Source organism: Ochlerotatus camptorhynchus, unplaced genomic scaffold (genome assembly GCF_037179485.1).
Source record: "Ochlerotatus camptorhynchus isolate MF236.1 unplaced genomic scaffold, CSIRO-AGI_Acam_v1.1 ptg000284l, whole genome shotgun sequence".
NCBI classification, from domain to species: Eukaryota; Metazoa; Arthropoda; class Insecta; order Diptera; family Culicidae; genus Ochlerotatus; species Ochlerotatus camptorhynchus.
The window spans coordinates 9,273,644-9,417,822 of NW_027040773.1; the positions used below are offsets into that span (position 1 = coordinate 9,273,644).

A 144,179-nucleotide genomic window follows, 5' to 3' on the forward strand; every position below is an offset into this window, starting at 1 on the left:
CGCTCGACGACGACTAATCTAACTGTTTTTACATCGTTCATTATTCGTGAGATTGAACGTGGCCATCAAATTGACGCCATATACACCGACCTCTCTGCAGCTTTCGATAGAGTGAACCATGAAATTACCATCTCTAAATATGAAAAAATGGGTGTTCATGGGAGTCTACTTACCTGGCTTCGCTCCTATCTGACTGGCAGATCTATGTCTGTTAAGATCGGTGACTACGCTTCTCCACCCTTCATTGTTACATCTGGTGTTCCTCAAGGCAGCCACCTGGGGCCTTTGCTTTTCCTGTTGTATATGAACGACGTGAACTTGATCCTCAAATGCCTTAAACTCTCGTACGCCGACGACATGAAGCTCTACTACGTAATAAAAGGGCCTCAAGACGCTCATTTCCTCCACCAAGAACTTGAAGTCTTTGATGATTGGTGCCGGATAAACAGGATGTCTTTAAATGTGTCCAAGTGCTCGGCCATCTCCTTTGGCCGTAAACGGGCGATGCATTTCCACGATTACACCTTAAGAGGAATAAGCTTGAAACGCGAATCGACTGTCAAGGACTTGGGAGTCATGCTCGATTGCAAATTAACGTTCAAGGATCACATTGCTTATGTTGTATCTAAAGCTTCATCGCAGCTAGGATTTTTATTCCGTTTCGCCAAAAGCCTCAAGGACGTGTATTGCCTGAAGGCTTTATACTGTTCCCTGGTTCGACCTATACTGGAATACTCTGCCGTTGTTTGGTCGCCATTCTATCAGAATGCCATCGATAGAATTGAAGCTGTTCAGCGAAAATTTATTCGCTTTGCGTTGCGACACCTTCGTTGGCGCGACCCGCGTAACTTGCCGAGCTATGAAAGTCGCTGTAACCTCATCGACCTGGAGCTCTTGGAAGGAAGGCGTAATGTGGCGAAGGCTTGTTTCGTTGCGGATCTTCTGCAAGGGAACGTCGACTGCTCCACACTTCTCAGTCTTCTTGACATCAACACTCAACGACGGGACCTCCGGCTGCATGCGTTCTTCAACAACCGGCGTTCGAGGACCAACTATGGCGTACACGAACCAATGTTGAGTATGTGCCGCGTTTTCAATAGTTGTTATTATGTGTTCGATTTTAATGTGTCCCGCTAGAAAAATAAGCGTAGCTTTAAGAGATGTTTGCGTTAATTTTGTGTTTGAAGCAGTTTTGATGTTTAGACATAGAAAATTGTCATTAGGGTAACTATTTTATCTGTTGACAAGTAGAAATAAATAAACCCCAAAGAAAGGTTTTCTTCCGGCATCGTTTCAAGGGCAGTCACAAGCGTTGCAAAACTAGGCCCCACCGTCAACAGCAAGTGACACATAATGTCGATGTCTTCCAATTTTGCTCCGGTCAGCTTGTACTCGCGAACGATCCGTTCAAACGAGAGGAAATGATCTTGTAAACTACCACCATGGTATCGCAATGTTAGTGGTTTCTTCTGCAAGTGTAGCCTGCTAGCGATGCTCTTCCGTTGGAACACCCGTTCCAGCCCCAACCAAACTTCCCGGAGAGTCTCTTTATCTTGGATGTACTCCAAGATGTTGTCGCTTATCCGAGAAATAAGTTGTATTCAGATCTGAGCGATATATCACGCGCGGGGAGAGATTTTGCGAAGGTACGAGAGGGAGAAAAGTACTAGTTGTCTCTCTCATTCCAACGCAAATTTTGCTCCGCTCCGCTAATGTACGCTCAGATCTGAATTCACCTATAAGCAGCGACTTGCATCGTCGATCCTTTTTTACACGCTTCTCCATCGCCTTTGTCTTCGTCTCCCAAACAGCAGCAGCATCTTCCTCTTTCACCACCAGTTCATCGACCTCCGCCGCTTCCCGTTCGATGCACTCCTTGAGCTCGTGCTCCTCGAGGAGAACCAGCACCCGAAACTTCCATTGCAGATAGTTTGATCCATCAAACTGTGGTACACGGGAATTTTCCGCTTATCTGTCCATTTCGCTTACAAAAACACTTTTCCGGTAACCACGATCACTGGGCCCATAACCTAATGGGATTTGTTGGCAGTGATACCGAATTAAAAACGCGGAGATAAAAGGAAACACTATTTACTTTAATAAAACAAACTCGAACACACTTTACATGTTAATGGTCAGAACTCAAGTGTAAAGATAAAAAAAAACACGCACAGGCATCGCTTACGTATGTTTGACAGCTCGATTGCTGGGTGGGTTTGGCTGGCCGAAACAACAGGGATAGGATATTGCCAATCCTAACACCAAGGTTGCAAAGACTCATTTCAGCTAAAACAATGTTTTTCTAAATTATGAAATAATTAGATGCCATGATCAAATTTTGAATTGGTAGGATACAAGAAGAGGTTGCAAAGAATGTGTTTGACATATTAAACCTGTTTATTTCACTTCATGAGAGTCACAATCAGCGATTTTTCACAAACTCACTCACTCACTCACTCACTCACTCAGCGATCAGCAAATCGCTGATTGTGACTCATAGAAAGCAAAATTTACAGGTTTTATGTTTCCAACGCATACTTTGTAACCTCTTCTTGTAAGTTACAAGTAAAACATGCCATCATACCATCTTTTGGTTTTATTATTCCGAAATACATTATTTTAGCTGAAATGAGTCTTTGCAACCTTGCCTAACACTTTAGGCTCTTGGAACCCAACGATGGTGGTTTATTCTTTTGTGGGAGAGCTTGAGATTAAACCCATGATATTATGCTCATTAAGCAAAACCAGTGTTCACTCGGCTGTCGACAAAAGCAGGCCACTCTCGATGTGTGCTACGCGATCGTCTGTTTACTCGGCAGCAACCATTGTGTGGTCCTCCTCATTGTTCTTCATCAGCAGTTCTTTCGGTCGATGCGTCGTCGACTTTGGAAATCAACCGTTTCGTGATGAGTGTGTGAGTGCTGACCACGTTTTGCGTCCATTGCTGCAATGGACGCGCTCTGACCCTCGTTGGCGTACAACAATTTGCCATACAATGAAACTACTAGAAGCGGCTCCAGTTCTGATGGAGGAGGCTTTTTGGATAGCGGAAGATAAAGTGTTTATTGTGTTGTATATTTTGACTATAGTTTTAAGATGTATTGTATAGTGACCTAGAATCCTCGGCTCTGTAAAGTTAATTCGGTTGAGCCTTATCAAATAAATTAATAAACAAAAAAAAAAAATTAAGCAAAACCGATCCCTCCAGGGTTATCGAGCATCTCAAAATTACAACACTCCACGACAAAATATGATTAAGTTTTCACTTGATATGTAATGAACAACAGAGATACGCGATAATTCATATAGTTTCAGCGGATGATGGGTAATTTTAAATATACTAACGGTACTGCCTACGGTGACTACGACGGCGATTAAGACCGCGACTACGATAACGAATACGACGGCGCCTACGACGACGACAACAGCGAATTTGTAACTTACCATTTGTCTAGGATAAAACTTCACGCTTGACGATTTTACCAGCGTACAAATATTGCAAATCTTTTAGGCTATCTCGACCGAACTCTATTGCGTTTAAAAACGACTGTTTTCTCCTTCATATTTCATCGTCAAAACCACCAAACCCCGCAATCAAACACGACCTGCCGTGACTACCGTCAGTCTTCAACCACGGCCCTCATGATCATGTTAAGGACACACCTAACAACACAACAAAAACTAATCGGCCAAGCTTGCATGTTCGATCGAGACATTTATTTTCTTAACGAATCAAGCTTCAACATGAAAAAAATCATAATTGACTATTCTTAGACACCTAACCGTAAAAACCACGAGGAACATGCTACATGCGATCGAGGTAATCCCTCTGACAAATGGGAACGATGAAAATAAATCTCGATTGCTCCCCCGAAAGGGCTCCGCTCCCGCTGACAATGCATCCAATCCCCAATCCGACGCAACCGGCATCCCGCTCACGCATGCCAACACCACCATAAGATAGGAGAAATTTTCCCCTACCTGATAGCGGCGCAGCACGCGCGGGTGAGCCACCAGCCACACCAAACCGACCATCAAACGCACCTTCTACAAAAGTAGACACGTCCGGAGAACTTTGAGACTAGGGCGCAATCGCCTCTGCAAACAAACATGCCAATCAATGACCTCCCGCGAATCAAAGCTCATCTTCAAATACTAACAACACAAACAGGTAGAGGCATGATTCCTCTATCATTTGGTATAGCCTGGTCGTGAGATCGAGCCCCTATCCGCGAGCAATCGGCGACCAACGCGTCTGCCCACAAAAGTAACAAAGCTTTCCGGACGTCCCCTCGAAAATGCAATCGAGAAATGTATAAGAACAATCTTCAACTGGAACGTACTCGCCAAATCAATATATCCGGGAGCACATTCCCGATTCTTATTTTTCTCTCGCAAACCCGTTGTCGACGAACGGCAAAAAAAATTGATGGAGTTGTGTACAAGACACGACCGCATGGATGACGTTGACTACGTTAAGCTGTGTAGTGAAATTCTCGTGCATTTTTCTAGATATTTATTTAAAATACAGTAGAAGTAACCTATGATTTCGGGCCTATGTACATATTTTGGATGTCCTACTTAGTGAAAGCTTGGTTAAATTCAGGACCTCATAAAATTAGAATACATTTGGTTCCTAAATTATAATCAGATAAGAGTGAGGTGGCGGTCAGGGTAGTCGCGATTCGCGATGCGACGCGACCAATTCAAAGGAATCTTATTATTTATTATTATTTCTTGTGTGAGTCGCGTCGCGTGTCACGTCACGTTGCGTGTCACGTCTACCCTGGCCACCACCTAAGGCTTTCTTCAGGTGACTCGTTGAAGCGTCCAACAATAACCAATGGTTGTGGTTGATATTCCCTTTCATTTCAAGATTTCTAGGGCATAAATCTTGGAAGGTTGTGACTTCACTCATGAAATTGAAACTCCTTGTGCACTGGACTGCAGCAAACGTAAAGTTCCAGTTTCTTTGTTATAAGTTTAGTGAGAGCTGATATTTGTGCTATTGAAATTTTTATGTGGTACTGAGATTGATCAGAATTAAGGTTTCCTTGAACTTGAACGGTCACTGCCGAATTTCAGTACCTAGCACTGAAAAAACTCGACGCTACTACTAAGAGATAAGCATTGTAAGTCCCTCCTACTTGGAAAATTATGCAATCTAATGGCTTGCTATGCCTCGCCCCCATCAGGAAAAAATCTGGGATTTTATAAATCTATGGCATAATTTTCCAAGTAGGATGAACTTTCATAGCTAATCTAAAAGCATAAATAGAGGTACCGTCTGATAATTTCAGTGCTTGGACAAGAGTCTGTAATCTCTGTAGGGAAATCCTTTTTTTTTTCACCACAGAAACACCCCGTTTTCTTTTGCAAAATAATGGATGTGCGTTCATAAAACGCACGAAATCTTTAAAAAGAAATATGTTTAGTATTTTTTATTCAATCAATAGCTTAAAGATGTACCGAGAATTAAATGGAGGGATTTCAAGCTAAAATGCTCTGACCGCGAGATATTGACGATCAATACCGAAATTTCGCCTAAATTTCCAGCCCGTTTTGTGTGGTGTGCTGCTGATTTTCACTGTTGCCCAATGATTAAGAAACTTTCATAAATAACGTAGTAGTTGAGGGAGGTGAGGGGTTTCAGAAGTTTGGACCGGCCATTTGCAAAACACGCTCTGAGGGGAAAGGGGTTTATTTGTTCAAAAAATACGTAATTTATGGATGGCCCTAACTTTACCTCCAAGGCTGTGTCGCAATGGGCGAGTTAAATTTAACCCGTGGTTAAAAGTGACAGATGAGTTATCGAATAACCCTGCTATACGAGCGTGGTTATTTTGGACCGACTAGAAGTTAAATTTTGATAACCGTGGCTGAGTTCTGTTTGAAAAATTTTCAATTTCCGGCATTTTCGAACATTGAAAAGAACTTTCGAAATGTCACGTTTAACCACGAGTTAAATTTATCTCGACAATTGGTACAAAGCCCAAGAAGTATTTCTCGATTACTTTTTCGAAGGGACCGCATTTGATCTTCGATTTGGCGTAACTGGTAGCTCACCCACGCATGCTAACACAGTTTTTTATGAAAAAATTAAAAAGCGTTTATTGTAACAGCTTACGAGAGTTATTTCCAATCGATTGGTGTGTTTGGATATTAATTTCATCTATAAATGACAAAGTTTTGTCAAAAAGAAATTTTGAAAAAAAAAATCGTACCCGAGTAAACTTTTTAAATTTTTGTTTTGTTTTCAAACAAACAATTTATTTTTAAACTCATGGCCTTGCGCAAGTTTCAACCCAGACCATAAAGATTTTCTAAAATCATAAGCTCCATAATAATACTCTGTTAAAGCGACATAACATCATAATGCATATAGCATTTCCAACTCATCTTTCAAAGTCATATATGTTTCGTTTATATGACAGCGACGTTATTCCAAAGTGAACATGAACTGTATGTATAGAAAGATTTTAACCAGTTAACATGGGTAAGATACAGTACAAGCATCACGTACTGCAGCTATTGGAGCGTTTACCCTATATCAGTAAACTATCGAACTAGGAGCATTTTGAAAAATGCTGTGCCTGTAAGAGAAGTGCCCTACTGGGAGAGTTGAATAATGGTCTTTGGGAAAAAGAAGCTCTCCCATGTATCGAATACATGTCGATAGCTTCATTCAAATTGTCCAAATCAGTCAATCTGTAAAATCCACAGTTATTAAACAATTACGAAAAAAGTAAAAAAATAAACAACATAAAATACCCAATATTGCTCTATTCTAATACCAAAGGAAGATGATACAAGTATCTCCTGTTCCCTTTTTTTTGTTCTCCCAGAATTGCATCTCACAATTGTAGAAATACATCGGATGAAACCATGTGAGAGTATTGTGTAGATTCAACAGTTAATCTAATTTCGGTCTATTACATTTGATAATGGTTGTTGTTGTTGTTGTTGTTTTTGTTGTGGATACGATGTTATAAATACGTTTGAAAGTTTAAAATACCTCAATACGACAATCAACACATGTTAAATTAATATTAAATGAGATCCCTTTTCCTTATTCCCATTTAATTTAAGAAAGTATCCAGATTTCATTATATATGCTCAGCCAACGTTGTCTCTACCATGTTGCTTGACCACTGTTCATCTACCCACTGAATGGCACAGAACTATAGATACAGATGTGCACAGTCAGTGTCAGCAGACAAGACGTGAAACAAAATTTAAAATTCCAACAAAAAATCTACCCCTAACGAATACGGACATGATAAGTAGTTTGTTCCTCACCATCCAAGCTCTCCATCGGAGTCCTAGCAAGAAAAAGTTTTTTAAATAGTAACTGTTCATACCCCCGCCGCCGTTGTTTCAACTGTGACCTCTTGCAGTCCACGGTGACAACGGCAGCTGCTTGTTATATATTTTCCCACGAAAAGACTGGAAAACCATGGCGAAGATCCATTCTCATACAGCAGCCAGCCACCGTCGTTTAGCTTGGACTGGGAAATCCTACAGGTTCCGCTTGGTCTTAAATAGCTAATAAAAGTGTCGGTGAAACAGCAATATAGCCAAAGCGAGAAAATTAAACTGTTTTACCAGTCTATTAATTTGTGCCCCCAGCTGCGACACTTCCACCCTGGGAAGATGGCACTTCGAACAGGGTCAAGAGGTGTGACATTGGCACACAAGCTGTTACATTATTCATGTGCCATGGAGGAGATTTCGGAACAGGAGGGGGCATTCAAATTGAAGCTCGCTTGAATTAGGTTTGAAAAAGTTCGAGTCATGTTAGATGGAAGGTTTGATAACCTCACTCACTCCATTGCAGTTTTGTTTCAAATCTGTAAGCAAATCGAAACTTATTTGGCTCCCATGTTTTCGGTCGAACTTTTTTCCAAACAGTTTGGAGACGTCGTTGAAGGGATAACGTGGAAACATGTTTCACCCCCACGTGTCACTTTGTACTACAGCGTTTTCGTCGTCTAGACAGAGTAATACCGGTGAATTATGCAGCACTGGATGTTGCTTTCTGTTTAGTTGGATTGAATGGAACTTTGCCATTTGCAGAAGCGAGTAGTCTTCAGCAAAAAGATACGTGTAATGTGGATAATCAGGTTTGATGGCATTCACTGACTCACGTTGCAGAGTTGGTTGCAATAAGTGAACGTGACAATCAGTGCTTAGTCTTAGTTGTGTTTAGTTAATAATATCATAGAATGTTTAAATTTAAATTTTTGCGGATGCATGATAACATGATTTCAGTGGATGCCGTTAGAATGATGAAGCAATTTACATTTAAATTGTTGAGTAAAGAGTTTCTAGACTAAATTAGTAAAGAGTGTCTTTGTCCAGCAGGTGGAAAAAGTTGGAAAATACCATATATACGATAATTGTGAACACTTGTCGTAAAAGTAAAGAGGACACATATACAGAAACTACTAAGGAGTACAAATAAATAGAAATGTCAAATTCATAGCATGTATTGCTTTTATGTGTACACATAGGAAGTATGTGTCCGATACATAAATATCATTTGAAGAACTAATTAAAAAAAAATCATATGTGGAACACATAAATACGAGGATTCGTTTCTAGTGTTTGATTATCGAGAATGAAAACAAAAATTTATGTCACCGATTATCGAGCCCAACCTGTAGCTTGTACAGTTTGAGGCTAGTTATTGAAAGGTTGTCACATCTAATCCATATGCTCTTGCACTTGACTCAGTCTGTCATGCGGCACTACGAATCGAAGTGATTTATCATTGATTTTCAAGTTGTTCGCATTTGTCGTTGAAAAAGATGCACTTTATAACACCTTTAAATCAAAATGATTATAATTTGAATTGGAACCACTGTTTTCATCTATTGAATTTGATTAGTTTTGCTTCCAAATGTCAGAAACGCACATGCCAAACATTACTTACGGAGATGGCAAGTCAACATAAATGAATTCAGAGCAAGAAAGCGATAATTTTCCAATTCCACCCGAAATAATTTGCATTCTAGAGCGTGAGTATTACGAAATTGTTACTGTTTTCAATAATAGTGGAGGGATTCCATCCAGAATGAGCTCAAAAAACCTGAAATCGTGCTCGACCATCTTCGATCTGGATGATACTTGGCACATATTTTCAGACCAAGTATTTTCCGCAAGAGAGGAGACCCTTTTGACTCAAGAATAATTTTTGAAAAGGGCCTTTGTGTTTTTGCACACATACTTTTAAAAAAAATGCAGGTCGAATACAGTTGGTTGCAGAAAAAAATTTACTAAGAAGGAGTTGTAGGAAACTAATAAGGCTTTATAAAAAAAATACACGCGGATTTTTTTTTTCATTTTTTTTACAAAAAATATTAAAAATAAACCTCAAAATTCAAATAACAAAAAAAAACGTATTATTGATTTTTTTTTTTATATTTTTTGTTTAAAAATTTGAATAAAAAGCCGAAGTTTTGAAAACAACTCTAGGATGGACAAACTTTTAATAAAAAAGTTTTTCTAAGAGCAACTTTTGAGGCATTTTTGAAAATTTCATTATTTACGGCAAAATGTTCAGTTTGATGTTAGTATATGATTATAAAAATCATTTCAAGCGATAGTGCTCATATCGATAAACTTCCTAAATATAACCGTTTTCGAGATATTTCAAATTTATTTTCATCAAAATCATTTTTTTGTAGAAAATAAGCCATTTCCATAAGTTAATCGTGATTCCCTATCAGCATTGATAAGTTTAGCAAGATACACATATATTAACCTTCAATTTGTCTTTTGACGATTGAACGATCAGACAACCCGTTTAGAATTTACAGGGGAAATGAAAACACTATTATTTTAAATATAGAAATCAACACAAGTTAAGTTGCACTTATTTTCATTATCAAGCGTAGTTTCATCCTATTTAAGTTGGTAATATTGATGTACCTATCCATCTTATTATTTAAGGTACATTGTAATGTCTTCCATGGCATTCCAAAAGAGCTTCTCTCGGTAGAGTAGCTTCAATACCAAAACAATATTTATATCTGAATATCCAAATGGTACCTACGTTTGTAAATAAGCATGACCATCCTTTTGAAAACAGACATCACGAAAAAAATCTTTTTGAGTGAACAAGTATAATTTGAATATGAAATTCAAGAAGGTCGAGTGTTGCAAGCCGTTTCCTAATAAACGGTGTTCGTCAAAGCTTCGTAAATTATCCGAAAATTTGATTGAAAAACATAAGTTCCTAGAGTGGAAATTTAATTTGGATACATCTCTATCAATCTGTGATACGTGTCGCTTGAATTTAAATAGAATCGAACCATGTGCTGAAAATCTGGAACTAGAATTGCAACCGTCAGTCATGGACATCGCGGAGCCGCAGCCATCTACATTTCGACATGGCCTCGAAGAAATACCATCAACTACGTCAATAACAACAGCATCATCTCAGGATAGTGGAGAGCAACAATTTTCGAGGCATGGAGGCGAACCAGCCCCAGGCTGAAAGCCTCCCTAATAAAGATACATAATAAATAATTTTCCAGGACGCATAATATTGAGCTATTCAACAAGGGCATATAGCTGGTATCAACGTATCGACAAAAAAATTCCAGAATGTTAACTATCCCCGGAGAAAGTATAACGCATCTTCGGTTTTCAAGCGGAAGAAGATGACCTGGAGCAACAAAAATTGAAAGCTGCGGAACACAATGAGATGATCGGACAACTGAAGGAGAGATTTGCTGATCCAGATTCATCGAGAGACGATCAAATAAGGATTCTGACGATTTTGCCGAAATCTTGGTCATCGCAAACGGTAATGGACGAGTTTGAAACAAATAAATACATTGTATTGCAAGCTCGATGCTTGGCAAACGGGAAAGGAGTATTGGCCACCCCCGACGAAAGGTTAGGACACGGTTTGGATCCCGAAATTAAAAACGAGGTATTGCAGTTCTTCGAAAGCGACCAGATAACCAGAGCCACGCCAGGACTAAACGATTACGTTTCAGTGAAGAAGGAAGGTAAGAAGATTCATATTCAAAAGCGACTTTTAGTTTGTACATTGCGAAAAGCTTTTATTACATTTCAAGAAGTTAGTAAAAATAGCATTGGATTTAGTTCATTTGCAGCACTAAAACCAAAGCATTGCAAATTACTTGGTAGTTCAGGTTCTCACAATATTTGTGTTTGTACCATCCATGAAAATATTAATTTAATGCTTCATTGTCTTAGAAAATATGCATTCGAAAAGATTTCAACCATTATTTTGAAGAAATATTATGCAGCTCATCATCCAGAACTAAACATTGTTATCTCCGCGAATGCGAACGTTGTCCAGGTCTCTCAGATTTTGAAAGAAGTTTTTCAGAAAAATTTGAGGAACAGGGTATGTCTGAAATATGTTTTGACCAATGGGTTTCAACTGATCGATGTAGTTTAGAGAAACTTGTAAAACCAGTAGATGGATTTGTTCCTTATTTTTGCGAAAAGTTGGAAAAACTGGTATCCCATGATTATATTAAAACTCAGCAGTCTAGTTTCTTGAGAAATACAAAAAATACTCTTAAAAATGGAGAAGTTGTCATAATTTGTGATTTTTCCAAAAATTATTCATTTGTTCTTCAAGATGCTGCCCAAAGTAGTTACTGAAATAATCAACATGCAAGTATTCATCATTTTTCAATTATTATTCAGAAACAGGTATAATTAAAAATTTAAGTTTGATCGTAATCTCTGAAGTTTTAAAACACGATACAATTGCGGTGCAAGTATTTATTTCAAAATTACTGACCTTTTTGCAAACAAAAATGCAAGTAAAAAAAGCGATGTTTATGTCTGATGGAGCTGCATCCCAATATAAAAATTGCAAAAATTTTGCAAGTCTTTGTAAATTTAAAACGAAGTACAATATTGATGTTGAATGGCACTTTTTTGCAACTTCGCATGGCAAGGGACCATGTGACGCGATTGGTGGCACATTAAAACGAATGGCAAGGAACGCAAGTGTGGCTGTAGAACACGAACATCCAATCACAAGTGCAGCAGAGTTATATGCACGGGCTAACCAGAAGAGTAGGGTAAACGCTCCTATAGTTGCGGTACATTAGAAGCGTTAGGTTCCTATAGTTGTGTATTGAGTCTCCATTAGGGTGCTTCATTCTTCAAGGGAGGGTGCGAGTGGGCTGGTCGGTCTGCCCCGTCAGTATTCCCCGACCGGTGACGGCTTGCTTTAGGTGCTTCGGTCAGGGCCATGTGGCCCGTGACTGCAAGAACACCGACAGGAGCAAGCTTTGCAGATGGTGCGGCTTGGAGGGCCATAAGGCGCGAGGTTGCCAAAAGCCGCCGAGGTGCACTATATGCGCGGAGAAGGGGAATACCCCTACCAACCACATGGCAGGTGGCCCCCGCTGCCCGGGGTCCAAGAGCAATGCTGCTAAGGCAAAGAGCAATGCTCAGCCATGTTCGAGGTAGCGCAGTTGAACCTGAACCACTGTTCGGCTGCCCAGCAACTGCTGTGGCAATCGGCAGTGGAATGGGGAGCGGATGTCGCAATCATCTCTGACCCGTACCGCGTCCCAACCGGCAACGGGAATTGGGTCACGGACGCGTCGGGGATGGCGGCGATATGCACGATGGGGAGCTTCCCCATTCAGGAGGTAGTCGTGTCCAACTCGAGCGAGGGATTCGTGATCGCCAGGGTTAACGGAGTATACTTAAGTAGCTGCTATGCTCCGCCCAGGTGGTCTATCGAGCAATTCTCGCAGATGGTGGACAGACTGACTGCGGTACTTGTCGGCCTAAGACCGGTGGTCATTGCGGGCGACTTTAACGCATGGGCGGTAGAGTGGGGTAGCCACCACACCAACCAGAGAGGACGCATCCTACTGGAGGCAATGGCCAAGCTTGACGTTGTACTATCCAACACCGGCTCGGTCAGTACCTACAGAAGGAATGGTGCAGAATCCGTCATCGACGTGACATACTGCAGCCCGAGTTTGGAGGGCAACCTACACTGGAGGGTCGATGAGGGTTACACTCATAGTGACCATCAGGCGATTCGGTACAGTGTGGGGCCAGGTGAGAGGCGAGTGGCAGGAGGAAATTCTTCCTGCGCTCGAGGCTGGCGGACGTCGTTCTTCGAGGAGGAGGTCTTCGGCGAAGCACTGAGGCGGGAGCGAATAACCCCGGATCTGACGGGGGAAGAACTGGTAGCAGCACTGACAAGGGCGTGCGATACAACCATGCCTAGGAGAGCCTATCCCAGGCATGGCCACAGACCGGTGTACTGGTGGAGCGAGTCGATTGCTATCCTCAGGGCGTCTTGCCTCCAGGCGAGAAGGAGGATGCAACGAGCTCGTACGACTGAATCTCGCGAGGAACGCCGCGTCGCTCTCCGAGCGGCTAAGGCAGCCCTCAATAAAGAGATCGCCAGACGCCAGCGCGCGTGCTTTGACAGCCTATGCCAAAGCGCCAACACGAACCCATGGGGGGATGCTTACAAAGTGGTCATGGCAAAGACCCGCGGCGTGACGGCACCCCCGGAGAGATCACCAGCGGTACTGGCTCCGATCGTTGGGTTCCTGTTCCCGCGTAGGGACGTAGACTCCTGGCCGCGGATCCCAGGCGCGGATCAGGGAGAAGTGTCTAGAGTGACGAACAGTGAACTTGGCGGTATTGCCAGGTCGCTGGTGGTGGGCAAGGCCCCGGGCCCAGATGGGATCCCGGTTGTGGCTCTGAGGGCGGCCGTTGCGGAAAATCCAGACATGTTCCGTTCTGTTTTTCAGACTTGTCTGGACGTAGGCGTCTTCCCAGACGCGTGGAAGCGGCAGAAGCTGGTGCTGCTTCCGAAGCCAGGAAAACCCCCTGGGGACCCGTCAGCATACAGACCCATCTGTTTGCTGGACACCACTGGGAAACTGCTTGAGAGGGTCATCCTCAACAGGCTGTCGGCCTACACCGAAGGTGTAGACGGCCTGTCAAGCAGCCAGTACGGGTTCCGAAAGAGCAGATCCACGGTGGACGCCATCCGCGACGTCATCCAGACGGCAGAGGTGGTCCATCGGAAACGAAGGGGCATTCGCTACTGCGCGGTGCTAACCTTAGACGTGAAGAACGCGTTCAACAGCGCGTGCTGGGGGGCGATAGCCCGCTCGCTACACCAGCTCCAAATTCCCGGAGGGCTGTATAAGATTCTGGAAAGCTACTTCCAGAATCGTGTGTTGACGTACGACACAGAAGATGGCGAAAAATGCGTTAGAGTCACCGCAGGTGTGCCACAAGGCTCCATCCTGGGCCCGGTGTTATGGAACGTCATGTACGATGGACTGTTGAGGATAAAATTCCCGGTAGGCGTGAAAATTGTAGGTTTTGCCGACGATGTCACGCTGGTAGTCTGCGGGGAATCCCTCGAGGAGGTAGAGCTGACAGCGGCCCACTGCGTCAGGCTTGTGGAGGAATGGATGAGAACCAGGAAACTGGAGCTCGCCCATCACAAGACGGAAGTGGTCGTAGTCAACAATCGCATGTCAGTACAGCATGCAACGTTGACAGTCGGCGGAAGCACAATTAGGTCTGTGCGCTCTCTAAAACTCTTGGGGGTTATGCTCGACGATAAGCTCAGCTTCGGCTGCCACGTCGAGTACGCCTGCAAGAGAGCGTCTATGGCTGTGGGGGCATTATCCCGTATGATGTCAAACAGCTCGGCAGTGAATGCCAGTAAGCGCAGGCTCCTCGCTGGGGTCGTAGTATCTATCCTCAGATACGGCGGCCCTGCGTGGGCTGCGGTACTGGATATTGACTGCCACAGGCAGAAATTAGAGAGTACACACAGGCTAATGTGCTTAAGGGTGGCCAGTGCATACCGCACTATCTCGAGAGAGGCCGTCTGTGTCATAGCAGGGATGATGCCAATCAGCCTTATCATTAAGGAGGATGTGGCGTGTTATGACGCGAGGACCGTTCGAGGGGTGCGCAACAACGCGCGAGTTGTGTCGACCGCGAGATGGCAATTGGAGTGGGAAAACTCCACAAAGGGGAGGTGGACTTACCGCTTGATACCTTCCGTATCAAGCTGGGTCAACAGGCGCCATGGGGAAGTAAACTTCCACCTGACACAGTTCCTGTCAGGCCATGGCTGCTTTAGGAGCTACCTGCATAGGTTCGGACATGCAAGTACTCCCACCTGCCCCACATGTGCTGGTGTCGAGGAGACCGCCGAACACGTCGTGTTTGCCTGTCCACGTTTCGAGCCAGTATCGAGCGCTATGCTAGCGATATGCGGAGCGGATACCAGTCCGGACAACATCGTTCATAGGATGTGTGGTACCACCGAGAACTGGAGTGCGGTGGTGACTGCGGTCACCCACATAGTTTCGGTATTACAACGACAGTGGCGAGCCGAGCAGCAGTTACCTACTGCCCGACCAGATCGTTAGAGTATTGCTAGAGAGGCGCCATAGCGCTACAGCGGCCCCTCCCACGAAGTAATGCCTTCGGGCGGTTCCGGGGAGGCCAAGGGCCAAGCGCACAGGGTAAGGTTTAGTGGGTCGGGAGTGAAATTCTCCCATCCCCACACCCTGAGTTCCTTCTCAGGTGTCTGTGAGCAGATTCCCCCCTGTATAAAAAAAAAAAAAAAAAAAAAAAAAAAAAAAAAAAAAAAAAAAAAAAAAAAAAAAAAAAAAAAAAAAAAGGGTGCTTCATTCTGAAAAAAGTGATGAATTTCTGATGGGCCACCCTCCAGTTCGATTCATAGCCCCAAAATATGAACCTGTGCAAAAATTGGTAAAAATTGATGAAGGTTTAGAGGTCGCGCCAATGATTTGAAATTTGTATGGGAATTACTATGGAAGAATTTAAAAAATCGCTTATATCGCTATAACTTTGCTTCTACTTGTCCAAATGTCGAAAAAATTTAGTATGTTATTGCTATGGCAATAAACAAAAAGCCTACAGTTGCTACGCTCAGTTTTGCAGCGTATCAAGAATTATAAAAATGTGAAAAAATGGCAAAATAGGGTAAATTGACAGATGAATATGTACAAGGCAACAACGCCAATTTCATCGCAACAACAACAGGCTTGTTGATCATTGTCATGACAACCACATATTTTTTTTTTCAACGTTTGGACAACTACAACCAAAGTTAGAGCAATGTAAACGAAAATCAATAATTTCCCATACTAATTCACCAAAATCTCCATACAAAATCCAAATCATTGGCGCGACCTCTAAACCTTCATCAATCTTTACCATTTTTGGCACAGGTTCATATTTTGGGGCTATGAATCGAACTGGAGGGTGGCCTATCAAAAATTCATCACTTTTTTCAAAATGAAACACCCTAGTCTCCATGCACAACTATAGGAACCTAACGCTTCTAACGTACCGCAACTATAGGAGCGTTTCCCCTAATGATTATTTAACAAAAATGTCATTTTGTTTTGTGTCACAAAAGGAATACGAACAGAATGGCTGCAGAATGGAAAAGCATTTTTGAAAAGGCCAAAACGATCCCAGGTACAAGAAAATATCACTGTATTGTTCCGATTTCCGAAAATAAAATATCAGCGAAACTATTTTCGAATGACGAAGAACGCACCATTCATAACATATAAAAACATGCCAATTAAAAGTTCATCAAATAAAAATATATCCAACGAAAAGGTTTATGTACAAATTATTATTATTAAAGACGATCGAAAGTAATAAATGTAAGATGCAAATAAAAACGCATGGGTATTTCATTTATTTATCTTATTTATCTTATAAGTTTAAAACCGATTTTCCAATAGTCTATTGGTGCAAGGGTTAGTTGAAGGTAAGTACATGCATATCTTGCAAAACTTATCATATTTGATGGACAATCACGTATAACTTATGAAAAGGGCATATTTTCTACAAAAAATTGATTATGATGAAAGTAAATTTGAAATATCTCGAAAACTGTTACATATAGGAAGTTTATCGATATGAGCATTATCGTTTGAAATGATTTTTATAATTATATACTGACATCAAACTGAGCATTTTGCTGTAAATAATGAAAGTTTCAAAAATGCCTTAAAAGTTGCTCTTTGAAAAACTTTTGTATTAAGAGTTTGTCCATCCGGGAGTTGTTTTCAAAACTTCTGCTTTCTATTCAAGTTTTTATTAAAAAAAAATATAGAAAAAATCAAAAATACGCTTTTTTTGTTATTTGAGTTTTGAGGTTTATTTTAATTTTTTTTTTGTAAAAAAACGAAATAAAAATTCCTTCTTAGTATTTTTTTTTCTGCAACCAACTGTTTTCGAACTACATTTTTTTAAGTATGTGTGCAAAAACACATAGGCCCTTTTCAAAAATTACCCTTGAGTCAAAAGGGGCTCCTCTCCTGCGGAAAATACTTGGTCTATCATAATGAAAATATGTGCCATGTATCATCCAGATCGAAGATAGTCAAGTTTGGTGACTGACCGATTTGGCGTGGAATTGGTCAGTGTATTATTCAGATAAGTTCTATTACAAAACATTGTCAAACTTATCAAATTGATTGCTCAACTACAAGCCTTGTAATGTTGTTCAATATCACTTGGACACATGTGATCTGGGTAGTAATATGATTTATTTTCTATGGTCATATTCTGAATAAGATATAACAATTAATTAATTTATCTTTATTAGGGAGGCTTTCAGCCTTGGGCTGGTTCGCCTTACATATAACAAGGCTTGCAGTATGAACATGGAAATATATTTGTTTAAAACCATTTTCAGCAAACATGAAATCCAAGGATAAACTAGTTAAACTTTAAGTGATAGATTTTTAATATCAGTATGGTTGACATTTCGAGTTCAAAGCACAGCACATCAAAAACGATGTGCAATAATACAATCTAAAATGAAGTGATTTGTTGTTGATTTCATCGTGCCTCGATATGATCTCTTCCAAGGGATTTGCACATCGATTTACAATGTTTGGCAAGTAGTGAAAATTAACGGCGCCGGTAGTGTAGTGGTAAGCGTGATTACCTCTCACCCCAGCGGGCCTGGGTCCAATCCCAGTCAGTGCCGCCGGGATGTTGTGAGGCATAACATGTCTGATCACGCCTTCCTTCGGAAGGGAAGTAAAGCCGTTGGTCCCCGGTTCATGAGTTTGATGGGTCGATAGGTAGGGTCCAGGTGTGAGAGCTGCCTTCCTGGTGCGTCGGTAGCATTGGTGCTCAGCACGGAAAACAAGATCGACGGAAAGCTAACCAAAGCAAAAAAAAGTAGTGAAAATTCAACAGCAAATCAGTTTACATGAACATTGTTTTTTTTACCATGTAGAATAATAGATATATGGAACAACAATCTTATAGGAAGGGGAGCATCCATTAAGTACGTCATGCTCTAATGGGTGGTTTAAAAATGTGTGACCAGCAATGTATTAGGTAGAGGGAAACGTGAAAGGAGGGAGGGGGATGATTGTCCTTAAAGTTCGCGTGACGCTCCCTAGGCTTGAAATTCACTTTACTATGGTTATGTAATAATTTTACCAAGGAAGGAACGAATATGTATATTCGAGTAAGTGGTAATAAACTTTTGGAAATTTGACTGTATTTCTCATTTGATTGGAAAACTCAGAATTTGGAACGTTGGATAATCTGGTTTACCCTCCAAATATTTCCTAACCAGCGTTGCCATATGTAATTTATACCAATTTCAAAGCGCGATATCGATAAAGTTCCTCAAAATACCGATGTATGAGATTTCATACCGATTTATACTGATTTTTGTTTCTAAACAAAATTAAAAAAAAAATGAAATTCACATTCATGTTCGATTGTTGAGCCATAAGCAACAACCCATTTTCCTTGAACTAGCTAGCAGGTCAGACTTCAATGTTGTGCATCGTCGTCAATCGAGTCGTTAGGTCCCGCTCGTTATAACAGGAGATGTGGTTCCTCAAACTAGTTGGAACGAGAACATTAAAAGTGAGGAAACTTTTGGAAATGATTATAATGTTTTCAGAGATGATCGTGACTTACTCGAAACCCAAAGAATGTCAGGTGGTGGAGTTCTTATTGCTATTTCTTCAAAATTTATTTCAGAACTTATTGTTTCATCGAAAGTAAAAGAATTTGAGCATGTGTGGGTAAAGACAAATATAGCTGGTGAAACTCATATTTTTACCACAGTCTATTTTCCCCCAGATTACGCTTGTAAGTCCTCGTATGAAAAGTTTTTCCAAATAGCTGAAGAAATCGTATTTCAATTTCCCCCTGAATTCAAAATTCATATTTATGGAGATTTCAATCAACGCAATGCTGATTTTATTCCTGATTCAGATAATGAGAGTTTTCTTCTCCCAGTCATTGGGGAAAACGAAACATTACAATTTATTTTTGAAAAAATGGCGTCTTTAGGATTAAACCAAATAAACCATGTAAGAAATCAACAGAATTGTTTCCTAGATTTCTTGTTAACGAATATACATGAAGATTTCTGTGTAAGTAAATCTATTTCTCCTTTATGGAAGAATGAAGCATTTCACACAGCAATCGAGTATTCCATATTTGTTCATGAGAGTCAACACCCCAACGACAGTGAGTATGAAAATGTGTTCGACTACAAAAATGCTAATTATGATAATATTAAAACTAAATTCAATGGACTAAATTGGAAAACCATTTTGAAGGATCAGGTAAATGTTGAATGTGCCGTGGAGGTTTTTTATAAAATTCTGTTTGACGTAATTCACGAGGAAATTCCATTAAAAAGGAGACGACGCAATTATTCCTCCAAATATCCGGTTTGGTTCACTAATCATATCATTAACTTGAAAAATCGTAAACAAAAAGCTCACAAATTATACAGAAAACATAAAAATCGTGATAATCTCGAAAAGTATTTAAGGATTTGTGATCAACTCAATGATGCAATTTCTTTGGCACTTTCTGAGTATAACATAAAAACTGAGAATGAAATTAAATCATGTCCAAGAAACTTCTTCAATTACGTCAAAACTAAAATGAAATCGTGCAGTTTTCCATCAAAAATGACATTGGATGAAAAGGAAGGTAATAATTCTGATGATATATGTAATCTTTTCGCCACTTTTTTTTCAAGAAACATACACGAAATTTTCAGATAATGATCGTGATTATGAATATTTTTCTTATTTTCCTGACTTTTCAACTACTGTTGGCGTTAATAACATTTCGCTTCATGATATTTGGAATGGCCTACGAGATGTGGACGCCACTAAAGGTTCAGGACCAGATGGAATCCCACCTACTTTTATGAAAAACTTAGCAACTGAACTCACAACCCCTTTATTCTGGCTGTTTAATATGTCGCTTGAATCCGGTATATTCCCGAAGGTATGGAAAAAATCTTACTTAATACCCATATATAAATCAGGTAAAAAATCCGATATTCGAAATTATCGTGGGATTGCTATCATTTCGTGCATTCCAAAACTCTTCGAATCAATTATAAATAAAAACATTTTTGGTCAAATAAAACAAAGAATAACTAGTGCACAACACGGATTTTTTAAAGGCCGTTCAACCACCACAAACCTTTTGGAATTTGTGGACTTTGTATTAAATGCAATGGACAGAGGTAACCAAGTAGAAGCTCTATATACAGACTTCAGTAAAGCGTTTGACAGAATTGATATCCCAATGCTGATTTTTAAATTAGAAAAAATGGGAATTGAGATGGAGCTCATCACCTGGATTAGATCGTATTTAGTTGATCGCCAGCAAATTGTAAGATTCAACGAAAAAACATCTAAGCCAATTCAAGTCACGTCAGGGGTTCCCCAGGGATCGCACCTAGGTCCTCTTCTTTTTATTTTGTACATTAATGACGTCTCTCTTATTTTAAAAAATATCAAGGTACTTATATACGCTGATGACATGAAGCTATTTTTAGAAATAGGAAGCGATAACGATATGAATGTGTTTCAGAATGAAATAAATGTTTTTTACAGATGGTGTAGTAAAAGTTTATTGAAACTTAATATCAAAAAATGTAATCTTATAACGTACAGTAGAAAACTAAACAAACAAAATCTTTGTATTACATTAGGTAATGAAAATGTTCAAAAATGTGAAAATGTAAGAGATTTAGGTGTTATTCTAGATTCTAAATTGACATTTGTGGACCATTATAACACAATAATACATAGAGCAGGCAATATGCTTAATTTTATAAAACGTTTCGGTCTCCACTTTAAAGATCCTTATACAATTAAATCACTTTACGTTGCTTATGTGAGGTCAATTTTAGAATATTGTAGCGTTGTTTGGTCACCCTATATGAAAAAGCATGAAGAACGAATAGAGTCAATCCAAAAGCAATTTTTATTATATGCATTACGTAAGTTAGGTTGGACGGCTTTTCCTCTCCCGTCATATGAAGCACGTTGCTTGCTGATCAGCATTCAAACATTGAAAGAACGTCGGGATTACGCAAAGATTTCTTTATTAAACAATATCATTTCGCAACGCATTGACTCAGCTGATCTATTGTCAAGGTTAAATTTGTATGCACCTTCCCGACAATTACGCAATCGACAGTTGTTCGCAGTAGATCGCCATCGGACCAATTACGCTAAATTTGGACCGGTAAATCAGATGATGACTGTTTATAATCATCATTGTGAAATGATTGACCTAAATATGCCCTCAACAGAATTAAAAATATATTTCAGAACCCTGCGAAGTCATAGAACATGAGTCTTAATGTTAATATGTAGTCTACGATTTGATTGATTGACGAATAAATAAATAAATAAAAATTAAAAAAAAAATGATTTGGCAAGTTTTCAGTTCGTATCGTACTCTCTTGCCATGCGGATCTATTATATTTTTGCTGAACGAAGTGATACAGCTACCTTAAGCTACAGCAAATTTTAACAGCACTTTTCAGTGCTCAACCTGTAAAATTTCTACCTTGTTTGAATCTCATTACTCTTTGGACCCTACCCGAGGTAATCCTGCTTGGATATCGATTTGGAAAATTCCTCTTCGATCCTTCGGATTCGTTTGGAAGTCGATTTTGAGAAACTTGGCTTTGCCGCCACAGCGCCTAAACGCAAAAGAAAAGGGAAATCGCTTGATCCTCCTTCTGATGAAATTAATTTGAGCAATCAATTTGATATGCTTACGGATGATGAGAATGATCCATCATCTAGGCAAAATTCCATTAAACATTCACGGCTTAATGGCAAAAATGAAAAGATTCCTCTTATTGTAGTTTTTCAACGCTCTTCGCACGGAACTTTTGAACTTCGTTAAATTTAAGTTTTCACTGGAAAGTGGCTATCGGGATGAATGCCGTGTATTGGATGAAACCCTGGACGGATTCAAATGTCTTCTCAAGTATCTTTATGAGAAGCAGCATCATTTTTTTTACTTACGACACCAAAACTGACCATTTTTTTTTTTTTTTTTTTCTTTATTAAAGAGATTTTTAGCCATAGGCTAGTTCATCTCTTAAACTGACCATCTGTTAAACGTTTTCATGGAAGGACTTCCCAGTGGTGAATCCCTGGATCAGATCAAAGATGAATTGGCAAAATTACTTAGAGTTGTGCCAGTCCAAGTAATCAAAATGAGAATGATATCCCGTCCTGGCGATTCGCGCAACGGGATGTCTAATGATTTTTATTTAGTTCACTTCAAGTCTACTTAACTAAACAACCTTAAGGTTTTAGAAACAAACTAGCCTTATGCTCCATGTCCAAGTGAAGTGGGAACACTTCAGCAAGACTGGAAGGAATTTCAAACACCTCACCCAGTGCCGTAAGTGATCCTGTGAACTGAGGAATTTTTTTTTTGAATCACACATTACAAAAAGACTTAGAAACTTGCTAAGCAATTCGAGAGTTCCCATAATTTAAGTTTGGGTCTTACTAGTCCTATGGAGAATCAGGTTGTTCGGGATTATCTGAATATTTTTTCCCGGAAATTTATCGTTGATGATTCCTGGGGGACTGATTTGGACTAATAAAGATCCAAAACTAAAAAGTTTCAAAATATGAAAGCTCCAGGTGATGATGGAATTTTCTTTATCCTCATCAAAAAACTTGTACAGAGTACCTTGCCTTTCAAAATCCAGCTGAAGCTTCAAGCTACCGTCTCATAAGTTTGCTTTCTTCAATAAGTAGACTTTTTGAAAAAACAAAAATAATTTTAAATATAATGATGCTTCATATCAATACGAACTCATTTTTTGCAGATGAGCTGTTTGGATTTCGCCATGGGCATTCAACTGCTCATCAACTCTTTAGAGTTACCAATTTAATACGTTCCAACAAATCCGAAGGCTGCTCAACTGAAGTTTCCCTTCTAAACATAGAAAAGCATTCGACAGTGTTTGGCGTGATTGCAAAATTAATTAGTTTAATTATCCACTCTATAGTATGAAATTAATTCAAAATCATTTAACTGACAGAACTCTAAATCATTACCTGTTAGAGCAGGAGTTTCTCAGGGTAGTGTGGGAGATGAGATGAGGTGTCGTAATTAAAACTTATTATAACTCCTCACTGAATGAACGGGTGAAAATAAAATATAGCATGATGAAAGAAACTTGGGCTATTTTCAGCCTCCGGGTTAATACTTAACCATACCCAAGAAGCCGTTCCGTTCGAAGAAGAGGATACCACTAACTTTCTGTACACTCTAGACTCGATGTGTATGGAGATAACTTGGGAGGAGATCGAAAGGATTGCCGCACAAGATGATGAGCTGCTAGGTGTGAGGACGGCGGTAAACCGATGGCCTGATACTCTGCGCAAGTTCGAAGCGCAAAAGAAGAGTCTACACTTTCTCGGACATTTGGTCTTCAAAGATGATAGAGCAGTACTCCCCAAAGATCTCAGGACCAAGGCTCTAACGTCAGCTCATGGAGGACACGTGGGCGAAACTGCAATGAAGAGAATCATGCGAGAATTTTTCTGGTGGCCGTGAATGGCAAAGGAGGTAGCAAGGTAGTCAACTTCAAAAAGTCACAACAATTAAAATTTTCTCAATAGTTATGAAAGATAGAAAAAAAAAGTAGAATGAAGGAGGAAAGACAAATGTTTCAATTATGTCTAATGGAAATCGATTCCACAGTTCACCGGTTACATATTCTACCAGAGACACCGTGATTCATCTAGTGTCCACTATGTATCCATCGGCGCTTCTGGTTTACTTTGTACGCAGACGCCAAAATTGCTTGATATTTTTCATTCATGCAAGAACTAGAATCCATATTTATAGCACTTTTTAGAACACATACGCAGTTAACTAAGATCTTTGCTAGAAAAATTAAATTGTTTTAGCAAAACATGAAATCATGATCGAACAACACGGAAAACTCTTCGATCTTTATGGAAGCTTGACAAACAGTGAAAAAGGAAGAAGAATCTTTTCAATTTCTTGATTATCGGACAGCAGTAGGTGTACATGAGCCAAAAATGCTAAGCGACCGATCGGACAAAAGATTTTATTAATAATTTTTGGTCCCCTCAGTCGCAAGCTTTCACTGTGCCAGCCTTAGAGAATTATTCTCAGACTATTCAACGCACAGAAGCCCACATTTTGAATTCTGAAACCTCTTCTCAACCATATTTGGCATGCACAGTTGTACACACCAACTGCTCATTTGTTAATAACTTTTCACTCAGTTGTTGACTTTTGGTTTTATTTAAAGTAATTGATAGATTAGGATCATAGCTTAATTACCATAGATATGCAAAGAGTAGGCAAATCTTAACATTTGAATCAACACCAATGATTTTTTACACTTAAAGTCCGAGATGTGCAGTGAGCATTTCTCACTTGATTTTTACAACACAAAAACAAATACAGTTTATTACTGGAAATAAAATCTACTTTTCTTACCTGCTTATTATAATAACAAGCTTAAACTTTATTCTATCTACTGCTTCAAACAGAACTATGATTTGTCAACTGGGTGCAAAGTAATTATCAAATGAGCAGCTCGTGACTAAAACTATGTATCTATGCCAAGCATGTTCTCAACTTTCTGGTCGTCTGAATGCAATTGATTTACGGAATTTTGCGATCACCTGAAAACTTTCTTCAATGTTCAAAGAACTCAAAGGCAGTTTTACATAAAGCTGGGTTTCAATAAGGCATGTGAAATTAGCAACTCAGTTGAATTCAAGTGGCTTGAAAAATTGAGCCCGGTTCAACTTTTATTTTCAATTCAAGTGAATTGATCACCTAAGTTGAAGGGTAATTCTCGTTCAAATCAGTTATATTCATGTGAGTTGTTCAATTGTGTCTACACCCGGCTTAAACTACACCACTGCTGAGAGGAAGACTCTGCAGCTTCAAGCACTTTGCTGTCGCCATTTAGCAGACAGGAAGTCATTACACTTCACGCCCCAAGCTAAAGGTAAAAATGGGAATTTTACGGAGAGTGATATCTCAAATCAAAACACAAGGCATCTCACCGTTTAAAATTCTCCGCCAATGTATTTCCTCGCTTGTTTTTCAAACCATGTTTGATGATTTACTTTTATTGCATCAATTCATACTTCAATGTTGGGTAGCTTGTAGGTAATAAATTTAGTTATCGGTGTTGTGTAGTGTAGTCTCCGTTTCATATATTTCGATAGTTCACTCCACTGTTAGAATATTTTGTTTGAGCTAAAGTAACATTTCCTGCTTCCTCGTCCTCATACAGCGCCTCTTGCACCTTTGCCACTTCAGTTTCCGGATCTGGCTTTCTGAGAAACAACTAAAAACTGAGCTAGGATTGTAAGACCTAGTTTGATATGCGGTTTTCTATGTCTCTCCTATGTTAAGTTGTTTAGTTTTGATTACTGTTCAATAAGTTCCACAAAATCTAGACTTAGGCATAGCACAACAAATCGAATTCTTTCACTGCAATTTACCAAACTCTTTAGACTCGATCCCGTTACTTTGAAATGAATTAAGAGCGTGTTGATATAGGTAAAAATAACAAGTGAACTAAGAAGCCATTACTGTAGGCCATGGAATCATGTTAAGCCATCCTACAAAATGTTCTACTAGTGAGCATTGCACCTAGTCGCAGCAATTGTCGGCCCAAAACTTGCTTTTTTACCGAAATCAGCTGCCGCCTGGCTAGAAGCTTGGAGTAGTTTTGTAAATATTTGATTTAATTGCTAGTTATAACAAATGAGAGATTGTGCTGTCACAATTCGTTAGATTCCTTGTTCTGCTTTACCCAAAAATCTATACGCTACTGATGATAATTATCATAAAGACTAAGTATAATATGTTAATAAAAAAAAGTTTCTAACTTGCGAGTTTGTGTGATGCTCTGAACTCTCTTCTAATAATATAATCGTATAAAAATACCTCCTTCCCTCGTTCGTCAAAAATTAAATTACACCTGTCGATTCGAAATCACTCTGATCAGTGAGCTTGCAAAAGTGCTCCTGCTACTGCTGCTGTTGTTGTTATTGTTATTACTAGCGTTCGTTTTGATGCTATCTACAGTATTATCAGCCTTGGGGGCTGCTGCCAGGGACGCCGGTCTGTCGGGGATACGAATTTTGAGCTGCTTCTTACGCGTCGGTGGTGGTTTCGTTGGGCCGTGTGGTATTTCCGGAAGATTGCATGTTTCCTTAAGGTAGTTGTAAACAGTACCGACCCTGTCCAGCAACCGCTTGGAGTACCGATGGGCCGTTCGATCTACTACCGATGGTGACTTGATGCAATCATCGCCACCAAACTCGCAAACCTGTAAAAGTAAAAGAAACTCGTTGAAGTGATTATTTCGGCTAATCCATCCATAGACCTACCCGGTAGTGATGCAGTATGGCCGCATCGGCTGGCACATTAAGCGATCCCCGGCCCGGGCAAAACTCCCACACAAAGTGATTGCCGGCTTCGATTACTGCTTCCGGTTTGCAGATGTACTTTGAGCGTTGCTTCTGCGGATGCAGTTTCGAGCGTCGTCTCGTCTTTCGCTGTGTCGTTAGGGCAGCTGTCAGATCTGCCTCGGGTGAACCGCCTTCGAAGATGGAATCGTCGTCCGCAAATTGTAGGTAGAAAAATGCATTCTGAAATGAGTAAGCTCCCGTGTTTCGGTTGTTGATTCGCTTTGAAAGCCAGCTGAAAAAAAAGTAAGACATAGTCGATTATGATCCTGAGTAAGGACAACCAACGTGTCAAGTACATACTTGATAAGATCGATCAAAGTGTCGTTGTGATGGGGTATTATAAATTCATCTAAATCAATCAGTGCAACATGTGAGTATCTGTAAGAAATCAAAATGTTGGCTCAATAAATCCAGATCAAAGCACCACGTCGTCAAGTACCTGTACATGCTCCTATATAGGCAATCGTTTAACGATGCAAACAACCCTTCGGTACGTATCTCCTTCTGGGATCGCATCCGCAAATTCCACGGCAAAATATTTACAGTAATCTTCGGCTTCTGGAACGATGCGTTGGTAAGATCCATCTCTTTGTTGTGTACGTCATTACTATCGGTGGAACCTTTGCTCGTTTGATCCCTGGCCGGTACAAACGGGGTGATCAACGGCGGAAGGTCACCGTTCACGTAATGCTGCAGGATGCAGCTCGCCTTGGGCCCGATTGTGTGATTGTAGAAAGTGAAATGTGACACTCCGAGTAGGTTGTTGAGCTCCAGGAACTCCAGCATGTAGAGGGCCTTAAAGTAGTAGAGAAGTATCGATAACATTTTAGGGTTTGGGGTTCTTTTGCTCAGTGGCTTCATCGGCATTAAAGCATTTTCAGGCGGTGGTGGTGTAAATCGGCGTAAAGTTATTTTTGCACCCGTAACTACTGTTGGAGACGGTGCGATGGAAATGCTATGAAGTTGTTCTAAGCCTAAACCTAAACATACCTCACAACACCCTAAGATCTACGAAGTTTATACATCTGCAAATTTCAGACATTGCTTGCTTCTCCGCAGCAAATAACAAGTAGTAGTTTCAGCTACGTGCATTCACAGAAACCTTATTATTTTAAATGTGAAATTGCGAAGTGTAACACGAAAAAGGACGCTCCAGAGAATCACCTTAAACTATTGTCTGCGGGCGACCTGAAACTCTACTTCGTGATAAAAGAACTTAGTGATTCCATTTTCTTGCAGCAACAATTGGAAGTCTTCACTGAGTGGTGTCCTATTAATCGCATGTCACTTAAAGTCTCGACATTCCTTGTAATTTCCTTTGGCCGCAAACGTTCGCTTCTTCACCATGACTACACCCTGACGGGCATAACTTTGAAACGTGAATCGACTATCAAGGATCTGGAAATACCGAACGACTATAAGCTCAGCTTCAAGGATCATGTTACATACTTAGTATTCAAAGCTTCCTCACAACTCGGGTTCATATTCCGCTTCGCAAAAAAAAAAAATCAATGATGTATACTGTTCGTTGGTATGACCTACTCTGGAGTATAGGGTGTCCCAGAATGTCTAGCACGACTTTGGAACACCCCTGCTTGTTTCAGATGACGTTTAAACATCTGATTATTACGTCGAGTAATTGTTTACATTTCGACCAACAGTTTCATGTATTTCAAGTGTCGGTTCATTACATTTCCGTGACAATGCAAAGCATTTCTCTGGAAAAGCGCAAACATATCGTGCACAAATGGTGTACTTTACCTAACATTTATCTGAGTCAATCAGCGAAATTGGAAGGTGTAAGCATCGGAGCCGTTCGAAACACGATTCGAAAGTAAGGTGATAAAGCAAATTTCCAGAACAAGCAAAAATCTGGACGAACACTGTTTACCGAAATCTGGACCGGAAAATCGTGCAAGCATTCACTCGCAAGAAAAGTGTTTCGGTTCGAGACGTGGCTGAAAAAGTGCGATCCTCGAAGAGTAACCTCCAGCTGGTCAAGGAAAGAATGGCCGTAGATACGTAGAAGAAGCAGAAGAAGCCAAAGCGAAGTGAAAAATAAGTCGCATCCGTCAAACCAAGGGCTCGAAAGTTATACGACTAGTTGCTGTGCGGAAAATCGGTGTGCGTATTTATGGACGATGAATCATACGTTAGCTTTGATTACAAAAAACTTCCTAGTGATCAAGATATGGTTTGGCAAGCCATTTGTGAGTGTGGTATGCTTTTCAAATCATTTGTGACAAACGATGTTAACGTGCATGAATGTTTAAACAAGCGTCTGATACCCATGATCCACAAACACGACGCCTCAGTACTGTTTTGGCCGGATTTGGCGTCGCTTCATTACTCCATGGATACGGTAGCCTAGTATAAAGCCAACAAGATCCAATTCGTACCCAAGGAGATGAATCCGCCAAACTGTCCTCAGGCCAGGCTAATCGAAAATGTTTGGGCCCTGTACATTTGCGGACACATGTAAAGGCAGCCGATTCCGTTACAAAGTTTGCGAAAGACTGGGAAAAAATATCCAAAATTGTTGGAAAGGCATCTGTGCTGAAGCTAATGAGTAGCGTGAGATCAAAAATCCACTCCTAGGCTTACAACGACGAATGCTATAAAGAACATGAATACAAAATAAAAATCGCATTTGCTGAAAACAGACAGTGCTTAGACATTCTGGGACACCCTATATTCGACGGTCGTGTGGTCTCCATACTACCAAAATGAAACCATGCGTATTGAAACTATTCAACGGTAGTTCATCCGATATGCTTCAAGGCATTTTCGGAATTTTGAAATGACCCTACAAATGTGCCTAGCTTCGAAAGCCGTTGTATGCTTATCAACTTAGAGCTTTTGGATGCGAGACGTAAGGAAGCAATAGCGAGCTTCGTTGGTGATCTTCTTCAGGGAAACATTGACTGTTCTATACTGTACACTATTGGAGTCCTTTTAATTGTAATGAAGTTTAAGCATTTCAAAATGTTTATAAGTTTACGAAGCGCTATGTGAAACCCCATAATAAATCTGCAAATAAACGTCAATAATAATCCTGAATACTTTCTGCTAGCGTTTAAATATTGGGAGCAGTGAATAACAATGCACACTGCATATCATCTTTGACGTCTAGTATAGTTCACTGTTTTGTTTTCAATGTAGAAAATAAAGTTCCACACATAAGACTTCCCAAGTAAAAATGTTGGTTCTATGAGGGTTCTCTAGACAATGATTTAGACTTGTAGCATGCTTTAAAACCACTATAAAACTTGCAATATTACTTGGGTTGATACGAATGGCAAAGCTCTCGAAAGGCTAATACCACAAGATTACCAAGGACTAAGTCCAAGGGAGACGATTCTAGCTACGATACAGGGAAGATTTTTTCAAGTAAAAATTCAGGTTTGATCATAGTCTTGAAGACATCAATTTGACTGGAAGAATGCTTAAAAACTATGATAAAACTCGCAATTTTACTTGGAATTCATTTGGTGTCGTGAGATGCGCGCGCAGATAGAAATAATGTTTATTAAGATTTTGAAGATTGTATAGATGCATTAAATGGTAAAATACTTTTCGTAGATTGATTCGTTAGCGTGAAATTGTTAGACCTAGATTGCCGATGAAGCAACATAATATATTCCTAATCACAGAAGAGAATGCTCTTGGGCTGCATCCAACAATTTGGTTAACATTTCCTTCCATAAACTTAAAGTAATGCGCACTTCCTCCCTAGGATGGCCAAATTCCCTCCATTGAAATTCACTGTTCTAACGAATTAATTCTTATTGTAATCGAATCATTTTTAAGAATACGATTTACTCCACGATAGCTTGAACGAAAAGTGTGCCATGGAGTACTGAATGCGTCATTGGGACGGTACTAATGGATATTTTTGGTTGCTATTGAAAATTTAGTCGATTGCAATACATAAATTATGGGCCCAAATTAGGGACACCTGGCCGACATTACATACATTTCGCCTATCTATCGAATTCTCCCAGTTGTTTTTTCCGCCTTCCTCTGCAAGTTTATCCACAAGCTTTCTCCAGAGGTTCTTTTTCTAACTTCCATTGGATGGTTTTTCCGAGCGGCTTTCCCTAGAAATGGCTGCTCTAAGATTTTTTTTCGATTTCCTAAACCATTCTGGCCACTATTTTTCCGAAAGTTTACCACATATTTTACAAATACTTGTCAATATTTTTCTATTAAGTTCCCCAGATGTTTTTCTGACTTTTAGAAGAACTTTCTTCAAATTTCCTCGAAAAGAGCTTCTATTTTCATTCTCTGGAAGTTTTTTCAGCTTCCTTCAGAAGTTAGTTCAAACATTCCGTAAATTCCTCCCGACATCTGCTGGAAGTAAATATTCCTTCCGTAGGATTAAAGTTTAAATGCACGAAACTGAAAATGATACAAATATTAAATTAATTAGAATTGATTTTCTTTTAGATATGATAATGATATGGAGACAAATGTCGGTAGGCTGTGGACTATCTTTGCTGTTCGACTTGATCAAGTTTAATCACCTCTAATAGTACTCAACCTGCTATTGTATGCCAAAAACGGTTTGGGTGAATCCGTATGCAACATCGCCCTCGTGCATCCACGGGATAAATGAGAATCTCCTGCCAACAACTGGATCATACAACCGGTCAAAAAGCAGGCCATCCAACTGTTCCAGTGAGTGGGGCGAAGAGCCCACTCTCTATTCACGAAATGTTAAAGATAGGGACTTGGCATTTCCACTCTCCCCATCCATTTATCTTCAACCGGGTGCCCTGGTAGACCCTGCCGTACCCAGCATATAATGTATCATATAATAATGGAATGAAATTTAAGAGAAAAATAAAGGAAAGATTTGTTGCAAAGGAATCCATGACGTCACGATGATTTCGAAGAAATTCCATAGACATGCTGCCGCTACTTCTTCAACTGGTGTTAAAAACAGCACACCCGCCTTTCGTTCCTGACCTAGGAGCAACCACGAAGCACACTCTAGCTGCCCCAACTAGAGGGATTCAGAGGGATCACTAGAAACACTTCGGCTTCAGTTCACCAGCACACAGTCTGTAAGACGCTACGCCAGCTTCTCATCACCCGAATCAACTCATGACCAACGCTGAAATCATAAGCGACAACTCCAGCGACCGAAAACAGACGTGTCTAATAGCAACCACGGCACACTTCGATGCATTTTGTTTTTCCTAGATTTTTTCCGTCGATCTTGTTTTCCGTGGTGAGCACCAACGCCAGGGAGGCAGCTCCCACACACCTGGACCCTACCTATCGACCCATCAACTCATGAACCGGGGACCAACGGCTTTACTTCCCTTCCGAAGAAAGGCGTGATCAGAGATGCTATATGCCTAAGAACATCACGGCGGCGCCGACTGGGATTGAACCCAGGCCTGCTGGGGTGAGATGTAGTCACACTTACCACTATACCACCAGTGCCACTAACACTTCGATCGCATTTCTGAAACACAAACTCAACGCAGAAACACGAGGACGACAACACTCCACAACCACCTTTCGTCCGGGAGGCGGAACGCCAGCACGCAGCAAGCAAGGGAAACAAAAGGCACACACAGAGCACGGCACGAGCTGAACTGCTAACGTTGAAAACCAAACCCGAACAAAATTTTATTTGTAAATTTTTCAAACCTTTTACCTTTAATTCGATTTTTTTAAATCTTTGATATCGATGAAATCTTGATCTCCAACAATCGCGAACTATCTTGGCTACGTCCTTACAACTGCTGAGGGGATGGGAAGGATTATTAGTTGGACACTTACTTAAGGGAGATGCAGTGAACTCTAGGACCTCTCATAAGTGTCACAGGAGTTTGGAGGTTTGTTAGTGGGGAGGGTAAAGCCGTACGGTAAACGTTGCTGTCAGATTTAGTATAGCAATCGATATAGAATAACGCACAGTGAAACAATGCAAGGAAAGGGACGGGCATTGGTGTAGCTAGAAAATTTAACTGTAGAGGCCTAGGGGTGGCTTGTGGCATTTTGTTTTTTGTTTTGTTAAATTACGGTTAAATAGAAAATCTTGATCTGCCATTCAATCAACTAGGCTAGACTAGGCTTTTTGTCATTTTATTTTCCTGTTGGGTACATTTCCACTTTGTGCAATGATACGACCAATTATGGCGAAGTTTACTATTATATTAATGGTGAAACATTAAATGTTATTGCATTTATTTCATAACAACGCTTCGGAGAGCCTTATACTTTGAACATGCTGATTTTGAACAACCAATGATCGATTGTTCAAGTTTTTTTTTGTAATTGTAATTGTTCAGTGCATAGGCTGTGCCTTCCGCTAAGAAGGCTTATCTAGGGACCAACCCCCTAGTCTATACACCTACTGTCCTTCCAGTTGCACTCGTCAGCTCGTGCGATACTCTAGACACACATGGGTGGTCGTATCCGGGTCCTCCCCTGGGTAGGCTCGTGTCCGTCCAGGTTCTGGTACATTAACTTATCTATATGCATGGTAATTATACTTTTAAAACTCACCCTTTGATTATAATGTCGAAAATGCTGAAACTTAATAAAGGTTAGCGATCCATATAAGGTGTGTGTTGCGACGCAGTAGTTATTGAAGGAAATGAGGTTCTGATGTGAAGTATAGGTAATTCTAAAATAAGTAAATCAATTAATCATTAGCTGCTAACAGTTGTGATGTGATGTGATGTGAATAGAACCCACCATCAGTGCAAGGATTACCTATGACTGCAGATACTTCACTGGTTGTAAAGTTCTGCCTGATGGTTTGTTGCAGCAGGGTGAATCAACTTCATTGTAGACATTTGGAAGATAAACGACAAGATGTACGTCTATCAACACGTGACAAGGGACTGGCAAATCCACGAACCCTTGTCCAGTCTACAAATCCTTTGAAACCCTTAGGCTGAACCCCCCCCCCCCCCCAAACCCAGCATATAATAATGTTTGATTAATGAAATGTATTCAAAAAAAAGGATTTTTAGAGAGAACAATCTTCAACTGGAACGTTCTCACCAAATCAATATATCCGGGAGCGCATTCTCGATGCTTGATTTTCTCTAGTCATTTTTAAACAATTCCTCCTCTAGCGAATCCAACCACACAATAGCTAAATATCACTTTTCTTCTTCATGTCACTCTGTGCACAAAAGCAATGCACACCGCAAAAACCTAATAATAGATCAGCGCAGTCGAGTCACACCGTCAACAAAGGAAGCGAGAGCACTCCAGGCACCAAAGCAACAGGGGAAAAACATGAGCACAAATCATTCTAAATCGAATTATCGCGTCCGGGACACAAAACTATTCAAATGCGAGCACCGAAAAACTACACGGCAGCACAAAGATAGCCCGAGCTCTAAAAAAAAAAAAAAAAGCACGCAGCGGAGCAACAACACACAGCCGTTCTCGGACGCTTCTCAAAGCGGACTGTAATCATTAGCTGCTAACAGTTACTAATAAATGGGTACGATAAATCACTCATCAATGAGTATTGCCACTCCCACTGGGCAAAACCTTAATCATAAATGGATATTCGATTCCTACCGTGTATTTAAAGTAAAGTTAGGATCTTATCAAGCAAGCACACACCTTTTACGATTCTTATCCTACTTACGGTTTCCTGCACATACGACTTTTCCTGGATACAAGCTTCGTCCAGTATACATTGGCTGTCTCCAACCGGCATGATCCTTTCTGTCTGCTTCCTCTTGCCGGTGCAAGTTTAATTTTTCTTTTCTTGTTCGAATTTTCTCGCTACTTTTCCTCTATTGAACTTCTGCTCGTGTTCCCATTTGTCCTCAGGCAGTTAATATTAGTACATGATAGGAAGAAAGAAAGAAATATAACAAGTTAAGTGTGAGCCGCATGCATTGGTTACTTATTTGGGTCATGGTGTTGTCTTCCCTATTTATTTGCCTCTATTCTCATATCGCAACGTTTAACTCACCCCCTTCCCTCACACTATTATCAACAATCAATACGAAACTAACGATTTCAAATTGGCTCACTACTTGACTAGCCTATTGGTCCCAAGCAAATCGCCTAACGTACTCCATTCTAGTATAAATTCCAGTACTACACTATGTTTGTTTTGATACGCTATGAAAGTTTGACAGATGAAATGAGGGGTTAGTGAATTTTCATATGTTTCGAGGGGTGAACCGATTAGCTTGGGACCGAAGATAGTACAAGAGCTGAGCCAAAAAGTTAAGCTCGTTTCTTCGGGACCTTCTGGTCTTATAGTTACCTCTATGCTATTATGGTCGGAAAAGAGAACCCATATTTAGAAATCTATCGCGAACTGCGATGCAGAAGATATTAATAGCAAACTAATCTGGAACTGGTCTAAGACATATAATCCAGTGAGTATTGACACATCACACTGTTATGAATAAGCACGGACGCGAGATTTACTACTTGAGTATTAAATGCAAAACGCAAATTCAAAATAAAACTTGACAAGACATCGTCAATCCCCTTATTCTTGGGCAGGGTCTGAACGATGTGAATCTGATTTTGATCAGTGAACGGGCCCCATATGGTACATTTTCTCACTATGAACCTGTCATTTCCAGCCTATCTGAACTATTTAATCAATGGAAACCATAACATGGGTTACGCTTCCCCTAAGCGGGCCCTCCGCATCCTATCTCTGTCTTATCTCAAATGCCAATGGTTTGGATGTATCAATATATACATTGGAAATGACGTTCAATCAAATAAACCCATACCCCACTCACTTGGCCAGGCTTCAGAATCGTCCAGTGGGCAGTGCACTCTACACTCCAAGTTCCCTTTCTTTCAAATTCACCCCAAATTTGATATTTTACCCCTTTGAGTGTTGATTAATCACAATGAAACATTGTGACAGAGCACGGACTTGAGGTTACTAGAGTATTAAATAATCTAGGTCCTATTTAGGATTATATCTGAAAAATCCAAATCTGGCCAACGCCCACCCTAAACCTAAACCTGTTCTTTCCTTTATTTAACGTCGGTCTCTGTTCCGCAATCTAGTGCCAATCACCGACGAACATCGATTGCCATCCATTGATGGCAATCGAATGTGCAGGAAGGCAGCTTCCACACCTGCGTAGGATATCGCACCCATTCAACACACATGGGCCGGGACCAACGGCTTTACTTCCCTTCCGAAGGAAGACGTGACCAGAGATTTTTATGCCTCAGAAAAATCCCACCGACCTCGGCTGGGATTGAACCCAGACCCATCGGGGTGTTAGAAAGCAGTCACGCTTACCACTACACCACCGGCGCCGGCTCTAAACCTGTTCTAATCCACCTGAAATGACTAACGAATGGAAGACTTTGACTACCCAGCCATGCAATAGTCTCATTCCGTGCCTTATGGCAACTTGATGATTCTATTGCGCTCATCTTCTGGCACCACCCAGGGGAGACTTGGTCCTGTACCCAATGCTTAACTTATCTCCATTCCACTCAGCTACTCGCAATTTCTTGTGATATAGTGGGCGGAATATTATTATATGAGACAATTCAATGCAGACGTCTTTCCAAATTTGGCAGATCGACAGGTAATCGGTGAGTTACCACGATAGTTGCTATTCAACAACTCGACAACGTCCCATCGTCAACGCCTGCTATGAGAATTTCCCATTGCAGACGCCAACGAAATGACGTCATCGAGCTATCGATCGACTACCCTGGTTATCGCCTGGTACCTTATTGCACGATGCTAGGAGGCGAACGGGAAGAATCGATGAGCTACCTCCCCCATTGTTCAAGTTTTTTTATAATGAAATTATATATATTCCGATTTCAAGGATCTCAAACTTAAGAAAATTCTAGAACTGTTTTCCTTTTTTTTGCCGTTCGACGACGACGGGTGTGCTTTCGCGAGAGTGACGTTTATTGGATCCGTTTCTTTGCACGGGTGTGTTTTTTTTTGTTACTAGCGTAAAAGTGCCTGCGATTTGCATAGAGTGTCGGAGATTGTGAGTAAGCTGAAGGATGTCTCGCTGGATACGCCCAAGACTGGACGGGCGGTAGCTGGTGGCCGTGAACGGTTCCTGAGGAAAGCACTAGATGCTACCCTCCTCCCAGATGACCATGGCAATACAGGAAGTATTACAACAAAGGTAATTGCTATTAGATATTTTGCAAACAGTGAAAGATAGCGGACATGAAGAACCAGTGGAGGTGCCGGGCAAAGGTGTTTATCCTAGACAAATGGTAAGTTACAAATTCGCTGTTGTCGTTATCGTAGGCGCCGTCGTAGTCGCTGTCGTAATCGCCGTCGTAGTCCATCAACCGCTGAAAATATGAATTATCGCGTATTTCTGTTGTTCATTACATGCCAAGTGGAATTCGAGAACGTCATAGCTTGTTTTTATTGCCTGAACCATGCGTAAAGAGAAAATCGAAACATTGAACGTTGCGTGAAAGTGGATCTTAATGAAGGCCTAAGTACTCTTTCGTAGCTTTTAGTTTTAGTATTTCAAAGATCGTCGGTTGCAGTGGCTTGCATACTGAGCAGAAAAACGCGGTCCCAGGTCCTTTCATATTAAAAATGTATGGTAAGATCGCTTGTTTATCGTGTATTTTGTAAAACTTTTTGTTGTCGTCGGTGCCGGGTTTGAATAGTTATGAAAACTTAAGTAACGCTTTAATATGATATGAGGGGCTCGGTGGCCTTAGAGCAACCGGTTTTGCTTACTGAGCAGAACATCATGAGTCTAATCTCAAGCCCATCCACATTCAAGATTCGTCAATTGTTTTATTTGTTAACATGACTACAACAGCATAACATAACAGCAACTCGATGATTAAAAAGGAGTTCGTCTGCCTAGTGTCAAACGTTTTTGCTTACTGAACAGAAGACCGTGGGTTCAATCCCAATCTCCTTCGCGTTATATGATTGTTAGGACATCAATTCAGCTTATCGTTTACCAAAACGAACCTTGCTGCAAACCCAACCCTATTACCCAATATCCCAGTGATTCCTCGTTGGAGTGCAGAGCGAGTCATCAAAGCGAGTGTCACGTCAACACATTCCTACCCCTTCCTTTCTTGACCTGTGTTCGGGCGCGGCTGGCGCTGGTATTGCCTAGTTTGAGATCACCAGTTTTTACACATTGAGGATGATTGCTAGTCCCAAGCATCGTCTATTGGTTCTCTGTGTAATTACAGCTGGTCTGGCAATAACAGAGTAGCAACCGTGGGCGGTTAATCATGCTCATGCTCATGCTCATGTAAATCAAGTTATTTTTGAAAAAAAGATAATGAGAAGCAAAGCATACACGATGAGCAAGACACGTGTGTGTGTAAGACAATTTGATAAAAAAAAACTAATGGCAACTGGTGGATTGGAACCCAAAAATCCCATTCAGTACACGGGTGCATTACCAATTATACTATAAGGTTATAAGGTTGCAAAGGGTGAAATATCTACACTGGTAAAATCAATGTGAAGATCGGCTTCAATAATACTGACAATGAGCGTGTCACATGAGTGGATGCCATAGTCCAGGAGAAATGAGCAAAATGGTGAGCTGTTTGCAGAGTTTTTTGTGGCAATAAGGGGGTTCACTCTGAAGGATGCTCCGAAAAAATGGGTTCGGAGCGGTTCAAAATAGACCCAGCGCTGACATAGTTGACGTTTATGTTTTTCCCCTATTTCACTGAGATAGTTCACCGTTGCACTATATTCTGAGGCAACCCAGTGGTCGACGATACAATATGCCAAGGGAGTAAAGTAGATATCCACAATGATAAACATCCTATCGCTTAGTAAATGAGAGGAAACATCAATAAATACAAACAGATCGTATTTGAAATCTTCGATTGATTTTCCCTCACCACGCTGCGGAAATAAATAACCGATCGCTCTACTCACCTGGTCGTAGTTGAAATGCAACGGTTTCACACAAACGCCAATGCTGTTTGGGATGTTACTGAATGTGCGATTGTTGAAATCTGGGTCCTAAAAATATAAGCTCCACATTAGCACTCATTTGTCTACCAATGGAAAACGTTTCCCATACTTACATTATCGGTATTTCTGAGCAGTAGGACGTTTCCGGGTGGAGATTTTATTTTACTAACTACACTAACGGCATACGGAATCTCTGGGAATGGGCCTCGTATTGGACACAGGATGAAGCAAGCACTGTATTTCAAATTCCAGTTCTCTCGAATAACCTGCCAAGAAAATCGATTTACCATCTCCAAAGCCCTGCGCACCCGATTGCTCACTTACCTTCACCCTTGCCATCACGGAAGCAGATCGATATCTGGTGCTGTTCACTCCAGTCTGGTACCAAAACCTACACCACACCTTTTCCGGTCCACGGGTTTTGGTGGCTCCGATGATCCGAACCAATTTGCCATCCCTCCGGTCGTAGTAGGCCGAAAATACGAAAAATTTGTATCGCGTTCCGTTGACAATCTCCCAGGACCCATCGGTCGGGCGCATGTCGGCCGGATACTGCGGAAGGCTTTGCTCCGTCTTCGAGGGCAGCATCTGTCCCCATGGAATCACCGGAGGATTGCGCTGCTCTGCCGGATCTAATTGTACGGTCATGCCAATAGACACTTTTGAGTCTAGGATTGTTTTCAAGAAAGGGGTGCATTTCGAAGGAAAGTACTAATTAGGAACTATAGCTACCGAACCTACAGATAACGAAATTGCTCTCACATGCAGCAACAGTTGTGTCATTTCAATCAAAATACTGATTAGATACTGTACGATGTCTACCGACTACTTGTTTGTTTTGTACAGATGGTTCCAATTAAATCAAAATCAAATGACATTTGCATGCTTCTAATAGAGGAAATGGTTTACCTTTTTGATTTTTTAAAATATTTTTGATTGCTGAACTGCCATACTTCGTTTCCCGCACAAATATGCCAGTGTCGTCCAAATAGTCATCCTGTGGAATGGGTGACACAGAAAAACAATATCAGCGCGTGTCGTTCGTTATTGGCGTATCAATTAGTAGCGATTCGTTGGCCCATTTAACGATTGCAATTTTGATCAACTATATAAAAATATAACAGAAAGGCTATTTTCTGAACATACCTTCACATCGTCATAGTCGGGAACGGATTCTCCGAATCGACCCCCACTGCTACCATGCCGCACGATGACTCCTCCGCCTCGGCCTCGATCATCAATCATCAGCACCTAAACGAAGTAGAAATTAGTGAATTATTCCAACCAAATGAAAGATATCTCTACATGGTGCTTGGGAACAATTTGTGGGCTTGCACGTTTTTGCCATGTTGTATCGATGTGCATCCCACTCCCATTGGTACATGTTGAGGAACATGGGACAGCATTAATCAACCCTTTGCTCCACGTCTCCGGAGAGATACAAGCGATGGTATAGGCACATAGAAAATAAATGCTAGGCATCCCCAAGAGACATGTCTACGTACCATTTTTGACACGTGAGTGTAATTTGCAAATGTTGCGTTTGATGTCCCGGACAAATTGTTCGACTCATGTTGTGTTGGAGTGTTTGAATTTTCGCTTTCTGTTACCGGAATTGAATGGTTGGGTGGAATGTGAGGAAAAACAGAGTCCGTTGTATGGTTGATTAATTCAAAGAAATAGATTGATTTCATTCAATTCTGCTGAAATTACACGGATGTTGAAGTTGAGGCGAACAATGGATATTCTAAGCTTTTTTGCTAAGCTTATTTATACATACGAAGGTCAAAGCTATGGAATAATGCAACTTCTATTTAACCACTATACAGGCAAATTTTGTGTACTTAGTCAGGGTGGGTGAGCCAATGACAGTGGAGGATGGAAGTTTTATTTTTCAGATAATTAAATTATCGCTCAAGATATGCCTAGAATCTAGGTCCTAGATACAAGCAACTACAAATTTAGCTAATAGTTTACATACCGGTCATTGCTATCAATGCTGTTAATAACCTTGAGGCGTACATCAAATTATCTTTTTATACAAAATATTAGTCAACTTTTGTATTTTTTTTTTCATACAGTCAGTCAACTCTCTCTTACACTGTGGCAAAAGAACGTAAAAATTCCATGAGAACCACTTATGAATTTTAGCCACATCCTTGATTTGTTTTTCCGTCGATCCTGTTTTCCGTGCTGAGTACCAGTGCTACCGACGCCAGGGAGGCAACACCCACAGCTGGATCCTACATATCCACCCATCAACTCATGAACCGGAGACCAACAAGCCATTCCCTGTCTCACAACATCCCGGCGGCACCGGCTGGGATTGAACCTAGGCCTGCTAAACCCACTCCGGTGGCACAAAAGTCATCGAAGAACACTTTGCTGGAAGCTGATTTGTTTTGGCTCTTTGGTTCGATTATACTTCAGTTATTGACAGCTGATGTAAACATTAAGAGTTTCAGCTCCGTTTATGCGTTTGTTTGAACGGCCATGGTAACGTTGTGGTATTGATGAAAATGTATCAAGTGATTAGTGTTTTCAATTGTTATCTCGGTGTGTTTAATCGCTCTACGCAATCATAAGAAAGAAGTGCATGAAAGTGAGTTAACGGTTACTTCAAGAATAAACGACCGTCCTATCGGTTGGTCATACTCGGAAGGATGGAACTCATCGCTAAACCATGATGAGGGTAACGTATGAGCGAAGCTTAAAATCATTCCAACATCAACGCCACCGCTATCACTGACGACAGCTTCAAGAACCAATGGCCGTGCCAGAGGATTGGCTTAACCACCGGCGCCGCTCGCAAGAAATTCCTTTGCCATCCCTCTCCATCGGGGGAGTTTGGTAAAGAGAGATGATTATCCCGATTCGGACCTCCTTCCTCGCTTTCTACTGTCTATATACAACCCTGATAAACAAATACCATATTAAATTGTATCCCGGATAGGTAAACTATCCCACAAATGGTTTAGATGATACCCCAAACACGTCGTTAAGCTCTCTTTTATGTTTATTTTTATTAGGGAATTTTCACACTGCCGTACTCTAACGGAACTATCAACTCTATACTTTCATTTCCTCATCTACACAGATAAAAATTCTGAATTTTAATTGTGATGTAAACATTCATTCACGTAAACTTGTATTTCATCTCACGCAACCAAGCAACTTGTAAACAATGTTGTCTACAAATATGGGCTTTTGTATACAATATTTGCTAGATTGCATGAAATGTGTCAGAGCTTGACATGATATATAATGTAAACGTATATGATATGTGACGCTCCATTTATGAGCATCATATTGAACAGAAATTTACGCTACTTTTTCGAACTGTGTATCGTATAAAATGATCACTTTAAGTCTGTTATTTGAAACATGGCATCTTCAACTATGTAAAATCGTTAACTTCATGCAGTAGTAATACAAACATAAATATAGTTAAACTATAACATTGTTACTAAGACTGCGAATTTTACAATCTTGTGATGGTGACTGTGCGTTTCTTACTGCGTACTTTCGAATTTTTGGCGGGTCCGTTCGTTTTCGAAGGTACGCGTCCCACCAAAGAGTCACCCTTATCAAATGAGTCAGAACCAATCAAATTAACCTAACGGCGCCGGTGGTGTAGTGGTAAGCGTGATTGCCTCTCACCCCAGCAGACCTGGGTTCAATCCCAGTCGGCGCCGCCGGGATGTTCTGAGGCATAACATCTCTGATCACGCCTTCCTTCGGATGGGAAGTAAAGCCGTTGGTCCCCGGTTCATGAGTTGATGGGTCGATAGGTAGGGTCCAGGTGTGGGAGCTGCCTTCCTGGCACGTCGGTAGCATTGGTGCTCAGCACGGAAAACAAGATCGACGGAAAAAATAAACCAAGGAAAAAAAATCAAATTAACCATAAAATCAATCTCAGCAACAATTTGACTGTACCATAGATTTAAATATGTACTGATTTGTTCCTACGTTACTGTTTCCACATACTATGTACCAGTTAATTCAAATTCGGAATTATTCAAATAATATATGTGCTCTAATGAACTCTTTTACAGCTGAACCTGCCACGTTCACCCTCATGGATATAATTTAGTTCGTACATACGGGGCTGACCACCCCTAGCAAACACCTTCAATAACTTTACCAACCCGACGATGGCAAAAATGTGTCAATATGCAAATCTAGCAGATATGCAAATATGCGCGGGCGAACCGTGTAGCTAGGCTTGGACACTGACGGTTGGAGTGCTTTTTGGCGTAATGAAATGTAAATTATTGGCGCGGCCCCACTCAGTGTATGGACGTCGCTATCGGCGTTATTTTCACGCTGTTCTCCCGTTGTTTTTTTTTTTCGTTTTACTCTTCTTATACAGAAGGGTATTCATACCGCTTGGAAAACTTATTTTTAATCCGAGGCCCAGAGGGCCGGGTGTCGTATACCAATCAACTCAGTTCGACGAGATCAGAAAATGTATATGTGTGTTTGTGAAAAATCTCGTGATCAGAAGCACATCATGCGACACCTCAAAACACATGATAAAAATCGAAAACAAAGTCAATGGATATTAAATTGAGTACCCAGGACCGCATCGGCTACATCCGAACATGTTCCGGGTGCCCCCGGGAATCTGGTCCGTTTCTGCCTTGGACCAAAATCTATCATGTGACACATCAAATCATATGAAAATTCTAAAACTAGTCCATTAGTAGTCATATCAAATGACCAGGACCACATTGGGCACATCTGGACATGCTCGTGGTACCAAAGGGAACACACTGAGATTATTTTACTGAAATCTGTGAAATTTTACCGTAATGTCAACAGTTGAACGGTCGGTAAACAGTTTGGTGATTTTTTCCCAGATTTTCTGGGATTTTTCACAGATATTCGTTGAAAAATTACAGGACAACTGTGTAAAATCACCGAACTGCCCAAGTAACCAAAAGTTCCACATTCAACGATTAAAATCACTTCCAAGTTCCATAAAGTTCAAATAAAGTTCCGACCGAACCTTCAAGTTCCATAAAGTTCAAATAAAGTTCCGACAGAACTTTCAAGTTTCATAAAGGTCAAATAAAGTTCCGACAGGACATTCAAGTTCCATAAAGTTCGAATAATGTTCTGACAGAACTTTCAAGTTCCATAAAGTTCAAATAAAGTTCCGACAGAACTTTTAAGCCACATGAAGCAATTCTTTATTAGTAACAATAATGTACATAAATATGAAATGATGATCCAAACATAAAAATAAAATAAAAAGTAATTTCCTGAATTCGAACCCGTGTAATTCGGGCATGCGATCTACGATTGCTAACCACTGCGCCACAAGTGTGATGGAATACCAAGCGGGTAAACACCAACTTAAAATTCATCAAGGTGTTGTGTTTCGTATTCAAGTCAGTCAGCTGGCTCAGAAAACTCCAACAATAGGCGGGACAACAGCTCACTTTAATATATTTCAGATGACGTAGCGGTTCGTGCTGAAGCTCTCACGCTTGAAGGACTGGGTTTAATTCTTCAAACAGTTCCATTTCTACTACTAATGCTGATAAATGAATACATATCGCTAAAGCTAACCCCGATCTTTTGATCTGAAATGTGCCCAGAAGTTACAACGCCCAGAAGTCGTACAAGGCCAGTAAACATCCGAACCGGCACATGAAGCAGAATTCCGTGGTCAAAAGCGTGCAAGGCTCTTGTACGACCATGTTTTGACGAAACATAAGGGCTGTTCTTTGTTCGATGACAAAACATACGTCAAACTCGGTTTTAAGCAGCTTCCCGGTCAATAGTTTTACATCGCGACTGGACGTGGGGATGTGCCGGGAAGATTCAAGTTCGTGTTTGCGGACAAGTTCATGAAGAAGGCCATGATGTGGCAAGCGATTTGCAGCTATGGCGTGAAAACGGAACAAGTTTACATCGAAGAATGCCTGAAGAAGCGTGTATTGCCGTTCATCCGCATGCATAGAGGCAAAGTCATCTTTTGGCCCGATTTGGCAAGCTGCCACTACGCCAAGGTGGTTCTGTAGTGGTATGCTGCCAACAAGATCGATTTTGTCCCCAAGCTAATGAATCCTCCGAATTGCCCGGAATTTCGACCAATCGAAAAATACTCGGTAATTTCAAAGCAGCGACTTCGACGAAGCGGCAGGGCAGTCAAGGACATTCAGCAAATGCGGGCAAAATGGAAGAAATGCATCCGCATCCGTTTCCACTGTGTGGGCGCTGATGGGCTCCATCAAGAGGAAGGTTCGAGATTTCGTTTGAACTGGGGAAATGAAGCCGTCTAATGCTGTAACTTTGAAGTTTTAATAAAAGTACTGTAAAGCTACCATTAATAGACTTATTTAACTTATTGAATCACGAATTACAGGTGTTTTATGCGTAACAATTTCCTTTTAGTCAGCATTTAAACCTTTCAATAAATGCAATAACCAAAACATCGATTTTTTGAAAATTTTGAATGAGAACCTGTCTTTAGAAATAACTTTCATAAAAGTGCGAACTAAATATAGAATTGATGTAGAGGACAAAAACCTTTTTTAATTTATTTTCTAAAAGTTCCGTTCAAGTTCCACTAGAGGCTGCTTAGATGGTACCAGAACTTTCAAGTTCTTATAAAGACTTAAAATGAGGCTGCTTAGAATTCTATAGGCCACCTTCAACCAAGCTGCTTAAGCCACAATTAGCCAAATACCGAACGTTCAGCTGTTGAGATTTCGGTTAAATTTCATAGATTTCGGTAAAATAACCTTAGTGTGAAAGCGGCTAATTTCTGATATGGGTTAAAACCGCATGATTTACAATAGTGTTGATGTGCGTAAATGGTATAGTGTGGGATTTTCGGGAGAAGGCAAAGTCGTGTGGTACACGATTGAAAAATGAATACGAAGTGTGTGTTTATTAAGTTCGGAGAAGGGTTTTTATAAACTTAAGAAATAATTGTTAGTGCGAGTGAGTATGTAAATCTAAACAGAGAATTCTGGAGCATTCTTCATTGTTCAGCATTTTTGGTAGAAGGCTTGGGATATTTACAAACTTCCATCGGTATAAAACAATAATTGAATTTAAAACGAGTGGCGAGGTTCAAGTGTTTATGAACCACTTACATTGATGGTACGTTACATCGATGCGCACGGAGCAATAACGATGGAACGTAGCAGCAATGTTTACTTGGACATGTTTCCTTGTTTTCGGTTAGTAAATGGAAAATAAATCAAAGCATTGTTCTACTTTTACCAAGATGTTGATTAAAGCAGAAGAATGTTAAGTCGTCGGTATTCAGGTTTTATGGGTTTAAGGAAATGATATGGATAGTTGTATGTTACGCGTTTCTGAAGTGTTTGGTAAATATTTTAATTGACATACTTGAGTTTTGTCAGTTAAGCAGGATTTGAAATAAGGTTTGTTGAAAATGAAAACATCATGCAACAATGTTGCATGGGAGAAAGATAGATGGTCGTTTGAATAATTCAACGTAATTATGCCACAATAGTCGTTCGCCCGTTTCTGAGTCATAATAATTAACATGAACATTTGTTAGAAACATTTAATTTTAGATTCTTCTTAAAGTATGAGACTTTTAAAATAATAGACTTTTGATTGTTTTTAGACCATCCTTGAATAAAGATTAGCACAGCACAGACAATTTTATTTTGATTTCCACCCAATTGTGATGAATTAAAAAATATATTTTTCATAAGTGAAATTTCTGAGACACTAGAAACAATTTGAATTCTTATTGGAATTCCCTTCAAATTTTCACCTTCGGTGAAAAGGACGATTGGTTTGCTTGACGGAGTGGAGATGGCAAAGAAAGCGGCGACGGCCTCAGCCGAGAACACGCTGCACTGGTCTGGAAGGCGGTAACAAACCCTAGCTTCGGGGCTGGAGAATCCACTGCTGACATTATCCTGGGAAAGTAATCCGTCAGAGTAACGTAAGCTATATCCTTTGTATCGGTGTTCGATTAGGTTACGATGGGTCTGGATAACGGCAAGGGGGTTGGAACCGGCCATTGCACACTTGGCCAGAAATGCAATCTAGCGGAGCAAAATTAATAACTCCGAAACGAAGCATTTCCGCGACTTGGTGTCTTGGGTAAAGTTTCTCATTATAATAAGGACCATCTATTGACATAAACAAATAGTTCAAAACTCTTCCACAAAGATGGCGCCACAATCTTACTTCTTTCTCTGAAGTGTTGAAGTCTTGATGTCTTCGGTAAAGTTGATTACTTTGACAAAATAAACAAGTCTTTTGAGGACGTAATTTCCACAGCCTTCTGGTTCCGAGTTATATGGAGTTAAATAAAAAAAGAGTTGTTTATTTTATCAAGATAAACAACTTTACGTAAGTCGTCAAGTCTTCAAAACGCCATTTCAATGCATTGAAAAAAGTTATACAAAAAAAATACTTGCTCCACTAAAATGATGAAATCTCAAAAACAACAAAATATACATTTCTCAAATTTTGATATTTTGTTTATCGATTATTGTTTAATTTTTGCTTAAAACGTCAGGTTGCGATCTTTTGCACTTTTAGAGAAATTAAAGCTCGAAAATTGTTGTTTTTTTTCGGTTTTTTAACAATATCTTTAAAATTTTAAGCTTGACCCAGTATGTTACTTCACACAAGTTATTTATTTAATGCATTTGCATAAGAGAACAATAAAACATTATATGGTTGTCAGCAAAATAAAAACCGAAACAGAAAGAAAAAAGAAACATATTTTCGTCGTTTTTTCTTTAACTCCGTATAACTCGGAACCAGTAGGCTGTAGAAATTTTACGTCCTCAAAAGAGTTGTTTATTTTGTCAAATTAAACAACTTTGCCGAAGACATCAAGTCTCCAAAACGTCAGAGAAAGAAGTTAGATTAGGGCGTCATCTTTGCGAAAGAGTTTTGAACTATTATTTATGTCAATAGATGGTACTTATTATGATGAGAAACTTTGCCCAAGACACCAAGCCGCGGAAATGCTTCGTTTCGGAGTTATTAATTTTGTTCTACTAGATTGCATTTCTGGACTAGTGTGCATTGGCTGATCGATAGCAAGTTTGGACAGGTTTCAATCCTTGGCTCCACACCAGTGGACCCTGGAGGGTCTGGTTGGCAGTACTGGTAAGGAGTTGGTTAGCCCCCTCGAAGGAACTTTCTTTTTTTTTAAATCCGTAGTCTTCTCAAGCAATCCGATGGTCTAGCGGCAGATGATCATGTCGATAAGTCGGTCAAAGGGGAGTATACCGTCCTCAACGCAGGCAGTTAAACCAGGGGTGGATGTAAGTAGAAAGGAGGTGATGCAGATGGCCCTTTGATAGACAGAAGATATTTTTTCTACGAGGGTCGATCGAGCCATGCACGTGATTTCGATCCCGTACGTAAGCCGGGAGTCGATGATCGCTTTAAAGATACGGATTCGTAGGTGCCGGTTGTTGTCGGGATGGAGTCTGGTGAGGAAGCGGAGTAGATACAGTCGAGTTTGGCAGTTGGCCTTAACCTCATCAAAGTGGACCTTGAAAGAAAGGTCGCACTCTGCGGTCTAGTCGCACTATGAGGATTTTGACGGTGTTTTGTTGCAGTATAACCTGGGTACCTGTTGTATATGATAGAGCCTCTACATGTATGAATGTGTGTCATCTATTCGGCAATAAAGTTTAGTTCTTTAAGAACCACCTAAGAATACAGAAGTGTACTTTATTCTTCCTTGCCAAATACAACATGGCGCAGTCGGTAATCATCAAGTGATGAAAATCAAGAAAAAGTCTGAGTCGTCGGATAAACCAGACCTACGGATTACGTTTAAATGGAAGAAACCGCGACGGAAAACTTATTCGGAGGAGTGTATCAGGCAGCAGAGAGCTCGGATTGCAACGTTGCGAGATATAGGGAGATTTCGAGGATCAATAGTGTTACAGTCGGAGTCATCTGAAAAGGAACCTGTAAGAATGGATAGTTTCAAACGACCAGATGCATTGGATTTGTCGGGGAATGTGGCTGATCACTGGAAAAGATTTAAGCAACAGTTGGAGTTTTTCATCACGGCGATCGGGTATGATACAAAAACCGATAAAGTGAAAATTGCTACTCTGCTGAACGTAATCGGCGATGACGCGGTCGGAGTGTACACTGGAGTCGCTTTTTACGCGGGTGATATGTCCCGCGTAAAAAAAAACCGCGTAAATTCCGGAATCCGCGTAAAAAAAAACCGCGTAAATTCCGAAATCCGCGTAAAAAAAACCGCGTAAAAAAAAACCGCGTAAAAAAAGACCGTGTAAGAAAAAACCGCGTAAAAAGCGATATACCGCGTCAATTCTGAAATCCGCGTAAAAAAAACCAAAATCCGCGTAAAAAAAAACCGCGTAAATTCCGGAATCCACGTAAAAAAAAACCGCGTAGATTCCGAAATCCGCGTAAAAAAAACCGCGTAAAAAATAAACCGTGTAAAAAAAACCGCGTAAAAAGCGACTCCAGTGTATAACACTTTTGTGTTCACTGATTAAGAGCGCAGCACATACTCAAAAGTGATTGAAAAGTTTGACTCTTATTGTATCCCGCGAAACAATGAGATCTTTTCACGTTGGAAATTCTTCTCCCGCTCACAAAGAGAAGATGAACCATTCGAGCACTTTTTGACAGATTTGCGAACGCTGGTGAAAGATTGTAACTCTCTCGAACCAAATAAAATGATAAGAGATCGTATCATTTTTGTATGCCAAAGCAAGGAATTGCGGGCTAAGCTGATCACGAAGGATTGTTCGAAGGATGTGTCTTTGCAGGACACTATTGAAGCCGCAAGATTGGATGAAACGAAAAGTAAACAGTTAAAGAACATAAACTTCGGAGCGGCAAACAATGTTGCTGTAGAAGCTGTCAACAGAATAGTGTCAACACGGGGCTCATTACGAAATAATCGGGGATCGTTTGGAGGAACCCAAAGTGGTAGAAACCTGGTACAATGCACCTATTGTTTGACTTCGCATGCAAAAGGCAGGTGTCCAGCATTTGGTCAGCGATGTAGGAGATGCAGTAGGATGCATCATTTTGAACGGGCTTGTAGGAGTAGTGCGATGCAGAATCAAGAAATATGCATGATGAATCCCGGAGGCTCGTCACATTCCACATCACGAGGCTGGGCCGATGAACCCGGAGAATCAGATGACGTCGTAGTCAGCTCGGTGGTTAGAGAATTACCACCTGTAAACTTGGTAAATATTAAGAAGGAACGTTGGTTTACAGGTTGAAAATATGATGTTAGATTTTAAGCTTGATTGTGGGTCAGATGTTAATTTTATTCCTTGTGATATTTTTGAAAAGATGCGAGTAAATGTTCAGACAAAACCTTTGTTGTCGTTTCGTACCTATGGAGGCCAATTGTATAGACCAAAAGCTATAGTAGATTTGAAATTTGTTTATAATGGTCATCAATTAGGAATTTTGGATTACAGATGTAAGTAAACAGCCGATTCTGGGCCTCACAACATGTGTGCAGCTTGGATTAATAAAACGATGCACACCAAGCATTGACACGATAGAATGTGAAACCACCAATGATCTTGTTCTGAAGTATGGAACCGTAGAGTTGGAAAATTTACTCGCCAATGTCACCTATCAGTTAAACCCAATGCAGTTCCGGTTCAGCACCCACCTCGGCGAATAGCATTAGCACTGAAGGAGAAGCTGAAGATGAAACTACAGGAGATGCAGCAGGAATGAATCATTCGTAAAGTGAAAAATCCGATGAGTTTTTCACTGTGCTGAATCTCAAGGACGGATTTTATCATCTTGAGCTGGATGAGCATCTAGTGATATGTTCGTTCAGCACCCCGTTTGGAATTTTCAAATTCTTGGGGCTGCCGTTTGGATTGAATGTTTCAGCAGAAATGTTCCAAAAGTGGAATGAATATTTTTTCGGTGATATCGACGGAGTGATTATTTATATCGACGATATTTTGATCACGGGGAGGACACGCGAGGAGCATGATCGACGTTTTCGCGCAGTGTTACGAAGGGCTGCTGAGGTGAACGCCAGATTTAATGCTAAGAAAATTCAGCTGAGAGTACAGAAGGTGAAATACGTGGGGCATATTTTTTCGAAGAACGGAATGGAGCCCGATCCAGAACGCACTAAGGCAATTACGGAGATGGAAACACCTAGGAATGTGAAGGCGCTTCAACGTTTTCTCGGCTCAATAAATTACCTTCGAAATTTTCTTCCACGTTTGTCTGAAGTCACGACACACATTGAGGGAATTACTTAAGAAGGATACAGTTTTCCAGTGGCTGCCTATCCATAAAGAAGCGGTTAACCGAATAAAAGATTTGATAACCAAGGCACCAGTTCTGAGAATTTTCGATGCTGAGAAGGAAGTGACTATCCAGGCTGATGCATCCAAATGTGGATTGGGTGCGTGTTTAACGCAGGAAGGAAAACCGGTAGCATACAGTTCGAGAAGCTTATCACCGAGTGAGCAGAACTATGGGCAGGTGGAGAAAGAGTTCCAGGCGATATTGTTTGCATGTAAGAAGTATCATCAATGCATCTATGGTCGAGATGTTAACGTGCAGACGGATCATAAACCGTCGGTTGCTTTGATGCAGAAACCAATTTCAAAAATTCATGCATCGTGACTTCAACGAATCAAAATGAAGTTATCCAGGTACAATCTTAAGTTATGTTATGTCCCAGGAAAGTACATGTATTTGGCAGATTTTCTTTCCAGAGCATTCGTGAGCTCGGAAGAACCGGAATCCTCCAGTTTGGACTACGTCGTTCATACCATTACCGTTTCCGAGGACAGGATCGCAGAATTTCAAAATGAAACCAACAAGGATCCAATTCTGTCTAGGCTAAAGCAGCTATATTTGGAAGGTTGGCCTAATGATCGGTCCAGATTACCTGAGGAGCTATGATACTATTGGAGGTTTAAAGACCAGCTTTACGAAGACAACGGAATCATATTCAATGAGGATAGGATTTTTGTGCCTTATAGTTTGAGGTCTCAGATGCTAGATTTGCTGCATGAAACTCACGGAGGAATAACCAAAACCAAAAAGCGTGCTGTAACAATATGCTACTGGCCACGGATGAATCAGGATATTGAACAATGTGTTTCGAAGTGTGCTGTCTGCGAAAAGTTTCAGAATTTAAATGTGAAAGAACCGTTACTTCCCCACGATGTTCCGCTACGCAGTTTTCAAAAAGTGGGCAGTGATTTTTTTCGATTTTGGAGGAAAAAGATTCTTGTTGATAGCCGATTATTTCTCAAAATGGATTCACGTTGTAGAAACAAGAGGGAAGTCAGCACGGACAGTATGTGATGTGTTCAGACGAGTTTTTAGCATTAATGGAATTCCTGAAAAAATTGTGTGCGATAATAATCCCTTCAATTCACGAGAAGTAAGAGATTTCTGTGATAAGTGGAACTGTAAAGTAGTTACGAGTAGCCCAAAGTATGCACAGTCAAATGGGTTCAGTGAACGATGTGTACAAACGGTCAAAAGGATGATGCGAAAATGTGCTGATGCGAACACTGATTTCTATTATGCACTCTTGGAATACAACAATACGCCAGCTGCAACACTGACAGCATCGCCAGCAGAAATTTTGATGGGAAGGAGTCTACGATCGAAGCTACCAGTACAGAATCAACAGCTTGAAGGTGGGAAGGATAGTGTGTTGCGGGTGCAGCTGGAGAAGAATCAGCAAAAATACAAACAGGATTACGACAAAGATGCTCAGCCAAGGAAAGATTTCACGGAAGGAGAACAAGTTCTGGTACAAGATCAAAACACTAAAAGGTGGGTTAGAGGAGAAATACTTAGACAGTTGAATGAACCACGTTCGTATGTTGTCGGGACCAGATCGGCAAATTTAAGGCGAAATTCTAGAAAGTAACTTATAGAAGGGAGGTGTTATATATGAGCCTCTACTGTGTATTATATGTATGAATGTGTGTCATCTATTCGGCAATAAAGTTAAGTTTCTTAAGTACCACCAAAGAATACAGAAGTGTACTTTATTCTTCCTTGCCAAATACAACAGTACCAATCATGATTGGTGTGGACAGAGACCGATGGCCATGGATGCAAATTTGGGTGAACAAACTTTTCTCTGCCGACAATTAGAATCCGGCACCAAATACCCAACGATGCGCAAACATATCGGCCTGTGTCAGTTTCGTCCGGAGGATTTTAATAGTATTCCTGGTGGCCATAAGACCATATCGTTGGCGTAGACGAAAATAAAAATACCTACTGGGAGATTGCTGAATACACCATTCATACTGACAAGAAATAAGGTAACCGCCAGTACCGATTCCTGAGGTACCCCGGTTTCCTCTCAAAAGGAAGCAGATTGATTGTTTCCGATAGAGATTTGGATGGTGCGGTGCCGCTAGAAGTTCCAAGCGAATTGAAGAATATGTCCCTTGAGTCCACAGTCAATGAGCTCGGAGAACCGCCGATATCCAGGTGCGGTTATAAACTATAGAGATGTCCAGTGCAGCTATCTCGACGTGTTGTCGCCCGCCATAGCGTCATGGAGGGATTGCCCAAGCGTACCAAAATAAGCATTCGTCCCGTGACCGGTATTAAACGCATGCTGCCGGTGATCTAACATACTGTGACGTACTACTATCGGAACCCTACCGGCGCCGGTGGTGTAGTGGTAAACGTGACTGCTTTCTAACACCCCGATGGGTCTGGGTTCAATGCCAGCCGAGGTCGGTGGGATTTTTCTGAGGTATAAAAATCTCTGGTCACGTCTTCATTCGGAAGGGAAGTAAAGCCGTTGGTCCCGGCCCATATGTGTGTTGAATGGTTGCGATGTCCTACGCAGGTGTGGAAACTGCCTTCCTGCACATTCGATTGCCGTCAATGGATGGCAATCGATGTCCGTCGCTGATTGGCACTAGATTGCGGAACAGAGACCGACGTTAAATAAAGCAACAAAAAAACCCTTGGAACCCAGCTCTGCTGAAATTTTTTTTACTTCATCGTATTTCCCCAACACTAACGCCAGTACTTTATCGGGAACATCAGGTGGCAGGTCATACACTCGCACATATTGTATTTATTCCTCCGCCATTTAACATGCATTATGCCGCACTGAATGGATCATCATTTCTTCAGACTTAAATTTGATAAACAGGGATTTCTCCTTAGTTATCTTGTATATAGCTTCCTTCTAGCAGAATCCGTAGCGGAATTAACAATTCCGCTCAACGACGGTTTTCCAGCACCATTCCCAAAGCTGAATTTGATAGTACACTTGAACCTCCATTTACGATCCAAAACGGGGGTTCGTAAATCGAATTAGTGCGTAAAAAAAAACCTCGTTATTTGGGATTTACTTCGTAAAAAGAAAACTCGTTATTTGGGATTTACTTCGTAAAAAGAAAACTCGTTATTTGGGATTTACTTCGTAAAAAGAGGTTTTTGAAAATATTGTCAAATACCCCACAATATGGGTATTTTTGGAATCGGAGTGACGTTTAGGGACCGGATATCGATGTCTGACGCCATTTTGAAATCCAAGATGGCGGTTTCCGGTTACAGAAAAACTTCGAAATTCTGTAAAACTTGGACATTCTGCCATATACAACACGAAATGGGTGTTTTTGGAATCGGAGTGACGTTAAGGGACTGAAAATCGATGTCTGACCCCATTTTTAAATCCAAGATGGCGACTTCCGGTTACAGAAAAACTTGGAAATTCTGCCAAATACCCCACAATATGGGTATTTTTAGAATCAGGGTGATGTGCAGGGACCAGAAATCGATATCTGACGCCATTTTGAAATCCAAGATGGCGACTTCCGGTTTCAGAAAAACTTCGAAATTCTGTAAAATATCCCACAATATGGATATTTTTGAAATCGGAGTGACGTATAGGGAACGGAAATCGATATCTGACGCCATTTTGAAATCCAAGATGGCGACTTCCGGTTTCAGAAAAACTTCGAAATTCTGTCAAATAGCCCACAATATGGGTATTTTTGGAATCGGGGTGACGTATAAGGAACGGAAATCAATTTCTGACGCCATTTTGAAATCCAAAATAGCGGCTATTCCAAAATACCCATTTTGTGAGGTATTTGGCAGAATTTCCAAGTTTTTATGTAACCGGAAGTCGCCATATTGGATTTCAAAATGGAGTCAGACATTGATTTCCGTTCCTTATACGTCACTCCGATTCCAAAAATACCCATATTGTGGGCTATTTGACAGAATTTCGAAGTTTTTCTGTAACCGGAAGTCGCCATCTTGGATTTCAAAATGGCGTCAGATATCGATTTCCGTTCCCTATACGTCACTCCGATTCCAAAAATACCCATATTGTGGGATATTTTACAGAATTTCGAAGTTTTTCTGAAACCGGAAGTCGCCATCTTAGATTTCAAAATGGCGTCAGATATCGATTTCTGGTCCCTATACGTCACTCCGATTCCAAAAATACCCATATTGTGGGATATTTTACAGAATTTCGAAGTTTTTCTGAAACCGGAAGTCGCCATATTGGATTTCAAAATGGCGTCAGATATCGATTTCCGTTCCCTATACGTCACTCCAATTCCAAAAATACCCATTTTGTGTTGTATATGGCAGAATGTCCAAGTTTTTCTGTAACCGGAAGCCGCCATATTGGATTTCAAGATTTCCAGTTCCTACACGTCACCTTGATTCCAAAAATACCCATATTGTGGGTATTGAAAGTATCTTCCAGTTTTTCATGAACCGGATGCCGCCATCTTGGATTTCAAAATGGCGTCAGACATGGGTTTCCGGTTCCTACATCTCACCCCGATTCCAAAGATACCCATATTGTGGGATATTTCATAGTTTTTCCCAGATTCCCATAATCGCAAAAAAAAACTCGTTATTTGGAATTTACTTCGTAAAAAGAAAACTCGTTATTTGGGATTTACTTCGTAAAAAAAAACCTCGTTATTTGGGATTTACTTCGTAAAACGAAACCTCGTAAAAAGAGGGACGTAAATTGAATACTGCGTAAAAAAGACTTCGTAAACGGACGTTTCAGTGTATTCTAAACTTCAAAGCCGCCAGCAGCAAACACACGATCAAGTTGTGGGTAAGGACGCACATGCAAGCGAACTTATCATTCTGGTGAGGATTATTTTGAGTATCAAATGCAAACAGATTATTTTCATTTCACACAAATATAACGTTGTAGAACGTTTTGTGTAGATTTTCACACTCAGATCAATGGAAAACTATTTCTTCATGCAGAGTTGATAATAGTATCGAGGTTTTAAGCTCTGGGATCGGCAATATCCAAAATAATCATTTTACCCGAAATTATATGATTTTTTTGCTTTTGAGGATTGCTGCCCATTTTGACAATATTGGGTTGGAAAATCCAGCGCTCATGAACCTCAACAAACCCGTATTTGTTGATAGAGAATGAGCTCATTTGTTCATTTCACTCGTACGTGACAACGAACATTTGCAATTTTGAGTTGAAGTGCTACCCTAATAATAATTTTGAATAGTTATTTTGCTTAACGACTTTTTTTAGTATCATTCAAACTATTTGTGGAATTGTTCTATCATTTGGGTTATCATTCGTTTGGTATTTTTGTTAGGGTAGCCATTGCGTGTGATGGTAAATGATTAAAACAGACACTGGTGTTGCATGAATTGGGGCCTCCCTTAGCTCAGTCGGTAAAGGCGCAGCTATAAAGCAAGACCATGCTGGAGGTGGCTGGGTTCGATTCCCGGTCCGGTCTAGGAATTTTTCGAGTTGGACATTTTCTCGACTTCCCTGGGAAAAGATTATGATTATAGGGTAGGGAACTACTTCGGCCTAATCGCTCATTTTGGGCCTATCGAGCAGAAAACTTCAAATAAATCCATGATTTCAGAGTTAACAAGTCAATTATGCATTTGGTACGATACTTTAAATAATAAGCTTCCGAACGAAGTCAATGAGAACGCGTGATATGAATGTTTGCACCCATTATTCCCGAACATAAAAGAAGCGCTCCGACCGAATCAATTTATATCTTCCTCCGATAGGCCGAGTGAATTCATTGGCGTTTCAATGGCGTTTCAATCTGTTAGGCCGAGTTTAGAATCCGTAGGCCGAGCTTAGAATCCGTAGGTCGAGTTTGGCGTTAAGAAGCAGTGTTAGACTTTTGACAATATCTCAACGATTGGTTTATTTTTAAAATTTTTTGGTACGTACGGAAAGGTAAATAATTTTGGAAGCCATCAGTAATAATAACATTCCGTTTGGTGCTAAATTGCGCTAGATTAAGAAAGCCTAAGTGCGGGTTGTGCTTAATAGGACGAAAACCCTACTTGCCACACAATTATACCAATGCAAAAATTGTACAGGCATTGAAAGCTCTCAATTAATAACTGTGGAACTGCATCCAGAAAACTAAGTTGAGAGCACGCAATAAGCTAATATGCGATATGCAATAAGCTTGAAATTCGAAGAAGAATAAGAAGATTATATAAGGAGGAGGAGGTGTTGCATGATTCTTCTAGATTGCTCTCAAGGGGGGCCTCAATAATTTAAATAATAATATAAAATGTCTTATAAACTACTGAGGCCCCCCTGGAGAGCAATCTATATGCATCATGCAACACATTAAACCATATTATTCCACCAAGAACTTCATGTAATGCCGAATTAATCTTACTTATTTTTTCCAGAATGAAGACCAATTTAGTTGTAAACTGAACAAGTAAGAAGGGTCAGCTCTCATCATAGGTGGATATATTCAGTTTTTTTGTTCCTGCGCCAAGGGTCATTCTATTCTCTCTTACCTATACTGCTTCATGTGTTTGTTTGGGAAATATGCTGGTGCTGTCAACGCTTGGCCAGGCTTTGGACCGGCTAGGGATTTGTTTTACTAAGGAACATTCATTTGTGTGCGTCTATCGCCACCCACCACTGAACGTTGGAGGCCGTGTAATTTGGAATGCCAATTTGTGGATTGTTTGATAAAGGAGCAGCAATTTTTGGTGAATGAAATTTGTGAACTAGGTAAATGGTGTTTTCCTCGATATCTTAAGTGGATCGAATTGAATTTTGATTTACAACTACAATTGCGTACTCCTACTCCCGTCTAACGAAAGCTTCCACTTAACAGCTGTGGAAGTGTTCGATGAACACGAAGTTCGGGGCAGGCGTAAATTCCCAGATGTTACGAAGTAGCCAAAGAAGGAAAATATCGTCGCAATTCCCTTTTTGGAATTGAACATTAACCTTCACTCTTTCATACGCTCTATCTGTATGCAAGCAAAGGCTATTTTTGCCAGCTTAAGGTGAAAGTTGATAGAACCCACAAATGGAACTATTTTGGTTATTTGACCTTGCCACATCGAACTATTGATGGCATGAAACTCAGAAACTAGATTCTGAGATTCGTGCCATCAAAAATTCGAAGTGTTCAGTCAAAATTACCAAAATATCAGCCATTTGTGGATTCTTTCAACATTTCCCTTAAAGCACACTTTTAAAAGTCAAACCAACTTCCACACTCACCTCGGTTAGGATAATCAGTCCAAAGATAGCGAAGAATGCTATCACAATCAGGAAGCTCATGCCGGCCCGCTCCCGGGCACCCCAGGAGGTCTTCTTAGCGCGTTTGCTGCGAGATGACATGGAGCCCCCCGTTAGTTTCGATGGGGGGCTCCCACCGCCGTACATAATATGATTCTACCGATGGAGTGCAAAACTTCCCGCACTTGACGCGAGCCGACGGTGCCTGGGGTTGACAACTTAGCCCCACTGGGGGCTTGACTTGTGTTGCTGGTTCAACTTTGCCTCGATTGAATTGTGTGTAGGCGGATGGGCGGATGCTTTCTCCGGAAACTCTCGGGTAAGTTTATTGCTATGTGCACGTGTCTATGCTCCTCTTGGTTGTATCTTCTGGATCCTCTTATCGTTGAAGAGTGTCGCTGTTAATGGTTTTCCGTGCCGGTACCGAAGACGATGACAGCAGTGGCGGTTGCATTTCGATGTGACTTAGTCCTGTTGATGGCGAAAAAAGACAACAGAAAAGGTAGGATATTAATCATTTGTATAAAGTATTGGCGAACTGAATGGAACTTGCACAAGCTAAGCATCGCTTTCGTGCTATTTATGGCTAAATCGATAATTAATTACTGCACGTCAACATCTGCTGCTTTGATAGACGGTGAATGAGAAAACCAAGGACCGGTTGCTAGGATTGAATTAATTGCTGTTGTCGTTGATTTGGTTCATTCAGTATTCAGTTTTGGTTATTCTGGATTAGCGAATTAGCAAACCTTCCGGTCATAATTCTTGAGCGTGCAACAACAACCAGCTTACAGATACATATTTATCTATACAGGTATCTATAGGATTTACCTAAATTGGTTTTAACTCTTCTAATCCCAAACCAAAATCACAATAATCCTGGCTTTTGAAGTATATTTACCAATGAGCAATTCCCTACGAATTCGCAAATCGGTTTATTTTTGTATTTTTTATTAGGTTGAAAATTTAGCAGAAACGTTCCTTATGACTGACTATGCCATTTTGCATCTTCATATCGCCAATTTGAATCCAGCCTTATTTTTGAAAAGGGCCTATAGAAAAATATCAAGCTTATCTTCAGAAAATTTTTACTCGAAAACTGTTGACCCGAATCGGTTTGGTGTCTTGCGCAATATTGCAAATAATGGATGAGACTATTTGAACAAAATATTCACTCAAAAAAAATACCCGATTTTTTTTTATTTCAAATAAATTTTGAAAACAATTTTTCTCAAAAATTGGTTCTCTGTTTTTTTTTTTATTTGTTGATATGTTTTGAGGGACAAAAAAATCCATCTATTGCACTACAGTTCAAGATGGAGAAATGATGGACAAAAAAGTTATGATTTAAAAAAAAATATCCCAAACCTAGTCCAATTACTTTTTCGACTTCATATAATAGAAGTACACCTAATTTACAATAAAAAACACTCCTTTAATTTTTTTTCTAAGTCACTCCGTTCTCGAGATGTAGCGGTTTGAAAGTATATATTTTTGAAATGTTGGTAGTTTTTGGCCATTTTAAATGTATTTCGCGGCCACCAAGAGAATTTTCATGGTAAAATTTTCTGAATTTTCAGAAAAAAATATTGTTGGAACTGCACACTTAGAAATAACTAATTTTACACGTGACGGAATCCATCTTTGACATAAAGTTTGAGACGTAAACACACATGTCATGTAAAACTAAGGGCTCTGAGACTGAAAAGTTCGATACTCAACAAAAATTATGTTTGATTGAATTGAATTACGCGTCTGTTATGACTCAATTTTATGTCAAAATTGACGCTCGTATATGTCAGTCTCAGAGCATCTAAATTTACATGGATTTTTCTAAGTGTGTGGATAACCGATCTTGTCTTGTATGTCTTCGAAGATCTTGTCTTGTATGCAGTTCCACTTAATAGCGAGATCAATTTAAGCTACCGATCTGAATTCACAATATGAAGGGCCAAAAACGGAGGGGTGGACCCGTAAGCAGAGAAACTTACGCGAAATTCACGGAAATTTAAGAATCTCCTTCCGTCGATCTTGTTTTCCGTACAGAGTACCAATGCTAGCGACGCCAGGGAGGCAGCTCCCACACCTGGACCCTACCTATCGACCCATCACAACTCATGAACCGGGGACCAACGGTTTTACTTCCCTTCCGAAGGATGCCTCAGAAAACCGGGCGTCACCGACTGGGATTAAACCCAAGCTTGCTGGGGTGATAGGTAATCACGCTTACCAGTACACCACCAGCGCCGCTATAATAAGCTTCCTACATGATGGTTTGTTAAGAAGGGCGCGTCAATCTCACTGTAACTGTTAGAGTAGAAATCACACCACCACAATCGAATCGGTAGAATAAATAAAATAATAGTGTGTATACCCTCTTAGACTCCGGTTGTCAAACCACTCCATCGTCCAATTCCAGGTCAAATGATACCCTGATCACTAGCGTGCACAGGAGGGGCATTTTTTTATATGGTGCATTTAATCTGGGGATGGGGGAGTACTCCAAAGTATGTGGTGGATGGTGCTGTCCACCTCCCACTATTTTCCTACTGTTCAATTTAGCTAATTTAATTATTTTTTGCTCCGGTGGTGGTTCATCCTCTTTAAGGCAAACTGCTTTCAGACAGCCAATGGAAATATGCAATTCAATCCCATCGACGATGTCGATGATGATCGGTTCGTCAAATGGTTGCGATATTAGGGCTTTAACCGAAATGATACACTTGCTGCAACGTTGTTGCCTTGGTGGTTGGGTTCAGCTGAAGTCACGTCAGATGGTGGTGATAGCACCGACAAACCGACATGAATGACCAATAAGAATCGCATTCTCCTTTCGCATGCACACTGCTTCGACAAGTACAAGGTTTAAACAGTGCGCATAGCAGTGAACATACAGTATATTGCTCTTGATCAATCAAATCTTGATCGGTGGTGTTGAGTACTTGGCACTGATGAAGTCTTCAAGAAGTAGATGAAATACGCGTATCTGTCAAAAGATAAGCAATTATAACGGAATGAAAATGAAATAAACCAACACACTCAAAGCTCTTCATAAAAGTATATGGTTGTATTTGTCCTTGCACTTGGCTTGTACTCCAGCAGTGCTGCCAGCCATTGTGCTGGCACTGTCAAAACATACTGCCATCACCTGCTCCCAAGAAATCTGCATCGCTGTCAGGACCTCAGCAATAGTATTGAAGATGGTCGTCGCGTCTGTTTTCAACACCCGTCTCACAACCACCGAATGTTTCCGTCGGTCAATTCGGCGTTATCAATATACGGGAAATGGATGTAATGTCGGTCTAAATGCCCCTAATTTGGGCCCATAGATAAATTCAGCAATCCATTAAATTTTCAATAGCGACCAAAAATATCCATTAGAACCGTCCCAATGACGCATTCATCTAGATAAAATTAATAAATAGCAGACTTATACCCACTTTTCAATTAGGGAATCCAAAAGCATCTTCAACCTTTGTACAGTTGCGAAAAAGTCCATCCTCAAAATACCTTGAGGTTCGTTTCGAAATTTTTAGAACTCTATGAGCTCTTTTGAAATTCTTCTCAGAATTCCACTGGAATTATTTTGACGTTTACTCAGAACACCTTGTAACTGAAATTCCCTTAGAGTTTCAGAATAATTTCCCGGAATGAGCTTGAAATTATCCTCGGAATTTGCTTTAAATTTTGCGTAAAATCCCTTTGGAATTTCACTCCAAATTTGATTTTCTCGGTATTCTTTTCGAAATTATCTTGGAACAATCTGCAGGATGCACTACAAATTAACTGCAGAATTTTCTTTGAATTCTACCCAGAAATATTTTAAAACTGTTAAAGAATTCAATATCCTTGAGGTTCTTCTCGGAATATTTTAGACCTTTTTTTTCTAAGAACACCTTGGAACAGAAATTCCTCTAACGTTTCAGAAGAATTTCCTCTGAATTCTCCAGAAATTCTTCCTAAAATGAGCTTGAAATTATCCTCGGAATTTCCTTGAAATTTTCCCCAACATACCTTTGTAATTTCATTCAAAATTCGATTCTCTCGGTATTCTTTTCGAAATTATCTTGGAACTATCTGCAAGAATCACCAGAAATCATTCGCAGAATTTTCATGCAATCATCCCCAGGAATATTTTCTTTTGGAACAATCCTCAGAATTCAATACCCTTGAGGTTCTTCTCGGAAGTCAAATTTAAGTTGTCCGTCCATCCACCAAAACGTTGTAGTTTTTCTACCAGAAATGTTCAATAAAGCTTGCCCCTCCATTCACCAGAACTGTGCAATTTTTACATAAGGAATTTTCAATTCAGCTTGACCCTCCATGCAGCAGATTGTTGCAAATTTTACACCAGAAATTTACAAAAATACAAATTTGTCCCCAGAAAATTTCATTTGACCAGAACGATGTAAATTTTCCATCGTTAATGTTTAATAAAAATTGCTTCTCCAATCTTCTGATTGGTGCAGATATCCTTTTTTTCATTTCCACCAGTAATTTTCAATATAGCTTGCTTCTCCTATCATCAGAATGTTGCAGGTTTTCCACCAAATAAAGCTTGCCCCTATTTTCAGATTATTCATCATAAATTTTCAGTAAAGCAGCTTCCCTTCAATCATCAGTGCAAATCAATGGTGCAAATTTAACACCAGAAATTATTATTAAAGTATATTTCTCTATTCAGCAGAAGGATGCAAATTTAAGACCAAAAATTTTCCGAAAAGCTTGCCCATCCGTTCATTGTTGTGATGCAGATTTTCCACCAGATATTTTCAATATAGCTTAATTTTAAATAAAGCTTGTGCCTTCATTTACCAGACCAGTGCAAGATTTCCACCAGAAATTTTCTGTTCATTTCATTTATCAGAGCGATGCAAATTTTGCAACAGAATTTTTCAATAAATCATGCTCCTCCATTCATCAGAACGGTGCACCAAAAATTGCCAGAGAAGTTTGTTTCACCATACACCTTTGTGGGTCAATTTTCAGGCTTTACCTTTTCATGCACCATAATGGTGCAAATTTTCCACCATAAATTTTCAATGAAGCTTACATTCATCAGAACGATGCAAATTATGCACCAGAAAAATGAATAAACCTTGCTTCTACATTCACATGTTGCGAACTTTCCACCAGAAATTTTCAGTTAAATGTACAGCTCCAGATTTTTAGCGTGATTCAAATAATTCATTACGATTAGTCATTCATTTTGATAAGTCCCTCCATGTTATTCACCCAAGTAACACATAAAACATCTTTTTATAAAATATTTAGAACGGCTTGTTATATAAATGTATTATAAGTGATGCAGAAAACATCCCACGTTATATATGAGGTTCATAGATGTTTTTTTTCATACTTCCTAGATTCAACATTTTCCAAAATAGTTTTCTTTTGCTTTTATCTTTAAATGTTATTTAAACGTGCATATTACTGTTTTAACACCACTATAAAACTTGTGGTATACAAAATCAATCTTAGTTGAATTTATAAAGTTCTTGAAGAGATTCTGAACTTTCCAGATTGACGTAAACATTGACGGCGCCATTGAGTCGGACTGTCTCTTCACGCAGTGATTGACAGTTTCTTATGAGGTATTCGAAGGTTTGTTATAAAGAAAGTTGAAAACACTTGTTTATTACATTTCATAAATTAATATAACTGAAAATGTGCAGGTTGTCTTATAAGGAGTTGAAAATACTTTAAAATAACACTCTGGCAATTAGATGTACGCTTTGCTGCTAACAAAACATCTTTATGACGGATTGAAAGCGTGTTGAACGAGAATATAATTTTCATGCCATTGGCAAGAACATGATAGATACTTATAACAAACCTCTCATCAAGCGGAGTTGGTCTAGTTAGGAAGTAGTAAGTCTACCATGCCAAGGACCAGTGATCGAATCCCATGCTCAAGTTCTTTTTTGATGTTTTTTTTTTGCCGCCGGTTTTTATGATGTTTCCAAAACATGTTATAAGACCAGTATTTAGTTGTATAAGCTCCGCGACTTGCGCTTTTTAGGCTATATAAATGTATTTAATGACGTATATTACAGTATTATTAATTCTTTACGTAAGTCATTAAAATGTATTTTCAACTTCTTTATGACAAGCCGTGTTGCTTGGGCAGTTTGATTAGTCTCTCCATGCACCACCTTGATGATATTTTTACACCAGAAATATTCAATAAAACGGTTTTTCTTTGATTTACCACCTCGAAGTTTAATTTTTTCAACCTTAAACAAGAGGGCAATTGCTTTAACCCTCCATCAGCCACTTTGAAAAAAAAATTACACCAGAATTTTTTTACCGGTGCGGTGCAATTTTTCGACCAAAAAAATTCATTCAAGTTTGTCCCTTCATGCACCTTTGTGGTGCAATTTTCAGGCACCATCTCAAAGGATTGACGCAATACAAGGTTTTCATTTACCTTCAAATCAAGTTATTTTATATCATAATTTTGTATATGTGAAAATATTTTTATTTTTAAAAGGGTGGGCAATTGCCCCACCTTGCCGCACCCTGTGCACGCCAGTGACCCTGATGCTCTCTCTCAAACCCAGTATTTATACAGTGTATCGCAAAATTTAGCGTACACCCTAGTTGTTTTTTTTATATACTTTCTGAATAGATATTTTATAATCTTGACTGATGGTTAAACAGATGTTTATTGATCAAACAAGTAGTTCACAATGCGTCTCCATCGAGTCACAGCAGCTGCGACTAACGAAATTTATGAGTAACTTACAAGCTGGGTGCAACATTCAGTTCAGCCTGGGAGCTGTCCATAAACCACGTAGACCAAGTTTTAGACATCGCAGATCCTACCTTCCCCCATCGTACACTTTACCAAAATTTGAAAATTTTCAAGCGTTTCGTTTCAATAATTCTCCCAAAGTATCACAAGGGCCCTTTACATGACAAGTTGCGAAAAAATTCCACACGGCAGCATTGCAACTATTGTTTACCCCTACCACGATATGTGCTCCTGTCATCATTTCCAAACCTACGACTGGATGCCTTCCTTCAAATAACAACTGAAGTGCGGTAAAAAATCGGTAGAACTGTTTCAAACACACAGTTGGTACTTGAGCGGGTCGGTTTTCATCTCTTTTTGCCAGTGGTGGCGGGGACACACACCCCTCACCATCCCTCTCCAAAGGGGGAGTTTGGTAAAGAGAGATGAAAAAACCGATTTGTACCTTCCTTAAAAGTTGTCCTAGCTCGCTATTCTAATATTTATATGCAATCTTCACACTGCCGTACTCTAACGGAGCTATCAAATCTATGCTTTCATCTACTCCATCTATCGTATAAAAATTACCACTACAGTCTGTTATTTGAAATTAGCATCTTAAACTACTGAAACAGCTGTTTGTACTGACCTCATTGCCTACGAACAAGTGATATACCTATGAGTTTCAGCGTAGACTCGCAGGTATATAACTCACTCGTAGATACGATATAATGCTTCACATAAAACAAGGAATGTTATGAAAGAAATTATCAGTTTGAAAAAAAAGTTTCCTACTGGAACAGTTGATTCGAAGAATATCTAAGAATGATGATGCAGTTCAAGGCAATTTTGTTGAGCAAACGCCCAATGTACTTCTCACCCTCGTGCTATTTATTTTAAAGACGAAGAGTCCAACGATTTTAAATTTACTAGATATCACTAAACATAATTATGTCGCAGTTCACTTATTTCTTACGCATTTTCTAACGTATATAGATTTACTTTTTCTCACATGGATCAGGATGCCAATAAAAAAAAAATACCGCTTTTAATTTATGCAACATACCTACAAATTTGACATTACTACCAAGTGGAATTTTTTCGCAACTTGTCATGGAAAGAGCCAGTGTTTTCAAAATCATCAATCAAATGATATTTTCTGCATACGCTCTCAATATCACGCGTGATATTTTTTAATTTTTTTTAATTGTTTTTTTATTGGGTATCAAGCTGGAGCTGCGTGACAGCTTAGTTTTCAAGACTTAACCCATTTGGATAAATGTTGCTTCTATCTTTGACAATACAGCAGAAGGACTAGCCTATGTTGGCCGCTTGAACACTGGATTCTGTGTGTATTGTTTCAAGATAGTAATAGAAAAAATGCTGTGACGTGTGCGCGTAGATACATCCGCGTAGTAAACCGATTGAATAAGTAAATCCTTTTCGAAGGAAATATCTAAATTATGTAGGTTACGAAAACCGCGCGAATTCCGAAAGCCGTGTGAGACAACCGAAGCGAGAAAAAAGGGCTTATTATCATTTAAAGATACGTACGATGCCTACGTATCAATCATTTCAAGATTTCGCGACCACACCGAACAAATTCTATACTACATAAGCTGAAAAGCGTTTGACAAACTCTACCGAATTGCGTATCACTTCTGCGTTAGCTCCGTAGACGTAGGCGCGTTGAATCCGACAGTCGGCAAAGGTTTAACCTGTACCAACACCACTTAAGGAATGACCTGGAGTCAGTAAAACCGTTTAGAGCTAAACATCTAAATTACGTTAGATACGAAAATCGCGCAAATTGTGAACGCCACGCGAAACAACCGTAGAGAACAAACAGCTTATTATCACTTAAAGAGTGCCACCAAAATAAATGTGATAGTCTATGTTGGCAAGTTGATTAATTTTGGATTCCTCCCTAAATATTCTACTTATTTTACTGTTGAGCTTTGTTTCAATTTAGTTATTTTACCGCACGTATCAATCATTTCAAGATTTCGCGACCGTACCGAACTAATTCTATACTACAGAAGCTCAAAAAAACTTTTGGTGAGCTCTACCGCATTGCGAATCACTTCTGCGTAAGCTCCGTAGACGTACGCGCGTTGATTCCGACAGCCGTGAAAAGTTAAACATGCATCAATACCACATAAGGAAAGATCGATTTTACGTAGGGTTTAGTTCATAGATTAACATTGACTGCTGTTTACAAATGTAAGTATTTAGGAGGCTTTCAGCCTGAGGCTGGTTGACTCCATACCTTGAACACTAAGAAATAAGTTAACTCAAATGCTTTAACCGCATGTATAAGAGATTTCGCGTATTGAGTGAATAATATAGTAATCGAGTACAACAATCTCAGGGGAATACAATACCTCCAAAAGTTAATAAGCTATTAATTGTCACATACCTCTACTTTTACTTATTTCCTAAACTATTCCTCTCCTTGTTAATCTGCTTAATGCTATTGGTCTGCTTGCGTTTTCTTATTAAAGTTCAAGACTAAATAAGAAGATTTATTCTACAACTTAAAAGGTTAGTTGCCTCCCTCAGCGGACCCCCCGCATCCTATTTTTTTTGTTAATCTACTTAATGTCATTAGACTTTCTGAAGTTTCTTATTTAAGTTCATTTGATGATTATGATGTCTCTTTAGTCTAATTTAATAAATTATTAAAAGCTCTAATTCACCTAATCAATCATAACCCATGCTTTATTAAGTACCTGCACTTGTGCTTGTAATCTAAAATTAAACGTGTTTCAAGTACTTTTGATTTAAGCCTATACCTATTTTTTATATCTTAGTTCGACCCAAGTAACACCTACATGTGACTAAAATGCTTCATTTTGAAGTTTGTTTCCTAGCTGATTTTAAATTATATAGGGTATATGCTCCAACTATGCTCACACGCTTCCACTATGTTACACCACAAAAATACGTATGGGTATTTCACAATAGAAGCACACCACACTGGAAATCGCGAGCCATAGTTCAAACACTTATCCCAAATAAAAATGAAGCACATATAAGATTAGTTACAATACCATGTACAAAAATGATAATTAACATTGTTTCCTGAGTAATACTTCAATGAAAACAACAATGAAAGCTTGTTGCACCGTTGGGCACTTTCTGAAATATTTCAATAGTATAATTCCCTTGCAAACCCAAATAAATCTATCTGCGTAAAAATAAATACAATAAGAGTGATTTGCGGCAAAACCCGCCAGTATCACACCCAACGTCAGTGCCTATACGTAAGCGTACCACGACGCGGCTCTCAATCAAAGGAGTAACAAGTGTGATACTATCACTGCTAGACTAGATCGTTGGTTCTCTCATGCAGTGGTTTATCAGAGAGGGGAAGCTTAGTAATCCCCATTGCCTGCCCATGACGGCCATAAACCTACCACCTCTAACACTCCACTATAAAGTATGAAATTAAGCCCGCCCACCAACAGCAAGGTGCAAAAACTAGCCAAGGGGAGGGCTCAATATCACGCGTGATATTGCAACAAAAAATCAAGCCTGATATTGATTTTACAAGTTCCTTTGATATTGCGAGACTATTCACAACGCCCAAAAAACAAGCTCAGCACATCGTTTTCTTAGAAAGAGAAAGTATAGTTTGCTATCTTTTTTACTGTTCACCGATGGCAGACACGAAGTGACTGCTGCCAGCCGTTATGGAAGTTTCGGTTGCATTCAGGTGTAAAGCAAAAATCATGAAACTCAATCTCACCACAGTTTGTTGAGATTTACAGCTGGTGAGTTTTGTTAGCTTGATATTCTGAGCTGCAATATCACAGATTGCAAAATCAACCGAAGTTGTTTGCTTGTTGATTTTTGTCTACGAAAAACGAACGTGATCTTGGGAATTGGTGAGATTTGATTTTTGATCTTTTAAAAATCGATTCAGAAGTTATAAATTTTTGAAAAAAAAATATAATTTTCCGACCACACGAAAATGGTCATCCTAATGGCGGAATAAAAAAATAAGAGTTTGATATTTTTTGATTAGTAAGAACTCTACCAATTTTCACGAAATTCTGAGACTCACTATAACTTTTTTCTATGAAATTGCTGCATATATATATTGGGATTGGGAGAGACCATCAGGGCTACCGATTGAAGTGATTTGGACGGGGAGAGTGGGAACGCCAAATCTCTGTTGGTGAAATTTCGTGGATAAAAGGCGGGCTTTTCTCCCCGCTCATTGGAGCATCTTCCTGTTTGGGTGCACGTCTTTTAACCAAATGTGCGATCATGTTGCTGGAAGGAGATTTTGTACTGTCCCGTAGATACGTATAGTGATCTGTTTATACAGTGTTGAGGACAATCAGAGGCTATTAAGCTTGAACAAGATCAACAGAGAAGAGAGTGCACTGCCATCGGAATTAGTTTCCGTGCTACAATGGGTGGTAGACCACTATCATGCCTCATCATCAAACATCATTTTTGTTTTAGCGAACCAGTTGGAGCAGGGAGAGTTTGGATCGTAAAATCCTACTTCTGGTCCTAGTTATTTATGAATGTGAGCTGGCTGTTCAGTGGGTTTCCCGGGAAAATTTGGACAATTTAGGTGTTAGAACCAAGATTGTAAACATGTGTCACTGACAGATGGCATGTCTCAGATTTCTGTGATAGCCGTGCAGACTCTTGTATGGTTTAAAGTGCCGTTGTTGCCCAGACTCGCAAGCAGATTCAAAATTGACCTTCCTCACCTGCCAGTCTGAACCGCCAAAACACAAGACCAAGGGTAGTTGGACGTCATTTTGGCTGAGAATTACCACAAGCTGTATGAGTATGAAATGAAGCGAAACTTCCAGCAGTTCGTTGGGTTTGTGGACTCAAAATTCAACTGATTTCCAGTGCTGGTCAGATCATGCCGCGTTTTGAGGAACATTTATCGCTGAAGCTGGGCTACGATGGACTGCAGGGAAGGAGTTCGTTTACAATCCTGCCCCGCAAAATGGATTCGATGTTTCACTCAAAACATACAATTCGAAATAGACACACAAAATCCCAGACGACATCAGGAAAACAACCGAATGAAATTTATCTATTTATCTATTCAGGTATCTTAGATATTAGTAAGAACTTTCTGAGTATATTCCGATAAATACAAAGTTAAGAGTGCAATGCCCTTAGCAACCACCATTCGAAAGGTTTCGCCTATCTGAACAAGTCACCAATTTCCTTGCCAATTTCCCAAATAGTAAGAAATTCAAGATATTTCACATAAACATTAGCACTGCGTAGTGGCAGCATTTTGAACTTATTCATTCATCATTTGGAAGGTTTTGGCTACCTGAACAGCTTTGCCAAAGATAGCAATTTCCCAGCAAGTGACGATCTCGAGACAATGCACACTAGAGCAACAGTAGCAGAATTCAAAACTAATCTGACTACCATTCGAAAGGGTTTGGCTATTTGAATAACTTAACAGAAGTCAACAGCTTCCCACATAGTCAGGATGTTGAGAATCAGCACTAATGGAAATTTCACAAGCACACTAGCGCCAACATAATTACACAGTTGCAGAATAAAACTGAACTAGTCTACTCATAATTCGATTGCTTTTGAATATGTGCACAACTTTTCCCTAGACAGAAATATCCCAGCTAGTCAGAAACTCGAGATATAGCCTTGGATAAAGCACACTTTGAAGTTTCACATGCACATTAGCGTCGCGTAGTAGCAAAATTTTGAACTACTCACCAATCGATAAGTTATGGGTATTTGTATTTTTTTTTGAAAAGCTGCAAAGCTGGTGAGGATCTCGAGATATAGCATATACTGGAAGTTCACATGCACACTAGCACCGCATGGTGAGATATCTCTGAACTAATCTGACCATAATTCAAAAGGTTTTGATTATCTGAACATTTTGCCGCAAACAGCAACTTTATTTTATTTGTTTATTTGTTTGATACAATTTCATCTGACTTTAAGTCTTAATGAAATATATTATTGGGAAAAGCCTTCAAGATTTGGCGAAAAAAACCCATATCTTATAACGGACGGAGTTCTGGCAACACTGGACTCAGCCAAGCCGGCTTGTACATAGCCTTATCAAAAAAAAATAGTTAATTCGAGGAATTTTGCATCTTTAAATTCAACCGCTAGTTGCAAAGGATTGTTTCGGACAGGCAGCTGGGGTCCCAACGTTATCTCCGAGGATCGAGGTTTGTCAGGATCCACCAGGTCAGGTACTTATATCGGAATCGTACTGTGGTCATCGGCATCTATTCATACAACGAACAACAAAAGCCATCGCAACGTTTCAACGTCAACCGGTTGGTCTCTGCATATACGTCTGTCAAACGGATCGTGTCAAACTACAGTGAGATCAGATTTATAGTTGGTGCTATCGTTCCCAGAAGCTCCTTGTGTTGGTAGATTATATGTTGTGGTCTGTCGATGGTATCGATTACCCAGGCACTTATAGACGAAATGTCCAATCTAGATGAAGAATATGTCTGCTCTATTTGTGAAAAAAGTGAGAATGACCTGTCACGGATGATCGAGTGCCTTTATTGCAATAAAAGCTGCCACTTTCGCTGCAAGAAGATTTACGGAAACGCGATTTCTAAGGCAAGGAAAAAACCCTTTTTCTGCTCTGTTGAATGCATTGATATGCACAGCCGCTCATGTCAGCCAAAACAATCCAATGATCTCGATGTTATTACCGAGTTGCGGTCGCTCAACCAGTCGATTCAGGAAATCAAGCAGGAGTCGTTGCAGTCTCGAGCTGCTTTTGAAGAAACTAGGGTTCAAATGGCTGCGTCGATGGCTACTCTGGTGGAAACAAACAAGCATATTGAGAAGTCTCAGGCTTTTCTGGCAAATCAGTTTGACACCTTACAGGCTGGTTTCAACATGTTCAAAGAGGAGCTATGTGGCGTGAAGAGACATAACTCTAAGTTGTCTAAAGAAGTACAGGAGTGTCAAAACAGAAATCAACAACTTGTCTCCACTGTGTACGACCTAGAGCTCGACCTCGATAGAGTGAATCGTTTGCTGTTGGCGAAAAATGCAGTTATGTTGGGGGTTCCTGCGTTGAAAAATGAAAACACCAAGGAAGTGGTACGTTGTGTGATGAACGCCGTTGGAGCTTCGTATAGTGCTGCTTGTATCGTGGATGCTAGACGTATTCATAGCAGGAATGATCGCGGTAATACAGCGCCAATCATCATACGGTTTGTCGACGAAAACACCAAGGAGGTTTTTTTTTCGAGAAGAAGCGAGCTCATGGAGTCCTGCTGGCGTCTGCTGTTTGTGAAGCTTTCATCGGCTCAACGAATCGGATCACTGTACGTGACGAAATAACATCCTTCGGGAAAGATCTTCTTCAAAAAACAAAAGATTTGCAGAACTCGTTAGACCTCAAATACGTGTGGATGGGAAGAGATGTCAAAATACTGGTGAAACGTCACGACGGCGCAAAAGTGGAGAAAATTTCATCGCAGAAGGATCTCGAATCACTATCGAAAGCATCTCAGAAGCGGGCACTCAACTCATCCGGAAACAACTCAACCCCGTCACCACAAGGACCATCACCAAAATGGTTCTTGGCTTAAATATAGCCTTAAATCAGTCGTAAACGTTTAAATTCCAAATTCGATAATAAGAACTAAGTGGAGGCGAACCAGCCTAAGGCTGAAAGCCTCCTAAATAAAGCTAAATAATAATAATAATAATAAGAACTATTATTTCAATACGGTTACTGATCTAATTTAAAAACTTACCAATACAATCGGACCGTGTTTCGATTAGAGTCCTACAATTCAATAATAGAGGCGTGAATTCGCTTGAGAAATTTGATAATATTAAAGAATTTTTGGCAGTTTATTCTGGAGAAATTGACATTGTGGTAATTGGAGAGACTTGGGTGAAAGATGATGATATACGATGAAATTTTGAATGAACACATTTGTGGGTTCCACCACATTCACCTTCGCCTTGCTATGTACGGTTCACGCTTCGATGTGCATGCCATGTACAGACCACCTTCATTCGACGTAGCACAGTATCTTTCAACTTTGGAGACGGTTTTATCAGATGCAAGAAGCGGATCATCTTGTATTGTGGTTGGTGATGTCAATCTACCTGTTAATCAGCCGAACAACAGAGCAGTTGAGGAATATCTAAGTGCACTGCGTTTTTTTTTCCTTTGGTTTGTTTTTTCCGTCGATCTTGTTTTCCGTGCTGAGCATCAATGCTACCGACGTGCCAGGAAGGCAGCTCCCACACCTGGACCCTACCTATCGACCTATCAACTCATGAACCGGGGACCAACGGCTTTACTTCCCATCCGAAGGAAGGCGTGATCAGAGATGTTATGCCTCAGAACATCCCGGCGGCGCCGACTGGAATTGAACCCAGGCCTGCTGGGGTGAGAGGATATCACGCTTACCACTACACCACCGGCACCGTTAACTGCACTGCGTTGTTATAACTTCAAAGTAACGAATACATTTCCAACAAGACCGATCAGTAGCAATGTTCTAGATCATGTGGTTTGTTCTGAATCTCTGCTGAACAACATAGTCAATGAAACATTTTTTTTTTTTTCCGATATTAGTGACCATTGTTTCGTGCTTTCCACGTTCCAGAATCCCAAAATTGTGAACAAGCGTGTTTTGTAGAAAACTATAGTAAACCACGCAAAGTTACACGAAGATTTTGTTGACGCCACCAGATCTCTTCCAACTGGATCCGCAGAAGCAAAACTGCAGTATATCATTAACCTGTATCAGGAATTAAAAGAAAATTGCTCAAGGAAAATAACGGTGCAAGCAAAGATAAAAGGGTCGTGTCCATGGATGACCTTCGATCTGTGGAAAATGATTCAAATAAAAGATAAAATTCTATCCAGAAGCAGGAGACACCCTCTCGATACTTCCCTCCAGGAACAACTTGCCCATGTATCGAAAATGCTTCAGCGAACAAAAGAACAAGCCAAGAGATCATACTAAAGGGTGTCCACGATGAAATTGCCACACACAAAATTGATTCGCAAAATTCGAGTTTTCATCCGATTGCCATCAAATTTTCAGGGATTGAGAAATAACTATTAAACTTCATTTTACCATTTTACTTGTATTTTATTTACAGTCCATACGCAAATGCCCGCACCTTGGCCTTAACCCCGGCCATAAGATTCTGCACAACCTGTGAATCAACCATTTTTTGCATGTAAACCCATACTTTCTTCAGTTCCTCGACTGTCTTCACTACCTTAGGTCGTTTAAGAAGGTGCTGCTTCATAATCGCCCAGTGCTTCTCGATGGGGCGGAGCTCCGGACTGTTGGGAGGGTTGAACATTTTCGGCACGAAATTGACCTTATTGTCCGCATACCACTTCAGCACGTCCTTGGAGTAGTGGCATGAGGCCAAATCCGGCCAGAAGATTGTTGGGACGTTGTGGGCCTTCAGGAGAGGAAGCAGCCGCTTCTGGAGGCACTCTTTTATGTACACCTGTCCGTTCATCGTGTCCTGGGTCACGAAAGGTGCACTCCGCTTCCCTCACGTGCAGATGGCTTGCCAAACCAGGAATTTCTTCGCAAATTTGGACATCTTCTGAGTGCGGACATGCTCCGGAACGCTGAACTTATCCTTGGCCGTGAAAAACAGGTTGCCGGGGATCTGTTTGAAGTCGGCCTTCACATATGTTTCGTCGTCCATGAGGCAGCATTAAACTTTCGTCAGCATGTTGAGGTACAACTTCCTGGCACGGGTTTTGGCGGACTTGTTCTGCTTCTCGTCGCGATTAGGGGCCTTTTGTACCTTGAACGTTCGAAGCCCAGCCTTAGTTTTGGCCTTCTGGACAAAACTTCGGCTTAGGTGCAGCTTCTTAGCCACATCCCTAACGGAGGCGTTCGGATTTCGGTTGAAGGCCCCAACTACGCGGTTGTGATTTTTGGTGTTGTACGGAATACTTTTTCCTTCACTTCTGGGCTTCCGATCGGTGGTCAACCGTTCCTCGAACCGCTTAATCACTCGCGACACCGTGGAATTCGCGATTCCCAACGTTTTAGCGATGGAACGATGCGAGAGATCCTTGTTCTCGTGATGAATGCGAAAGATTTTATCACGCACGAGCTGTTCTTTCGACTCCATTTCCGCGAGTTTTGATCACAGGACTTTAAAACTTGCAGGATGTAAATAATGCACTTTGAACTAAATCCACCCAAATTTTCATTAAATTCTACCCAACGGTTAAAAAGTTAGAGCAATTTCATAGTGTGGCAATTTCATCGTGGACACCCTTTACAGATCATCCAAAAAACATGTGGAAATCCTGGATCAAGTGCTAGGTCGCACATTTGATGAGCAGCAACAAATTGAACTCGAGTATTGCGGTCGTAGCGTTAACGATCCCGAAGATGTAGCTGAAATATTCAACGAGTTCTTCAGTGGAATCGGACCCCAGCTCGCCTCCAGCATCACAAGTCGTCGAGATATCACCAACTTTTTAATTTTGAGACCCATCAGGAACTCCTTTTTCATGAGACCCATAACAAAACAGGAAGTAATTGTGGAAATTAGAGAACTTGACAGCTCCAAGAGTTGTGGACCGGATGGTATTCCAGCAGCATTCTTGAAAACCCACTACGATTTTTTTGCCGAATTATTAACGGATTTCTTCAACGAAATCATTGACACCGGACTTTATCCGGACTTCCTGAAAATTGCCGAGTGATACCAATCCGAAAATCTGGGTCAAAAAAGGATCCAAACAACTACAGGCCAATATCTGTTCTTTCGGTTTTCAACAAAGTACTAGAACGGCTCATCATTCGTAGACTGACCAAATTTCTTGAGGTCACCGATGCTCTTTATCATTACCAGTATGGATTCCGCGTTGGTTCAAATACTCTAACTGCAACAAGTGAGCTAGTCGACGACATTTACGACGCGATGGATAAGCGTAAAGTAGTAGGAGTTCTATTTCTTGACCTTATGAAAGCGTTTGACACAATTGACCACGCTGTAATGCTGCAAAAACTCGATAATCACGGCATCAGGGGAACTGCAAACAGATTGATACAAAGTTATTTATCTGGGAGAAAACAGTCTGTTTCTGTACAGAAAACTACCAGTACATATAGACATATGTCAGCCGGAGTACCGCAGGGTAGCAATCTTGGCCCGCTTTTATTTCTGCTCTACATAAATGATTTGCCGAACCTACGTTTGCACGGAAAACCACGTCTGTTTGCCGATGACACCAATCAAATTGTGGATATCATGAAACAGGATTTGGAGAAACTTGAGGACTTCTTCTCCGAAAAGTTGCTATCGCTGAACCTCGCCAAGACCAAATATATAATATTCCATTCGCCTCGCCTAACTGTTTCAAGAAGTCACGAACTTGTCGTGAACTCGACGAAGATCGACAAAGTGGATAGTTTCAAGTACCTGGGACTAACACTTGACTCTACACTATCTTGGAGTGGCCATATCAACACGCTACAGAAGGCCATCACTACTACATGTGGATTGCTGTGGAAAGTGTCCAAGTTTCTGCTTTCAAATCAACTTTTACTGCTTTACCACGCCTTCGTGCAATCGAGAATTTGCTACCTAGTGTCAATATGGGGTGCTGCTAGTAAAACCAAACTTAAAACAATCCAGACGACTCAAAATAGATGTCTGAAAGTTATCTACAAGAAACCGTGGCTGTATCCAACAGTAGACTTGTACACTGAAGCAGCTTTCTCAATATTACCTGTTGCGGCCTTGCGTGACTTACAAACCTTGGTACAAATCGAGAATCTCCTACACAATCCGTCAGCTCTTCACAACCAGTCTTTTCCACGTACGTCCCACCGCTATGAAACAAGAAATCCCCCAGCACTTATCATTAAAGGGTGATACGGTCAAAATTTGGTCAATATCAACTTGACGTATTTCTTTCAATTTTGCATTTAAAAAACCTGAACACCCCTCATTTTGAAGGTGTGTGTGTGTAGAATGTTGCTCCTATTTTGATTTTGGAATTCACTCTTCAGTTGTCAAAATGCCGTCTAAGCAAGAAGAGCAGCGTATCAAAATTTTGCTCGCGCATCGCGAAAATCCGAGCTACTCGCACGCAAAGTTGGCAAAATCGCTAAAAGTTGCCAAATCAACCGTTACAAATGTAATTAAAGTGTTTGGGGAACGTTTGTCGACAGCCAGGAAGTCTGGATCGGGGGGAAATCGAAAACCGGAAGCCGCTGAGACGACAAAGAGAGTTGCCGGTAGTTTCAAGCGAAACCCTAACCTCTCTCTCCGAGATGCCGCAAATAAGCTGGGTGTATCGTCTACAACCGTGCATCGAGCCAAAAAACGAGCCGGACTATCGACTTACAAGAAGGTAGTGACTCCAAATCGCGATGATAAACAAAATACGACGGCCAAAGCGCGATCCCGGAGGCTGTACACGACGATGCTGACGAAGTTTGACTGCGTGGTAATGGACGACGAAACCTACGTCAAAGCCGACTACAAGCAGCTTCCGGGACAGGAGTTTTATACGGCAAAAGGAAGGGGAAAGGTAGCAGATGTTTTCAAGCACATGAAACTGTCAAAGTTCGCAAAGAAATATCTGGTTTGGCAAGCCATCTGTACCTGTGGCTTGAAAAGCAGCATTTTCATAGCTTCCGGGACTGTCAACCAAGAAATTTACGTGAAAGAGTGTTTGAATAAACGTCTGCTGCCTTTCCTGAAGAAACACGGTTGTTCCGTACTGTTTTGGCCGGATTTGGCATCTTGCCATTACGGTAAAAAGGCCATGGAGTGGTACGCCGCCAACAACGTGCAGGTGATTCCCAAGGACAAGAACCCTCCCAACACGCCAGAGCTCCGCCCAATTGAGAAATACTGGGCTATTGTCAAGCGGAACCTAAAGAAGACCAAAAAAACTGCTAAGGGCGAGCAGCAATTCAAGGCAAACTGGCTTTCTGCGGCGAAGAAGGTGGACAAGGTGACTGTACAAAATCTGATGGCAGGGGTCAAGCGTAAGGCCCGGCAATTCGGATTTGGAAAGGCGGAAGCCTAACTGAATATTTTTCCTGAATTTTATACTAATTGAACTTGAAAAAGAAATTTAATTTGGTTTTTTAAATAAACGATTTCACCGATTTACACGCGTTTTCCCTTGACCAAATTTTGACCGTATCACCCTTTAGTCGTCCAAACACCGAGTACGGAAAGATGTCTTACAGTTACTATGGTAGAACAAAATACAACACGCTACCTATATCTCTACGATCGGAACGAAATCCACAGCGATACAAGCATCATGTGACTTTATGGATTAAAAATCATATTGCAAACTACATAATTTAGACCGATGTGTACCAGTGTAATGTCGTTCACTGCTGCTTTATGCTCTCTTCATAGAGATCACTCTCACTGGGAGCTTCTACTACAAACTACCGTTACGCTGTTTACTAATGCCATGAAAATCATTTTCTTTTCTTCCGCCTCGTACCACCTAGCAACACCGCCACCCATCGCACCTCCAACCATCAACGACCACCGCTGCCTCGACTAAAACAAAAACTGAAAATGTTGTGAAACAAAGCTTTTGTAATGTTAATTTTGAAAAGAAGAGTAGGTTTTGTGCCTGTTGGAGGAATTATCTCGAAAGAATAAAAGAATAAAAGAATAAAGAATAAATAATAAAGAAAAAAAAACGGACACATTACAATTAAGTAAGTTATAAAGGCACGTTGAACAAAATTAGTAAAATAAAAAGAACACAAGTAAAGTATTGTCAATAGGTTCAAACAACTGAGGATTGCAACGATTTTTGCCTGAAATTATTGATTAATTTGTTGGACATTTGTTCTAAAGTCTCAACATTCGAAATTTTTGGTAGTACTGTACCAGGGAGGCAACTTCAAAATCATCTTCAGAATCCTTTGAAGTGCTTTTTTCCTGGTAGCAACAACTAGACCATATTGGCACAGCATAAAACATAGCCGGTATAAAAACTTGTTTAAATATTAGAAGTTTAATCGTCAGGCAAAGTTTGGATTTCCTGTTTATAAGAGGATACAAACATATAATATATTTGTTACATTTGGCTTGAATGCCCTCAATGTGATCTTTAAAAGTTAATTTCAAGTACTAACCCACGATATTTCACTTGGTTTGACCAGGAAATTGGAACTTCGTTCATAGTGACTATTTATGTGACTACTACTAGGTTTCAAAAAGGTAGCTCTGGGCTTATGTGGAAATATTATAAGTTGAGTTTTGGAAGCGTTGGGAGAAATCTTCCATTTTTGTAAATAAGAAAAGAAAATATCTAAACTTTTCTGCAGTCTGCTGCAAATAACACGAAGATTTCTTCCTTTAGCGGAAATGCCTGTGTCATCAGCGAACAAAGATTTGTGGCAACTCTGAGGCAAATCAGGGAGGTCCGAAGTGAAAATGTTATATCAATATAGACCCAAGAATGCTACCCTGAGGAACTCCTGCTCTTACAGGTAGTCGTTCAGATTTGGAATTTTGATAATTTACCTGCAGAGTTCTGTCAGTTAAATAATTTTGAACTAATTTCATAATATGGAGTGGAAAATTAAACTTTTCAATAGCATAATTAATTTTATCTTTGGTTTGCAAAAGAATGTTTGGATCGAAGTTATATTCCATAAACGTTTGATTTTGCTCCCAATCAGCTGTATGGCAATTGAAAGTAGAGCTGTTGAGAAATTATTCCTTGGGATATTTCAAAAGTTACTGGAAGGTGATCAGAACCGAAGTCAGCATGGTTAACCAATTGGCTACAAAGTTGACATGAATCAGTTAAGACCAAATCAATAGTTGAGGAATTTCTTGCAGAAGAAAAGCATGTTCGGAGCTTAAAAAGTGTAATAACCTGTAGAACAATAATCAAACAGAATATTACCATTGGAATTGCTTTGAGCATTATTCCATGAGCGGTGATTTGCATCAAAAACTTTAGTTTCAAATGAAGAAAGAATTCTATGTTTGATTCGTCTATGAACAATGATGGCAACGCCACCACAGGCTCCGTCTATAAATGAAATAATTTGCGTCCCTCTTAACCTTATGGTCAGGTTTAAGGAACGTTTCATTTACAACGGCAGTAGGCACGTTATGAACTCTCAAAAAGTTAAATAGCTCGTCTTCATTATATTTAAGAGATCGAGCATTCCAATTTAAAAGATTTAATGATTTAAAATCCATTACTGAATTTCAAAGTCATGACAATATTATTAGCAAATTTTACTCTAGTTTGAATAGCATCAAACATGGAGTTACACACTAAGATTTTGTTTTCGTGTTCAGTAAATTTTACCGAAATCAGAACAGCTGAACGTTCGGTAAATCTTTTACCTTCATTTTAAAGTCCATTGAATTAAATAATAGTTTCAAAACATGTTCAACCTTGTTTAACCGATCAAATCTTTTCATTTAGAGTAGATTTAGTTTCAAAGTAACTGAAAAGCAATTGAATTAAATTGCATAAATTTTACCGAAAACTTCAGCTGTTCAGATTTCGGTAAAAATTACCTATTTAAGTCGGCGATAATTTCTAAGTGTGTAGATTCAAAGGAATTTTTATCATTTTTGAAACAACACAACCTAATGTAGCACACCATGGATGAGATGAATGGGACAATTCATGGTCAAGGTTTGAAGTTTTCACTGCTTAACGGGGTACGCGGGCACAACACAAAAATACATCAATGGACCAATCCTGATGAATGTGGGCGTCTTAGTGGAATACCTGCATAATGAGAGAGAGAGAAAGATTAGTAATTTCCATTTAATTCCACTACCTTATTTGCTTATCCTTGACAGATACGCGTATTTCGTCTACAATGTGCAGACTTCTTCAGAGTCTTGTACTAATACTCAGTAGTATTAGTACAATACACTGAAGAAGTCTGCACATTGTAGACGAAATACGCGTATCTGTAAAGGATAAGCAAATAAGGCAGTGGAATTAAATGGAAATTTCTTATCCTTCTCTCTCTCATTATATCAATGGACCAACCTTAGAAAGCACACAATTATCAACTGGCTTGCTCAGTCTTCTTTCAGACTCAACATAAACGCCACCATGGTTATTTTTTTTACTTTTCACCATATTCGAGTTCTGTATCCTTAATGACACCCAAAACACTGAACATAGTGATATTGAAAGTGAATAATGAACGAGAATAGTGAAAGTGAATAGTAAAAATGAATAGTGAAAGTGATACAATAGTAGTAGAATTTAATGGAAAAACAACGTAATAAGGTATACAATTATTCTACTAAAACGCTTATCAATCAAATTAGAATATGTATACATGTGTTTAATGAATAATTCACTAAAAACATTTACATCACATTGTCATCTCAAAATATGTCTACCAACACGCAGTGTGATGTGTTCCATAGAACAGAACGGTTTAGAACAGATGATGCCTATCAGTTTGGTCTTCATGAGCTTTTCCTTTCCTTTTGTATGTTTAAGCTTGCTCTCAACGACACCTCCTGAACGGTATGCTTCAGGAATCCCCAGTAATCAGCAATCAGGAATCCCCAAAATTGTATACAACAATCAACTTTTAACAAGGATTTTAACGACAAATCCCGCATATAAAAGAAACTTAATTTGAATGCAAATAATACTCTAACGTTCCACTGTGAACAGGATTTCTAATCAGGGCTGACATTGTCTGCAATCAGACTACAATTTTCGTACAGATTATACCGAGCACACAATCAAGCCATCCTCTACAAAGAGACATTCATTGGCAGTCCCATCCAACTCTTGCCAAAGAATGGTTGCACAACCAGGAAAACCTCAAGCCAATGTGTCTAAAACAGCGTACCTACACATTATCTCCGACATTCTTTCCCAAATTGGCGTCGCTTGTTTCCCGTTCTCTTGTCTTGCAAATGATTCGCCGCCCGTTCATGTTGGACGACGAAGACAACAGGAAGCTGTGCGAGGGCTATATAGGTCATGGCTAAATTGTGCTTTTCCCTGTGGGTGAAAAACCCGAGCCGAAACAACCTGAATGCAACTGTAAGGTCGCTGGATACGTACATACTACTAATCCGGAGCCAGATATGATTATTGCCTAAAATCATAAGGGTGTGCATGAGCGAGGAGGGGGGGAGTTTGGAGAGGCAGTATCTCATTTGGGGAGAGTATCCTTTATACACAGTTTCCGGTATGTGCTGCACGGGATGTGTTATGAATAGTTTACATAATCTGCTAACTTTTCGTCCGTTGGTAAGTCATTGGAAATTATGACAATCCATCTGGGGTCGCGCACGGAAGTGGTTTTTCCAGCTTATGAATATTGGAGTGAGCATATTTCATGAACGGTTGTGGCTTTATCGTGCATTCCGGTGAAGCCGGTTATGAAATCAGACATAAATATTTGAGCACTTGTATTAAATATCTCACATTATATCGCAGAGTATGCAAGCAGTGCCCTGGATCAGGGAGTTGAAAGCAAAACGCTGAGCTTCGTTTCACTACACCAACATCGTCAAAATATCGATTAAAATTTCTGCGTGCAATTCTATCGAAAATAGATGCTTGAATGCATTCGATTGCAATAATTTTATATCACAGAAATAGCAAATTTCGTACCTGCAAAGGAATGTGATTGCGAAAAATGGGCGTAGAGCAATCCTTCACAGATCCACACTGATGATGAAATCCTATTTTATGAATGCACTGCTTCACATTACACTCGACCGAACACGTTCTTTTCGATGCACAATAATCTTAAGCAATCACACGATACCGAATTCCGTTCACTCTAACAGTTTATCCGCGAAAAATCTGCACCCTTAGCAGCACCGCACGACTACAGACGGCCATATTTAGGAAAATATGAACAATGTTTTGACGTGACCAACCCGCACGGAAGGAATGATATAACTCGTCACAGTTGTTTTCCAGGCAAGGATACAAGGCACCGATTGCTGCCGTTTGCTAACAAGGACGGCTGCTCGCCATAGGAACGGGATGGCAGCAAAATGTTTACGTCCTAGGGCGCAGGCTCTAAACCAGCCATAGTGGGGCTCGCAACGATGTGCAATGTTTTGGAATTTTTCGCAAGGACTTCGATGCGGAAATCATTCAAGGGAATGTTTATCTTTTGCGTTTTGGGGAAAGCCGGCATGGCCTTGTGGATGGTGTTAGGAATGCCGAAAAAGGTTAGAAGTGCAATACAAACATCATATCAGTTAGTGATTTTGCGCAAGATGAATAACGCAGGTATTGCTCATTTATTATTTGAGCAGGAAGAAAGGAGAAGAAGATTAATGCACATACAGTGACGGACAAAACAATAAGGCAACGTGTAAGTTAAACACGAAAATCTTCCTATAACCGTCAATTAAAAAAAACAGCAAAGCGATACTACTTGGCAAGCGTTTTTACTAATATGAGGTTTTACAGCACCAGCTGATTGACAAATTAAGCCGTCTCTAACGCACGTTAAATCGAAAATCGTTTATCTCATGGAAAAACGTTTGTACATACAAATAAGACCACTTCGTAGATCCGATGACTAACGGTATAATTATTTTAAGGTGATACTCTAAGGAAGCCTTAGCGTGAAACTTTGAAGGCCCAAATGTCAGCTTCCACAAAACATACAAATTAGAAATTGCTACTCCTTGTTTGCTAAGCTACTACAAACAGAGAGTAGCAATTTCAAATCTGTATGTTTTGTGGAAGCTGACATTTGTGCCTTTGAAGTTTCACGCTAAGGCTTCCTTAGAGTATCACCTTAAGTGCCATAGGTAAGAAGGTAAGCTACACAAATAACCATTTATTTTTACTTTTACTTTAATTTTGATATTTGGAATCCAACAAGGAGGCCATATGTTTTAGAAATACTGTCAAATACTCTACAATATGGGTATTTTTCGAACGCGGACGACGAGTAGAGGTTGAAAATTGATGTTAGACGCCATTTTGGAGTCCAATATGGTGGCCATATGGGACTAGATTCGTTGGTGCACGAATCGTGAACATCTAGCGCAGCAGGAGAATACCTACCTAAGCTAAAAAATGTATATCTATATTGTTATATCCGTAACCAAGGCCAACAAGTAAAACAAGCTGTTGTTAGGAGCTACTATTTATTACGTCTATCTTGGTTGGTGTTCGGATAAAGAATCAATCTCTAACTTATGACAGTCAGGCAAGGCCTACTACACTAGGCCTACTACATCTCCCCCTTTTAGAAAATGTCATAGGAAGAGAGCCATCTTGGAATTCTTGATTCTCGTACAGAACGTCGAATAAAGTCACCAACTGCTTCAGATGACACGGGCTTTTGTGCGGACTGAAGTTCTCCAGCAGGTTCATGATCGATTGTCGAAAAAGGATTTTCATCAGACGTACTTGCCACTTGACCATCAGCTTTGAGTGATACGGAACCAATAGGAATAGGGACATCTTGATTGAATGGCACTTCTGGATCCAAAGGTACAGCTTCATCTTGAATTTCATCAAGCAGGATTTCCCATGGTAGTTGCTGCGTCACTTGCTCTGGATCATCAGAAGTGTGACGAGGGCGCCTTTGGTTTACATGCGACCTCACCAGCTTCGGTCTCCCGTTGATGTCCAGTGCAACGATATAGTTGACGGAATCTTTTCGTTCGATGACTCGACCAGGAATCCAGGACTTGGCGTTTCTGCGATGCTGTTCAACGTAGACCAGGTCATCTTCTTCAAACTCGCGCTTGACTGCTCCATGCCGCCAATTGAACTGTTCGTTTTGTTTGTGGTTCTTGACAGCTTCAGTTACAGGAACAGGTTTCTTCAGTAGGTCCAAAGTGGTGCGCACTGGTCTTCCAAGGAATGCTCCTGCTGGAGACGTTGACTGCGGTGTTTTTCGGTTTGGGATTGAACGATACACCGAAAGGAATGTCTGCAGGTGCTCCAGTGTGGCTGATCCTTCCCCCTTGGCTAGCTTCTTGAAGCCATGCTTGAGTGAATCAACGAATCGCTCCGCTTGGCCGTTGGACTGCGGGTGGTAGGGAGCAGTGCGGAGATGGGTGATACCATTTGCACGGCAATACTGTTGAAACTGCTCGCTGGTGAATTGCGTTCCGTTGTCTGAGACCAATGTGTCTGGGTTGCCGTAACGAGAAAACGTTTCACGCAGCATATTCAGGGTTGCAGTTGTGGTAATGGATTGAGTGCGAAAAATTTCGGGCCACTTAGAGAAAGCATCTACCATGACGAAATAGTAGTATCCATGGATCGGACCAGCAAAATTGATATGGACACGTTGACATGGCTTGTCCGGGAGAGGCCATGACTCCAAGGTTGCTTTTGTCGGGGACTTCGCTGCTTCAGCACATGCAGTGCACTGACGGACAAATTGCTCCACATCGTCGTCAACGTTAGGCCAGTAGATGTAACTTCGGACCAGAGACTTCATTCGGTCCATTCGGTCAACTTGAAGTCCATCTCGTCTGGCGAAGAACTTCTTGACATCAGGATCAGCAACTTGCTTCGCATTTGCTGGCCAACCTTCATTAAGGAAATTCACCACTTGCTGAAGAACTGGATCCTTTCGCGTCTCAGCCACAATCATCTGGTGCGTGACTGGAAGGTTGCTGGTGGTGTCGTCGAGAATTGCTTTTGCTTCAGATTCGACGCACACGGCGGCTATGACGTAATCCTCATCTGGTCTATGCTGCGATGACATTAGCCGGGATAGAAAATCTGCATAGCCAAAATTCGTCGATGAAACGTGTTGGATGTCGAAATCGTACAGCAGAAGTGTCAAGGCCCAGCGCTGCAAACGGTTTGCTGTGTTAACAGGAATACCTTTCTTTGAGTCGAAAACCTTGAGTAGCGGTTGATGATCGGTTTGCAGGAGGAAGTGTCGTCCATACAGCATTTTGTGGCAACGGGTGACAGCGAATATCAGGGCCAATGCTTCCTTCTCCACTTGTCCGTAGTTCATCTCTGCTGGGGTCAATGAGCGCGAGGCGTGCGCAATTGCCTTCACTTCACCGGTCGGGAATCGATGCATGATGACAGCGCCAAGGCCGTACTTCGATGCATCTGCTGCAACAACAATTTCCTTGGACGGGTCGTAGTGTATAAGCAGCAGGTCGGAAAGTAGAATGGCCTTGAGCTGCTCGAAAGACTTCTGGCAATCCTTGGTCCAGTTCCAGCGTGCATCTTTCTTGAGGAGGCTGTCCAGAGGAGCCCTGAGTTGCTTCATCTGCTTAACGAATCTACCATAGTAGTTGACAGCACCGAGGTAGGAACGGAGTTGCTGGACATCCTTAGGAGACATCTGCATCTTGTAAATGGCTTCTGTTTTTGAAGGGTCAGGCCGAATACCGCCCTTATCCACGAGGTGTCCGAGAAACTTGATCTGGGAGAGTGCGAAACGACATTTTTCGAGGCGTAGGTGAAAGCCATACTCACGGATCTGCTCGAGAACAGCGTAGAGACTGCGATCGTGTTCCTGCTTGGTGCGACCAGCGATGAGGATGTCGTTCAAATACGGCTTGACTCCAGGGATGCCGGCCACCATGCTGTGGATGATGCGCTGGAAAGCGCCGGGTGCCGACTTGATTCCGGGGTGTAGTCGGTTATACTGGAACAGTCCACGATGCGTGTTGACCGTGAGTAGCTTTAGCGATTCCTCCTCGACCTCGACCTATAGGTAAGCGTCAGACAAATCGAGATGAGTGAAGTAACGTGCTCCAGCTAGTTCCACAAAGAGGTCGTCAGGATGAGGCAGTGGATGATGGTCACATTCTAGCGCGTTGTTCAGCCCCGTCGAATAATCGCCACATACACGGACTGATACATTGTCCGACTTGCGTACGACGACTATTGGTGCTGCCCAGTCCGAGAATTGAACTGGAGAAATTATACCGTTTTGCTGGAGCCTCTCAAGTTCTGCGTCCACCTTGGCGAGTGCAGCGTACGCTACTGGTCGTTTCGGGCAATATGCAGGACGTGCGTCAGGCTTGAGGTACAACTTCACTTGCGCTTTTGTGCATCTACCCAGCGTGCTTCGAAAAACTTCCGGAAACTGTTGCTTGAGTTGATTGGTGAACTGATCAGAACGTTGGTGTACGACGTTGACCAAGCTGCTTATCGGCACAGACCACAAATCGAACAGATCCATAGTCTCGATTCCTAGAACGTTGAGTTCAACGCTGCTTGAGATGAAAATGCGACCAGTCTTGGTAACATTCTTGATGGTGATCTCGGTCTGGAACTCAGCGAGAAGGTTGAGATTGCCACCAGAAGCTGTAACTGCAGATTCTTCCGTCGGTTGAGTGGGTGGCTGTCCGATGCTGATCCATGTTTCTTCTGAGATTATGGTGATGTCGGACGCCGAGTCGTGTTGAAGTTTGACTGCTACACCATTGAGCTCGATCGGGATGAACTTCCGCTTGCTTCCGATGTTGCGAACCGTGTAGATGCTTTTTGTCTTCACGTTCTCGTTGGATTTGGCCTGTTTGAACAGTTTCGACGGCGCATTCTTGTTGCTGTTGCAATAACCTTCCTTGTGTCCTTGTTGCTTGCATCTGGAACAGGTGTGCGAAGCGAACGGACACTCACGAACATAGTGCTGGTCGCCACACTTCCAACATGGCGTTTTCGGCACTTTTTGGTTCTTTTTTGAGGCAGGATTATTCTGGTTGCGAGAAACAATGTTGACGTTGCGTGCTTCTTTGTTCTCCACCATCAATGTGTCCTGCTTGAGATTGGTCACGCGATGGCATTCTTCCACGAGGTTCTCCAGGGTTACCTTGCTGGTGGCTACTCCCAATTCGTTGACTGCGGTTTCGTCGGCTTCCAATTTCGAGATCAACCTAGCTCGTATGTCCGCATTGCGTGGTGATTGGAGTCCACAGACGAAACGGAGAGCTTTGAATTGGTCCGGTGTGAGCTTGGACAGCTGAAACGCTTCACAGTGTTTGTTCACCATGGCAGCATACGATGTGAAGTCATCCGCGTCACTTTTTGCATACTTGAGGCACTGGTAACGGGAATTAAAAACCGACTTCTGTCGACCGAACAGTTTCTTCAGTTTCGTGACGGTTTCGTCCAGGGTGAAGTCCCGGGGATGCTTGGGAAGAATGGTGTTGACGTACTTCTCGTGCAGAGGCATGCTTAACTTACGAAGAAGCAATCTCACACCAGCGGCGTCATGCAGGGATTGGCCGTCCTTTGTAAAGACATTCGTGTACCTCGCATACCAGCCATTGAAGAAAACTCCTCCGTTCGGATCGTACTGGAAATCCTGGATCCCGCTTGCCAAGGACTCAATAATCTTCTCACTGCCAGCAGTCGGATTTCCCCGAACTAATGGGTCAGATGGATTGCTTCCAGTGATGGATGATCAATAGAACAAAAAGCTGTGAGGCCGGCAAATTTCTGCTCTATTCATACTATATTGGACAATCCTAATCAAACATGTAGGGTAGAGCACTACTTAACCTCCCATTTTGGCCCTACCGAGCAGAAAACATCAAATAAATCCATTGTTTCAGAGTTAATAAGTCAATTATGCGTTTAGTAAGATACTTTATTTCAAAAGCTACCGAACGAAGTCAATGAGAACGCGTGATATGAATGGTTACACCCACTTTTCTCAACAAAAAAGAAAAGAAAAAGAAGCACGCCGACCGAATAATTTTTTATCTTCATCCGAATGGGCCGAAGTGAATTCAATGGCGTTTCAATGCATTAGGCCTAATTTAGAATCTGTAGGCCGAGTTTGGGGTCAAGAAGCAGTGTTAGATTTTAAACAAAATCTCAACAATTTGTTTCTCTTTAGCAAATCTTACGGTAAGTGCATAAAGTTAAATAAATTTAGAAGTCATCTGCAGCGAAAACATTCCATTTTGTGAAAAAAAATTACTCCACTCTGTTTGTTCACGTGAACTGATACTGAGTGGATGCGGTACAATCAACAGTACAATCACGTATCGTGGACAAGCATGGGGAAATTCATTCACTCGCGCGAGCACCACAGAATCAAAATAGCCATCCTCACCTACAAACAGATTGCCGAACGAGTGTAAATTTTTCCAACCAAGTGACTCTGCAGCTCAACTCAGAACTGACAGCAGTAGAAGGAAAGAAGGATAAACTGAAAGGCAGCCGAAAAAAATTCTCTAGCGAGGGAGAACCAGATTGAATGCGTAAAATCCGAATGCTAACGATTTAAATAGCCGAGTTAGATAGTTTTTGGCTCACTGATTTAAATCAGTTGAATTGGCCACAGCAGTTATATGTTATTTGCGTGACGCTTATGTTTATGTGTTACAGTATAACAGTTTTCTCGATATTAATAGCGATTTAAATGTGCCAATGTATGTTTAAAGCTAGAAAATAAAAAGTAATTCTTTCTGCAAAATTCTCATTCAGCTCACTCAGCAGAATGCAATCGTAAAATGCTCAGCAGGGAAAAAATAATAAAAGAGGAATCATCCACACTACTACATTCAGAATCGTTCATGGTACGCTCAGCTGTCTGTTTTGCTCAATTCTGCGTTCATCGAAGAAAATAGAAGCAATGCGAATACGAACGAAATCTGTGCGGCTCGCACAAGCTGCTTTTCGTTTCTGATGTTGTATGCGTTTGAGTGAGTAGGGTAACTGATGATGGTTGGACCTATTTTGGCCGGTTTCACACGACGTCAATATTCATGTCGTAGGGGAAAGATCTACCTTTCTTGTTTCTAATAATAACATAAAAAGTTAAATGTTATGAACAAATGATTTTATAAAACGTTTTTATTCAGCACAGAATTATGATGTTGGTTGGACCTATACTGATCTTGGTTGGACCTAAAAAATGATGATGGTTGAACCTATTTTTGTAAATGCTAGTTTAGCCCATATTTGTTCAAAAACTTTGTTTAGAGCTTATTGGAATCATAAAAACCCTTTTTATACAGTTTTTTTGAATTTGCTATTTGAAAAAATCAAGAAATTTGAGTTTAACTTCGTTTTTAAAAAAGTTCACTTTCCACTCATTAGCTATTCATCAGGGCTCATTTTCTCGGAAATCATTGACCCGATTTGGAATTTTTTTAACGTCAAACTATAGGTATTTTGGTCCCATTGAAAGCTATCGAATATTTTTGGAATCGGTCAACTGGTTCCGGAGACATGGCCGGAACAAGTTCCAGGGTATATGGAACATGGACCTAATTTTGACATGGAAGGAATAAAACCTATCATGCGACACTTCACATTACTTCCAAATTTGATAACAAGATCAATAACAAAATTGAGTGCTTTGGACCACATTGGCCACTTCCGGGCATGTTCTGGGTGCCCCCGGGGAATTTAGGGGCTTAAAATGACGAAATATCAGCACTTAATTCCGGTTTTATAGTTTTTTTTTCTCCTAGGAGTTTTTTTTTCGGAAATAAGTTTCAGTTAGCATTTTTAGGTTGTTAACATTTTATTTCAAGTTAATTCACACACTGAAGGTGTATGTGAAGTGCTTAATGTAAATTCATATTAACAGATTCTTTCGGCGCTTTCGTGGTAGTTCGGAAATCGGTGGTTACCCTTTCAGCCAACCTGACGATGGAGTTCCTCCTTTAAATTTACGCCCAACTAGTGACGCAAGGTCTTTAGCAGCTTCCAAGATCTTTTTGGCCGTCTTGGGACTGCCAGAAGCAGCGCACATACAAACCCAATCCGCTAGCTGGTTCTCCAAATCAACACTCAACACTATTTCCCTTCCATATTTCTTGCCGTGGCTTCCCTTAATTTTTGCGTGAAGTATCGTTTTCGGATTATTGTACCTTTTATGTGCCTGATACGCGGTAAGTGATTTATTTCTTACTAAAAGAACAGTCTCTTGAAGATTTTCGACCGTATTTCTTTAACCATTTTTTCAATCGAAGCAACTGATCACTCGGCCAAAACGAAATCGATCAGTTGCGCATGAAGGATGTAGACAAACCGAAGCGCACCTAGCGGCCGTCTTAGGAAACACATAGGTCCAACCATCATCATGCGTAGGTCCAACCATGATCATATTTATGTATTCGAATTTCGTCAATTATTCAAACATTTGAGTGAAACCAATGGATAAATAGCGTACTAACGTGTTGTTTACACCTTAAAGCAGTATTTTACTGCATGAAAATAAAAATAAATGTGAAAAATATTCCCTTTTTGTATGTTTGAAAGTAAGGCATGATGACGAGCTAATGCGTGAAAAGTGAACTGTTTTGAAAACACATGGAAACTCAATTGTTTTGAAGTTTTTTCAATAATACACCAATGCAAATTGAAGAAAAAGAGTTTTTTATGATAGTAAAGTGATCTTCGAAAATAAAAACTTAGCGAAGATTGACTAAACTAGCGATTGAAAAAATAGGTCCAACCATCATCAGTTTTTGGATAGGTCCAACCAGAATCAATTACCCTAGTAAATGCAAAATGGAACGATTTTTCCCATGCTTGATCGTGGATAATAGACGATTGTTGTGTATTAAGGTTCAATTTAAAGCGGCGCCGGTGGTGTAGTGGTAAGCGTGATTACCTCTCACCCCAGCAGGCCTGGGTTCAATCCCAGTCGGTGCCGCCGGGATGTTCTGAGACAAAACATCTCTGATCACGCCTTCCTTCGGAAGGGAAGTAAAGCCGTTGGTCCCCGGTTCATGAGTTGATGAGTCGATAGGTAGGGTCCAGGTGTGGGAGCTGTCTCCCTGGCGTCGGTAGCATTGGTGCTCAGCACGGAAAACAAGATCGACGGAAAACAAATCAAAGGAAAAAAAAAAAAAAAAAAGTTTCAATTTACTTTGATACATTTTCGAAAAATTCAAATGCAGTTTTTTTTTGACGCATCATTTAATTGTCATTTTGTGTAAGATAGCAAAAAGAATAGATTGACGCGAGCTTTTTGCAATCTGAAATGATGCGTCGAAAAAAAAATGCATTTGATTTTTTTCGAAAATGCATCAAAGTTAACCACCTTACAAAAGAACAGACCCCATTTGCAACTGTTATAAAACGGAAGGGGAAAATGAGGGGAATTCTTGGTCTTTCTCTGCTTGGTCGTCAAGCAGTTCAGTTCTGTGTTAGCTCGCTCTCTCGAGTTGTTCGAAAAGTTCGTAGCGATAGTGTTCGCGCTCTCTCTTTCGTGGTTTGTCGTGCGTGTGTGTGTGTGCCCCGAAATGGGGAAGCATCGGTCGCGAAGCCCGGCGAAGGACCAGAACCCCGGTGAAGGAAGCTCCGGTGTGCCTACCTCGAACAGGTTTGCTGTTCTCCCCATGGACGGAAATATCCAGTCAGCTGTGTTGGAAAAACGCAGCAAGAAGAGGAAGAAGAATCAAGGCCAGTCCAATGACACTGCGACGAACAACAGTGATGTTGGAGATTTCGGTGAAGCTGCCGAAGCCGAGAATACTGCCGAAATGAGCACGGCAAAAGTGAAGCTACCTCCATTTGGTGGTGAAAAATGCCCATCTTAATGTGCTCATCGCGGATCTAGCGACGCTGGGTGTTAAAGGCAGTTGGGCAGAGTCGGCATTAAGGTGGTGCTCCGTACCAAAACGGAGTATGACGTGGTCGTCGCCCACCTGTGGAATTCTTTACCCTCGACATTCCCGGTGAGAAGCCGTTCAAGGTCATTATCAGGGGCCTACCAAACTTCGACCCAAAGTTTATCGAATCAGAAATCAGGGACCGGTACAAGCTGGCCCCAAGTGCCGTGTATCGAATGACAAGAAGAGACGAGAATGTGAAGGCGGTCCGGATAGCTTTTTCCTGGTACACTTCCAGAAGGGAACGGTGACGCTCAACGCACTGAAAGCCATCCGGTCCATCAATTCCATCATCGTCCGCTGGGAGCCATACCGTGGCGGCCATCGCGATGTGACTCAGTGCCAACGGTGTCTGAACTTTGGACACGGCCCCCGGAACTGCAACATTAAGCCACGCTGTGGCAATTGTGCTCAACACCATGCCACCTCCGAATGTGCTGCGGATGAAGTTGTGGCGTCCAAATGCGCCAACTGTGGTGGTGCTCACCAAGGATCCGACAAGCAGTGCCCTAAACGCGAGGATTTCAAGCGCATCCAAAAACAGGCGCCCACCAACAATCAACCAGGACGAAGGAAGGATAAGGCCCCAGCTTTCAGGGCGGAGGACTTTCCGCCTCTTAATCGACAAGTGAATTCACGGGTGCGATCCGCCCCCCCCCCCCCCAAGAAACGCCTGGACCTTCTGCTGGACAAAGCTCTCCATCCCCCTGGATTCTGGGGACAACCAACAGCTCACACAAATAATCCCGATATGTTATCAGCGGATGAAGTGCCGCAATAAGCCCGAACAGATCCAAGTGCTCGGTAAGTTCATCATCCAGTATGGTGTCTAAACCGCTAACCATCGCTACCTGGAACGATTGCTCTGTAAGAGCTACGCAGATTGAGCTTGCCGACTTCCTCCGCAAGCACAGCATCGACGTGGGTCTTCTAACCGAGACCCATCTAAAATCCGGTGACAGCTTATGATTGACTGACCACAACATTATCCGGCTTGATCGCACCAGCTCCAGAGGGAGGGGTTGTGTAGCGCTCATCGTCAGAAAGGGAATCAAGTTCTGCACTCTGCCCCATATCCGCACTTCTATCATCGAGGCCGTTAGTGTGGAGGTGGAATCACCAAATGGAAACGTCCGGTTTATCGCTGTATACTGCCCACGCCAATGTACTGCAATCAATGGACTAGGAATCAAATTCAAGAACCACCTGACCGCCATCACCCGTACTAGCTCCCGATTCATCGTTGGGGGCAACCGGAATGCCCGCCATGAAGCTTGGTGGAACTACCAGCGGAACCTGAACGGATGTCCATTGGCGTAGCTAATGGGGGTGACAGGGGGGCCAGGTTCCCTCCAGAATTATCTAGCCTCCCTCCAGAATTATCTAGGCCCCCCTCCAGAATTATCTAGGTCCCCTCCAGATAAATCTAGGCTCCTTCCAGATAAATTGTCTAGCTACACCAATACGGATGTCTGTTGTTCGACCACGCACATCATGGACTGTGCAGTTTCCAGACTAACCAAATTTTATCTATCCGGCGGGAGATCCCTCCACCCTGGATTTTTTCCTGTCTAACATCGGACTATCCAAACCGGAGGCGCACAACGATCTCAGCTCCGACCACCAACCGGTGGTGACTGAAGTCGGTTGCAACGTGGTTCTTGCTAGAAGCTGCCTGCGTAAAGACTACCACCATGTCAACTGGGTGCAGTACGGTCGAATGGTGGACAGCAACATCGATGAAAATCCACTGCTCGACACCGTAGATGACATCGACCTGGCGTTAGAAGGACTCCAACAGACCATATTCGTGGCTGATGAGACAATTAATTAATTAATTTATCTTTATTAGGGAGGCTTTCAGCCTTGGGCTGGTTCGCCTCCAAACGGCTGATGAGACATGCGTTCGACAAGTTCTGGGCAAAAAAGCGTGATATGGCCGATCTGAAGAGGCAGATTGCTTCCAGAATGGACTCACTCCGAAATGAAAGTTTCGGGCGTGTTGTTCAGAATCTGTAGGACCGCTCAAGACCATTCTGGAAGGTAGCCAAGGTCCTGAAAACTCACCTCAAACCAGAGTTGAAAATTATCTGGGGAGAATCACCCGGGTGCAAGAGATATCATTCTCTGGGGTGAATCTCTGCTTGTCTCCTCGGAGATTTCTCCTGGCACCACTGGAGAGATTTTTAGACGCAGCACGAGAGAGTGAGAATATTGACAGTTCACTTTTTGTCTGTTTATACACTCACTTCCGTGAGAAAGATAGCAGCGCAAATGTGTTATTGTTTCTCCAAAGATTCCGGCAGAGCTTGACGTGAGTGAGTTAAAACATCAATAAAATGGCTGAAAAACGTATACAACCACAAGGGCGTAGCCAGGTTTTGAGCTAGGGAGGGCGAAAAAAAAAATTATGGAAAATTTTGCCGAATGCCATTTCACCGAACGCCATTTCACCGAAAGCCTTTGGGTTGCTGAGTTTAGTGTGGTTTGAGGACAGTACCGAAAAGGTGGTTGTGAATGTTGTGCTTTCCAGGGCAAATGGAAAAAGAAACATTAAAAGTGGTCACGGTATTCAACTTGAAGCGGCATCTCGTCAATATTCATCGGGTGTTCTCGTGTGGCTAGATCGCTGCTCCTATCTCCATTTTCGGTGCAGCTGCTGACGGCATTCCAAGTGCCTTCCTCTCGACACATTTCAACGACGACATTCTCCACGTTACGGGCATCTCCCTTCACAAAACTGCCTTGAACCTTGGACAGTCGAAGACCACATGCTCCGGCGTTTCATCCACGTTGCCACACTCCTAACAGAGAAGCAGCCGCGGCCAGACAAGAACTGCGTTAGGTGGAATTCGACGTCTCCGTGATTTCTGTTCACCCAGGTCGAAAAAAAAATCTGTATTAGTCTACGTGGTTAGGTTAGGTTATCTTTAATAGCGAGACTTTCAGCCAGAGGCTGTTTCATCTCTTTATTAGTCTACGTGTTAATCTACCGTTCTCTGCCGTGTTCCACTCCTGTTGCCACTTAGCCAACGACTCCGCTCTCACAACTTTCCGTACTCTTCCGGCTTCCCTCCGCCTGTAGTACTCGCTGTCTTCCACTTTGAGGTAGTGGCATGCCCCCGACGGTGATATCTTCCCGCTGTACCGCTTTACAGTTACTGTCCAATAGAACTTCCGTTTTATGATGGACCATCTGCAGCTTCGCTCCTTACATCCAGTTACCAATCATGTTGATCGCCTCGGTCGCCAGCACTTCCACCTCTTCCAGCGTCTCGCCTGTTACCGTCAAGACGATGTCATCCGCAAAGCCAATGATCTCAACTCCTTTGGGCAGCTTCAGCGTTAGCACGCCGTTGTACATCCCGGTCCAGAGCGTTGGATTAAGGATGGAGCCTTGTGGAACTCCCGCTGTGATCCTAATCGATCTCTGTCCCATGTCTGTCTGTCGACTAAACTGAAGCAAATTTCAATAATGGTGCGCTGATGTACTTCCCGTATTCGCATTTCCAAAATGTGTACACCAAATTTTAAAATAATTGACTACTGTACGTTAATAGAAAAAGTAACTTTTAAAAAATCTTTGTATGCAACAAACCTAAGAGGAAGAGAAGACAATACGGGGGGGCGAAAACGAATCACTTTTCTGTCAAGCGCGAACCAGCTCGTGATTGGCCGATTGGAAATGCGTAAGATAGAGATAGAGATAAAAGAGTAAGAAGTCAGTTGTCTCCTCTTCCTCTTAGCAACAAACTAACAACCCAAGTCTTCACCGGGGTGATTCTCCCCGGTGAAGCAAACGAACTCTCTACGGTGCTCCCTAGTGATCACTCATACGGTCCGGTGTGTTGGACTGGTGGAGGTGCGAGTTCAGAAACTGTATTTGTTTGCGAAGTGGGAGAAGCGATAGAAACTGAAAACAAAATAAAAATCTCTCGGGTGAGTTTGCTTTTGTCATAGTGCGAGGTGTCTTTTCAACTCATCACCCTGCTTACACTGGGGAGAATGGCATCCCTGCCCCAAACCCGTTCCACCTCTCAGAGTCGAAAATGATGACGATCGGCTTTTAATCACCCCACAGGAGAAAGCAAATGACATCGGTGAACATGTTGCTTCATCGCATTTGCTTGGGTCTACTTTCTAAATTTTGCTCGAAGATCAGGTTGCCCAACACGTTCAAAACCTAGATGCCTCCCCGTGTGTTGTGACTCCAGAGGATATGATTACAGTACAACAGATTTGCTCAGCGTTGAAATGCACCAAGAACATGAAGGCTCCCAGGTTTGACAGTATATTCAACTTGATCTTGAAGAGACTCAACATGAAAGTGCAGTCTCTTCTAACCACTATCTTCAACAGATGCTTGGAACTGCACTACTTTCCAAGCATCTGGAAGACAGCGAAAATCATACTTATCCGCAAACCCGGGAAGGACCCAACGCTAGCTTCAAGCTACAGACCAATCAGCCTCCTTTCAGCGCTGAGCAAATTGTTCGAGAAACTCATTCTCAATGGTTTGCTCAAATTTGTCGAGGAAAACAACATTCTCCTTCCAGAACAGTTCGGGATCAGAAAGAGGTACTCCACCAATCACCAGCTAGTACGGGTGATGAATAACATCCGAAGTAACAAAGCTGTATTCATGGCCTTGCTAGACGTTGAAAAGGCCTTTGACAATGTTTGGCATGACGGACTTGTGTACAAGCATTGGAACTTCAAGTTTCTATTACACCCGGTTAAAATCACCCGCAAAGGTCATTTAAGGTATCGTTGAATGGTTGTCTTTCAGACACGTTTTCCATCCCAGCAGGAGTCCCGCAAGGCAGTCTGCTGGGTCCCTTGTCCCAGTCCCTTGGTTTACAGCATTTACACTTCCGACATTCCTCCCCTCGGAGACGGTTACGTGTTTTTCCTGTTCGCAGATGATACCGCAATAGCCGTCAAAGGAAGGATGCCTCGCGAAATAACTAACAAACTGCAACGATGCCGAGTATTAGTACAAGACACTGAAGAAGTCTGAACATTGTAGACGAAATACGCGTATCTGTCAAGGATAAGCAAATAAGGTAGTGGAATTGAATGGAAATTACTAATCCTTCTCTCTCTCATTATATTATCAAACAATCATGTTCCTCCATTGCCAATCGCCCAAACTGAAACCGGCTCCATCTTGTACTGTAATCATGGATTGCACAAGGGTTGAGTGGTCCGCCGAAGTAACCTATCTCGGGATGTTGTTTGATGAAAAGCTCCTATTCCGCTCGCATGTAGAGAAAACTGTAGTCAAGTGTCCCGCCTTGGTTAGATGTCTGTATCCGCTGATTTGCCGGGTGAACAAACTGGCTGTCTACAAACAAATCATAGCACCTGCGATCCTCTACGCAGCTCCGGTGTGGGAATCATGTGCACAGACTCACTGGAACAAAATCTAGGTCGCTCAGAATAGAGTGCTGAGTATGGTACTTGATCGTCCTTTCGACACTAGAATAACAAAAGAGAGCTCATTGGATGGAGACCAGTCATAATCGCAGGAGATTTCAATGCTTCGGCAGTGGATTGGGGGAGCAGGTATACCAACGCAAGAGGGTATAGCCTGCTGGAAGCTCTGGCAAAATTTAACGTCTGTCTGGCCAACTTAGGAACCATCAGCACCTTCCGCAAAGATGGTAGGGAATCCATTATCGACGTCACTTTCTGCAGTACGTCGCTAATGGCAAATATGAACTGGAGAGTGTGCGAAGAGTACACCCATAGTGACCATCAGATGATCTGGTACAGTATCGGCGAACGGACACCGGTGGAAATGCGGAGGGTGAAAGTAAGCGAGCGGAAGTGGAAGACGAAGGCATTCAATAAGGATCTCTTCATCGAAGCTCTAAGGGTAGACAGCAGCGTCCCGGGCCTAAGCGCGAACGAGTTGACCGAATCATTAGCAAGGGCATGTGACATAACTATGCCGAGAAAACTGGAGCCAACGAACAGGCGGCATCCAGCTTACTTGTGGAACGAGGAAATTGGCACCATCCGTGCTACTTGTCTTCTAGTCAGAAGGCGTGCTCAGAGAAAAAGAACAGAAGCAGACAGAGAGGAGCGCAGGGTGGTGATCCGAGAGGTCAGGGCTGCTCTGAAACGAAAGATAAAGCTGAGCAAGTCAAATAGTTTCAAGGAGCTGTGCCGCAACGCCGATGCCAACCCCTGGGGCAACGCATACCGAGTCGCGATGGCGAAGATCAGAGGTCCAACGATGCCGGTTGAAATGTGTCAAAACAAGCTGAAAGTCATCGTGGAAGGACTTTTCCCACAGCATGACCCAACGAACTGGCCACCTACACCATATGGCGAGGAAGATGAAGACAACGTTGAACAAGTCTACAACGAGGAACTCATAGCAGCAGCGAAAGGGTTGAAGGCGAATAAAGCTCCCGGCCCGGATGGAATTCCCAACGTGGCGTTGAAAGCGGCGATCCAGACGTCCCCGGACATGTTCAGGATAGTGCTGCAGAAATGTCTGGACGAGGGTCAGTTCCCTGATAGGTGGAAGGTACAAAAGCTTGTGCTGTTGCCGAAGCCCGGAAAACCGCCGGGGGATCCTGCATCGTATAGGCCAATATGCTTGCTGGATACTGTCGGAAAGCTCTTGGAGAGGATCATCCTGAACAGGCTGATGAAATGCACGGAGAGTGAACATGGATTGTCGGAGAGGCAGTTTGTATGCCGGAAAGGGCGATCGACGGTGGATGCAATTCGGACAGTGATTGACAGAGCCGAGAAAGCTTCCAAACAGAAACGGAGAGGAAATCGATACTGCGCCGTGATTACGATTGATGTGAAGAATGCATTCAATAGCGCCAGCTGGGAGGCCATCGCCAAGGCGCTCCATAGAATGAGGGTTCCAAACTACCTCTTCAGGATTCTAAGTAGTTACTTCCAGAACCGGGTACTGGTCTACGCGACAGAACCGGGGCAGAAATCGCTTAGAATCACGGCGGGAGTTCCACAAGGCTCCATTCTAGGTCCCACGCTGTGGAACGGAATGTACAATGGCTTGCTGACGCTCAATCTGTCCAATGGAGTTGAGATCGTTGGCTTTGCGGACGATGTCGTCTTGACGGTAACCGGTGACACGCTGGAAGAAGTGGAAATGCTTGTGGCCGAGGCGATAGATACGATTGGTAACTGGATGCAAGAAGCGAAGCTGCAGATAGCCCACCACAAAACAGAAGTGATGTTGGTCAGTAACTGCAAAGCAGTGCAGCTGGCAGAAATCACCGTTGGAGAGCACACTATTGTTTCGAAGCGCGTGCTGAAGTATCTAGGATGATTCCAATCGGCATTCCCTTGGCGGAGGACTACGAGTGCTATATGACGAGAGAAACCAGAGGAGTTCGAAAAATGGTGAGAACGGAGTCGATGGCTAAGTGGCAGCAGAGAACGGTAGATGGACACACAGGCTAATACCGACTCTTTCGACCTGGGTGAACAGGAAGCATGGAGAAGTCAACTTCCACTTGACGCAGTTCCTGTCTGGTCATGGCTGCTTCAGGAAGTACCTGCATCGGTTCGGACACACAACGTCACCCTTCTGTCCGGAGTGTGGGAATGTGGAAGAATCACCAGAGCACGTGGTCTTCGAATGTCCTCAGATTTTATGCTGTGCGAGAGGATATGCTCGCCCTTAGCACGGAGAATGTCGTCGAAGAAATGTATTGAGAGGAGGGCACCTTTAACGCCGTCAGCAGAGCAGTAACGCAGATCATGTCAGTGCTGCAGCGAAAATGGCGAGAAGACCAACTAGAAAGTAGTAATGTGCTCACACAAGTGTGAACTGAAAGCCGAAGCCGGGAGAACTCTCCGTCAGAGTAGGGTGAATCCACCACCGGGGATAACCGAGTAGAACGTGACGCTGGGAGCTAAATGGCTCACAAATTGGAGAGACGATCAGCGAACTGGAAGCGCCAATTAGCTGAGGTAAATTGAGGTGTGTAATTATTCTTGTACCGAATTTTGCGAGTGTAAGAGCAGCAGCAAAAGACAGCAGCAGTAGCAACAGCAAGAACAGCAGCATTTTGGAAGTGGAACAGCAGCAGTAAAAGACAGCAACAGCATTGGAATCAGCCGCAGCCGAAAACACAGCTAAGTGTGTATTGCGGAACAACCCTATCCAATTGAGCTTCATTTTCTCAACCACATCGAAACATTCAAACGGCCGATGAGATCACTCAATATTGTAAAAAGTGGGGCTACTCACTAAGTGAGAAAAATGATCCTCTATTTTCCCAAAAAAAACTGCTTGAATATGATGGAAATTTTACTCAGTCTATTAAATATTAAAGCAGATTTTTGTGGAAAATCTAGAATAATGTTAACCCCACTTTTTAAGATTTTGCGTAAAATTCGACTCAATTTTGAGTCGATCCCATCGGCCGTGCTCGCAAAATCTTGCACACAAGCTTGTGCGAAAGATATTTTCCACTACTGATCAACAGGTGGCGTGTCGTGTCTTATCTTATCATGAACTAATGATTAAGATAAGTTGAGTTTATGAGAGATACGTGCATCGATTTTTGTAACATTTTAGTTTGTTTCAAATTATTTGTGATTGAAAATGGAACGGCACGAAGAAGACATTTTACGCTTAAATCTAAGGATCAAAGAACTGATTTCCCGGAACAACAGCCGTAAGTATGCCAAAGAACGGAAATTGATTACGCTATGAGTAACCCACTAATTCCAATTGCACCATGTTGATAGTGGAAACTCGAAACGAAGAACTTGAAATCGAGAACCGGGCTCTGTTGTCGGAGAATGCCCACCTGAGGAAAACAAATACCGGCGTGCAGCAGTTTAACATCAAGTACCAGACGGAACTTGAGAAGGTGATCACCCAACGGGAACAGCTGTATGAGGCGAACCAAAAACACAAAGAACGCTACCAACTACTGCTGGCTAGGTTTACCGAGCAGAGTGAGAAAAGCAAAATGCTGGAACACAGCCTGCGGGCAGCAGCATCCACAAGGAGGATCAATCACGTGCCGGTGGAGATTATTGGTATGAATGACCGTGGGCGTAAAAAGGGCACTACTTTTATATTTGAGATGATGTGTTTGTCCATAAAATGCGATGTGATGCATCTAACCCCTTAGCTTGCAGACAGTTATTCTATGGGTTCGAAAAGATTGGTGAACTTTAATATGCAACCTTTGACTTTTCCAATGGCTCATTTATTGAAAATCCTTCATACAGTTTTAGTACATTTCTGCCATAATAATTGCATTTCATTGTATCAACTCAATAGCATTAAACACTACCCTAAAGTAATCGGTGACGTTTTCGGAAAATTCTGTAATGTTTTTGGAAATTTCAACTTAAGCGTTGTCCTTCTAAAGAGATTTGTCTTTCTGAACAATTTTACTTGCACAACAAATTGTGCACAAATCAATATCATTGAGCTTGCAAATGCTCATTACAGCTTATCATTATGTATCGAATATGACATCGTTCAAATGGCCGCCTCGGCTTCACTTGGTGGCATGCATCCGAGAGGTCCAATTTTCCATGACTCTGGCGCACAAATCGGACTGAATCTCGTTGATGGCTTGAGTAATGTTGGCTTTGAGGGCATCGGTGGTTTGCGGCTTATTGGCATAGACCTGCAACTTAACATAACCCCACAATAAAAAATCTAGCGGGGTTAAATCACACGATCTTGGTGGACAGTTGACATCGCCTCCGCGCGAAAAAACCATGCCCGAAAATCGCTCATGCAGAATATCGATTGTTTCGTGCGCTGTGTTGCACGTTGCACCGTCCTGTTGGAACCACATTGCATTTACAGTCAGGAATCCTTATTGCCGGGGTAACGGGGGCGTGAATAAGGAACCGCGAATAAGGATACCCACAGCTTATGGGATTTTCACTAATGGGGGCTGTAGTGGATTATCTCATTTGTTTCAATACATAAAGCTATACTGTCTTCGACAAAGTTGCTGTACTGGGTTAGACCAACAAGCCTGTGCAATTGGATTTAGGTTAAATTGGGAACTACGCCGCTAGAGGCGCTTCACTTTTATGTTACTTATGACGGGCGCTATAATATATGGATCATATTTCCAACATAGAATATTTCGTGATCCTGACCATATAGAAAGTTACTGTTTTCAACAAAGTTGTTCAGGTAACCAAGTCCTTTCGGATGGTGGCCATATTAGTTCAGAACTCTCTCACTACGCAGCGCCAGTGTGCATGTGCAATTCCTATGTAAACTGTATCTCGAGAGCCTGGCCATATAGAAAGTTGCTGTTTTCAGCAAAGTTGGGTAGGTGATCAAGTCCTTTTGGATGGTGGCCATATTAGTTCAGAACTCTCTCACTACGCAGCGCTAGTGTGCATGTGCAATTCCTATATAAACTGTATCTCGAGAGCCTGGCCATATAAAAAGTTGCTGTTTTCAGCAAAGTTGTGCAGGTGATCAAGTCCTTTCGGATGATGGTCATATTAGTTCAGAACACGCTCACTACGCGGCGCTAGTGTGCAAGTGAATTTCCTGTATAAGCTGTATCTCGAGAACCTGGCCATATAGAAGGTTACTGTCTTCAGCAAAGTTGTGCAGGTGAGCAAGTCCTTTCGGATGATGGTCATATTAGTTCAGAACACGCTAACTACGCGGCGCTAGTGAGCAAGTAAATTTCCTGTATAAGCTGTATCTCGAGAACCTGGCCATATTGAAGGTTACTGCCTTCAGCAAAGGTGTGCAGATGACTAAGTCCTTTGGGATGATCGTCATATTATTTCAGAACTCTCACACTACGCAGCGCTAGTGTACACATGAACTTCCTTAATATGTTATTTCTCCAAAGCTTGTCCATATAAGATGTTGCTGTGCAATGTGAGAACAGGAACCGGAAAAGGGATGACGTGTAGAGGCCGGAAATCGATGTCAGATGCCATTTTTGAATCCAAGATGGCGGCCATCGGTTCAAGAAAAACTGTCAAATACCCTACAATATGGATATTTTTGGAAAGGGGACGACGTGTAGAGGCCGGAAATCGATGCTAGACGCCATTTTGTAATCCAAGATGGCGACCATAGTTTCAAGAAAAACTGTCAAATACCCTACAATATGGATATTTTTGGAAGGAGACGACGTGTAGAGGCCGGAAATAGATGCCAGACGACATTTTGGGATCCAAGATGGTGGCCATCGGGTCAAGAAAAACTGTCAAATACTCTACAATATGAGTATTTCCGGAAAGGGAACGACGTGTAGAGGCCAGAAATCGATGCCAGACGCCATTTTGGAATCCAAGATGGCGACCATCGGGTCAAGAAAAACTGTCAAATACCCTACCATATGGGTATTTCCGGATAAGGAAAGACGTGTAGAGACCGAAAATCGATGTCAGACGCCATTTTGGAATCCAAGATGGTTGCCATCGTTTCAAGAAAAACTGTCAAATACCCAACAACATGGGTATTTTCGGATAGGAGATGACGTGTAGAGACCGGAAATCGATGTCAGATGCCATTTTGTAATCCAAGATGGCGACCATAGGTTCAAGAAAAACTGTCAAATACCCTACAATATGGATATTTTTGGAAGGAGACGACGTGTAGAGGCCGGAAATAGATGCCAGACGACATTTTGGAATCCAAGATGGTGGCCATCGGGTCAAGAAAAACTGTCAAATACTCTACAATATGAGTATTTCCGGAAAGGAAACGACGTGTAGAGGCCGGAAATCGATGCAAGATGCCATTTTGGAATCCAAGATGGCGGCCATCAATTTAAGAAAAACTGTCAAATACACTACAATGTGGGTATTTCCGGATAAGGAAAGACGTGTAGAGACCGAAAATCGATGTCAGACGCCATTTTGGAATCCAAGATGGTTGCCATCGTTTCAAGAAAAACTGTCAAATACCCAACAACATGGGTATTTTCGGATAGGAGATGACGTGTAGAGACCGGAAATCGATGTCAGATGCCATTTTGTAATCCAAGATGGCGACCATAGGTTCAAGAAAAACTGTCAAATACCCTACAATATGGATATTTTTGGAAGGAGACGACGTGTAGAGGCCGGAAATAGATGCCAGACGACATTTTGGAATCCAAGATGGTGGCCATCGGGTCAAGAAAAACTGTCAAATACTCTACAATATGAGTATTTCCGGAAAGGAAACGACGTGTAGAGGCCGGAAATCGATGCAAGATGCCATTTTGGAATCCAAGATGGCGGCCATCAATTTAAGAAAAACTGTCAAATACACTACAATGTGGGAATTTCCGAAAATGGACGACGTGTAGAGGCCAGATATAGATTCCAGACGCTATTTTGGAATCCAATATGGCGGCAACATGTTTTCCATGGTCACCATAGCCGATCGAACTCCAGACGAAACTAGAACCGCACTACCGTTCATACTGGTGACAACGCTCTGATGAGACAACGAAACCTTACCCCCAAGCTCCTCCCCTGATCCTACCCTTCGACAATGTACCTCTCTTACCTCGAGTAAGCCGCGAGTATTCGGCCCAACTCCTACTAGGCATAGAATTAAGTGAATGTTGTTACAAACAAAGAACAATGAACTATCGGCTCCGTAAAGTTAACGTGATTGAGCCTTCCAAATAAACGAACTAGTTAAAAAAACATGTTTTCCATGTATAAGGCTTACCAAGAATATTGCGTATAATTTATTGTGTATAGCGTATCACTGAGCAAGATCGCAACATAACTACAGATTTATTCCTGGACCCCTCGACAGTGAATATGGTTGATATTTTCATCCACCACCTGGTGCGGCAGAAATCGAGTTAAAACTAAATCATTTCTCCGAGGTCGAAAGTTTCTGCTCATTGGACAGCAATGTTGAACGGAGTGCAAAAATGCAAGATTTGATAAGGGAAGTCGAGACCCATCTCACGGTGTGGAAGAACGAGAGTGACTAGAATGCATAAAACATGACAGCGCTGGTTGGTTCTTTGTTATCGAAAGATAAAATAAAATGTGGAATAAATCTGTAGCTTACGATAGAAAAAACACAAAACAAATCAAAGCATTTTATTGTTTTGGATTCCAAAATAGCGACTGCAATGTATATCTGACCTTTACACGTCGTCCCTTTTCGGAAATTCCTACATTGTAGGATATTTGACAGTTTTTCTTAAAACCGATGGCCGCCATCTTGGTTTTTAAAATGGCGTCTGGCATCGGTTTCCGGCCTCTACACGTCCGGAAATACCCATATTTTAAGGTATTTGACAGTTTTTATTGAACCAATGGCCGTCATCTTGAAATTCAAAATGGCATCTGGCATCGATTTTCACGTCGTTTTCTTTCCGGAAATACTCATATTGTAGAGTATTTGACAATTTTTCTTGACCCGATGGCCGCCATCTTGGATTACAAAATGGCATCTGAAATCGATTTCCGGTCTCTACATGTCATCTCCTATCCGACAATACCCATTTTGTAGGGTATATGACAGTTTTTCTTGAACCGATGGCAACCATCTTGGATTCCAAAATGGCGTCTGACATCGATTTCCGGCCTCTACACGTCGTTCCCTATCCGGAAATACCCATATTGTAGGGTATTTGACAGTTTTTCTTGACCCGATGGCCACCATCTTGGATTCCAAAATGGCGTCTGGCATCGATTTCTGGCCTCTACACGTCGTTCCCTTTCCGGAAATACCCGTATTATAGGGTATTTGACAGTTTTTCTTGACCCGATGGCCGCCATCTTGGATTCCAAAATGACGTCTGGCAACGATTTCCGGCCTCTACACGTCATCCCCTTTCCAAAAATATCCATATTGTACGGTATTTGACAGTTTTTCTTGAACCGATGGCCGCCATCTTGGATTCCAAAATGGCATCTGACATCGATTTCCGGCCTCTACACGTCATCCTTTTTCCGGTTCCTGATCTCACATTGCACAGCAACATCTTATATGGACAAGCTTTGGAGTCATAACATATTAAGGAAGTTCATGTGCACACTAGCGCCGCGTAGTGTGAGGGTTCTGAAATAATATGACCATCATCCGAAAGGACTTAGTGACCTGTACAACTTTTCTCAAGACAGTAACCTTCTATATGGCCAGGTTCTCGAGATACAGCTTATACAGAAAATTCACATGCACACTAGCGCTGCGTAGTGAGAGAGTTCTGAACTAATATGGCCACCATCCAAAAGGACTTGATCACCTGCCCAACTTTTCTGAAAACAGCAACTTTCTATATGGCCAGGCTCTCGAGATACAGTTTATATAGGAATTGCACATGCACACTAGCGCTGCGTAGTGAGAGTTCTGAACTAATATGGCCACCATCCGAAAGGACTTGGTTACCTGAACAACTTTGCTGAAGACAGTAACTTTCTATATGGTCAGGATCACGAAATATTCTATGTTGGAAATATGATCCATATATTATAGCGCCCGTCATAAGTAACATAAAAGTGAAGCGCCTCTAGCGGCGTAGTTCCCAATTTAACCTGAATCCAGTGGCACAGGCTTGTTGGTCTAACCCAGTACAGCAACTTTGTCCAAGACAGTATAGCTTTATGTATTGAAACAAATGAGATAATCCACTACAGCCCCCATTAGTGAAAATCCCATAAGCTGTGGGTATCCTTATTCGCGGATAGCCCGGCAATAAGGATCCGGCAATAAGAGATACCGGCAATAAGGAATCCGGCAATAAGGATTCCTGACTGTACATCCATATCGTCCACTTTAGGCTAGAAAAAGTCGGTAATCATCGACCTGTAGTGCTCTCCGTTAACAATGATGGCCTCGCCAGCATCGTTTTCGAAGAAGGGGACCGATGACGTCTCCGGCCCAAAATTCACACCAAACAGTGACTTGCTAGGGATGCATTGTCACTTGGTGGACCTCGTGTGGATTGGTCGGCTTGTTCACATACCCGTTCATTCAAATGGGCCTCGTCGCTGAGGAAGATTTTTCCGGCAAAATCGGGGTGTTTTCAACTGCTCCAAAACCCGATCAGCGAACACACGACGCTGTCTATGATCGTTAAGCTTGAGCTCCTGGGTCAATTGGATCTTGTATTGGTGCAGACCCAAGTCAGAATTCACCAAGTTGAAGCCTGGGCGAGGCCCAGTTCTTAGGCACGGCGCGGAATCGACTGCCACGAGTTCTCCTGCACGCTTTCGCGTACATCGGCGATATTCTCGGCAGATCTTGCGTTCCGCTGACGCACGGGTGCTGGTTGAGCGTTCGCCGAACCAGTTTCTCTCGGTAGGACGATTATTGCGACAGTAAAATGGGCTAAGTACTCGTAACACTTACTTTGATAAAACAATTTTATGATTTGCACGTGCTGTTGGACGCTATAACCATAGAGGTAACTCTAAGACCAGAAGATCCCGAAAAAAAACGTGCTGAACTTTTTGGCTCAGCTAGAAAATTTATCTGGAGGGGGCCAAACTCACTCAAATTGCGTCAAGGTAACTTATTTTTGGGTATATATTTTTCTGTGACCAATACTATGACATTGAGGCTTACTATTATTTTAATGGTGAAACAACAAATTTGATTATATTTATTCCATAACAACGATTGGGACCTCGATTGGGAGAGCCTTAAACGCTTATTGATTTTGAACAAGCGATGATGGTTTTTTCATGGTTTTGTAATGAAATCACAGTCAGGATCTTGTAAATGTAAGCATCTCAAACTTAAAAAAATTCTCAGAGTTAGGTAATGTCTTGAGTTTTATAACTAGCTTTTTTTTTAGATTTTGAATATTTCACCATCAGTCAAATCTCAGGCATAGAAACCAAAATTAAATTCTAGGAGTTTGAATTTTATAATGCTATAACATTCTAGTTGCTTCAAGGTAAAGTGCGCACAGAATAAATTTAATACCTTTAGGACGTAGGAAAATGTTCAAGATGCACAATTTTTTGACGTAGGACTTCATCTGTAGTTTCTATATGGGGGTACACTTTGTGAAAACTGAAAATAGAACATGTAACGAAATTATGAAAGTTTTTGAACGTTAATAACTCAGATGCCCCTGAACAAATTTCAATAATTTAACACCAATCGATAAGAAATATTTGTACGCATTGATAGCAATGTTTTTGAAAGTTGATTTCAACAAGAAACTATTGAAAAATGGAAAATGTCAAGTATTGGCTAAAAGTGTCGAAATAACTAACAAATCCACCAATTACGTACATGCTTAGCTTATGCTGCAGATGCACAATTTTTGGGATCTCAAGCCCATATGTTTCCAGATTTTGTAACTAATAAAAAATGATATCTCTGAAACAGATTGTTAGCATAAATTTTTCGAATATAAATGTAAATAAAAGTCAACGAATTAAAATCAATTGTCCTAATTATAAGACTAAGATAAAATAGCAAGATCCTTCCTAGACAGTCATTTCATAAAAATTCTAGTACATTAATATTTAAAACCAATAAGAATTTTAATAATTATAATATGTTTGGCCTAAACTTAAAAAAAAACTCCACAAAATAAATGTGCCTGATAAAAAAAATTCGAAATTTTGTTCAAAACAAATTCAATGGATCTAAAAAAGTTTTCGATATCATAGGCTTAGACAAGTTTTGAATATCCTGGTCTTCAAAATTCTTAATTTAAGATCTTAGGAAACTTACCAAGATTCTGATACTCACAGCATTTCTTGAGAGAAAAATTGTTCGAGTTAAGTAAGTTAGTAAAAATTAAGGTTTAAAAATTTCGAAAAATCTTGACATGTGGCAAAAATTGTTAATAATCAGGTTATAATTAAATTTCATCAGGTTTCTACGATACCGGAGTTTGAATGTCATGATTCTGATATTTGGAGAGAAAAAAATAAAACATTTATCCAGAACATTTTTTTATTCGATGCATCGGACTAACTAACATTCGGAGATATATATAAAATCAAGATTTATCTATATTTCTAATCGAAAGGAATTCACTCGAAATTTGAATGATTGTGTCCCTGAAAGTAATTTAACTTATTTTTAAAAAAGTTGGGATATTTTTAATATTTTCAATTTTGTTAATTTTGGTTAAACCCATTTGGCATCAATTTATTATTTAGCAGTTGAATTCCGGGCATACCATTCATCGAAAAGAGAGAAATTTATACGTATTAGGTATATGCAGAAATTGACATTTCTGCCCAGAATTCAGCTGCTGGAGTGCAAATTTGTGACAATATAGCTAAATCACTAAGGCACACGTCTTCCCTATATATAATGTACAAAGCTGACCATAAAATCAAGATTCATCATTTAAGATTCCATCTGATTCCATTAGCTGGAAAACTTTTGAATACTTCCTGATCAACATACAACCTAACAAATATCCAGTGAACTTTGCTAATATCTTCGATTATATGGAGATCTTTCGATTATTTCCTGTGCTGTCTATAAAGAATGACTGAGAGAATATCCTGTAACTTATGCAACGGTTCCTGAACATCTACAAAACTTAAGTTTAAAAAAATTTCCTCAACTTCTACGAAGTTCCCTGAATTTATTCCAAATTTCATATTTTTTTCCATCTCTCTAATTCTAAAAAGATCTCCGAACAACTTTGCACTTCTGGAAAGACACCTAAGACATCTAAAAATATTCTTAAACACCTAGAAAGATTCTTGAAATTTAGCGAAGTTCCCAAAACCTCCAAGAAGTTCATGGAGATCTCTGAAAAACTACAACGAAGTTCTCTTATCTGAAGCAAAGATGTCTGAAGTTCTTAGAAGTTTACTGAACAATTTTTAGATCTTTTACAAAACTCCCTGAACTTTTTCACAATTCCTCATATAAAGTTATACGTAGCTTCTCAAAATGCTACGATATTCGAAAAACTTCTACAAAGTTTGCTGCACTTCTACGTTTCTCGTTGATTTTACGCGAACATGAACGAAATTTCTTGAATTTGTACGTAATTTTCACAACTATTCCAAGTTCATGACGCTTAAAAAAACCTGAAATTATGTAGAGGCTCCCCATCAATAATGAGCTTGCCTAAAGTAAATAAATGTTGCTTTAACTTCTACGAATAGCGGCGCCGGTGGTGTAGTGGTAGGCGTGATTACCTCTCACCCCAGCAGGCCTGGATTCAATTCCAGTCGGCGCCGCCGGGATGTTCTGAGGCATAACATCTCCGATTACGCCTTTCTGATTACGGAAGGGAAGTAAAGCCGTTGGTCCCCGGTTCATGAGTTGATGGGTCGATGAGTAGGGTCCAGGTGTGGGAGCTGCCTCCCTGGCGTCGGTAGCATTGGTGCTCAGCACGGAAAACAAGATCGACCGAAAACAAATCAAAGGAAAAAAAACTTCTACGAAGCTCCTCAAATTTAAATGAACTCTCTACTTCTACGCAGTTTTTAGAACTTTTCCATGTTCCTTTTTTCTACGATTTTTTTTTGAAGGTGTATGAAGTTCCCAGAATTTTTACCAAGTTTTCTTAATTTCTACGATCTTCCCTGAACTTCTATTTGAAGTTTTACGAAGTTCCCACAAGTTAAAGAAAAATACCTGGGCTCATGGCCAATTTGTAGAGTCTGATGACGACTTATTGCCTTATAATTTCTCAAAACTGTTTCTTCTAGTCCAGCACGTTTCCGCCATCGTTTCAATGTTCCGTGCCATGATGTCAATGTCATCGGCGAATCCAAGAAGCTGGATGGACTTTCTGAAGATCGTGCCACTCGTGTCTATCCCAGCTCTTCTGATCACACCTTCTAACGCTAGTCTAAGCTAGTCGATGCACCCCTCGAAACATAGGAAAATTCATTTTATCTATCAAACTTTCATAGCGAATCAAAACAAACAAAGTGTAGTGCTAGAATTTTGACTAGAATAGGGTGTGTTAATCGATTTTCTTGGGATTAATAGGCTACCCAACAAACAATCGCCTATTGAAGAAACGACTTCTTGACGGTTTTTTTTCAACTGCATGCTTTATAATATTTGAACAATTTTTAATAATAACTTTTGTTCAGGCTTTGTTCACACAAATCTGGAGAGTTTATTCAACCACAACATGGTGTTGGTTAAGGTATGTCGAGAAGCTTTTATTCGACTTCCATGAGTTGTAATAGAGCTTATTCGATCAAATTTTATATTATTCAGCGTTTATTGGACATCTTTGCTTCCTTAAACAGCGATGATATATACGCTTCATTATCATGTGAAGTAGCGTTTTAATTAGATACTATTATACATTTATTAAACGATTATTCAACTGCAGCAGAATTAACCCGAAAATAAAGAACAGTGTGGTGGAGACCGATAGAGTTGTCTTTTCTTTAGCGATTGTTTTCATTATTTCTGACGAAAGCACGTACCACACAGATACTAGAAAATTTATTTAATAATATATTTAATAATTAATAATTGACATCTGAGCTATCCTAGAAATCACATAGGCTGCTCAATATTCAATAAAAGCTTACGTGAAACTGAATACCTATCAGCACCCCCGATCGTTCCAAGGTCCAGTGGGAATCATTAATTCGACAGTGAGCATGCATAAGGGCGTACAATCATCGCTTTTACGCCCTTATGCATGCTCATTGTCGAATTCATTCATCGTTGTTTTACATGAGACCAATTCTACCTCTTCACCTCTCCAATTTCCAAGGAAAGGATTGTGGTATCCGGATTGGATACTTTCGATTAGTTTATGAAGGTCACTGAGTATACATTATGGAAATCATGAGTAATTAAATTTTAACGTGTAAAACGATCAGAAAACGTAACACTGAAAATCATCTTTAAACACGAAAAGCTCACGACATACAGCTCGACAGCCTCATCCGTGTTGAACACCCAGCTCAGAATTACTTAACCATCACTACAAAACGGTCCTTTTCAGGACCACCAACATTTGTTAAGAGTATTATTTGGATATTTGTCAAGGTCATCAGTTCCCGCAAGCAGCTAGCTATCAAGGCTCAACCTGGTCTTTATAGAAGGTGTGGAATTGTAGGCCCGAATGTATTGATGAGATTAATCATCGTTCGACCATTTTCCAGAACACGCTGGTAGGAAGTGTTAAACATCCATATAGAATTTGAGAGAAGTGGGAATATTTTTTTTTTTGGGTGTATATTCAGTCCCCAGAAAGCCAATAAAATCAAATTTGTGAGAAAATTAGCTCTCACGAGCAGGGTTGCTTCCACTCACTTGCTATAAAAAAAAATGATTTTCTGAATTTTGAAATCATTCGATGTTATAATGATATTTTGTACTTGCTAGATACAAGAAGCGGATGAAAGGCAAGTGTTCGACTCATTAAACCTGTCAATTTCGCTACCAGAGTGTTACAATAAGCGATTTTATGATTCGTGAGCGTTCACTCAGAGTGAGCGCTCGCGAGTCGTAAAATCGCTGATTGTGACTATATGAAAGCGTATTTGACAGCTTTCATGTGTCAAACACTAGCCTTTCAACCTCTTCTTGTGTCTAACAAGTACAAAATATGATTATAACATCTAATGATTTCAAAATTCAGAAAATCATGTTTTTATAGCAAGTGAGTGGAAGCAAGCCTGCTCACGAGCAGGGCTACTTTCATTCACTTCGCTATAAAAAACACTCAGAGTGAGCGCTCACGAATCGTAAAATCGCTGATTGTGACGCACTGAAAGCTACAATGACAGGTTTTATGTATCAAACACCTAGTTTACAACCTTATCTTGTGACATACAACTACTAACTATCATTATAATATCTAATGATTTCATAATTCCGAAAAACAAATTTTTATAGCAAGTAAGTGGAAGCAAGCCTGCTCACGAGTTCAATCCCTCGAAGTCCCTCCTTTTTTACATATTCTGCACAAATAATACTTCCTTGCCCCATTCATATAATTCGGAAGGAAATCCTGTGAGGGGTGAATTGAATACACTTTAATACCAAAATGCACAAAACTTAAAAATTCATAAATAACACAAAAATTCAAAATACACCTTTTAAAGTCGGGTAGATGAATCGAAAATTCTAAAGTTGACAGTCCCTTGGATTCTCTTCATCAACTTTCTCTTTGAAATAAATACTACAAATTTGATACGCTTACAAATAAAAAACGGAAAGAGTTAAGATAGTTGATGATTGATCAATTAAAAGAACTAAATGTTCACATTTGTTCCGTCCACTAGCGGTCCTACGTCAAGCTTCCGTTCGTGCCCCTAGGCACAGACCCTTCTACTTTTTTTTTAAATCGATTGGTGCACACAGTAATCGACCATAAAACAATTTTAAGCACTAAAAATGTTTCTCTTAAAACTACCCGAAAATGATTCGTGCAGTGACCCATCACCTAGGCGTTCGATTTCTAATAAACAAAAATGTCTTTTCATGTATAAAGGTTTTTCTAAAAAGGATTTCTTTACTTTGACACTTCATTGCGACCATATTGTTGAAGCTACAAGTGTCAAATTAGCTGTAATTTATTCAGTGTGTCTTGCCACATTGCTATGGAGGGTTATTGCAACCGGTGGAAACTAACGATTTTAAATTGGCTCACTACTTGACTACCCAACAAACAATTCAAAGCCATAAATAAGCATACATATTGAATAAATGCTTTATAACAGTGTACAATGCTGAATAAAAGAGGATGTCGAATTATGTGCTGAATGAAGCTCCTTGAGATCGATAGATGAGCCTTTATTCCGCTGTTTGCTCTGTTAAAGGGTGATACGGTCAAAATTTGGTCAATATCAACTTGACGTATTTCTTTCAATTTTGCATTTAAAAAACCTGAACACCCCTCATTTTGAAGGTGTGTGTGTGTAGAATGTTGCTCTTATTTTGATTTTGGAATTCACTCTTCAGTTGTCAAAATGCCGTCCAAGCAAGAAGAGCAGCGTATCAAAATTTTGCTCGCGCATCGCGAAAATCCGAGCTACTCGCACGCAAAGTTGGCAAAATCGCTAAAAGTTGCCAAATCAACCGTTACAAGTGTAATTAAAGTGTTTGGGGAACGTTTGTCGACAGCCAGGAAGTCTGGATCGGGGGGAAATCGAAAACCGGAAGCCGCTGAGACGACAAAGAGAGTTGCCGGTAGTTTCAAGCGAAACCCTAACCTCTCTCTCCGAGATGCCGCAAATAAGCTGGGTGTATCGTCTACAACCGTGCATCGAGCCAAAAAACGAGCCGGACTATCGACTTACAAGAAGGTAGTGACTCCAAATCGCGATGATAAACAAAATACGACGGCCAAAGCGCGATCCCGGAGGCTGTACACGACGATGCTGACGAAGTTTGACTGCGTGGTAATGGACGACGAAACCTACGTCAAAGCCGACTACAAGCAGCTTCCGGGACAGGAGTTTTATACGGCAAAAGGAAGGGGAAAGGTAGCAGATGTTTTCAAGCACATGAAACTGTCAAAGTTCGCAAAGAAATATCTGGTTTGGCAAGCCATCTGTACCTGTGGCTTGAAAAGCAGCATTTTCATAGCTTCCGGGACTGTCAACCAAGAAATTTACGTGAAAGAGTGTTTGAATAAACGTCTGCTGCCTTTCCTGAAGAAACACGGTTGTTCCGTACTGTTTTGGCCGGATTTGGCATCTTGTCATTACGGTAAAAAGGCCATGGAGTGGTACGCCGCCAACAACGTGCAGGTGGTTCCCAAGGACAAGAACCCTCCCAACACGCCAGAGCTCCGCCCAATTGAGAAATACTGGGCTATTGTCAAGCGGAACCTAAAGAAGACCAAAAAACTGCTAAGGGCGAGCAGCAGTTCAAGGCAAACTGGCTTTCTGCGGCGAAGAAGGTGGACAAGGTGGCTGTACAAAATCTGATGGCAGGGGTCAAGCGTAAGGCCCGGCAATTCGGATTTGGAAAAGCGGAAGCCTAACTGAATATTTTTCCTGAATTTTATACTAATTGAACTTGAAAAAGAAATTTAATTTGATTTTTTAAATAAACGATTTCACCGATTTACACGCGTTTTCCCTTGACCAAATTTTGACCGTATCACCCTTTACTAATTTCGACGACCGAACACCACCACACAGCAGGGTTGCTTCCACTCACTTGCTATAAAAAAATGATTTCAATGCTGGACATTTACCAGTTTTTCAATATTTTCTTGTTGAAAATCAACATTCGCAAGCATTGTTATCGATGCGTAGCCATATTTCTGATCGATTGGTAATAACATTATTGAAATTGGACCAGGGGCAGCTGAGTTATTAACGTTCAAAAATTTTCTTAATTTGTTACATGTTCCACTTTCGGTTTTCACAAAGTGTACCCCCATATAGAAATCAAAGACGTAGTCCTACGACAAAAAACTGTTTTCTTTGAAAGCTAAGATCGTCCTTCATATTCGTATTTAACTAATTGATCAGCAGTATAATTTTCAGTATACACACTATAAAAATATATGAAAAATTAGTTTGATTGGGTTTTCAGACGCAAACTCAATGACTCAAAGCATTTATAAATAAGAAAATCGAAAGGAATCGAATAAAACAAGTTTATTTTGGAAATCAATGAGGAAGTTGTGGTTTAAGGGGGTTTTCTCCCCAAAGTCCTCTATTTTATCATACAATGGCTTAGAATTTTCTTGTCCGTGCATCGAATGGCGCTTTCGACGTTTTGAAAAAGTATTTCAATTTTCTTGCTCGTATGAACAGTTCACGATCCAAGGCTTGCGTCTAAAATTCCATTTCCAACTAATTCCATTATCCACACCCTTGTAGCGGTGATCAATATGGATCAAACCACTGTCAAAACGACTCAACTCGAACGTTGTTCAAATCCACTCCTCTTCAAGGTCACTATCAGCCAGATAGAAATAAACCAACTACTAAGCTGTCAATCTACTTCATCATCTAGCCCATATCTGCCACTGTGTGTTTCAAAGTTCCAAATTAGGATCAAAACCAACATATCTTAATCTATCAACATTTCAGTATCTTGCAGCTCTGAAAATTCAAATTTCTTGTAAGTTGATTCCTATCGGCTGGGTTCGTAGCCGACGACCGGATCGGTCCAGTCAAGTTACAACCAGTCCCCGAAGCAACAACGTTGTCACTCTGTCAGTTTGCGGTGCGCGGCTTAAGACAAACCACGAAACCACCACCAAAAATAAGAAGAAAGTAAAAAGCGCAAAAAAAAACTACTCTGCTTTTGCACCCTTCGAAGTAGAAAACGAATCCAAATCAGGTCAAAAGAGAACGCATCGACCAGCATGACATCAACCTCTGGTGCAGCCAAGTAGCCCAAAGTGTCCAAGAAGGTCTCTGAATGCCCGCGCTGTGCGCCACGGACCAAGCATCACTTAGATTGAATCAAAATGTTTAACTGCTTATTGATGTTGGCTCTTTTTGAACTATGACATACTTCTCCCATTCCAGGTAAGGTGTCCGATATCGGGAAAAATAAAGAAATTGAAAAACGATGTCGTGAATTGCAGAGCAGGTGCGACGAGTTGCAAACAGACCTGAGCGGTGCCTATGCCATCATCGATGATCTGGAATTCGAATTGGAAAGTGTACGCAGCTGCAATGAATCATGAACTGGACCCGTTTGGTATGGAACTAAGGTTTTGCTGTTTTGATTCCACAGATTGATTATTTGGAAGACGAAAACGAACGGCTGCAGCAGGAAGTCAAGCGATTGAGGACGAAATTGCGGGATCAAACATCGCTACCGGCTGGTGAAGCCGCAGCAGCAGCAGCAGTGGCAGTGGAAACAGTAACAGTGCCTGCTGACCAGTACGTATCTCAGCAGAGCGTGTGATCGTGCTGTGGTTTAAAATTGTGTAGCCTCATAAAATGCAAATCCTATTTTGTTTTGCAGCATTCCATCGCCAGATCAAGTTGATGGGGCCATGGGTGAAATGAAGGTAAGAACCGTTCAAGTGGACGTTAGATTAGATTATGAAATTTGTAGATTTAAAATTGAACTCTTGTAACTAGAGTCTAATGCCAATTGTTCAAAATTAATACATTCAAATTGTGGCCCCTTGACAGCACATTAAATTCATAGTTTTAGTACTGGTAGCACCCAATAGACGGTTCATTTACCCTCAGAAGGCTTTCTGCCTTCATATGTTCAAACAAACCATAAATCAATGCAAGATGTCTAAACCTGTCAACCGGGAACTACAATTCCTCGAAGAAAATAGAAACAATTTTCAGGGAATTTAATTATAAAATTTAAAATTCTTCTACCATCCTACAACCATGGATAACCTTGTTATTTTCCACCTATACTTGATGGAAGATAAGTTTTCGATGATCGGAAAATAATCAATTTTACACGTGCCAGAATCCACCTTTGACATAAAGTATGAAACATGGTAAATTAAGTGCTCCGAAACTAAAAAGTTCGCTTGATTGAGCTGAATTTTGCGTCTGTTATGACCCTTTGTGTGTCATTGACGTAATATTAGTTACTTCATCAAATCGCAAATAATAATTGTAGCTACCAGTAAATAGATCCCTGTTATTATTTCCGTAAAATCTATCGAGATTTTATCCCAAGGCCTATTAGGCATTTCCGATCTCGTGATAGGAACAATGCCTGGCTGTGATACCAGAATACATCCGTGAAAGCTTTTAAAGAACAGTTCAACCATATCATCAATTCTAGACTACCATACTTTAATACGTCAAATTCGACATTTCATAGAAGATAGTCTCAAATGTGACTCGTGAGCTAATTCTAGAATACGTTTTTGAAGTAGTAGTAACATTATGAAGAGCTTTGAGTGGGTTGGTTTATTTCCTTTAAATTACGTTAAAATTGCTTATCTTTTGACAGATACGCGTATTTTGTCTACTACTTGCAGGCTTCATCAGTGCCAAGTACTCAACACCACTTGGCAGTGATGAAGTCTGCAAGTAGTAGACGAAATACGCGTATCTGTCAAAAGATAAGCAGTTATAACGGAATTTAAAGGAAATAAACCAACCCACTCAAAGCTCTTCATAAAGGGATTCCGTTAAGAGGTTCGACAAATTTAAAGGAGTAAAATTATGTTTATTTCTGTTGATTATGATAGTGCATTGATTTAACATTTTAATTGATTAGCCTACCTGCCTCTTCATTTTTGTTTAATTTGATATTCTAATTGAATAATTGCGTTTTTCGACTAGCTTACAGAATACCCCTTTAGGGGGTATGTTTTGTTTGAATTGAAAAAAGTGAAAACCTACCTATCTACGAAACTTTCCAGGATGAATACTCTCCATTTTTATAATGTCTGAATTCCAGCCAGGAGATGGATCTCAGAATTTCTAGTCCGCGGAAGACTTTTTAGGACCATCCTAAGAATCTTGTTCAGGATCCTTTGGAGTTTAAGGTGATGGCATTAGGCGCAACTCTCCCAGACTGGCATCCCGTATTCTATTACGGGAAAGATGATTTGTTGGTAGACAGCAAGCTTATTTTTCAGGGACACGGTGAACTTCCTATTGATAATTGAATACCATGATCTTATCAAGATGTTGCACTTGGTTTTCATTTTATCAACGTGCTCCCTGAAAAGCAGCCCACTGTCAAGAGTCAGTCCGAGGTACACGATCTCTTTGAACCATTCCACCACTGTGCCGTTCATGCAGATCTTATTATTCACCGACGGAACAAGTCTGGGAGATTTAGAGTGAGGAAAGATGATGACCTGGGTCTTTGCCGCGTTGATACTGATTTTCCAGCTGTTGAAATATTCAGACAGGACGTCCAGGCCTCTTTGAAGTTTGGCAGTTAGAGCTCCGATGACCCTACCCTTGTAGACGATGGGTGTGTCATCTGCGAACAGAGACAACGATCCACCATCAGGGAGAGCCGGCATATCGAAGGTGAACAGGTTGAATAGAATGGGGCCAAGGATGATAGTTGTTAATTATCTTCACTAGGAAGATTGGATTTGTTCCTTCTGAGAATATTTGTAACTCGAGTCAGCTGGTGGACGGTCGAACGACCTCTCCGAAAACCAAACTGTTCCTCGAGTAACATGTTGTTTTCTTCGGCATATGTTAGGAGTCGGTGGTAGACTGCTGTTTCGAACATTTTTGATAACCCTGAGAGATGGCTGATTGGTCGATAACTTGAAGTACGTTTTTGAAGGAATTCGCTGATATTTATATACCAAGGAGCGATGTCGTTACATTGTTACGTTTATTAGTCCAGTTGGGCTGACGCGTTACCATTGGTAAATGTTTGGATTGTCAGACGGCCCTGCATTATATCAAAAGGTTATGGAAATGATTTTCGTCGAATTTTCATGGTTGATCTTTTTCATCGATGATATACTCATCCCATCCTCGCCTCCAAAATGTTGACACAGTTGGACACAGAAAGAATATTTATTTATTTCAGCGATTACTACATCCTATACTCAAATTATCGATCTGAAAACACTCAGCAAAATAAATTTTCTAAATTTATATGTTTTGCATTACGATGAATGGATTTCATAAAGCTGCCTTATGAATGATTCTCGTTCCTTATTATATGGCTTTGGATTCTTCTCTCACTCAAGCGTTGATAAACGTGTGGTAAAGATACGGGTCCATCACTGGTAATGTTCTTGGTTCAAATCCGGTCGTTTTACATCCTGAATTTCGTTGACAAATAACTTTCGTCCATTTCAAAGCTAGCACTAGATCAGGTTTTGCGTTCACGGCATACGCAACGAAAATTATTTTTCTCATAGAAAATTTTAGTAACGTCACAAAATCAAAACAAAGTTACTGAAGCGCCATCTAGCACCAACTACGGTAAGTTGCCTTTATTCGTCAAGATAAGAAATGAATGGGTGTTGGATATATTGATCATTGCAACCAATACAAAGATCTATTGTGATATATTCTCCGTTTTAATATTGCTTTATCATCATGTCGTATCATCATTTTGTGAAGCGACCGACAAAGCCTGACCGAAAACCTTTTCCCACACACTTAGGCCGATGACATAGTAACGCGTTTAGCGAAGCGTGCGCGTGCGCGTGCGCGTATGCGTGTACGTCTGAGCTGCTTTGATGAGCGTCCATGCAAAAAGCTTGGTAAAACGCTTACACCTGTCATAGTAAACGCGTTGTACTGCGTCAGCAATAGCGTCAAAGCACTCCTTGAAGTGTTTTCACGCGCGTGCAAAAGACTGTTGTAGTGCCATTGAAATTCAATGGTGATCGACTAGGTAGCTGCGATTTCGGTCGTATTTTATAAAATGAATATGAATAAATTACGTCATAAATAGCATCGGTAGATCGGACGTCTAGAAGTTTAAGTAAATTTTAAATATAGCCGACATTTTTGTTCTGTTAAATGTTACATGTTAAATATTTAACAAACTGTTAATAAGGAATTTTTAAATGTTAAATGTTAAATGTAATATGTTGATTTTATAATGGTAATTGTTACATTTTACATGTAATACTTCATTTGCTTAATGTTTAATGTTAAATGCTAAAATGTTAAGTTTTAATTGTTAAATGATAAATTTTATGTGTTAAATCTTCAATTGGTTAATTTTAAATGCAAAATGCGAATTGTTAAAACGTGAAATGCTTAAGGTTAAATGTTAAATGCCAAATGTTAGATGGCAATTGTAAAAAATTGTTACAGGTTACATTTAATATGTGATATGATAAACGTAAAATGTTGAAAGCCTAATGTTTAATGTTAAATGTAAGATGGTAAATGTTAAATGCTTAATAGTAAATGCTAACTGTAAAATTTAAATTATAGCAATTTAATTTGCGTTAAAACGTTGAATGAAATTTTTGAATGTTAAATGATAAAAGTTAAATGTTCAATAATAAATTTAAGCTAGAAAATGTTAAATGCTAAATGTTACATGTTTCATGTTTCATGTTTCATTTTTCATGTTCCATGTTAAATTAACATGTTACATGTAATATTTAACATTTATAATTTATCATTTTACATTGTAGCAAGTAACAAATTGAACATGTTACTTTTAGTATTTAATATTTAACCACAGACAAACAGGCATAACACATAGATTAATTTTCGCAGTATAACATAGTCGCTAAAACACTACCGCCGTCTGTTGAGTACACTGTGATAGGCAGTATGCTCAACAGATGGCAGTAGTGAATAAACGTCAAACGCAAGGGAATTGATAATGATAATTGGCGGAACTACCAACTAAGAAACATTTAAATTCACCGTTAAATGCGTGTTCGATGAACAATTTGCGAGTGTCTCAAAATGTTTAACCGAAGTCGGCTTGATTCTAACTAGTTTTCAGTCCGACAAGTAGGTTTACCCATCTACTCAAATTCCGCTGGAGGTTGGGAATCTCAGGATTGAGTGATAAAAGTTTGAACTGACATGATGACAAATGGATTAGCAAATGGACAACATCGACCCTAATCTGACCGATGTTGTTCATTTGTCATCTTGTTAGTACCAACTTTTAGTACTCAATTTTGAATAGCCCTAGTTTCCTGAATTTGGGTAGATCCTACTGAAAATTAGGTGGTTTAGAAATAGTGTGAAGACCAGTGATTTTGACTGACAATAATGCGAGCTGCGTTTTCAAAAACGCGTTGAGTATGTCATAGCACGCATCACTTGACGCTTTATTGAAATTCAGTAAACGCGAACAACACGCGTTGCTCGACGCTCCGCGTTACTATGTCATTGGCCTTAGATTTTTTTTCCGAGCTGGGCACCACCGAGCATAATTTTGCTGAGATATCAGTAAAAATAAATGCCGAGCCTGCTTAATGGTGCTAATCTCGGCAAAAAAAATCTAAGTGTGCAGTCAGGTATTTCATTTCTAATGAATTGCACTACTTGGCTGGGACTTGAATTCCAAATTTCAAAGGGTTTTGTCAGCCCCTTATCCAGAAAAATACGCCTCTTATTGAAGATTACTGTACACAGCAAAAAATTTTAATATTACATCCAAGAGGATGCACTTCAGGCATGTCGAAAATGTCATGTAATTTTTATGGCCACAACAATAAACAAATGCAGTAAAAGCAGCGTAATGTCAGTTCATACACTGTATTAATGATAATTTTATCTTTTTTGGCTAGTAATATTACTTCACATTTTCGACACAATTGAAGTGAATCCACTTTGATGTGATATTAAAATTATTTATTTGCTGTATACAAGAGCATAGCAGGTTTTCAAAGTCTTCTTTTTCTATGCCAAATAATCGACACAAGCCCCCTTGAAGTTTTCCTATTAGCTTCAAGTAATATTTACATGGACAGTGTCCTGTTATTAAAACAGTGTACATTCTGCGATCTTTATTTGATAGTTCAAGAATTTTGCTAGTCATTGAAATACTCGGATTATTAAACCGTTTCGACTGCCTGGCAATGAGAGTGTTGTTCCAATTGATCTCCATTTCCATTTCTTGAACTCGATTCTAAGAGAGCAAGCTGAAACTCCACAGAATGGTTCTGGTTCTATCAATTGTTGAGATGATCCAAGCCTAGCTAGTGTGTCGGCTTTCTCATTCCTTGAATCCCGCAGCGACCAGGAACCCAAATAGGTTCACTTGGTTTTGGCAGGCTAATTTTTGGAGTGACATTGCACATTCCCATACAAATTTAGACTTACATGTTGCTGACGCTATCAGAAATAATGCAGATATTCGACTGTCTATAATTTCTACGCAAGAAAATTTTATAGCATTCAAGTATTGCTTGAACTTCTGCTTGGAACACGGTAGGCTAGTAACCCATTGATATTAAGATATTTATTCCTGGACCTGTTACCCCAGCACCTACACGATTATACAATCTAGAGCTGTCTGTATAAAAGACAATTAATCCTGGACGAATGTTTGGTCCCCCATTTTCCCACAAATCGTGGTCCGGATCTGCTACATTGTAAAGACGATCGAAGGGATTTCTTTCAGTCATATCAATATTCAATCAATATGGAACATTTTTAAGAAGACCATATGTCCTCCAAGATCACCTTCATGGAAGTGCTGTGACCATTGGAGCCTTAATGCACTCCTTTCGGCTTATAATTGAATAAATTGATGCAACGGAAGCATATAAAGTAGAGCATCTAGTGCCATACTTGGTGTACTGCTCATTGCACCAGTTATTGAGAGAGTAGCTTGTCTTTGCAGCCTCCCCAGCTTCTTTTGAGCTGATTTTTCATTAGTTTTTGGCCACCAAACCAATGCAGCATAGGTTGTTCCAATATACTTGACTGTGTTTGAAAGTTCGAAAGTTATTCCTAACAGTTTAATATTATTTATTGACATTTTTTCTTCGTGTGAATGGTACAATAGTTGTTTTAGATGGATTAATATTCAATCCTTCTCTAGTGCACCAAGATGAAACCTAATTTTAAGCAATTTGCATTCTACTTGAAATGACATAGTCATATTTTCCACGCACTTATATTACTTTTCTAAGCTCTTGAGTTTTTGAGAAGGTTATTAACTATTAAAGACTACCGTAGAGGGGAAAGAACACCTTCTTAAGGACACCCTTTTACAGCTTTCACTGTTATGGATGAGCTTCCAAGGTTTGCTGAGATTTCTCTTTTTCTAAGCATTTCGTTAATCCAATTACCTATGTTTTTATCAAAATTATGTTTCATCATACCGTTTTTCATTGATTGATAAGATGCAGTTTCAAATGCTCCTTCAATATTAATGAACGCTGCTAGGGAAATTTCTTTTGATTCAAAGATTTGTTCTAGTTTTGTAACCAGCGTATGAAGAACTGTTACTGTTGATTTTACCCGTTTGACTTGCCAACTGATATTTATATAAAGATATTTATTTTAAATATTGCACTACGTCGTACAGACTGATTACTTAAAACTAAAACTTGTTTAATCTAAACCTCTTATTCTATTACTAAACACATTTTTGGACATAGTAAAATCAAACTCATTACAAACTTCATTAAAGGAACGCAAACATGCATTATAACAGATATTGAATCCAAAGTTAGTTTTGTGGAATGGAATTGCCAGTAATGGGGAGTTACGAAATCTACGAAGAGGAATGTTCCATGGAATCCGTTCCAGAAGTTCGGAACAGTCCACATTGCCGGTGATTAGGTCGAAGATGGACAGTCGTTGCAATTTGAAACGCCTTGCTGAGAGAGATTCCAAATCAATCAGCATGCATCGGTCTGGATAACTGAGTAAAATGACTGGATCATTCCATGGGAGTTGACGTAAAGCAAACCTCATGAAGCTTTTCTGAATCCGTTCAATCGTAAGAATATGCGTAGTGTAAAATGGAGACCACACTGGGGAAGCATATTCTAAGATACTACGAACCAGCGAGCAGAATAGTGTCTTGAGGCAATATACGTCGGTGAAACCAGAAGCATGACGACGAATGAAACCAAGCACAGTGTATGCTTTGGCAGTTACAATGCTTATGTGTTCGCAAAAAGTTAACCTGGAATCGATCGTAACGCTTAGATCGCAGATTGAGTTTACAAGTTCTAGGGAATCCAGTCCCATGTAGTATGGATGAAGATTAACGCTGCTGCGGGTGAAGGATATAACTTTGCATTTTTTGGCTGCTGAATTGCATGCCGTTGTCACCGCAAAATTTTAGGTCATCAGCATAATACAGTTTGAACGATGAGAGCAGCTCACACAAGTTATTCACAAGTATATTAGATGATAAAAATAAGAGGACAGAGTAAACTGCCTTGTGGTACGCCAAATGGAGTGTCAAAGGTCCTGGAGCGTACGGAATTTTCCACCACGAAAGCATTGCGGTCAGACAGGTACGAGTTGAGCCATTCCGTGATCCAGGTGGGGAATCCAATATGATTCATTTTGCTAATGGTGAGGTTGTGCGGAACTGTATCGAAAGCCTTCGCAAAATCGACGAAAACCGAATCCACTTGCTGTTTTGATACTATATCACGTGATATCGCTGATACGTAACACATTTGGTTTGATGTCGTTGAGCGGCGATTCTTAAAACCATACTGGCTGCTGGAGATGATCGGGGCAGTCACTCTGCAGAGATCTGTGTGGATTTGTTTCTCCAACATCTTACTGAGAGTGCAAAGTATGGATATACCACGATAATTGGTGACACATTTTTTATTTCCAGACTTGTACTATGGATGCCGTTTTCCATACATTTGGAAACGTTCTGTCTTGGAGCGATCGGTTGAAAATACCAGCGATGGGCGACGCAAGCGTAGCGGCACAGTTTTTCAACAACACAGGAGGCAGGCTGTCCGTTCCGGGTTCTTTCGTTGAATCGAGATTTTCGAGGGCTTTTTGAACTTCATCTGGAGAAAACTGGATGCATTGTAGATTTATGTTATGAGATGAAATCTGCTCGAAGCCTGCTTGACGTTGAACGGGTGATGCTTTGCTAAAAACTCTCTCAAAGAAATTAGCAAAGAGATTAGCTGTCTCCGAGCATGAGCGAGAAGTGGTTTTTTTTTTTCGAAGTTGACCGATCCAGGGATGCCGTAGTCAGCTTTGCGTTTCTTAATGAAATCCCAAAAGCGCGAAGGATTTTCCTTCATGGTTGTCTGTATCCTACACAAAAAGTTTTCGTGTGTTGTAGAAAGGGTGGCTTTGTACTCCAACTCAAGCTCAACGAGTCTAGCTTTATCGGACTCATTTTTCGTTTGGAAAAAACCTGTTGCGCAGCTTACGAAGCTTGTTACGAAGCGTACGTAACTCTGCAGTCCACCATGGTTTGTTGAAAGCAGAAATCGATGCTTGTCTCTTTCTTGGTACATGATGATTTATAACTTCAGAGAGAGATTCGTAGAGAGCTGATAACATCTGGTCTACTGAAGCATAACTTGATAATTGTTCCCACACAATATTCATAAAAATAGAATCCAACAAGTCAAAGTCGCATGCCAAATAGTCAAATTTGAAACATCGTCAAGTACGGATGGCACAACACTCTCGTCAAGTAGTAAGATGATTGGTGTGTGATGATTATAAACAGTTAACAACGATGCAGGTGCGGCAATCAGGTCAAAATACTCCGGGAGATTGGTGAACTCTAGATCAAGGAGTCTTTCGTTCGTGTTGATAATGCTATTAATCTGCCTCAAGCCATTGGCAAACATAGCTTCTGTAAAGTTTCTCTTAGTATCAGTCAAGGCGTTTGAAGTAATAAAACCATTAATGTCCGCGTCAAAATGCCATCGCAGATTAGGAAGATTAAAATCATCGATCGATAGGATTATGTCAGTCTCCGATAAACGATCTGCCACTTGTTGAACGGCCCTTGCATGAGCAATATATAGCTCGGCACTTAGGTGGAAGATAGATAGCCACTACATAAAGCGAATGAGATTGCGATGTTATGCAAACTATCGAAATAGATTCGCACTCCAGGTAGTTTTTGGTTGCAATCAGTACTCCACTGCCCCGCAAATGAGGACTGGTTAGCTCATTGCGATCACAGCGGAAGAAAACGTAATCCGATGAAATTTCACTACTGTCAATATCAGCACTAAGCCATGTTTCCGTAAAGACAAGTAATTCATAGTCACAGCTGGACAAATGCAGACGGAGCTGAGCAATTTATGTGCGCAAACCTCTGACATTCTAATAATACACAGAAAACATGCGATCGGTGGTGGTACGGTTTGCTGCGGAGGGCGCAACGGGACTCGGCGGCATGCTTGAAGAGATGTTGACAGGTGCAGCAGTTACTGTGAGAGATGATTCAGCAGCTTCGATAGCGCCAATATCCGAGAGAAACCCGTTTGAAGTGTGGTGACTAGAAGCGATTGGCATTACTGGAGGAGAAGTATTCCACACATGAGTGTACTTGCCTGCGATGACGGTTTGGAAGACCCATTCTCCATTCTCACACACAGGTCTGGGATGGCTTCTGAGCGCTGACGGGAGGGACTCGACTATGCTGGATTAGGGGCATCCATGAAGCTAGCAGGCGTACATCCCGGTGCCGGAACAATTGCTTCATATGGAGCGTACTTGCCTGAGCGAATTGTAAGACCCCTTCACCAGACCCAAACACCTGGGCCGGGACGGCTGCTGAACGCTGGCCGGAGAGGCACGACTGTAATGGGGGGATCAGAGGCTTCCAAAGTTCTCAAGCTGGTGCGTCCCGGGATGAAGCTGATCAATTTGCAGAAGTGATCAAAGGAGTATCTGTTGTTGGTTTCCGGATCTGATATCACAGGTAGGAGGACCCCGCCTCCACTTCTGACCTGAGGGCCGGGACGACTAATACGGTGGGAGCTAACGGCAAGCTCGACTGAGTCTGAAGGATAATTTGCTTCTAAATGTTCCAGTTGAAGCGTACCAATGTTTGATTCGGAATCGAGAAACTCGTTTTCGGTAGTTTTTGAGCGAAATTGTAGTATCCTAGAAGCCAAAGAACGATCAACCAACGAAATGCTGTTACAAGCGAGATAATTGCCTGTGAGAGGATTTTTGAAGACCCCGACACCTTCCTTGACCACAGGTCCAGAACGACTGGCAGGAACTAACAGCAAGCATGACTGGGTCGGAAGGACTAGGGGCTTCCATGATGCTACAGGCAGTGCGTTCTGGGTTGACTTCGGCGAAAAAGATGATCAGCGAAGAATCTATTGGTTCCAATCCTATTGGCCACCGGTGTCGAAAGGAGGCTTCGCACCGATCCGAATGACTCGACGGTTCTTTGAGTTGTTCTCAAATTACGGTAGTACACGTTTTCAGGCCATATCTTTTTTACTAAGGCCACGTCCCTGAGATCCTTGCTCACACCAACTTTGAAAGTAACAAAGCTAAATGTGGTAGGGTCTTTGTCCTTGAGGACCAACCTGATCACCTTAGGTTTGACATCAGAGCCCAGATTCATACATTCGGTAGTAAGACTCGCAATTTCATCGTCTGAAGTAGTAGGGTCAAACGCTGACAAATATTGGAACCAAGTACTTTGACTTTATATACTCATCTATTATTTTTTTCCATTATCGTCAGCCTAACGGAAGATAAGCTGATCGGCCTGCTGGATTTAGGAGTGTTAAGCACAGGAATCTAAAATGCGCAATAGTTTAAGACGATTTTTCCTTCTTTATACATGCGCTGTTCTTTCGCAAATGTTTGAAATGATATGAGTTCTAGGATTTAAAGATTGATGAGAAAAAGAAATCTACAGAAGAAAGCAAAATTCAACTCAAATTTGAGTTATTTTCACTCTAATTCACTAAAATTACGGTTTCTCACAGAGTTAGTACGGTTTTATTCGAATATGAGTGAATGTCATTGAAATTCGAGTTAAATCTACTCAAACAATTTGAGAGACATTAACTTTCAATCAGGGCTGGAAAGCACCTCAGAGCGTTAGCAAAGTAACTTTGTGTATGCATCTCACAACACTCGACAAAGAGTGTGTGGTTCTCCCATATACTTCGCACACTCGTTTCCAACTAATCTAGGTGAGAAAGCGATCCACACAATGAGCACTTAAGTAGAAATTGACAATTTCATCTTCAACTCCTTATTTTTCTCGTTCGCGTTCTTTTGAAAAAAAAAAATCATTTTAAAATTTAAAAAAGTAGAAGGGTCTGCGTCTAGGGCATGAACGGAAGCTTGACGTAGGACCACTAGTGGACGGAACAAATATGTTGATCATTTAGTTCTTAACTCTTTCCGTTTTTAAATTGGTGGCCCTGAAAAAGGCCAGTTGTTTTTCAAATGGTGGCCACACCACTGCAAGTCGATGCCGACCGGAAGACGGCGGCTTTAGTCATGCTGTCTATTGCGGGTGCCTCTCCTCCGGTCGATGTGTGTGTTTTCGTCGTCGAAACGTCCGTCTGTTCCACTCATACGTCGAACGCTTATCCGTCCGTTGCTCGAAAGCAAATGACGTAGGGTTGGGCGATCTTGGTTCGATTTTTGAAAGATCGATCTTTTTCATCCCAATTTCCGATTTTTCGGATCGATTCTTTGTCTACAAAAAGATCGAAAAAATCGATTTTTTTCTTTCGATCTCCAAAAAAAAAGGTGTTCATTTTTTAAGCGTACACAGAAAAATCGATTCACTCTCATCCCAGACTGCGTGGTATATTTAACGAGCATAACGTCACCATCAGCATCGCTCCCTATATTATTAGCTGGATTACAAAGACGTCACTATTTGTGTTTCCTATGTTTTCGAATACAGCAACATTTGAAGGTTTGTGCTACCTCCCTCCTGTGTACATTGCTCCTGATCGTCACATTTAATCTACACGGAGAAACAGAATTATACATTGATTGATTGATCAAATGATTAAAATTTATTTTTTTTATTATGAGTTTTCCTTGAAAATTATTCAACTTGAATCATTAATATATCATTCTGTTTCTCCGTGTACTTTGTCCTCAACCGAACTGAATTGACACACACCTTGACAGTGGTCCTCTTTGTTTTCGTTTGCACGTTGATTTGCTCGCATTTTATTCAAAGAAAAATTTCTTTCCGGGTATTTAATTGAATATTATAAAAGAATGAATTTCTTGGGTTACCAACGTAAACAAGCGCATTAAAAAAATCAAAAAATCGATCTACCTAAGTGGATAAGTGGATCAATTATAGAGCCAAATATATGATCGATCCGTCAAGATTGTAGTATAATTATGTGCCTGTTATGATAAGTGTATTAAAAAAATTGAAACCACCTTTATGGGTTCATATAGATCCGTTTTGGTTTCATTCGAGTAAAAGCAAGTAAAGTGTGCGGAGTAAAATTTTTAACCGTTGAGTACGCGTCGTGGTTTTTTCATCCGGAAATCCTTACAGTAAATCAGAAGTGGGATAGTTCATCCAGGAAACAGCTGAAAGTTTGCAATTATAAGCGGTAGGAATAAGGCAGATTTGATGGAGTGTCTGCGGGAAAACCAAATTGATTTCCCACCTTCAGCAACTGTGCGGCTTCTGCGATCGTTGTACAAAAGCCATATTGGAGTCCATGGCGGAGCACCGAACGACGATGAAGACGACGGCGACGGCGATGGCGATGGTTCATCTTCAGGACACGAGGATCCGCTGGATTTGGAGTTGAGAATGTTGCAGAAACGTAAAATGATCGCCAATTTGCGTCGTGAGCTGGAGGACATCGAACAAACTCAAGGAAAACCACCTACGATTCAGGACGTCATGAATTCCGTTGCGCGGTGTTCTGGAGGTGATACATGTGACGCAAATAGATGGCTTAGTGATTTTGAGTCTGCGTGTGGATCTATGGGTCGTAATGATGGCTTCAAATTCAAATGTATTCGGCGTCTGATGGAACCAGGAACCGAGGCGGAATGGTTTTTCCGGGTTGACAAATCAAAGAACTACACTGAGTTTCGTACTAGCTTCCTGGACAACTTTGGCCATACCTACACAGTGGCTGAGATTGTGGATAAGCTGCGAAAGACGACCTTGAACGCTCTCCAGATGTCAGTTGCTGCTTACATACTTAGGATGCAAGAAATTGCCTCCAGAGCGAACATCGATGAGAATCAAACCGTGCAGTTTATCATCGATGGTTTCCAGGACCGTTCAGCTAATATCGCAGTGCTTTATCCGGCCAAGGATCTGGCCCATCTGAAGCAGCTTTCACGCCGGTACGTTCAGTTGCGAGAAATGTACTCAACAACGACCCTGTCCCTGCCAGCGAGGCAGAAGATGAAGCCTGCTGCATCCAAACCGGACTTGCTGCGTTGTTACAATTGTTCAGGCATCGGTCATTTGTCTGCGGCCTGTAAGGAGCCACGTCGAGCAAAGGGCTCCTGCTTCCGTTGCGGCTCGACTCAACACCAGCTTAAGGAGTGCCCTAAGCCGTCCCCACGTAACAACAGCCAGGTGGCCTTGGCGGATGAATTTCGTCAGAATGCCAATGGTGATTGTTCATCCGCTGGCGCTGGCGAGCTGGGACCTGCTCTTTCGGAGCTGAATATTGTAAGTATTGCTTTCTCAATTGACAGTAACACACACTTATGTAGCACTGTACTTTCTATGTTCGACACGGGTAGTCCAATTAGTTTCGTGTGGAGATCAGTGGTCCCACAATCGATGGGTCCGAGAGAAAAGGTGGAGTCAGGATAGAAAAGTATAGGTAACTACCCACTATGCACCTACGGAATAATCAGAGCATCTATCTCCTTCCGTGATCGTAAAATTTGCTTAAAGGTACATGTAGTACCAGATAACTACCTTTGTGTTCCTTTACTTCTGGGTCGGAATTTTTTGAAAGAAGTCGGCATTACCCTGTACGACACAAGATTTATTGATTTAATTGACATGAAATCTAACATTGAACTTGAAATTGGATCCGACCCAAATCGAATAAAAATTTCTGGAAAAGTGCTATATTGTGTGTTTGATTATTCAAATGATGCGCATTCAGAACCTATTATAACATGTAATCAGTGTGACCATTCACCGGCTTCAGTGATCTCAAATATGCCTAATTTGGTACCTCAGGTTGTTGTTCCGCTTGTTCCGACAATGTCAAAGCAGCTGGCTTCGATTGATTCCGTTCAGTTCAGTTCCGTTCATTCCGATATTTCCAATGTTAATGTGCTAAATAATTCCGTTCTGTCAAATCCTGTTCCGCTCGAAGGAAGAATACCTGTTCCAATGTCCCATTGTTATCCCGTACCTGATGTATTTTGTATTGACCTGAATGATAGTGACTGTGATTATGCGATAAATCCAGAATTGAGTGTTGATAATCGGAGTAAGATTTTGAAAATCATCCAGGAAGACTATCTTGAATAGAATTATTCAGAATATCCCAATTCAGGAACATAGTTACGAAATGAAGTTGAAGCTTACTTCCGATATCCCAATTAATTTTGCTCCACGGAGACTTTCATGTTCCGACAAACTTGCAGTGGATCGTATAGTCGAGGAGTTATTGAGTGAAAACATTATACGGCCTAGTGACTCACCCTACGCGTTTCCGATTGTTTTAAGAACGAAGAAGTCTGGCGAAAAGCGGATGTGTGTGGACTACCGTGCGTTGAACAAGTTGACTGTACGCGACAGCTACCCAATGCCTTTGATAGATGACTGTCTAGAGCGTGTTGAGGGAAAGAAGTATTTTACCGTGCTGGATCTCAAAAATGGTTTTCATCAGGTTAATGTGGCTAAAGACACCATTCCGTTTACGGCTTTCGTGACGCCAAATGGGCAGTATGAATATTTGAAAATGCCGTTTGGATTACGTAACGCTCCGGCAGTGTTTCAGCGATTTATCAATTTCGTCTTGGCACCATTCATCAAAAAAGGAACTATCACAGTCTATCTGGACGATATCACAATTGCAACAACTACGATTCAAGAACATGATGATGTTTTGCAACAAGTCCTCAGAACATTGGCAGGGTTTAGACTAGAGATCAAAACAATTAAGTAAATGCTTAGGACTATTTTCCTATTTCCGAAGGTTTGTCCCATCATTTTCAACGATTGCCATGCCACTACGTGCTTTGACGAACCCTGGGGTGAAGTTTAAGTTCGATGAGGAATGTAAAGATGCTTTTGAAACCTTACGCAGCAAGCTGATTACTTCTCCTGTACAAGCGCTTTATAATCCAAAGCGAGAAGCAGAGCTACATTGTGATGCGAGTAGTGCAGGTTTCGGGGGGAATATTGATGCAAAAGCAGAACGATGCGAAGTTCCATCCAATCGGTTATTTCTCCAAGCGAACAACTGCTGCTGAATCACGTTATCACAACTTTGAGCTCGAGACCTTAGCAATCATCTACTCGTTAAGAAAATTCCGCATTTATTTGGAAGGCATTCCATTTCGCATCATAACAGATTGTAACTCGCTCACGATGACTTTGAACAAGAAGAGTGTTAATGCTTGAATTGGAAGATGGGCTATGGAGTTGGAAAACTATCATTACACCATTCAGCATCGCAATGGTAAGATTATGAACCATGTGGATACTTTGAGTCGGCTTCCCTCTGCCAGCATTGTAACTTATGATAACTCTGACCAAGTGATTTCTGCAGTCAACTCAGATGATATCGATTTTCAACTTCAAGTAACGCAGGGGCGTGATAAAGATATTATCGAGCTAAGGGAAAGGTTAGAGAATGGACCCGTTAAGCATTTCACTCTTGAGGGTGGATTGGTGTATCGCAGTAGTAGAATTGGAAAACTTCAGTTTTATGTACCAAAAGAAATGAAGACACATGTTATACGCAGTGTGCATGAGAAGTTATGCCATATGGGAATTACAAAGCCCCACACACAGATTCAGATGCATTATTGGTTTCCGAACATGAAAGCTGATGTGGAGAAATATGTTAAGAATTGTGTACGTTATATTGTTCATTCCGATCCTAATTCCGATAGTCGTGCTTTGTATAGTATTCCGAAGAAACCTGTTCCTTTCGATACCATACATATTGATCATTTTGGCCCACTACCTTCAGTTGTATCCAAGAGAAAGCACATTCTGGTAGTAGTTGATGCGTTCACGAAGTTTGTCAAATTGTACCCAGTGAACTCGACCAGTACGAAAGAAGTTTGTGTATGTCTCGATAAGTACTTTGACAGTTATAGTCGACCAAGGAGGATTGTTAGTGATCGCGGGACTTTCTTCACTTCTTTGGAATTCAGTTCATATCTCTTAGAAAATAGTATCGAACATGTGAAAGTAGCTACTACTTCCGCTCAGGCAAATGGCCAAGTCGAACGAGTCAATCGAATTATCAAGTCGATGTTAGTTAAGCTTACAGAACCTGCTCAACATTCGGATTGGTGTACGATGTTGAGGAAAGTTGAATATGCTATAAACAATTCCGTTCACTCGAGTACTGGTAAGACCCCCAGCATACTTTTGTATGGAGTTCAACAGCGTGGTTTCGATGTGGATGTCCTTTCCGAGTTTCTTGATGATAAGCTGAATTCAGATTCCGTGCGAGATTTAGAATCCCTACGACGTTCTGCTGCAGAATGTATAGAACGTTCTCAGAATCTCAATTCTGAATTGCATGATAAGAAACATAGGCCTCCCAGTGTATTTTCCGAAGGTGATTACGTTGTGATTCGAAATATTGATACTACTATTGGAACCAACAAAAAATTTGTTCCTAAGTTCAAAGGCCCCTATCGCATACATAAAGTTGTCAGAGACATTGATAATGGACAAATATCACAACTACCTTATGACGGCATAATCGAATCGTCACGCATGAAGCGGTGGGCTGATTGGCGGGATTCAAATGATAGTGATTCTGATACTGTGCATCATTGAATGTGACAATAAGATTGAGAAGGCAATACATTCTGTTTGTGTATATGTGTGTTCAATTTCTGTGTTTTATGTGTATCTGTGTTCTCATGATCGAGCCGATCAATAGTCAGGCATGGCCGATATCAAGAACAACATGTGAAAAGGGCATGCAAGCTTTTTGTAAACAAACCTTCTTATGCCCTTTTCTCGCCACCCACATGACACCCACGCAAACCATCAACATTACCGGGTAGGGTAAACTTTCCCCTTCCCGATGGTGTTGTTGCTTTGCATGGGTGACCCTCGGTTGGCGAGAACAAGGCTTACAAAGGTTTGTTTACAAAAAGCTTGTATGCCCTTTTCACATGTGGCTCTTGATATGTAGTATAATTATGTGCCTGTTATGATTAGTGTGTAATCCATTTTCTAGTTTTAAGCCAGATATTGTGTTTTATGTTTGAGTGTGTATTTTCTGTCCAGATTGTGTTCTATGTTTTGACAGTGTATTTCCGTTCTAAAAATTGAAACCACCTTTATGGGTTCATCTAGATCCGTTTTGATTTCATTCGTGTAAAAGCAAGTACGTTGAGTACGCATCGTGGTTTTTTCATCCGGAAATCCTTACAAGATCGATCTTTCTCTGAAGATCGCCCAATCCTAAAATGACGAAGAAAACTATTTGGCAAGCGTTTTTATTATTGCTGTTTTTCTCCTCCCTTCCTTTCATTTGTGGAATGGTGAGCGATCAACCGAGCATTGAGCTCGCTCATGTGAGCATGCGCAATGTGTCGTGTATTCGATTTGCACTCTATCGTTGCGTCCGCGTTTGGGATTTTTGTTGTATGACTGAATTTTGATTTTTTTTTAATATGACCCCCAGTATAGAAATTAAAGACGTAGGCCTAGGTCAAAAAAAAAATCAGTATGGAAACATGATGTTCAATGTTTAGACATTTTCATATGAAAGTTCACATAGGGGACATGGTTCTAATGTTAGCCTATTAATCTAAAGATTGGGCCCATCGATAAAAATCTATATTTTTTTTTGGAAAAATTCGACATCTGGACAATAGTAATGGAAATTTTTGGTTGCTAGTGAAAAATTGTCATAAAATGCTTTTCCTCAAAACTTACATATGGGCCCTATATAAGGGAAATCTTGGCCATCATTTAAGCCTTTAACCCTAATTATCTACGATCCAACAACCGTGAAATCCGCTTCCGGGTAGCCCGAGCCATCATCGACAGTCGCCTATTGTACGGCGTAGAACTAACGTGCCTTGCCGCCGAGAAAGCCGTCCAAATCTTGGAACCGGTCTACAACGGATACGTAAGAACAGTCTCCGGTCTCCTGCCCTCCACCTCGGCCGACGCCGCGTGCGTGGAAGCCGGTATTCTGCCTTTTCGGCTCGTCTACACCGCAGCTACCGCTACAAAAGCCGCTGCCTTCCTCGCTAAAACGTCGGTAAACAGCAGGATCTTTCTCCTCGACGAGGCGAACCGACTCCTCCGGACGGTCGCCGACGTAGATCTCCCTCCAGTGGCCAGGGTCCACTGGCACGGAGACAAAAGTTGGCAATCACATCAGATCAGAATCGACAGCCGAATCAAGGACCGCTTCAGGGCAGGAGACAATACACTGGCTTTGCGCCGGACAGTCGTCGAAACTCTCGGGGCGCACTATCAAGATCACGAAATCAGGTACACTGATGGCTCGCTCTCCAGCAGCGGAGTGGGAATGGGGGTTTCAGGAGATAGTTTGGTCGTCAGCAATTCACTTCCGGCCCAGTGCTCGGTGTTTTCCGCTGAGGCAGCGGCCGTCTTTCACGCAACCTCCCTTCCAGCCAATCGGCCGATCCTCATCGTTACCGACTCACAAAGCGCAATAATGGCCCTAACCGATGAAGCACCAAAGCATCCGTGGATACAAGGGACGGTAACGCATGCGCCGCCCAACACCGTATACATGTGGGTACCCGGGCACTGTGGCATCCAGGGGAACGTGATCGCCGACCACCTCGCCGGCTCAGGCCCCATCGGACCCAGGTTCTCTGACAATGTTCCGTTCCAGGACATCAAAAAATGGATCAAGCGGACGGTTCGGAGAGCGTGGGACAACGAGTGGAGGAACAATCGAACTCACCAACTACGAAAAATCAAGGCGACCACCGATCCCTGGAAGGATCGACCGAGCCTCAAGGAGCAGCAAGTGGTGTCCAGGCTGCGCACCGGGCATAGCAGGGCCTCCCATAATTTCGGAGGTACACCGTTCCGGAGAATCTGCGAAACCTGCGGAGTGCCAGCCTCCGTAGAACACATCCTCATCAACTGTGTGGAGCTCGAGGACCTTCGGGTTGCCTTCGGTCTGGAGGGAACCAGCATACAAAGTCTGGTTGGCGACGAGTCCCCGGCAGCAGACGCCCTCATCGCCTTCCTGAAGGAGGCGAATCTTTTTTACAACATTTGAGTGTTTTCTGTTTGTGCTTTTGAATTCGTTGGCCCTTTTGGTAGTGTTTTACAATATTTTATATAATTAAGCTAAATGCCCACTTGCCAAGATTGGGATCCTCCTTTTGAGGTCCCAATTCTTTTTTGTAATTTTTAAAAGAGATGAACTAGCCTTAGGCTAAAAATCTCTCTAATAAAGAAAAAAAAAAAAAAAAAAAAAACCTAATTATCTACCAACACTCTTGGACATCAATTTTGGGGGACTTATCATTTTTGAGTTATAATTTTTTAAAGAAAAAAAAAATTATAAAAGTACAACCTTGTTCGAATGGTAATGTATTTATTTTTATGGAAAGTAAGTACGAAAATATGCCTAAGTAGACGAAATCGTTACACACACAAATTTCCATTGGAAACTAATAGGGAGCTGCCAACCACTTTTTTTTATGTATTAGAATGTTTAATTAAGGTGAAACTTTACTCCATTTCAATATAATAGGTTATTTATTTATTTAATTTTATTTATAATAGGTTAGTATAAAGGAATACCTGGCCTTATCAGTTAAGCTAAGGGCTGGGTATTATTTGCTGTACACAGAAGTCAATAGTTTAAAGGAATGCAGAGGTCAACTGTTAGTCCACTGTCAAGCTTTCCAATTGTCATTTGAATCCCATGCTTCGATCGCGATTACCTCGTGAATAGCAACAATTCAAACAAAAATACACTCCTCCTAGGCCACACTCGAAGCTCTAGGCGAGACGACGAACACGAGTTCGAATGGTAAACGTAAAATTAGCTTCTTGTGGTCAACCGATTGGCGCGCAAACACGTGAAGGTGTGACCCTAAATTGGTTACTCAAGGTCATTCCGAGTCGACAACATCCACTCGCCCTGAGAGGCTGTGCGAAAATGATTCAGCTCCAAAAAACTAAATCGACAAGTGCGCCTGGGGGGCATTCTCAAGCATGTCGTGTTGTACGATGAACAGCAACTTTTTTTTTTGTACATCCGACTGATGGACAACTGCGGTTCCAACTGAAAGCGATTCACTTTAAAAGGTACCACCTTGCAAATTAATGTTCGCCCCTACGAGTGAATCGTTTTGAGTTAAAATAAGAGCGTGTCAATTGGATTTCTTTTTGATACAATTAAACGTCATACCAGAGCGTGGTTAAAGTAATCGCGGGTGAACCCACTTACGATTGATCCAATTTAAATCGAGCGTCTTTTTTTTGGCAGGACACCGATTATTTCAGCTTCATGATCGATTTAGGTTAAACGGCTTATGGTAACGAGAAAATTAAAGTTGCTTTGATTTTCACAATAATAAGCAATCAATTTGGTAGCTTACAATGGAATGTGACCCGACGCGCCTAAAGAGGTTTTGAGTGGACCCTGACCGCTTGTTTGTCCAATTATTCTTTCGAAATAAGGGCCAGTGGAAGCTTTCCGTTCATGAGGAGAAATTGATGCTGCGCTTATGTGGACCCACAATTCAGAATATTGGCTCAGGAGACATGTCAACGTTGATTTTCAGTGCTTAAAAAGTAATTGTGGATAGTTCAGATGATCTGTAAGCAGTTAGCTAAGACATTTGTTGTCAAATCCAGAAGCATTTTTGTGGGAAGATGTAACAGAGATAATGCAAGGTAGATGCATACGCAGTAAAAAATTAAAGTGGATGCTCCTAAATCGTGTCGAAAATATGGTGTAATATTACTTGCCAAAAAGGACAAAATTAAAACTAATACAGTGCATGAACTGACATTACGCCGCTTTTACTGCATTTTTTTATTTTAGTGGCCATACAAATTACATGAGATGTTCGACATGATTGAAGTGCATCCTCTTGGATGTAACATTGAAATTTATTTTTTGCTGTGTAGAAAAATAGATAGATGCATAATATAACAGTACTGCAAAAGTTTTTTTTTTCTTTTATCGCGGCATTGTTAGTTCTGTCGAGAATTAGAATTGCAAATTAATGATTAGAATTTGCATGCATTTTAAAAATAAGTTGACCGATCAAGACGAATCAGCTACAAATTTTCATATTTTTAATTCAGCTTAACCACCTGACAAGACCCCGAGGCAAAACTGCAAGCTGTGTAAAACTTTTTTTCCCTACCAACCATTTGCTAATTAAGATGTGTACTTGCTTTTAGTTTCATCTTCTGTTTTCAATGGATTCCCTGATGAGTGAAATCATTACACAGCATGATCCGTGCGTGGTGCACTGTGGATGGCATTGACATTGGCAGTGAAATTAAAGTTCACATCTTGGAGGCTTGCTTTCCGGATCATACAAACGTTACCTCAGGGCAGCAGTAATCACTCTGCTGGCTGGTCGACGATTAAACATCACGGTAGCGATTTCAAATGTTCTATAAAACTGGAATTTTAGTGATTTTTCCCACTTAATTTGAAACTACTCAGGTTCGACAGGAAACGACTGTGATCGTAGAACATCTCATGCCAGCAAATCAATCTACGATAAATTTTCCGCCATTTCTTGCTTCTAAACCTCATCGTGCTTCATCCCTTTGTAGGAAATCTTCATAATCTTCGTTCTATCTATGAGCTGTGCTTCCATTTACTAACGTCCTTTTAAGGCTCTGAACCATTTGGTAGATTATTTTAACTTTTGGTTAAAATTTGACAGATGGAAAGTTATCGATTAACCCTGCTATCCGAGCATGGTTATTTCTGACAGACAAGAAGTTAAATTTTGACAACCGTGGCTCGAAAACCGGTCGATCGACAGCACAGGGATTTTCGAACATAGAAAATAACTTTCGAAATGTCACTTTTAACCACGAGTTAAATTAAACTCGGCAAATGGTTCACAGCCTAAACAAACCACCTAGAGGAGGTGGAGATAGTTCATTCAGGACGACTACACACTTAGAAAAAATCATGTAAATTTAGGTGCTCTGAGAGTGACATATATGAGCGTCAATTTTGACATAAATTTGAGTCATAACAGACGCGAAATATAGCTCAATCAAACGTACATTTCGTCGAGCAACGAACATTTCAGTCTCGGAGCACTTAATATTACATGACATGTTTGTTTACGTCTCATCTTTTATGTCAACGACGGATTCCGTCACGTGTAAAATTAGTTATTTCTTAAAGTGTATCTATGAGCGCATCTCACGACATCTAATTAAATTCTTACCTTCATCATAGATGTCGTCGTCTCCCAAGGACTTAATCCTGGGTAATATTGTGGAATTAGTGTTGCTGGTACTGTTGCCATTCTTGCCAAGGTTTTCGAGCTGATGTGGGTTTTCTGCAATGTTGCAAATAAAAAAGAATGAGTTTACTAACCACTAGATGTCTAAGATAACATGCAATGTGCTTTGTCAATTACAGCTCCGAAGATTAAAACGCTAGGTGCTCAGGTGCTGGTTTCTCATTGATTTAGAAACTAAACAGGGGTTTTCAAATAAACCTTTGAAAATGCATAATCTTCACAACAATCCATAGAACTCTTATATTGTCACGACAGTCCATGATAATCAAATTTGTGTTGTACACTCAAGTCTTTTTTTACACGGTCGATACGTACCGTGTAAAAAAAAACCGTGTAAAAAAAAAACCTACGAGATTTTGATTTTTTACATGCTTAAATGTTTTTAAAAAAATCGGATTTTGATGCCATTTGTGATTATAGCATGCTATAGTCCATATAGAGCTATTTTAAAAATTTCTGTAATTAAAAAAAAATGTGATTATTGTGACCTATAGCTTGAAACAGATAATGTGATTGAAATAAAGTCGATAGGTTGTATCGTTGTCGAGAAATCGTTAAAAACGTACCGTGTAAATCGCGAAAAACCGTGTTAAAATAATCGTGTAAAAAAAAACACGTTCAAAAATACCGTGCAAAAAAAGACTTCAGTGTATTTAAGTATCTACATATTTTGTTGCAGGAAGAACTGTGGTGAGCAAGCAGAGATGCATACATACCGAGGGGTGCGACACATCTAAATCTCGATTTTAAATGATCGAAAAATCTTACACTAGCGAATCAATCTACGAAAAATCTTTTTTCATCTTTTGCATCTAAATCCATCTACTTGCATCGCTCTCCACCTTTTTTCAGGAGATCTTCAAAATCATAATCAAGCGTGTTTCTATCTAATCAACGCGAGTGCATCTCACAACAGCAAAGTAAAAAAATTCCTGCATCTTAGATAGAGTCGCACCCCTCGATACATACATACATTTATTTGTACAACATCACATTTAAGATAAGACATAATCAACAATAGTACGCCACAATACTCAGTTTGCGGCTGCCGCTCTCCATTCTCGGTCATGCCCAATGCTCGCTAGATCACGCTCTACCTGGTGCGCCCATCGTGCTCTCTGCGCTCCACGTCTTCTTGTGCCAACCGGATCAGTAGCGAACACCAACTGTGCAGGGTTGTTGTCCTGCATTCTTGCTACATGCCCTGCCCACCGCATCCTTCCTGCTTCACCGTAGAGTGCAGCGAGCTCGTGGTTCATTCTTCGCCCCACTCACCGTTCTCCTGCACACCGCCGAAGATCGTCCTTAGCACACGTCGCTCGAAAACTCCAAGTGCTTGCAGGTCCTCCTCGAGCATATTCCATGTCTCGTGTCCATAGAGGACCACCGGTCTTATTAGCGTTCTGTACATGGTACATTCGGTGCGGGGGTGAATCTTTTTTGACCGTAGTTTCTTCTGGAGCCCGTAGTAGGCACGACTTCCACTGATGATGCGCCTTCGTATTTCACGACTCACAGCCGTCAGTAAGGATCCAAGGTAAAAGAATTCCTCCACTACTTCGAAAGTATCCCCGTCTATCGTGACATTACTTCCAAGACGAATCCTGTCATGTTCGGTTCCGCCTACTAGCAAGTAATTTGTTTTTGACGCACTCACCACCAGTCCGACCTTTGCTGCTTCGTGTTTCAGGCGGGTGTATAGTTCTGCCACCGTTCCAAATGTAAATGCGATAATGTCCATGTCGTCCGCAAAGCACACAAATTGACCGGATGTCGTGAAAATCGTACCCCAGCTGTTGAGCCCGGCTCGTCGCATTACACCTTCTAGAGCGATGTTGTCGCAGTCCCCGGCGAGATTCGAATGAACTGGATAGTTCACCCGAAACCCTTACGCAGTTTTGCGCACCGTCCATCGTTGCTTTGATTAGTCTGATCAGCTTCCCAGGAAAGCCGTTCTCGTCCATGATTTTCCATAGCTCTGTGCGGTCGATACTGTCGTATGCCGCCTTAAAGTCGATGAACAAATGATGCGTTTGGGACCTGGAATTCACGGAATTTCTGGAGGATTTGCCGTACGGTGAAGATCTGGTCCGTTGTCGATCAGCCGTCGGTGAAGCCGGCTTGATAACTTCCCACGAACTCGGTCATTTTAGGTGATAGACGACGGAAGATGATCTGGGATAGCACTTTGTAGGTGGGATTCAAAATGGTGATCGCTCTGAAGTTCTCACATTCCAAATGGTCGCCTTTCTTGTGAATGGGGCACACCTCCGGTAGCTGTTCTGTTTCCCAGATTCTGACTATCATCCGGTGCTGGCAGGTGGCCAACTTTTCTGGGCCCATCTTGATGAGTTCGGCTGCGATATTATCCTTACCAGCTGCTTTGTTGTTTTTGAGCTGCTGAATGGCATCCTTAACTTCCCTTAGCGTGGGAGTTGGGTCAGTTCCGTCCTCTGCTGCACTGACGTAGTCGTTTCCTCCATTGCGCTGGTCTCCCGTGCCTACGTTCTCCTCGTCATTCAGGTGCGCATCGAAGTGCTGCTTCCACCTTTCAATCACCTCACGTCCGTCCGTCAAGAGGCTCCCGTCCTTATCCTTGCACATTTCGGCCCGCGGCACGAAGCCGTTGCGGGATGCGTTGAGCTTCTGGTAGAACTTCCGTCTTTCTTAGGAACGGCACAGCATTTCCATTTCCTCGCACTCCGCTTCTTCCAGGCGGCGTTTTTTCTCCCGAAAGATGCGGGTCTGCTGTTTCCGCCTCTGTTTATACCGTTCCACGTTCTGTCGGGTACCATGCTGCAGCATTACCGCCCAAGCTGCGTTCTTCTCCTCCAAAATCGCTCTGCACTCCTCCTTCATTCCGTCGACTTCTTTCCACGTACCCGATGGTGCTCTCGGCTGCGTCGGTGATGGCTGCTTTTACTGGTACTCCAGCAGTCCTCTAGAGGGGGTACATCGAGCTCGCCCTCCTCTGGCAACGCTGCCTAGAGATGCTGCGCGTATGCTAAGGCGACATCCGGTTGCTTCAGTCGCTCTAGGTTGTACCGTGGCGGGCGTCGGTACCGTTGGAGAAGTGCCGTCCATCAATCAGAACGTGGTCGATTTGCAATTTCGTCTGCTGTGGTGATCTCCAGGTGTAACGATAAGGGAGGCTGTGTTGGAAAAAGGTGCTACGTATGGCCATGTTCTTGGAGGCGGCGAAATCGATGAGTCGTAGGCCGTTCCCGTTCGTCAGCTGGTGGGCGCTGAACTTTTCAATCGTCTGTCTGAATTCCTCCTCCTGGCCTACCTGAGCGTTTAGATCTCCTATGATGATCTTGACGTCGTGGCTTGGGCAGCAATCGTACTCGCGGTCGAGCTGCGCGTAAAATGCGTCCTTGTCATCATCAGTGCTTCCGGAGTGAGGGCTGTGCACGTTGATTATGCTAAAGTTGAAGAATCGGCCCTTGATCCTCAACCTGCACATTCTTTCGTCGATCGGCCACCAACCGATCACGCGCTTCTGCATTTCGCCCATCACGATGAAATCTGTGCCCAGCTCGCGTGTGTTGCGGCAACTCTGGTAGATGGTATGATTACCTCTAAACGTTCGCACCATGGATCCTGTCCAACACACCTCCTGCAGTGCTACGAATCCACGGTCCTTCAGTAGATTGGCGAGTATTCGGGTTTCCAATC

General features: G+C 41.1%; 3 protein-coding genes across 4 annotated transcripts; 1 reads left to right on the forward strand and 2 right to left on the reverse strand.

Moving 5' to 3' along the window:
• Window positions 1-25,432: 25,432 nt before the first annotated feature.
• LOC135706547 (uncharacterized) lies at window positions 25,433-83,015 on the reverse strand. 2 transcript variants are annotated; one of them, XM_065228188.1, is made up of 11 exons: window positions 82,693-83,015; window positions 58,307-58,795; window positions 39,931-40,035; window positions 39,694-39,781; window positions 39,109-39,416; window positions 38,898-39,050; window positions 38,746-38,832; window positions 27,295-27,650; window positions 27,156-27,233; window positions 26,775-27,087; window positions 25,433-26,713 (listed from the first exon to the last, which is right to left on the reverse strand). In XM_065228188.1, the coding sequence occupies exons 2-11, from the start codon at window positions 58,469-58,471 to the stop codon at window positions 26,357-26,359; spliced, it is 2,010 nt and encodes a 669-aa protein (XP_065084260.1). In that variant the 5' UTR covers window positions 58,472-58,795; window positions 82,693-83,015; the 3' UTR covers window positions 25,433-26,356. The 2 variants fall into 2 exon arrangements, with proteins under 2 accessions (XP_065084260.1, XP_065084259.1); XM_065228187.1 differs by having other exon boundaries at window positions 39,109-39,452.
• LOC135706637 (uncharacterized protein K02A2.6-like) lies at window positions 58,704-88,216 on the reverse strand. The gene is made up of 4 exons (XM_065228280.1): window positions 86,888-88,216; window positions 85,619-86,746; window positions 84,463-85,087; window positions 58,704-58,795 (listed from the first exon to the last, which is right to left on the reverse strand). Exons 1-4 carry the CDS (start codon window positions 88,214-88,216, stop codon window positions 58,704-58,706), a joined length of 3,174 nt encoding a protein of 1,057 aa, XP_065084352.1.
• A 13,010-nt stretch (window positions 88,217-101,226) lies between these two features.
• Window positions 101,227-117,387, forward strand: LOC135706638 (filamin A-interacting protein 1-like). The gene is made up of 4 exons (XM_065228281.1): window positions 101,227-101,299; window positions 101,373-101,669; window positions 117,003-117,139; window positions 117,214-117,387. The coding sequence occupies exons 1-4, from the start codon at window positions 101,227-101,229 to the stop codon at window positions 117,385-117,387; spliced, it is 681 nt and encodes a 226-aa protein (XP_065084353.1).
• Window positions 117,388-144,179: the final 26,792 nt, after the last annotated feature.

Excerpts from the sequence above, each read along its gene's own strand:
- LOC135706638 (XM_065228281.1), top strand. The coding sequence starts at position 101,227 with ATGGAACGGCACGAAGAAGACATTTTACGCTTAAATCTAAGGATCAAA. Across the intron at positions 101,670-117,002 it reads CGTGCCGGTGGAGATTATTG|GTAAGGTGTCCGATATCGGG; the intron begins GTATGAATGACC and ends CTCCCATTCCAG. Across the intron at positions 117,140-117,213 it reads TGGAATTCGAATTGGAAAGT|ATTGATTATTTGGAAGACGA; the intron begins GTACGCAGCTGC and ends TTGATTCCACAG.
- LOC135706547 (XM_065228187.1), bottom strand. The coding sequence starts at position 58,471 with ATGTACGGCGGTGGGAGCCCCCCATCGAAACTAACGGGGGGCTCCATG. Across the intron at positions 40,036-58,306 it reads GACTGATTATCCTAACCGAG|GTGCTGATGATTGATGATCG; the intron begins GTGAGTGTGGAA and ends TACTTCGTTTAG. Across the intron at positions 27,088-27,155 it reads ACTTTGATCGATCTTATCAA|CTGGCTTTCAAAGCGAATCA; the intron begins GTATGTACTTGA and ends CTTTTTTTTCAG.
- LOC135706637 (XM_065228280.1), bottom strand. The coding sequence starts at position 88,216 with ATGCCTCTGCACGAGAAGTACGTCAACACCATTCTTCCCAAGCATCCC. Across the intron at positions 85,088-85,618 it reads ATCCAGTTCTTCAGCAAGTG|TCCAACGGCCAAGCGGAGCG; the intron begins GTGAATTTCCTT and ends TACCACCCGCAG. Across the intron at positions 58,796-84,462 it reads AGCTGATGGTCAAGTGGCAA|GACTAAGTCACATCGAAATG; the intron begins GTACGTCTGATG and ends CGCCATCAACAG.